The sequence below is a fragment of the Patagioenas fasciata genome, chromosome 2 (assembly GCF_037038585.1).
Source record: "Patagioenas fasciata isolate bPatFas1 chromosome 2, bPatFas1.hap1, whole genome shotgun sequence".
NCBI lineage: Eukaryota > Metazoa > Chordata > Aves > Columbiformes > Columbidae > Patagioenas > Patagioenas fasciata.
The window spans coordinates 42,876,532-43,020,710 of record NC_092521.1 but is presented as its reverse complement, the minus strand read 5'-3'; the positions used below and the strand labels follow the sequence as shown (position 1 = coordinate 43,020,710).

Below are 144,179 nucleotides of genomic sequence, written 5' to 3'. Positions count from 1 at the left end.
ATGTCAGACAGTGAATGCATATAAATTCATTATGTCATCCTCTGAAAATACATCCTTACAGTTCTAGCAGTGGAAAACCTGCACCTTTCACTTGAAAATGATAAAAAAAAGAAACACAATACTGACCTCCACCTATAAACTTGAGCTGCTCTCAGTGGAGCCCAGACCTGCACTGCTACAACACAGTTTTTTAATATAACATAATGTTATATTAGTCAAAGATTTTTTATAATTATGGGTCATGTCTGTGTTGTGATGCACTTCATAGCTGTGATGCACTTGTCTCTAATGCAATAAAACTATCAAAGTTGAACGTTTCTTACAGACAGTTTACATTTTGCGGTGACATTCCCTTCAATCTTAAACACAGCAGCCTTTCTTGTTTGTGCGTTTAGAGCTTTCCTCCGGGAATGGAAACATTAGCTACTGATGAAAATATTCATGAACTCTTTGTCATGCTGTTTTTATGGAAGGAAATTCCATCTATATCATGATCATGAACTGACAAGTAAACTAATCTTTGCTCTCATATATTAGTCATATTTTCCCTTATGTTCTTTGTAGAACAAGAGGCACATGCGTATTTAACTTAATTCTATATAAATATTCAATAGGGCCCTTATCATATCACCTTGATAGCTCATTTGGGCTAATAGCGTTTAGCCTTAGAGCCAGAAAAACAATACATTTTTTATACTTAATACAACAGCATGTGATGTTTATCAGCACTCAGCCTTGCAGAAGTGGATGCAGATTTAAGAATAACTAATCCTAAATCTGCGTGTCTTATTAAGGAAGTAGCCAATGACAACTAGGATCTCCACTTTATCATTCACTTTAATTTACAGTATTTATTGATTTATCTGCAGATTTTACTCATTATCATGTGCAAGCAGCATTCAAAGAAGCTTTCAAGTGATGAGGCACTTCAATTTTCCAGTTAATAAGTCAGTTGTTTTTCTGTACCTTGTTAAATGCTTAATAGTGGAGAGTATAGAGTACAGATATATCCTGCATATGATGGTGATTATTGTTTAATATTCAGAACAACTTTGTGACACAAAACAGATAAAACAAAACCTCTCTAAACTGCTTATTGACCTCAGAACAGCATCTGCAGTTTTCTGAAGAGATTTGTGCTTCCAGATCACCAAAGACCTCTCAGAAACTTTTCTGTTTAGCCTTTTACACACTGCAGAGGGAACTTTTCATTTTCACCTTCATCAACAGGACATATTTCTGCATTACTATTAACATTACATTTGCTGTTAAAGGTGCAGGGCAATGACCTTCACCACTTGTAGATGCACAGTTTTTCTTGGAATTAATAGGGGAGAAGCTTCCCACCTAGCTTGTCTCTCCTTTAGAGAATATGGCATTCAGTGTTCTGGCCCCTCAAAACAATCATAGAATTGTTTAGCCTGGAAAAGAGCTTTAAGGTCATCAAGTCCACCCCTAAACCATGTCCCTAAGAACCTCATCTACACATCTTTTAAACACCTTTAGGGATGGCGATTTAACTAGTTCCCTGAGCAGCCTGTTCCATTGCCTGACAACCCTTTCTGTGAAGAAATTTTCCCTAATTTCCTATCTAAACCTCCCCTGGTGCAATTTAAGGCCCCTTCCTCTCATTCTATGACTTGCTACTTGGGAGAAAAGACTGATATTCACCTCACTACAACCTCTTTTCAGATAGTTGTCGACAGCAATAAGGTCTCCCCTCAGCCTCCTTTTCTCCAGGCTGAACAGCCCCAGTTCCCTCAGCCACTACTCATCAGACTTGTGCTCCAGACTCATCACCAGCTTTGTTGCCCTTCTCTGGACACAATTCCAGCACCTCAATGTCTTTCCTGTAGTGAGGGGCTCAAAACTGAATACAGGATCTAAGGTGGGGCCTCACCAGTACCAAATACAGGAGGACAACTTCTCTAGTCCTCCTGGCTATGCTATTTCTGATACATGCAATAGCTAACAGGGAAGGGAGGGGAAAGAGTAATGACCATGCAGCTGCACTGATTGCCTGTTGGATGGGGCACAGAGAAGCAGCCTAGGAGCTGTATATTAACTTCATATCCCTGGCTCTACTCCTGCTGACCATTGCCAATATTACGTAATTTCTCTAGGATAGACAGACCAGTTTTCAAACTACCACTGAACTGGAGGACAGCTGGCTTCATCTTTCCCACCTGTGCTATTTATATGCAAGATTTTCAGAAGTATATTACACACTACTCTATTTTTGACCCAAACATATGCTTGCAAGGCAGCCTACGGTCATGTACAGCTTAGAAATACAGTGCAACGTGTGAAGGAAAGAATTCTTACATACGGTTCAGTAACACAGTGTAATACCAATTGAATTTGCCCTACAAGACAACGATAGCGAGTTCAGAATTATTGAAAGTGACTTCAGCCATCTAAGGAATGTTCCTGGGCAGACGATTCCCATGATTACCCATTCTGCTCCCCGATGCCTTTCTTATGTGGGTAGATGCTCTATGCATTTAACTTTGTCTCACTGGAATGTGTTTTGCAAATGTTTCAATAAGCTATGACTCTACTTGTTTATGCAATGCAGTTCCTCAAATACTTCAGCTGTGCTCCTCTCAGCTGTTTGAGCTGCAAATTCCATAACGCCTGGGATGTTTAGGGAAAAGGGAAGTTTATACCTTGCTAAATATGGCTGTTTCTACCACAGTGAACAAATTCTCTGGTTGGAGTAATATTTGAGAAAACTTTTTTTTTTTTTTTCATAAGTCCTGGGAGCCCTTCAGGCTGTGCTGGATGATTTCTACCTCCCACAGCATGAGTGTCACAGGAGATGTAACCTGCTTGCACATCTCTCCACATCTGGCAGCTGCAGCAGCTGTAGAGATGCTCGCAGAGAAAGAGTACAGTACCTCCCACTTACATGCTCATTGCCAGCGTTGGCATCATATCCTACTTAGGCACAAATCCCAGGTTGTGGGAAGCCTTGCTGTTCATCAGCTATCAAGGGCCTTCTGCCCCCAGGAGCAGCTGGTCAGAGAGACATAATCTGTGTTCAAATGAATCTTGATATTACCTACACTATTGAAATGGTTAGGTAATCTTTTTATTTAACAAAACCAGATCAGAGAAAGATCAAAAAGCTAAAAGTGTCTTCAAACCAACTGGAGGAAGAAAACAAAGAAACAAACAAAACCAACCCACAACAAACCAAACACATCATGCCCATCACATTTCAAGAAGGCGAGACTGAAGAGACTGTTAAATACTGTTTAGAAGGAGACTGAAATGTGGAAATCACATTTTTGGTTTACTGAGCTAAGAGCAACATAGGCTTTAGAAGATGTATTAAAACCATTATGTTTACATGAATGCTAAGAGTGTATGTTGTGATCCTTATGAACAACTGTTACTGCCTTAATTGCTTTGATCCCTCTTGGATTTTCTCTCTTGCTGAGGCCTTAGGAAGCTGCATGAATTGCTTTTTACAGGATTTTAAACATTATGTTGTTCTCTTTCCCAGTCTCAATCTCCAAAAACCAGCCTTCGGTCCAACCAGACTTCGGTCTCTGCAGCTTTCAGACAGTAGCAGACAGTTAGCAGAGACGTACGCATCACAGCACTTCATTGCAAATGAGGCACCAGTGTGGGACGTGGAAGAAAGATTTGTCAGTAGGATGTAGGTTCTCAAAATGACTTTGTTGCAAGCTAAGTGTCTGGCAACATGAATAATGCTAAGAACAGCCAGCAACATAGATACAAGATATATTAAATTCACAGAAAACCACTCGCGTTGTGGAAGTCCACATGCATTCAGAAGGAAAAGTGGAGGAAAAGTATGAAGAGCCTCAGAGAACTGGGTTTTCTTCAGGCAACACCCCAGCCACCCACCTAGGCAAACCTAGGACCTCTCCCAATGACTTGCATCCACCAGTTATTCGCATTTCTGTGGGACTTAGGATAGCTAAAACAAACAACTGTTCACAAAAGAACTGTGAAAGTGCTACCCTCCTCCTGTGTAGAAGTTTAAATCACAAGCCTGGGTAAGAGAGACCTGAAGTTGGCTCCTTCTAGTGCCTGAGATGATTAAAACAATTTTTTTTTTTACAAACTACCATTTACTGAAACAAACTAGCATTCATCTGAGAAGAAAGGCCACCACAGACCAGCAGCTGACAACACATCAAATACCTCAAGGACACTTTGGCCATGAACAAGCCTGGAGATAAATCAAGTGGTTGACCAGTTTTGGCTGGGAAGGAGAAGGCGGCGCACACAAGAACCCCACAACTTAATATAAAAATGCAGCCCAAAAGTCAAGCCATTAAACTCCAAAACAAAGGGGAAAAGTAATATTTCTGCCCCTGCCTGAGGAGATCTGACTCCACCTCTTCTACCATCTAACCATTTTGCCATCACATCTAACAGGACTTGGATGGAATAATCTCCTGGGAGGTTTGTCAATCGCCTTTGCGTCTCTCTGTGCACTGACACAAATAGCCACTTTTTATCGATATTTAACTTGTTCAACACATTGGTTTTGGTTATGGCTTTTGAATGTAATAGAGACTAATTTAAAAAAAAAAATGTAATAGTTCTGAATAAATACTTCAGTATGATATCTACACATCCTACACAATGAGAGAATTTTCAGCCATTTTCTCCCCCAGCAACAGCACACTCAGTTAATGGAAATCTGCCCTAGAGATCCCTCAAGATGACAATCTGCTTTAGGATTTCTAGTCAGAGAGCTGAAGACTGGACAAGCACCAAATACACACAACAGACGCAGGAACTGGACCATGTGTTCCCTACTGAGAGATGTAGAGTCTTTGTCCTTGGAGGTGTATCTGCTTAAAACAGTCAGTCTGGTTTGTAGATTTTTGTCAAAGTACCTTTGAGCTTCCTTGCCACAGACCAGAAAACAAAACAAACAAATGAAGATCACACAAAAACACCCAAACAAACAAAACCATAAACAAAATCCAACAAACCCACCAAACTCTTAAAGACATCTAGAGATCAATTTATGCAAGTCAGTCAAAAATACAAATAAAACATAAGTACTTTCAGGAGGCGAAGTTGCTTTTCTGCTTCCCATAGCCCAGCAGACACAGGTCACTCAAGCATTTTTGCATGCAACATACCTCCAGGGCTCCATCTACCGTGGCCTGGGCAGAGACCAGCAAAATGAGAAAATGGGTTGGAAACTAAACCACATGCATTAGATTTAGAAATCAAACCCATTTCTGTGTTCTTATTTCTAGAAAATGAGATCTGGCAGAGGGAAGAACTGCTCATGCTACCTGAATACACAGTTATTCTAGAGCCTTTATTCAGCACTGTAGAAATAGATCAGTCTAAAGAAAAACTGGTTTCTTTTTAATTATAAGGACCTCTATTGAATTACTTAAAATAAATTCATATTTATCCATAATTCAGACACTTTCTCACCATGAAAATTATCCTGAGAACACACTTGCTAGCTAAAGTTCACAGCTCAATGGATGATTTTAATTTTTAAGGCACTACATCTAATTTGCTTGTAGTGGAAGACAACTTTAAGGGGCTAATTCCCAAAATAATTACCTAGAGGTTTAAGCTCATTATAATAAACATACATTTGCTTAGTCAGCAAAATGTCAAGGGATTTTTAACATCACTATTTTAGTTTTCCCAAGATAAATTAGCATCAGTTTTTTAATTCCCCCCTCCTCATTCTTTTCAATACCTGTATTTTCCACAAGTATCAGAGGTGCAGAATGATTTTCAAAGACACATTTGGCATAAAGCTGTGAAAAAGCATTTTAAGTGAGATTAGATGTTTGGGTTTTTGTTTTAAGTGTTGAAAAAACAAACATTAGATAGAGCACTGAGAGCTTTAGCTTATGCATGATTAAAAGAATACCTTTGAATTGATAGACCTGTAATAAAATCACAGAAGACGGCCTTTCTCATGAAGTTTATTTTTATTTTGGCACTTGTATTTCTTTACAGATGGTTGTTGGTTCCTCTTACTATTGTAAAAAATGTTGGCAAAAGGCTACAACAACGTTTTTCTGACCAAGCTGACCACTGCGTGATCCTGCAACATCTCCTACGGTGTGTTTAATATCTAGGACTGCTTGAATTCTAACAGAACACTCCGTATCAGTTAATAGACTACCTTGTCCATGGCACTGCAGATGTTAGAGGACTCAAAGGTTCACCTCAGCAAGACACTAATAGAAACCATTCTTACTAAAGCTGAGGCTTCTCATGACTAAAGGAAAAAATCAAAGGGAATTTCATCAGTTGTCTTTTGTCTCCTGTTTCTTGTCACAGACGACTTTTTCCTAATTTGGAAAAAAAACAACATTTAAAAGCAACAGCACGGGTTTTTTATTTGTTTTGTAACTTTATGGGAATTTCCCACTATTGTGGTTGTGGTATTCTGAGATTTAGACACAAAAAAAAGAAAAAAACTCTGCTTTCCTCATGGATACGCATTCAGTTGCCAATGCTTTTCCTAGCAGAAAAATCTCTACCCCTTTCTCCTGCTGGTCGAGAAACAGTCACAAATTCCTACTACAGCCAAAATTAAAAAAAAAATTATATGCCTCCTAAAAACTGGCAATATCTGTTCCAAACTCCGAGTGGTTAGGACCTGTCCATTAAATTCAGTTATAATGATGTTTTGCTGTTGCCTGGACTTGTGGGCCTTCCTTTAAATAGCACTGCTCTGCCATCAGGAGGAATTTCATTTGGCACCATGGGGCCTTAAAGAAAGAGAGATTCTTTCCTTCAGCAGGATGGAAGATTTGGTATTTTTAATTCACTCTCTCCTGTGCCTTGAAGTCACTTAACCCTCTGTTTGCCCGTGTCTGAAGATATCTTCATTTCCTTATGAGATTATCTTATTTATAACCACTGTGATCAGAAAGCAGCACTTTTCTCCCTGCACACATCATGGTACTGCCACGGTGTCAGCTGCTGAGCATCTGAAATAATCACGGATTTTACTTTTTTTATTTTCAACCATTGTCTGTCTCGACACATCAATGTTAAGGGATTGCAGATAGGTAGGTTTCTAACATAGTTATTCTGAGTTTCTGTTAAACAAATCAGAAAATGGTGAAATAACTTGAGAGTACAGACCTTTGATGGCTTTGGACATGATCTGCCCCCCACACTGCTCCAGGATGAGGAAAATAAGCACCTGGAATCAGCTGTCTAAGCCTGAATGTCTCATCAAAGTTCTGTGGCTCATTACAAATATTTGACTATCAGATGTCCTTCATCTGAAGCCACTGAGATATTTCTCTGTAGTAGCTGTACTAGGTAACATTACAGTGAAGCCTAAACAGAGATAATGGTACAAGAAATTAAAGGTAAAAGCATACAGCAAGTGCTTTTTTTTTTTCTAATCTTGTGACACAAAACAGTAAGGATAACTTGGATCTTCCCCAAGCTGCCAGTTTGGGCTCTCTTGCTTGCCTTGGCCTTTGTTTTTAGCATATACAGCAGAGCCTTGAGCATTTCTTCAGTATCTCTAGTCAAAGCAGTATGAAAAGGCCTTCCCAAATGTGCAAACTGGTCAGAGACTTTCTTGAATTCTTTTAATATATCTTTATGTAATACATGAGGGATTTTGATTCTGCTCTGGAAATACAGCCCTATGCAGTATCAGATGTCTTTAATTAACTACTTCATATATTCGTATTTTATGAACAGAGAGGATTATGGGAACCTTTTTTCATGCTAGAAAACCAGAGATACCGGGAAAACCAGGATCCGTCAGAATATTTGGTGAAGCACATGGGACCCTTCAGAAAACATTCATAATCTTCAGCACGAAGAAAAAGCAGCACAGCTCGCACTGAGCTACAGTACAGCTGTGTACATGACTGATGTTGTAGTAAGAAATTCGACGAATCCAGACGCCGGCATAAGCTCTTTGATCGAACGGGCGGGCCGGGCGAGAGTAAGGAGTCTAATTCAATGTGAATTTACCATCCGTACTCTTTAATGAACTCTTAAACAACACTGAATATCAATGTCCCCGAGACCACGTTTTTCCAAGCCTTATATACTCTATACCAAAAGGCCATGCGGCAAGTGCAGGCTACAATTGGTTACACTCACAGTCACTCATCCCCCCCCACTATGGTGATTGGCTGCAGGGCACTGTTCACAGACTGTTCATGCGCAGCGGCAACGCCCCTCCTGCAGCCTGGGTCGAGGGCAGAGCGGCTTCTGTTTACTTTCCTTTTGTCTCTGGTGTCTCAGGGAAATCCTTCCGTGTAACACAGCCGCATCAAGCCCTGGCTTGTTCACAGCACACAGCCAGAGACTCTCCACAATTCCTCCTTTTTTTTTTCTTTTTGGACAAGCCAGGATTGATTAGCTGTGTGTACTAATCCTTCTTTGATATGTGATAAAAAAACAACTTATACATAACATATAAATAACAACAACAATCAACATAAACAGTGCACTTTGCAATAAACCTGAGGTATTCCATTGCCGTTTAAATATCGCAATGGATTGATTAAACAAATTCCAAGAACTTTGGTTTAAAGATACTCAACTTATAACAAACGATGTGCTGGGTGTTGATAAACTTACTCAAGAGGTAGTGGTGTTTAAAGATCTACTTATATAACTATAGTACGCATACATGTCACAGCTAAATCAATGCAAAGGTTACACCTCACTCTGTGACCTCCGAAGGTTCTGCTGCAGGGAGTTGACTTGGTTGAGTTTGTTTCAACTCAGGCTTTACTGCTCGGCTTGGAACCCACAATGGACCTTGATCTGTGGAGAGACACATATACCCTCTACCATTAAAAATAACAGGTATTGGTCCCTTCCACAATCCAGTGGTGGGATCACGATATCTCACCATGAATTCCGGTAAAGTGTTTTTCCTTCCTAGTCTGATCTGATAATGATGAATGATCACAGGAGGCTCCTCATGGTCTCCAGTTAAACATAAATAATTCAAGGTAAACAACACCTTTGCTAAACGCTGTTGACAATCTGACTCTTCCTGCTTCTGTTTGCTCAAATACCCTTTAATCATTTGATGTGCTCTCTCGATGATTCCTTGGCCTGTTGGGGAATGAGGTATACCTGTAACGTGTTTCACTCCCCATTTCATTAGAAAAGTTCTAACTTTCTGGCTAACATAGGCAGGGCCATTGTCTGTCTTAATCTTTTCTGGGACACCCATTACAGCAAAACAAGCTGTGAGATGTTTACATACATGTAGTGCTTTTTCTCCTGGTAAAGCAGTAGCCCATATCATTTTTGAAAAAGTATCGATTGTGACATGCGCATATTTAAGTCTTCCGAATTCTGGCACATGTGTCACATCCATTTGCCATACTTCTAAGGCTTTTAAACCTCGAGGATTGACACCGATTCCTATACCTAACATCTGGCTTCCACACTGAGGACATGCCTGTACAATACTTCTTGCTTCATTTAAAGTTAAATCGAATTGTCTTTGGAGACCTCTGGCATTCTGATGAAAGCTCTCATGACTTTGTCTTGCTTGTTGGAATTTATCTGTTGGAGGCATGTGCTGTACTGAACTTACTAAACTGTCTGCAATTTGATTTCCTTCACCTAGACCAAGATTCCATTGATGACTGCGGATGTGAATCACACAGCAGGGTTCTTTTCTTTGATTTAAAATAGCTCTCAATTGTACAAACAATTTTCCTAATCGAGGATTATTCGATTGTCTTAACAGGGCATTTTCCATTCTGGGTATTACACCTGCTACATACAAAGAATCTGTGACAACATTTAAAGCAGATTTCAGCCAGTTATTTAAGGCCCATATTACTGCTGTGAGCTCTAAAGTCTGCAATGAATCCTCTTTTGAACCTTCAATTAAATGCTGTTTCCATTGACTATTCTCTTGCCAGACACATGCTGCCTGGTGTCTTCGTTTTCCTGCATCTGTATATACTGTAAGGCCTTCAACAGGTTTTGTTTTTACTTTGCTTCTCTCTAACCACTGATATGTTCTAAGGAATTGCCATAGTTTACCTTTTGGTTGTCGTGAATGTACCTTGCCTATAAATCCTAATAATGCATTCTGTATAGGCATCGAATGTCTCAGCCACCATTCTAAATCGGCTCCATTTATCGGAATACTGATGTCATCTCGTTCCTGACCACTAATTTTTAATATTCGAGATCTTCCTTTTTGAATCAATTCTCCAATTGCTTCTGGTCTCGTTTGAATACTGAATTTTGGTTGGACACTGAGAAAAATCCACTCTAATAATCGTAAATCATTTTCTGGTTTTGATCTGACAGTGGCACAAAAGGAAGAATCTGTAGCAAGATCTATGGGGAATTCCCCGTCTTTGTTTTGCCACTGGCAGATGATTGCACACGGATGTTCTAGATTGCTAATAAGGAGGGAAATTGGTCGATCAGAAAGTCTTCGGCTAGACCAATTTGTCTGTACTTTTTGTGTAATATCAGAAAGACATTTGAGATGCACGGACTCTAAGCTTATTTTCTTAGCTGGATCACCTCCTTTTAGAAGTGAAGTAAGAGGTGCTATATCATTGTTAGTAATGCCTATGCAATTTCTAATCCATTATATGTCCCCTAATAATTTTTGGACATCATTCAATGTCTGTAAATCAGTATGTAATTCAATTTTTTGTGAACGAATCTGTGCATCACAAATGGACCAACCAAGGTATTTCCAAGGTGCAGACTTTTGAACTTTCTCTGGAGCTATAACCAACCCCTTTTCTTTGAGTTTGATCGTAATTTGGACTATGGAACTTTCTGTGAACTCAGCTTGTTGACAGAACAGAATATCATCCATATAATGATAAATAATTGTTTGTTTCCATGATGCACGAATAGGTTGAAGTGCCCATGCAACATACATTTGGCACAGTGTAGGAGAATTTTTCATACCTTGCGGTAGCACTACCCACTCATACCTTTTAGCTGGTTCCGCTTTGTTTACTGAAGGCAGTGTAAATGCAAAACGCTGTGTATCTCGTTCATGTAAAGGAATGGTAAAGAAACAATCCTTTAAATCTATAATTAGAATATGCCAATTTTCTGGTAACATTACAGGTGATGGTAATCCAGGCTGTAAAGCACCCATGGCTTGCATTTGATCATTTACCTTTCGCAAGTCATGTAATAATCGCCACTTTCCACTCTTTTTTGGTATTACAAAAATTGGGGTATTCCATGGACTAGTAGAAGGCTTGATATGGCCTGCAACTAATTGCTCTTCTACTAATTCACGTGCCTTTTGCAGTCGCTCTTCCGTTAATGGCCACTGGTCAACCCAAACTGGGCTATCTGTTAACCAGGTCAATGGAGGGTTGGGCAACTGCTTTCCAGTGACCACTAAGGAAAAGGCGAAGTAGTTAACACGGCACCAAGTCGCCCCAAGACATCACGGCCAATAAGCGCCTCAAGGCTGCTTGGCAATTCCATTACATACACGCTAAGGGTAACACATTGACCTTCAGGGAAACTAATCGAAATGGGATCAACACTTATATTTGGAGTAGTTTGACCCCCTACTCCAGCTACAGTGGAAGAGATTGATTTTTGAAGTTTCCAATTTCGTGGCCATTTGAATTGACTAATGATGGAGACATCAGCTCCAGTATCAAGCATTGCATTTACATCTACAACAACAGTAGAATCAGATTGAAATAGTTGCACACGTAACATGGGACGCTGAGTCATTGATGAGGTGAAGCAAACTGCAGGACCTGTCGATCCAAATCCTTTATCACGCCTTTCTGTTGAGGATGCTGGAGGAACTCCTGGAAGCATTGGTAGGCAGTTTTCCAGTGCTACTACCTGAGCTATTCTACTCCCAGAAGGAATAAAAATTGGCAGATGCAGAGTGTAGGCCAGGATTTGAACAGTTCTTGTGAAATCTGCATCAGTTATACCTGGTATTACTATAAGACCTTTGATACTAGCAGAAGAACGGCCAATCAATAGGCCTCCAATGAGACTATCTTGTCTAAATAAAGGTCCTTTAGCATTAGTTGGTATTCTATGAATTGCAGTATTGGTCAATGTAATATCTACTGCTGTCTCCACATCAACTCCGAGGCTTCCTGCGGTGCTTGGCTTGTTGAGGTGAAAGAAGCCTGGTTCACGGTTGGTCGCTGATTGTGATACAGGTTCGGAGATGTTCTTTGTGTCCGGTAGCTGCTGAACGTATACCATAGTTTGTGATTATTTGTTTTGCTTGTTGCAAAATTTTCCAATCGTGTGGTTCCCATACCACTGTCTGAGTGTTCATATTTTGAATTACCGGTAGGGCTAATTTTGCTGGAGACCAATCACCTTCTAGGATGGCATCTTTGATGACCCCTGACCATCTGCCACGTCGGGGCTGTGGCTGGTCAGTAGAATCTATAGGTACTTTTGATTGCATTGTTTGTGAAGGGCAAGCTGGTTTTTGAAACTCAATTTGTTCCTTATTATTCTCTACATTTGACACTCTTAAGTTGTTCAAGCTTGTTGGTAATAACTTGCAGTAACTGCTCTACTGCTTGGGGTGAGCCCAATGATGTAGGAGGAGGCTCACAAAAAACTTCCGCGGCTGCTTGCGGAGGCAAAGTTTGAGGCGGCCCCGGTGGTGGCGGCGGCCCGGCCGGTCCGGGCCCGGCCCCCACGCTTTTCTCGGAGGGAGGGGGGTCGTCCGGCTCGGGGCAGGGCAGAGGCGGAGCGGTAGGAGGAGGGCGGCACTCAGGGCCTCCCACATCCGGACAGTCGACCAGTTGCACTTCCGCTTTCTTGGCACATTGCCCCAGAGACTCGGAGGGGGAAACTTCCGGTCCTTTGTTTACGAGCCGCGAAGTTTCTAATCCGCGTTGCAGATCGGATTGTGAAAGTATTGGCTGAGCCGGGACCCCGCGACCACCCCGACCCCACAGAGTAGCCCACAGGCCCCTCTTTTCTTTTGGACAAGTTTTATCAGTCCAGGTTTGTTCTTGGACAAGCGCCTCCGCGGCTCTTAGGGCGGCACGTTGTTCCGATTTCATAACTTCTAATGATTCTAATACGGTTTTCCACAATTCTCTCACAGATTTAATTTCTTTCTCTTCTTCCCCTCTGATAGTTTTGTCCCACATAGTGTCCCCCACTGATCTCCATTCCGTTGGGGAAAACAAAAGTGGAACTTCTCCAAAGTGTCCCCACTTCTGAGCTAAAAAAATCAATGTGATTAGCTTTTCCTGTGACGATTCAATACCTCTCTTAGAGAGAATAGTCGTCAGCAGTGCCGCGGCTGTTTCAATATCCATTATCTTATCAGCGCGGTCTTAACTGTAGGAGGCGAGTGGCCAGCTTGACGGGTGTTTGTCTTTTCATATCGGACAGAAAAAGAAAAATAATAAAAAACACACTCTCCCACACCCCGGCTTGGCTCCGTTTTTATGAACGCTGCTTACCGCAGTAATGTCGATCCGGAGCGTTATGCTTTGCTAACGATCCATCCTTCTGCTACCATTTGAAGTGGTAGTAAATTCGACGAATCCAGACGCCAGCATAAGCTCTTTGATCGAACGGGCGGGCCGGGCGAGAGTAAGGAGTCTAATTCAATGTGAATTTACCATCCGTACTCTTTAATGAACTCTTAAACAACACTGAATATCAATGTCCCTGAGACCACGTTTTTCCAAGCCTTATATACTCTATACCAAAAGGCCATGCGGCAAGTGCAGGCTACAATTGGTTACACTCACAGTCACTCATCCCCCCCCACTATGGTGATTGGCTGCAGGGCACTGTTCACAGACTGTTCATGCGCAGCGGCAACGCCCCTCCTGCAGCCTGGGTCGAGGGCAGAGCGGCTTCTGTTTACTTTCCTTTTGTCTCTGGTGTCTCAGGGAAATCCTTCCGTGTAGCACAGCCGCATCAAGCCCTGGCTTGTTCACAGCACACAGCCAGAGACTCTCCACAGACTGATACCACCAGCACCTAATCCTTGTGTTGGTGTGGAAATGCACATTAGCAGACACTGTTCTGCAGTTGTCATTGGGTCTCCAGAGACAAGCTGGTTTTCCTTGGGGTCGCAGCCACCACTGGCCTCACTCTTCCTAGCAGTCTGCACCCAGTGATCTGCCCCGATTGTCCTTTTCGCTGTGGTAAAAAAAAAATAATAAAATTTCCTTCCCCCTTCAAAGCTGATAGCCATTTCTGCCATGAGAACATTGAATCTGTGAAATTTCAGGTTTACTCTAGAATCTGTATCTCATTGCTAATTTCCACCACAAACCTGAATAATATCATTTCCACTCTGATATTTCTTACAAGTACTGAAGCTTTTTCCAGCAACTAATGCCATGGAATTATCAATTTTCATTTTTACCCTTAAGACAGAAAAAATTTTCTTGCCTCTTCATAGTTTTAATATCTCCCTGAAATGAAAGCAGCCATCACCTCTTCAAAATTGCCATCAAAGAGGCACTCAAAAGTGTGAAATCTTCAGATCAGAAGCAAACTATCAGCCTATGTGCTTTAGCTGCCTGGCAGTACTGCTCTTTCTCTTCTTCCACAATTCAGGACTTTAGGGTAGTAAATGATGCAGTCTCTTGAAGACAAAAAACCAAACCAAACCAAACAAAAAAGCAAACTATATATTCTCCCACAATATCAAATAACAGAGATGAGAAATCAGAACACAAAGAAATGGCTAAACAGACAACGTAGAAAACAGAAAAAAAAAAATCACAAAGAGGAGAAAAGGAAAAAGATGCAGAACAGCTGCAGATTGTAAGGCTTAGTCTATGTGAAATACAGACCTAGAGAAGCAACTCAACTGAGACCCTTATTTTCCACCTATCAAAACATTATACAGAGAAATGATGGAATTATGACTAACAGCTATTAAGAAGTGGACCTACAGTATAGAAAAATATTGTTACTTGTCCTTAAGAAAGTATCTTCTACTCCAATATCCAGTGAGTTACTTTATACATTAGCTGTATTTCTCCCTTCTTTAGTTGAACTAAAAATCTGTCATTTCTCAAAGATTTCTGGGAGTTGCTTCTTCCAAAGCAGAAGTGTAGCCTGTATGATCTTATGCTTCCCTTATCTATCTATCTATAGAGTTGTTCTTAACAGAAGACACTTTCATCAAAAATCAAAATTAGAACTTAGTGTAAAGAGAAGAAACACAGGCTACTTTAACCAATGCCTTGCAGGAAATTACTATTCTTTGATGTCTGTCTTCAAAACACGCAACTTTCAAAAGCAGGCCTAGAGGAAGTTGGTCTAATGAAAAGAATATTCTCAAGTTAGACAAAATCATGTGAAAGGAATGATCACCTTTACATTAAGCACATTCAAAGCATCATGCAGCCATATAGTTATCCACGCAACAACACTGTATTGCTGATTTCATGCTAGGCAACCTACATAGAAACGAATGTTAGAGGCAGTGCACTAAGAGCTCAGGCATACTGCCTTAGTTACAATCATTTTCTAAAGGATGAAACACAGATGGAAGAAAGCAAGTAATTCCATTGTAGCTGTTACCATATGTATCATCTACTTTTATCGCTCTTGATAAACACGAACGAAAAGTGTCTTCAAACAACAAAAAAACTGTTTAACTACCCTGCATACATAATTCGATGCAGTTCAATAAAAGAGGACTTTGATTTTTTTAAATCCTGTTTTAAAATAAGAAAGCATATAATTCTATGTCTTTAAAAATAGATTTAAGCATTACTTATGTCAAAAAATGTATGACAATAATAGTTTGCTTTTTTCTTTTTCATTGAAGTAACCCATGAATGCTGTGTTATAAAAAGTCTCCTGGATTCCTGAGACACCCTTGAAATAGTAACTTGTCAAGATCCATTTTATGCCTTCAAAAATTTAGTAACAGACCTCCCCTGCACTGGAGTTTCATCACATTTAAAATCCATTCTAGATGGGAAAAAAATGAAAATAACTACCAAATTAACTACTTCAACTTTCATGTAATAATCATATGCTTGTTTAAAAAGGAATAACTAAGCATGCATAAATGGAAGTGTTACTATTGCTCTGTCATTTTTCTAAGAATTATGTTCATAGACGTAAAAATATTCTCTCAGAAAGAAATCAAAGAAGGTTATACAACAGTGACAGACATCCTGTAGAAACTATTCATCTATTTTAAGAAGATAAAATGCGGACACTGTACTGTCTGAAGTTGTATAAAAGATTCATAATTGCCAAAACCGCAAGTGGTTGGAACTCTGAATATTTGTGGTTGCAAAGAGACAGAGCTCGCAGAGCAATAGACTGAATTTTTTTTTTTTGGGGGGGGTGCTTCTGAATCACTACCTCTTGAAACATCACATTTTGCAGAAAAGGGGGCAAGCTTCTGTGTCCTGGGCTTAGTTTCTTTGAGAACAATGTGCAGAACTGCTTCACCACTGATCCTGCAGGGACATCCTTAGCACTCAGCTGGAGGGCTAAACTTCAAGAACAGTTTCAGAAATTACATTTTGTTCTGCTGGCCATGGAGCTAAAATTGCTAAAATGGTCTGGACCATCTGGGTACTGATTCTCAGGAATTACAGCAAGAGGACAGGGCTTCAACTCCCCACTCTCATCCTTTTCCTCACACTGACATCCGGAGGTCAATGTAGTTGCAGCAGCCTGGTTCATTGCAAAGAAAGGCACGAGGCACACCACCATCCTAAAGACTCCACATCATGAGCGTAGTCACAGGTCAAAAACAGCCAGACCTCTGGTCTCAGCATGGTCTACTGCTCCTCTGCACGTAGTCAAACACCCACTCCCTCCTTCACTCTGTTAAACTGGCTCCATCGCCTTCACTGAGTGAAGGGCTCATAATACGCAAATAGAACTCCTGAACCCACAAAACAGGATTTTGCAAGCAGGCCAGAATGTTAAAGAATCATATGGGAAAGAGCATTATATTAAAAACAAATATTTAATTCACCACAATGCTAGCGTGAGTGATGGGATAATAATTACAGTCTGAAGCAGGCAACTTCAATATCTGACTAATAACTTGCTGTGAAAACACAAAGAAGTCATTCGGGCAGCAGAACTGGCCATAAACGGTGGGTACATCGCTCCCCTGGAATGAGCATGAGGTGCCATTGGCAAAGAAAGTGAAAACCCTATAAAACTAGTGTGGAACAGCTGAAGAGCCGAGATCATTATGCTGGGGCTTTCCGTTACAACCCAGCCCGAAGCCAATAGGCTTGCTCTACAGCAAAGGAGTGCTGTCATTAATTTTACACCTGTTAATTCAGCAAGAGGATCACAAGTATAAACAATGCATGCAAGGAAGATGATACCATATTTAATGATGATGAGATGGCATGGCCATCAAGGAAAATAGCATCCAGCCTGTAGCAAAGTGATTCAGCTTTTGCGGAAACCCCAAACGGGAAAAAAAAAAAAAATCCCACCAACTCAGGGAAATAATTAAACAATTTAAATATAACAAATATGGAGCAACTTAAAACGTCAAGAGCAGGTGAAGAATATTCATGGAACCTGGTACAGATTCAATGACAAGTAGAAAACAAAAGGATTGCTATTTCTTCCCCACTTTTCCATTTTTGTACTGGCATAATGTCCCCCCACTGGTCATTAAGCAGTGTTCCTGTACTCAGAACATGTGGGTAGGAGCTCTCAGCAAAGGTTCTCTGCTCCTTAGGCTGTAAAAATTCATTTTGTTTTAAATGTTTCCAATTTGTTTGAAAATGGTAAGTATAAACTCTTAAGAATACTCTTCTCACAACAGTCAACAGGTAAACTTCAGCAAAATAGAAATGTAACTATATAGTACAAGAGAGCAGATATGCAATTTTTTTCACCTTATCTTTTAAAACTGGTTTCCAAGAACATCTACTAGGCAATGATTGAACAACCTCATAGTTAGACTTCCTTTTCATTTAGATTATAGTTAAAAGTACAAGACATACTTTATACATTACTTTTCCTCACATAAAAATAATACTTACAAGTAGAATTTTCGTTCTCTTTATGCATATAGAGGACGCTTGAACAAAAATTTTTCTAAAGTTGGAAAAAAACAATGAATTATGAATTAAACACCTCAATAGGTTTACAATTTCATCTTCTATATCTGTCATAGGAAGCAAGGAGAGGTGCCTTCATTTGAATAATTACCATGTAGACAATACCATTTTTCAAAATGTTGATTTTTGCCTCAAAATTTGGTTGCCAGTGAAATTACAGTGGAATTACCTTAGCTAGGCTGAGATTCAAGATGTTTCTGCAGAATAAACTGCCTGTTGTTTAAAACAAAAGATGCAAGACAGATGTATTGAATTCAGTTGTCTGAGAAACACAAAACAAATAAGTAATTTCCTGACAGGTAAAGGAACGCAACATTAAAAAAATAAGCTCATAGAAAAGTTAAAATATGAACACATTGTTTAATGGATAGTGAAAATAAATTCATTTTACCCTCTTTTTCTTCTCATTTCTTAATTTATCTATTAAAATCGTTGGTTATAAGAATGCTTTGTAGGTAGGAGAGAGACTGATGCCATTGATGGCTACTGAACGCTCATTCAATTGCATAGGAAGTGTTGCAGTTTTGATGCTTAATTCTTGCAATTGAGGGAAAAAAAACCAAACTGTGGGACCCCTTGGAGAAAGGTATTTAATCAATGGCCTAGAATTTAGTCAGCAAGGTGTCCTCCCTTAACAGCAGATCACTCCTTTCATGCCAGATTACTCAGTGACAGGTCTACTCACAGGAAGTTTCATAAACATTAGATTGTGTATCTATGGGACATTTCAAGTTTGTAAGAATTAGGATTTTCCAAAAAAGAACTTTCTACTAAAAGCTTATCAACCTGCTCCAGCATGAGGGCATGAAAGCTCATGGGTTATTTTTTGTCAACAATGGATAGGTTAAACTACGTATGTGCAATGGAAAATATGACTCATCTACACAATGAGACAAAAGTATTTGCTTCATTCAACCATACAGGGATACAAAGAATGGACTAGAACTATCAACAGCAAGTTCCTCTATCCAAATTCACTGAAGAGCTGGAAAGAGTGAACTGGGACTAAGAAAATGGAAAGAAAAAAAGATTATCATAGACAGTCAAATTGCACCATATTAAAATCATGGCTAGTCCTAAACTTTCTATGCAGTATTGGGTCATAAGTTTAACAAAATTTGTCATGATTGCTAAGGAACTGTATCGACAAAAAGTCTGAAAGTTCAAAATGACACTTGTAGATTATGAAAGAAGCAATTTGTCAGATGGAGAAGCACTGAGATTTGTTTTTCTTTACCTTTCGCCAAATATGCATATTACGGAAGTCTAATATAAAGCCGAAAAATGTGCAGGCACCTTGTAGATAGAAATTGAAATGTACAAAACTCAGCAGAAAATAAATTACAGATCTTTAAATCAACCGTTATAAAAATTAGGGGTTTTTAATTGTGTATTAGGTCTTACTCAAAGATGAATTCTAAAAGGAGTATGTGATTTGATACACAGAGATGTCTGCCTTATATTATACAGAAGGCTAGATTACAGAGTAAGAACTGATCCACACAGACTTCCCGTTTCCAGAGGTACCTGCAAGAAGTGTCAAATGAGGCATAGATGCAAGGCTGCAATTTTTAATTCTGGTGCTATGTGCTTTTGCACACGTTGTTCTGCTTTGCAACAGCAATTCTCACATAATGGAGAAAACACAAATTGTGAGAGCACAGTAACTGAAAATATAAACCGCTGTCCTCTGAAACAGCAGACCAAGTATCCAAGATTTGTCATCTTGGTACCAAAAATAGGCAGATAATCTGGAGACTCTCATGTCTTACCTAAGAGGCACATAGCAAGCATTCTGCTCGTAAATTGTCATCGTAAAAAGGACAAGATTGCAATCATATGTGGAAAGTAAGGTTTTAGTGTAGAACTCTGTGAAAAGATGTGGAAGTGACATGAAAACCAGGAAAAGAGCACCTAATTAGCTAAGTGAAAACTGCATCCTTATACATCTGAAAGCAAAATTTGACAAGTAGTCAGAAGCTGACATTTCCTAATTTTTCAGTGCTTAAAAACTTAGCCATTGCAAATTTTGAAGCATATGCATTCACAGTATACACACATCAAAAGATCTGGTATTCTGGACTAGCCAAAAATCAAGCACAATACTGTGTATGTACTTACACTTTACCGTTAATTTGGAAATTGTTTTGCAAACTCTACAGTGTACTGTTAGAAGGTCAACAGAAACATATTTAACTGCATACATCATAGCTCTGGTAAATTATTTGTGCTTATGAAAGTACACTTATGCGCAAGAGCTACAAACATAAGGATTATAAATACAATGAGTATTACAAGGTCTAAAAATAAAGGAGGGAGTTTTATTGCTTAGCTGTTTTGTTGATTAAATACTTTTAAAGGTACAATCTCTGAAAAATTATTCAGTCCAATTCAAGATAGCTTAGTATATACCAAGAAAGGTTATTTGCAGATTGCAACCTTTTTAAAAGCATACGATTGATTTTAGGCAATTGGCTTCAACTGAAACTAAATATCTTTTTTTCTGTGTCTTAAGCACAGAAAAGTTCAGAAAATCATCTTTTTTTTTTCTTATCAGAAACTTCTTTGCTAAATTCAGTATTCATCATAAGCTTTTTCTACTATTTCAACCATTGTGTTAGAAATACAAGTACTATGGTTTCAGCTGACGTAGAGTTAATTTTCTTCCTAGTGGCTGGTATAGTGCTGTGGTTTGGATTCAGAATGAGAATAGTGTTGATAGCACACTGATGTTTAGCTGCTGCTAAATAGTGAAGGACTTTTCAGCTTCTCACATCGTGCCATGTGCACAAGAAGCTGGGAGGATACACAGCTGGGACAGCTGACCACAACTGGCCGAAGGGATATTCCATACCATATGACATTATAATCAGCATATATATTCAGGGAAGAAGGAGGAATGGGGGGAGTTTCAGATGATGGTGTTTGTCTTCCTAAGTAACCATTATACATGATGGAGCCCAGCTTTCCTGGAGATGGCTGAACACCATCTGCCCATGTGAAGTGGTGAACAAATTCCTTGTTTTTCTTTGCTTCTGTGCGCAGCTTATGCTTTACCTATTAAACTCTCTTTATCTCAACCCATGAGCTTTCTGACTTTTACTCTTTTGATTCTCTCCTTCATCCCACAGTGGGTGAGCAGCCGCACAGTGCTTTGTTGCCAGATGGGGTTAAGCCACAACAAATTGCTGAGAATAGTCATAGAAATAATAATTTGGCAGCTATCGTATCTCTTGCATTTAAAATTAAATATATATATTGAAAGCACGCTAAAAGCTAGCATTTTCCTAGGATAATGAATTTTTGAGTGGAAAATTTTAAAATTACTCGAATTATACCATCAGTTTCAACTCAGGCTTCAAAACAAATGACTATATTGGGTATTTGATAAATTAGTTGTAAACTCAAGACCTATACTGAAAAAGTCAAGGCAATTCAGCTTGAGAGGGGGGTTGGACAAGACAACCTTGGGAGGTTCCTTCCAACCTCATCCATTCTGACACTGCTTGAGTGTGCCAGCATTAAACCGCATTTTTAGCCAGTATTTTGAGTCTAGGGACAAGATTTTTCCATGCTCCTCAGTGTTTTATGCGGATGCTGTTAATACAAGTGAGTGTTAATACAGTGAGTGCCAGAGGAAGTAACTTTATCTTTTATCATTTATCACTACTGCTTTGGGACTGCAGGACGGCTTGTAAAGTGATCTAAAGACATCGTTGACTTAAAACGCAGTGCTGAGCTCACTGAAGTTTAAGAAGCAAACGTAGCTTGAAAAGGCAACAGTTCTTGTATGGTGAATACTCTGTTTCCAAAATTATCAATTTGGCACTAAGAAATAATCCACTGTATTACTATTTATTAATGAAATTTTATAGAAATTAGTAAGTATTATGAAGTACTATTCTATTTTTGCAATAACTATTTACAGCCCATCTGGCTTCTAGCACAAAGTCCACAAAACAAGAGAGGATGCGATGTTAGCTCATGGAGAAAACTCATGCTGAAAAAGGCATGGAATCATTTTGCAGAGCAGAAGACAGACTTCCAGTCCTGGTTTGCAACATATGTAAAGACAACTGTATGTAAGGAAAACTGTATACTTACGTGTAAACCGGTCCTACTCAAGGACCATCTTAAGATTCAAATGAACCACAGCTGAATTCTAAACAGCACAAGCTCCTGACTTGAGACCTAGTGCAGAGCAGTGCAAAAAGCCACATGCTTCCCAGAGTATTTAAATATAGTCTTCCAAAACAATGAAAGGAAAAAAAAAAAAGCACCTTTTACATTATCACATCCTTTTTGGTTTAAGCCTTCAAGATGACATTCGCTTTCAATCAACTTTCTCTACCATTCATGCTCCTTTTTGCGCTTTAAAAATATAGTTGCCTTTGTCTAAAGCCAGACTTTTCAGAATAAACACATTAGCAGTAGCACAAGAGGCTTTTTTAGTGATCAGCAAGTTTCTAACATGGAGCTGCACAAAAGAATTAGAGAAAACTCAGATCATCAGATTTGTCCTCCAACTTCCTCCCACCCCCTCTGAATATGCTCCTCATCCCAATTATAGAGCTATATACAAAGTTTTATTATGAAGCAAGATGAAACACATAGGTGGTGCATAACAAGCATAGTTTCAAGAATTAGTAAGGCTGTGACATGCAAAAAATATGTAAACTACATTTTTTTCAATGACTGTTCAGAATCATTACTGAATATGTTAGGAGTTTGTTTGACAGAATTTCCATTTTGAATATACATAAAGATTATAAGATGAAACACATGACAAATATTCCTAAAAACCAAAGCCATTGCTTGTTATTTATATTTTAAAATTATGATGTCATGTAACAATAACAGATACCTCCTGGCATTCTTTTAAGTGGCAGATATCAGCAGGGAAGGACTTTTTCTTCCCTTATAGTTTGCATTACAGTACTTTATTTTAATCAACTTATTTAGGTGCTTCTCAAGTTCACTGTCATATATTGCTTGTGCTTCTGAGTTATATAAACGTCAGTCATGCCTTTGTCTATCTTCAGCTAGAAATCAAGCCAACTTTCATGGTATCATAAATCATCCCAGCTACTGTCCACATATAAACTTTATATATATATATAAAACTATATATATATTAATCTGGGCAACAATGAACTAAGACTAGAAAGCTCAGGTTTTTTACAACAATGAAAGAATGTATGACTTTGGTTTTGTTTTTTAATTCTCAGAACTTGAATTCTGTACTTACTTCTACACTCCAGACAACCATCCCAGAGTCTGCAACAAACTTCATGGTACATCATCCCCACATACTAGCAAGACACACAGGTCTTAGTGCTTAACAAGATTAGAGTATCAGAAAACCACTAATTTTTGGATGCCCCAAAACAACAGCAGCTTGTAGCTGCACAGTCCTGTAGGGTCATCATCAAATCCGCAGTTTTATCCAACTTGGAAGAACTTGACAACCACATTCTTTTCTCTGTGGAGAAAATTCTGGGCAACCTTTTACTTATCTTTAAAGTAGGATATTAAAAAAGAGTGGGATCTTACGCTGTAGTGCTGTGTTCCACGTTGCTATGCAGATCCATTGCTGCTACTCAAGGAGTAACTGTCCTCCCAGAAATGGAAGGACTCAGTGACTCTTAGCTAGGCCTGGTAGCTTCTGAGAGACAATTAGTCCCCAAAGGACACATAATATTCAAAGCAGTAGGAAGATTATCTGAGGCTGAGGCAAAACGTTTGTCATTGGGGTAAAAGGTTTCTAAACACTCAGCATATTAGAAGGAATGAATCCTGCTGTACGTGCACATTCTTAAAGCACTTGTGACTCAGTTGACTAAGGGACAAGACGGCATCCAAATAGGAGACAGAACTGAATTCCCAACTAGTTGAACATCAATGATAAAAAAAAAATAATGCATCACGATTTTTTTGCTTTAAACTTGTTCTATAGATCTATGCTATTTACATATTTGACACTGGGAGCACTTTTTTTTTCTAAGTAATTTTAAAATAAGTCAGTACATCAACTAGCAAATCTAACAATCAGGCAAAAATAAACTTGACAAAATGACATTCTGTTTTCCAGAGATCAATTGTTTTAAGATTTATTTCATCAAAGGTGTGATACAATTACAAGCCCATGCATTTCATAAAAATCTGAACTTAAAATTGTTATGTAACAAAATTTTAAATAAAGCATATACAGAAGTTTCTGAGTATTCAAGTGGACTGGTTAGTCTGGAGGAATATTATTTGCAACATATGGGCAGAAGCATTGACATTTTCATGTGATCTTTTCTTTATCTCTTTTACTCCTACACTCCACACCTTCTGAAGATAAATCACAGTTCAATAACTCTACGGATTAAGTCCTAGACATAAGCTCCCAGATGAATCCTGAGTTTCACTTTCCGTTGGCTACACATTTATAGTACATCTTTTCATACTGTTATTAAAAAAATAAAGTAAATTAGACTAAATTTTTAAGATGCAGACAGTATAACTAGTTTGAAAAATGTCATCAGTTTAACTTGCTGATAAAATTAGTATCTGTCTACTAAAATTCTTCTTTATCGTTACAAGGTAATTCTTGTAATTCCTGAATGCTGTTGAATATTAATGCCTCTTTAGAAAATTTAGGTATTTCTATGTAATGAAACTGCAGAGAAATCAGAGAGAAGTTGCAACAGACTGACATAAAATAAATATTATAGATAGTATTTAAAGGCACACAAATACTTCGAACACATACAGTTTCAAATCTTTATTGTTTTAAAATTCTACATGTCTTTTACAATTACAATAATTTGTTACTTAAATGACTCTTGTATGGTTAATGTACAATGAGTTTTTTCCTGAAACTCAACCATGAAATACAATTTCATCAATATGATTTTTCTAAATAGATTAATACAAGATTTCTGTTTTGCTGGGAAGAACAAGTGCTTCACGTTGAACAAACAGCACACGTGTCTTCCCTTCAGAATCTGTGTGATCAATCCATCGAAAGTGCTTTTGAAGATTGCAGATCTAACTGTGACTGATTTTCACAATCAGTCCATCAAATTACACGTTTTTTCTTTAACGTTAAAGAGCATTTTCATGTAATGAAACGAGTTGCAGTAGTTATTTTTATTCATCTACTGAGGCAAACTCATGTTGAAGAAAAATTATATGATTATCTGCATGCAATGAACACTCCTCTTTAAATAGTTGATGAATTTTACACATATAAAGAATCTGTTAAAGAGTGCAAGTACTTTGATAATGATTTCACAAAAGGACGTATGCTGGTAATAATGGTAACTAACATTTAACATCTAAATACAAGCTAATGTATATTTAACAGGCAATTAACATGGCTAACAAACCATGTTTCATGTGGTTGCCCTTTGAGAAAATGAACTCATTTGGTCCACACTCCTAAAGTTATCTGGGTAAAAAAATTGGTACAATTAGGGCCAGAGTTTTTGATGAAATCCTTGTTTCTAAAATGTGACCTGTTAAAAAGTAAAAGCAGTACATCAATGACGTATCTTGTCACATGACCTCAGTATAAAAAGATGGCCTGGTATTTGGAGCGATGAACGAGCACTGAAGGACAAGTCAAAAAAGAACGGAGACAGAACGAACTAAAATTTTATTGTTATACTTTCTTGTTCCAAGGTACTGCTTTCACTCTGTAGAATTTTGTACCCAAGGGAACTTTAAATCTGTTTTGTGCCTACAAAAGAAAAAAAATCAAATTACATTAGAAATGTGGGATTACTCCTGTGATTTTTATGTTTTTAAGCAGATACTAATCCCCACCCCTCAGTATTTATGAGACCCTTTGGAGTTTGGCAAGGTTCAGGGTAATATGAACACAACTACCCAAGGCACTGCTTCACGTAATTCTTTTTTCTAGTTCCCCTTCTCTTGCTGTTCACTGACTAAAAAAACAGAGCAGGAATTGAAGAATCTAAGATAATTTTCATTTCTCTTACTATGTAGAAACTACTTTTCAAAACTGTTACAAACATTAGATGTGATTTTCTTCTCATCTAATTTTATCAGCTGATTTTCCATTCCAATTTCCTTACCTTTTTTGCCTGGCAATATTCCTTTTCCATTACTTTTCCTAGCACCCAAGGTCTCCTAGATGCACCTGAAGCTAAAGAGACAACATATTACATTCAATATGGTTAAAGATTATTTGCTAAAAGGATTTAACTGAAAGCAGAAATTCTTAAAAAAACCTTTTTAAAATAAATTAATACAAATAAAGTAAGTTCCAATGTTGAGATAGGTCACTGGCATTTTTAAACAAAAACTTTAATTTTTTCAGTTTAAATTTTGTTTTCAAAGTTAACATTAGAGAAGACAAAAGCAAACCAAAACTGCCATTCACTTAATGATTCAAAACTATTCTAATTAACTCAGTTCAACCTTTTGGACTGATTTAAAGTGAGAATTTCTTAAAGTATTTCAAAGGATAGAAGGGCCATTATTGACCTTACTGAAACATTCAATTATATTTGTGTATTAGTGATGGAAATTAGTTATTCATAAATAATAATTTCAAAGCCCTGCAAGCTTGCTAGTTTTGGTTCAGTCTTTGAGAGCAGCCAATACTGCTCAGAAAGGAGAAAAGTGAAAAACCTCAATAATAAACCGACAGGTCAAAATAGCAACAGTGAGCATAAATATACTTCCAGTTTGTGTCCATTTCTGTAACGGCAAGGAGACATCTATTTGTCTTGTATTCCAAGAAATTTTCTTTGCACTTTACTATCGCTAATCACAGCATGAAGAAAACATCAAAAAAGATGGAACAGCTCACATATGAGCTGCATAATGCTGAAATAAATCCTTTTCTAAACATGACTATTTAAGACAACTTGTATCTAGTGACTAGATTATGAGCCACTTGAGAACCAGAGCTTAAAATTTCAACCATTCAAGATTAATCTCGCTATTGATAATGGAGCAGATTCTGCTTTACTGCACACTCCCTACAAATCAGTGCAAAGTATTCATATCTGGCCTGAATGCTCTACAACTAATATCTAAATTACAAATAAATTTCAGTTTTTTTGAATTTGCTTGTCTGAAAGACTTCATTGATCTAACAAAAATGCTGAGAAAGATGTAGGGTTATTTTTTCTTTCATTTGCAGATTGAAAACTTCTATACCCTGAAGATAAAACACAGTAGAGAAACCACAAAGTCCTCAACCAATTTCAGTGTTGTCAAAGCATTAAACGTGCTCTTAATGCAAGCAAAGACAACCTATGATAGCCTAAATCCCTGACACTTAATACTGCAGGTGGATTGATACAGAATTATTAACTAGATATGCACATGTTTTCCCCATAGACAGGTTAACATACACTGGGGGTGTGTACAAAATTGGCATCTCTCTCTTTTTTCTTTTTTTTACAGCTTACTTTGAAGACCCAGTTATTTTTCCCAGCTATTAACATCCATATACATTTCTGATGTAAAATATTGTGCCTTGAAAAATGGTTAGTGTCAAAAGAAACAGCGAAAGCTACAAAGCTGACAGCTAGCTATATTACATGCTCCTCATATTTATTACATATGTATTTATAAAACTGCTTACTAAATGTTAGAAAGTTACGAGTATTATTTGTAGAAGGAGAAAATAATTGGAAGTAAATCTGACACTTACCACACTCACCTGGTTTGAGATCCAGTGCAGCAAGAGATTCTGAGTGTAAGAAATATAAGGTTGGACTAACAGTAAACAATACATAGTTGTCATGCCTTTCATCCAAGATGATGAGAACCAAATCACCAACCTGAAAACTGGAAGAAAAACACAAGGAATTTAACTAAAAAAAGAAAAAAAACAAAGCAGCTTAAAACTACATTAATTATATGACATTTTTTTTTCCCTCCGAGTACTGCAAGGGCTGAGACTTAGTTGAACAGCAGCACAGATGTTTGTACTTCTTATGCCAACTCATATACATTTTATATTTTCTGAAGTCAACAAAAAACTTCACTTCGACTTCTAAAAAGTGTTTTTGAAACGTTTTTGTACATCCATCAGCTTAAACTATTGTTTTTGAAAGGACTGTTTTGCTTCAAAATATAAACAGAAACACTTAACAAAATACTAAGGTTTCAATTTTATATTATTTTTATTCACCAATATCTATGGTAATGATTGTAGCAATGTTTACAACTAATGTTTTAAACTGAAGTCAGATTGAACATGGAAAAATACAGCAAAATATTTAAGTCCCATGAGGTACTATCCTTATGAATTGTGTCAAGAAAGGCACAGAATTCAAAAGAGCCATTGACATACAGAAGCCAAAGAGGCATTGTTTTTCTTTTAAAAAAAGGGTTCATAATATTTGCTTTATGCCCAACGGGGCTGTCAATAACTGACAGCTAAACTATAAAGATGACCTATGCATCTTTTCACCACAGAGGAAGAACAGAAGAATTGCAACATTCCATAACTACATACTTATTACTGAAGGCACATTCATCTGTTTACATGAAAATTAACATGTACTTACTCTCTAATTGCTATTTTTTCAGAATGTCTTGAAGACACTGATGACATGCTCTGGGACATCTATAAAAAAGAGAAAAGCTATACAGTACTGGCAAGTTATGATGAAATGTACACTGCAGGTAACAATACGGTTAAGATAAATTACTCATTACTGATTTCAAACAGTGTAAATTCTTGCAGATCTTTTATCAACTTCAGAAAACATTATACCTTTCTGTCATCCTGTTGTGTAGCAGGTTTGGTTAGTTGGTTGTGGTTTTGGTTTGTTGTTTTTTTGTTAATACACACCTTTGACTGTGAAACTTCTTACACAACTGACATTTTATTATTTAAAACCAAGAAGTGCTTTCCAGATCAGTGCCAGTGAAGATTTGTTCTAGCAGACAGAAGACCTAAAACACAGCTGCACACTCCAACAAAGAAGCCACTGGCTTTCTGAAAAAGGCTGTGGGTAAAACATGTTTATTGCCATTAAACTATGGACGTTGAACTTGATTTGGTCTCTCAGTTTTACTAAGGACAGTCATGTAATCTGAAGTTTTTTGTAGTAGATGGAGCAGCACTCCCTGGAATAAAACTGGATTCAGACTTACTAAGACCAAACAAAGGTTCAATTACATAAGAATGTGGACATAATTCTTATCTCCTATATGCACTATATCTGCCTTTGAATTTGTCTAAATTAACTAATGCTGGCACATGAAGCAACAGAATAAAGTAGATTGAAAAATGAACAGAAGTGTACAAACACTTTCTACAGTAACTGTGACAGCAAGAAATGAAAACGGGTAATGCTACTTTATATCTGCAAAGGGATACATAGCACGCATACAGGCAAACAGAAAAGCTAATGTAAATATATACATTTTGTTACCCTTTGGTGACTTCCTTAGAGAATGCATAATTGCCCTGTAGAAACACTGAATAAAGGTCTTGCACTTTTTCCATAGGTTCCTGCTTCCTGGACTATTTATACATGCCATTCAAATCTAGATTACTCATATCTGAAGTTCAGCACATGATTCTTCAGCTGTTCTTGTTACCTACAGCATATTTCCTATTTTCAGTCTTCTCACCCACTTCCCCGGAAACAGCACCAGCCCATCTTAACATGAGCTTGAAGACTATTCACAGCTGGCTTCCTTCATTCCTTCAAAGAAGGAGTTCAAATTGAATACAGTACAATACAAAAATCTCTCAAGTTCTGATGACATTTTCAGCAGTTTTCTTTATGGAGCCCAATCTTAGATTTATTTATTTATTTATTTTTAATTAGAGACTAGATTTCTTTTACTTATTCACACTGTACTTCTCTTGTTTGAAAAAGTTGCAGCTAACAAGAAAATTGTCAAATTCCTGAACAATGTAGGGAAATTATGTGCAAGTGCCTGAGAGCTCCCTTTAGATGTGAAGATCAGAGTTTTTCTGTTTTTTAAAACTGAAATAAATGTTAAATTAAAATGCAAACTAGCTTGATTTCTGTGTAATTAATTTATAGTTTCTAAGAAAAAATGGAAAAACTTAGAATATTATGAATATTTACATGAAAACTCAGTACACTATATTTATTACTAGAGTTCTAATAGACTTTAAATAGAAGAAAAGGTTACATTTCTCAATAACTTACCTAAAACAACAAAGAATCCTATAATAACATTCCTCATAGTAAAAGGAAGCCCTTTTTATCGTTTATTGCTTGCGGAGGCAACCCACAAGTTTTGTTGCAGAAGTCAGTGACCTAAAAATTTTTTCTTTTATTGTGCAGAACCCCTTCTGGGTTCCTTATCTGAAGTACCCGGATATAAATGAATATTGGTATTTAAGTGTTGATGTATACTTCTGTTTTAGAAGCATATTTGGAAGCAGGAGGGGAGAAAGGAGGATGAAGAGATAATAAATACAAATAGTTTATTTTATCTATGAAATGACCAATTTATAAGGAAGAAATTGAAAAGATATGTCCCTATGCCCATTTAGAAACCAACTTTGAATTGCTTTAGACACCAATGAGCTACTAAGTTCTCCTACATGGCACTCCATTGACACTCTGAATAAAAAATCCCTTTTACAAAATATGCTTTTAGATGTTGTACAGTCTTTTCTTCGGCCCTGCACTAGCAGGGTTATTTTGTACAAGTTTTAATGTGGAATGGAATGTGTTTGAAAAAAATTGCAATTTCATATCTAAATATATTATATAGTAAATCTCAATCCTATCCCAGACAGAAAAATGGGAGTAGCTTTTCAAATACTTTTATTACAAAATGTAACTTGTAAGTACACAGATATTAGTTCCTACCAAACTCCTAGATATCACCTGTCACCTGAAGAAAGTGAGAACTATAGCCAGTCCAACCAACAGACTACCAAAGATGTGTTCGTTTCCCATACACAGCAATTTTTTTAAGACTAAAGGTTGAGACCTGCTAGCAAGGATAAACTGTGGATAAATGAATAAATAAGAAAATAAGGATCCACAGTGCAGGAATCAAGGGAACTCTGTCACTATATTGTTTTTCCTTCCATAGGAGTTGACTGTTATTTGAAGGTTTAAGACAATGGTTGTTTGTAGTTCCAGTTGCTAAAAGTCTCACACCTTTCAAATATGACGGGTGCAGTTTTCCAAAAACAATCTCTAGGTTATTGCTAACACCTCTAGTTATACATATTGTGCAGGAATATTTACATTCTTGTAAACCAGCCTTCAAACTACCGTTGCTGAAAAACTGAGCCATGGTGCCACTGGAATTAAGTGCCTGCACACCAACTCTGGATGGTCTCTGTTCTTTGGGAAAAAGTCTCTTTCTCTGAATCTCTTCCATTAGAAGACTGCTAAGTTGAGGTATCCCTGAAGTTATCAGGTTACTTATTTGTCACTTGCCTTAACGCCTAATAAGTTAATAAAAATCACATTTTTAGATTTTAATAAACATAACATTTGTAAGCTTTTCTTATTTTTCATGAGACTTAAAACATGCATTACACAAATACTTACCAATCGTTGATTTAATCTCTTATTTTCCTCTTCTTTCAACTGCAAAGTCTGAAAGAAAAACTTGATTAGTTAATATACTTCACACAGTATAAACATTTTCAAAAAGTTTTGATATGACCACAGCCAAACTACTTATAGAATATACCCATTTACTACAGCCTTCAGTTTTAAAACAATATCAAAACATCTTTCCAAAGACATGTAAAAAGTGTGGCAATTACCACAGTGCTACAAAACCAACTGCTGAGCTGTGTTTATCTCCATACTCATCCTTGTCCTTAAGTTAGAAAAACATTTCACTAACAGTACAGCAAAAGAGATGTAATATGTTACTATTTTACACCTTTCACTTGTGACAAATCCTTTGTAAGCAGATGACAGAATAAAGTATGTAAGCACTGCTAGTCAGAAACATCCAGACACTTGCATCATAAAGTGCCACAATCCATTAAAAGAAAAACATTCCTGGTCTTTAACTGATCACAGATATTTGTCTAAGTGATCTTAGAAAGTTGAAAGGTAAAGACACTTTGTTTTTGTTTTGTTTTTTTTATAAGTCAACTTCGAAAAGACAAGAAAAATGCAACTAGAACGAAGTTAGACACAACCGGATAGTTAAAAATCACTAGAATCTGAAATATTCCAGTCTAACTGTTAAGGGTTAATCTAGCCTTTTACCAAGAAAAACAACTTTTATTTTATCAAAAAGGTTCAGTTAGTCAGTGTACAATGAAAGCTATGCTCAATTGTAACAGAAGTGAAAATTTGAAGTATATATCTGTGAGAATCAGGGGGGTGAGGGATAAACTTAAAATTCTAGCCTGTAGGCAGATGACAGTTACTTCAGAAAACTGGAAGTTCAAGCACTTTCATAACAAGTGCTATTTCATTTTTTATAGAAGCAATACTGTCAAGATGATAACGCACTCCAGGCAGAATTAAAATTATTTAAGTAGCAGCAGCTTAAGTGGAGAAATTACCTGTTTCCAAAAGAATCAGGTAAATCAATTTTAATTCCTGTTCAGCTGCTTTGGACACCTTAATTCCAAAAAAATAATCAACATTTTTCGTGTTACAGAAATCCCCCAGATCAATGACCTGTCGTCACTCCTAAGAAACATTACACCTAACTCATACATACTGAAGCCCACATAAACAGAATAAGCAAACTTTAAGCTAGGTCAAGTATAATGTATTAGTACTTATTTTTAATTACTTTAACAAATTATACTGATCTGAAATGAACACAATGAAAAAACATATCCTGAAATTATAATTAGATGCCTTGCAGATATTGTATTGCATCAGAGTATATAACTGACCACAGCACAACTTCACAAATACATATAAGTACTTAGTTGTAATGCTTAACATCACAAACAATCTACTCACTCTTTCTAACAACATTATCCTCTGTTTTTCTTCAGACATAGGGACATTTTCGCTAAAAGAGAAAGAAGAAAATGCAGAGGGTAAAAATGAATTTCTTTTTTCCATGGCCAAAAATTGTATTTTCCATCCCCTAATCTTCACTCAGTGATGCGTGCCGTGTATTTACTAGCACAGAGGGAATAGCACAGAAAGATACCTTTAGAATCACCATCAACATTTCTGGCAGGTTTTTGGGGATTTTTTTTCCTTTTTTTTTTTTTTTTTTTTTCCTTTACACTCAAGGAGCTTCTTTGCTGCAACAAATCAGCAAATTCTCAGTCACTGATTAGTTTATGAGGTTACATGGGGCCATTCCTGCATATTTTGCATGATTTTCAAAGCATCAGGATGAAAGATACAGCTCCAAATGCTTTGGCAGTTAACCTTTGACATTGTGGTTCAGCTCTGCCACATGGTATTTTCCTATTCTTTGTAGTTTAAAGGTCCTGGCACTCTCCGGTAGAGAGACACTAATGTAAATTTGCTAATTGTGACCATTTATCTGTGAGATAAACTGAGTACATACAATTAAAATATATTTCGAAAGGCAGATTAATAGGGAAGAAACAATATCTTTTGTAGTTCAGGCTGATTTGGCTGGGAAAAGAAAATGGACAAGTTTTTGGACATTATAGTCCATTCATCTAGTCTAACAGAACATGCTATAAATCCAAGCAAAATGCCAAGTAGAACTAACAGATTATAGTTAAACCATGCTAATAATTACTTCATTTCAGTTAAAAGGCTGTTTAGCTCTTTCTCTCCCAGTAATCAGTTCTGAACGTATTCTCATAATGTTCTAAGCATGATAACAGCAAAGTAAATAAAAGAAAATACATCTGCAATAGGCTGGATTCCTGACAACCACCAACAGGACAACTTTGTACCAGTCAGAATTGTTTAAGTTCAGAAGACTTCGGAGTCATGTACTAAGACCAGATCACAGTCTGCTAGCTTCACGTGTAGACTCCTAACTTACTAGGCAAGGCATTATATGCCAATAACAAAGTGCACTGCTATTGTAGGGCACCCAAAATAGAGAATACAGTAAAGCTGATAACTGCAAAAAGACTCTCAGTTTTCCTCTGATCTCTACAATCACCTGAGTATTTCAAGCACAGCTTCAGAAAAGTACCTGCAAACTAGCCCTTGCCTAATTAAACCTCCATAAAAAAGGGTGATAAACAACTAAATGCCTGTGATGTTAACTTATTATTATTTGAATCTGTTGTAAATCCAGATTATCAACCAGATGTAAACACAAACAAACTAATCTTAAGTGAGAAGTTTATTTTGAAGTATGTAAATTGCTTGCCCTGGTTATTTTCCTGAAGTAAGAGTTTAAATCATTGCAGTTCGTCCCCAATCCCATCACACCTTCTAGTAAGTCAGCAGTACCTCACAGCTGACATACTGATGATTCAGAGATTATATAAACAAAGGGATGCCAAATACCTGTCTTTCTGTCCAATAATACAAAACAGCTACCTATCAAGGCCACTTAATCAGTCTCAGTCCCATTACTCATTTTGAATACTGAGGATTCAGCCTAATGTCTACCAGGCATCCTATCGCCCCTTCCTCTTTAGTGAGGAATGTCATTATTCTATCTTACAGCAGGCATGTACACCAACAATCAAAGATTTTTGTTTGTTTGTTTTTAAATGAGAGCCAGCCACTCTTCAGAAGATAGGTCAATAACATGTAGCCACCCAGCTCATTCTAGGCCACTGTTAAAGTTGTTGTTCTCCCATTTGACTAACATTTCATATACTTGGGTCTACTTTTTTCATCTCATAATTGGGAAGGCCCAGTTTCACCTTTAAGGTGCATACTTCTGAGTAATCAAAAACACATTTCTAATGATTGTGACACCACAATTGTATGCATAATTTTAAAATAATATTTTTAGCACGAACGTCAAAGTCAGAAAGAATGTTAAACGTGCTCATTTGTACTTCACAACACCCTACAGCATACATTTAAAGAACAAGACCATGCTTTGTGTGTTTCTATCACAATAACCCATACTTACTGCACAGCCATCATACTGGTTTCCATTGTGGAGTCCATTCTCCCTTCAGCTGCAATGTCAGACACCAGTCTGTCAGTGTCAGTGGGAATATCAGCTGCACAGGCTCCACAAGCTTCTGAAGCTGCTGCTGAGTAGGTTGATGGAGAAAAATTACTACTTCTCAGTTTGTTAACTTCTTCTTCAAGCTTTTTCTTCTCTTCAAGTAAGCGAGCTCGATCTTCAGAAAGTGTTTCAATCAAATCTATGATAAGTAAATAAAAATTATTTTAATAACAGCAGCACTAAGGATCATAACCAATCTGAAGCAAATGGAATAGTCCTAACAGAAAAATTGAATACTTTTTCAGAGCTTTGCTTACCCTTATCCTTTTCTTGTTGTTGTGTTAGCATTTTTAATTTGTCGCTAAGATCATTAATTATGTTTTCTTTTTTCATTTTTTCTCTTGCCAAAACGGTGTTAAAGTTGGTCTGAAAACAGAAAAAAGTATTACTGAAATAAGAAATGCATTGTATAAATGTAATATATTATATATCACAAGAACAAAAAGTACAAAAGACGCACATTTGAGTTACTTAAGTTATAATTAAACAAGGAAACAAACTTGTTTACATATTACTTCGGTGACGAGATAACTCACCTAGTCATTTTATTTTGAAGTTTCTCTGTAACAATTTGGGTTTTTTTACATTTTTATTCCCCCTGTTTCTCAAGCCCAATATAAACATGTAGTACAATTATAAAGAAATCATAATTAAATAAAAATAATTAGTAAGTTGTTTTATTTTTTTAAAACACAATGCTTTATATTCCAGTTAATGCACCACAGTTGCGTGTTTTATACTAAAACCAGTTACTTTTTGGATTAAAATAGTTATTTAATATGCACTGTATCATGATATGTTACATGTAACATAAAATATCATTACTAATACACTAGAATAATACACTAGAATTGCATTAAAAAAATATTTCAAGTTATGCATTAACACCTCAGTGAACAATTAATGCTGAAGTCACACAGGAATAAGAAGCTAACATAATTCATCTGTATCAGTTTGACCAATCTTCTTCTTGAATCCCTCTACTAACCTTCACGCCCTCAGCCCTTCCACTCCTACGGTTGTACCAAAGAGACAGACCAAAACTACCAACAACCATCTACTAAAAGGATATTTTAAATTATATATATATATATATTTTTTTTTTTTTTGTGAATTTTAAGATCTAGTCATGATCTGCACCTATCAACTCTCAGTCTTAATATGCAAGCTATTTAGTGGGCTACACATCCCACATAGCTCCACACAGCAGCTTTGGGTAAATGCCTGCATTCACAAAACTATCACGTACCACAAGCATAAGTAACACCTCCAAGTTTACTAAGGAAAAAAAAATTACATTGAGGGTGATGTTTAATAACCATTGAAATTTTTTTTTTTTTTAAACAAAGGGTTCCATCTTTCTCTAGGATTTGCTCTTAACAGCTCAGAACTTTCCCTTCCACACTCTGCTGCATGAATGAAGAACATTATTAGATAGTGAGGAAAATGACATGTAAGGTAGATTCTGATGGAAAAAGAAATCTTACCTTACCAATGTTATGTATAAAATATTCCAATTAGATATACTATGTAAAGCTCACTTCATATTAATGTCTGCAGTCCAAAAATTCAAAAAGATTCCTTGCTTTATAACTGTCTGCAACTTTATGCTGTCTACCTGAAGTGATTCATAGTATTCATTCACTACACTGTCTCTTTGTCCTTATTTGATCCTTCTATAGCTAAAGTAAGTAGAAGTGCTTAAACCAGAAAATCCTTTCTTAGTGTTTAAATGCAAAGCCGTAGATAATAGCTGCTACTAAGAGAGATTTAATTTAAGAACTGAAAACTCATTTACAAAAATCTGAGAGACTCAAGATGTTTTGAAAGGAAAAAATGTGTGGATACATATATAATTATTAATCCAGTGCAACATTATTTTGTATCAAGGTGTGGAATACCTAGTGTTGCTAAGTTTATTCACTAAAATACATCATTTGCTTTGAACCTCCAACAGCACCTGCCCAGGTTAATAAAGTTGAAAAAGCCATTAAGTAGCATTCCAAACAACTAATCTCGCGTTGTCCACAGATTTTGTGTGGTTAACTTAAATGATACTTAACTGTTATCTTTCTGGAGTTCAAAGATTAATTGATAAAAATTTACAGCATTAGCCTAACAACATAAGCAAAAGAGGAAAAAAAATTTAAAAAAAAAAAAAAACAATGTGAATTGTCCATTCACACATACGAAAGGTGAGATTTTTTAGTTTTTTTTTCTTAAGTATCAGATTCCATTAACACATCATATTCTCGTTCCACACAACAGTGCAAATTTAGAGTATAAATGTTACACAGAAAAAAAAGATCCTTAACTTCAAAACAGCAAAAGAACACAATTGTCAAGGGAGCAAAAGTAATTTTAATAGAAGAGAATCAGCTTTACCTGCTGTTCTGCAGTGAGCGATGTTCTGATGTTCTGCATTTCTTCATTCTTTCTTTTCTCTTGCTCTTCAAGTTGTTCCAAGAACTTCATTTTTTCTTCCTGAAGCTTCTCTTGAAGTTCAGCAACCAAGCTTGATTCAGCAGATGATTCAGCGGGAGGACTTAAAAGAAAATGTTTTGGCTTTAAATTTGCAGCATACACAAAGCCTCAATATACACAAAATAAGCAAAAAGTCTTAAGTTTGTTTTGAGACATTCTTTTCAGAAATATTGCAGAATTGGGAGAAATAGCAATGATCACAATAGAAAGAAAAGCACCAACAACTTTGTGGAGAAATATTTTTTAAAAACTATATTATTTTAATTTCTATTATTCCTCTACAACAGAATTGTACTTAATATAAAGAAAATCTCTCAAACCTAACTCTTCATCTCCATACATGTGTCAATGGTTTTATCTCATAAGAACAGCATGGAGGTAAGATCTCCTGATATTGGGTAGGCTGCACTGAAAGCAAAACATCATGTCCTAATATAGTAACATCCAAAAGCACAACTCATAGCACTAAAAATGCTCCAAGAACTCTTCTTGCTCCATAATGCATAGCTTCTCTGTTAAGATTAACAGACACAGAACCTCAGAGACACCAGAAAGATTCAGCATGGAGAATATGAAAGAAAAGTGAATTGCAGAGGAGGTAGGGAACCTAAAATTTTGATCACTGCATACTGAATGGGAGTTTGGGCATCCATGAAACGACCAGTTCCAGCTACTTCTACAGAGTCTTTGCTTCACCATATGATCCAGCACATATCTACCTCTGTTTCCAGCATTGATTCTCCCTATTGAGTTAAGAAAGCACAGGATAAGTTTGTCTGAGAAATGTGAAGAAGTGGTATGCCTGCACCTTACTTTACAAGTAACAAAAATTCACCCTTATTATTCCAGGTTATCTAAACCCAAAGCTGTTAGCTGCACTAAACCAAAGCAGGTATCACCTGCCTCTCAGACAGGCTGCCTGGACTACTGGCTGTTTGCAAATGACAGCCAAGTAAAGGATACTGTTATTTCACAAAAGGTGCTAAGCACAGTGCCAGTTTATAAACCTCATCACTCTATCAGATTATCAGGTTTACACATTTAATCTGCAAAGGTCTCTGCAACTATGGCAATAGTGACAATATCTAAATTTTGCTTTCAAGATACCAAAAGCATGTTTCTTCAGAACTTTGGGTTCCTTATTGGAAAGTAAGCACTGTACTGCCCAAAGATGACAAAGGATGTACTTAGCAATGTTGTGGTTTAACCCCAGCTGGCAACTAAGCACCACACAGCCGCTCGTTCACTCCTCCCCCTGCCCAGTGGAATGCAGAGGAGGAACAAGACTCATGGGTTGAAATAAAGACAGTTCAATAGGACAGCAAACAAAGAGAAAATAACGAAAGTAACAATAGAATATTAAAAAAAAAAAAAAAAAAAAAAACAACACCAAACCACAACAAAAAAATCCAACCAAAACATAAATGACACCCAGCACAATTTTTCACTTCCCACTGTTTGATGCCCATCCCTGAGCAGTGATCCCCTGGTGAAATTTTTCCCTAGTTTATATATAGAGCATGACATCATATGGTATGGAATATCCCTTTGGCCAGTTTGGATCAGCTGTCCTGCCTGTGCTCCCCCTTCCAAGCCCCCTTTGTATCTCCAGCCTCCTGCTGAAAAGTCCTTGACTTGGTATAAACATTGCTTGGCAACAACCAAAAATCCTCATGTTGTCAACATTCTTCTCATACTAAACCCAAAACAAGCACTATACCAGCTAGTAGGGAGAACATTAACTCCATCCCATCCAAAACAGGACACAACACTACCACTGTTCTACCACATGGGCATATACTGAAGATACAAACTACCATGCAGTAGCTAAGCACTCAAAAAGCCCATAAGAATTTGTAAATAAATGAGCTTTAAAATCCAACTGAAGTGCTCAGGGTGGCAAAACAACTTTTGACATTCCAGAAACCAGATGTAAAATAAGCAGAGAACAAAGCAAGTCATGAGACACCCAAGCAAATATTTTTTTGTGCCACTGAGAAACCATTTTTGTGCTGGATTAAATTTCAATATATTTCTGCAAGACAGAGCACGTGCTCTACAGAGAAGCTTCACTACTGATGGTGGTCTGATAGAAGTGGCTGGAAAACACCAAACCTGCAATTCAGTTTTCAAAGCAGTCAGGATTATGCTATTTTCAACATTATTTTAAATGTTACAAATCTTATAACTAATTATCAAACTGCTTAACAACAAAAGTAATTACAGAAATTGTATTTTTTAGTTAATCTTGGCTAGTACATACTACATGCAACAGAAATATTAAGTAGGAGAGTTACACATGCCTTGCCATTCTGTTACCTTTCTTAACCATGACGGCTTCAATTTCAGGCACATTGTGACTAAAACATATTTTTTCATATTTTGGTAATGCATGGGTCACAAACTTTTCTTTTTCACTTCTAAATATTTTTGTTAGTTTTCATACAAGTTCCAACAAAATTCCTGATACCAGTGCAACACTCAAGTCAAACTTAACAACTTATCTCCCCAGCTGTACCTTCCAGACAGCTAATGTAGCATTGGTCTTGCAGAAAAGGACATTTACCTGACAAGTATATAGGCACACACCAAATAAAAGTTGGTTTCTATCATTATAAGTTAACTGCTAAACAACATTTGAGTGAGGATAATAAGTCAACTTGAATTACTGACACAGTCTGAGTGTTTATGAAATCAAAAAAACAGCTAGACAGTGACTTTGAAATATTAAGACAGATTCACATAATGTATTTGCCCCGGACATACACCACAGCACGTCTTCATTCCTAGAGAAAAAGGCTAAGAGCAGATTAAAGCCTTAAGAGACAATACACATTTTAACATCACACTGAATATTAAATTACTCTGCAGAACTCAGAACAAACTACTAATGCTTCTTTAGACTGAAGCAGATAATATTTCTTTGAAATACATTACAATCTGTTTTATCCAGTTTGTACAAGAATATACACAGCTGTGCTCAGTTGTTAAAATTTAAGTGTAGATGTTGGATTTCTAAAAAGTTGTATGACATAGCTACATCTTTTTCCTGTTGAGTCAAGTTTTTAACACTTTCACAGTACATTAATACATATAAAATGAAAATAATAGTTTTTCTTTTTTTCTCCTCATTTTGCCGTATTTCATTAAGAGAATCTTTTGTTCGGTTAAGAAGGGCAGTTCTTAATTTCATTATATCTCAATTCAAAAAATGTACTATCATCTTGATGTATTTTTTCCATTTGCTGACATACAGAACACAGACACTGATACAACATCATTTAATGATGGATATGTTCACATATCAAAATCTGGAGGTAATGGGACTGAAGTCAGTAATTCAAATGAAGCAGATATTCACATTTCCCTTGCACTGTGTAAGTGAATTGTGCACGTGTTGGACTCTCTGCATAACCTCCTCTGCCTCCTTTTTTTAAACATTTTTAACACTACATTGATACTGGAAAGTTAACTGTATTCATGTTCTGCAGTACTCTTTTAGTTTTTAAACCCATTCTGTCCATTTTATTGGTCTTTTCCCAATTCACATAGTAGGTATAATACCTAGAAAAAAAATGCTCAATTTAGATATTGTACAAATGAGATCTATCTGCTGAGTTTCTTCAACACTACTAGAACATAAATGACAAATTCTAGCATTTCAAAAGATAATATTGTTTCTAAGCAGTAGCCACATAAAAAAAAGCTAGTATTTCCATTCCACATCATCATAATCTAGTCTGCTGACAGGTATTATGAACGAATAAGTAGGTAAGATATGAGAAGTCAGAAGGACTAATTCTAGGCATTTATGGCAAGGGAAAATAGATTTTTCTTTTTAAAGTGGAAAAGCACTGCAGAAATTAACAATGAAAAACAACGACGATAGGATGTTCTTTATAATGATGTTGCCCACATGTGTTTCATTATAAAGCTCAAACTGAAGATCTCAAAATACGTAACTGTGGCAGCTAAGGCAATGTAAGTCCAAGTGGCCAGTTGGTCATATATATTCCCACATACTGGTGCTAATGGTGTCATGAAAAAGTAAGAGTGTACAGCTAGCCAATAAAAGAAAGTTATCTGCCTAAAAGCTAGCCACTGCATGCTCACACAGTGCTATTACCAGAGCAAGGGATGAGAAAGGAGAAACTAAAAGCATGAAAACTGGAATGTCAAGCAATGTGCTACTGTGGAAGCACTCCTTCAATGTAATACTACAAGACTGAAAAAAAAACTTCACTGCTATCTGAAAATAACATTGTATAAAATATTTTACAATCTTTGAGGTTAACTACAGACACAGGAATATCACTACCGATAAGATGGAAGTAACTTGAACACAGAAATCAACCCAGATAAATGCTATTAGAAATACACAGAAATTCTACTTACTGTAAAATGCATCATGATTATAACCATATTAATTACTTTAAAATACTAAGAAAACACAGCAACTTAATTCTTACAGTACCTCCGATTTACTTGGATCTCAAGTTGTTGTATTTTTTCCAAAAGCCCTTTTTCAGCAGCTTCTCTCTGTAATTCAAACTCTTTATAAGCAGTTTGTACTGCATCCTCTTTCTCACAATTGAGCTTCTGAATGAGCAACTGCCTGTCTTGTTCTTGGTTAGATACTAACAGTTCTTTTTCTTCCTTAAGCTTATGGATAATAGCTTCGTATTTTTCCTGCTGCTCACAGAGAGACAATTTTTCTGTTTTTTCCTTTTCTAGGGCATTTGCTTCCAATTCTAATTTACTTTGTAGTTCTGTTATTTGCTCTGAAAGTCTTTTTTCTGTCTCAGAAGTTTTTTGATGAAGAAGTGTTACTTTATCTAGTTCAGTTCTAAGCAAATTTGTTTCTTCTTCATATCTGTCTACTAGCTCAGAAATGCACTGATCCTTCTCAATGGTCATCAGAATCCTTAGTTCTGATAAGCCCATTTGATATTCATCGCTGTTATTTTGAATTTTATTGTTTAATTTATCTATCTCTTTTTTCAAGCTTTCGGTTTCCTTATCAATCTGAGATTTTAAGGTCTCTTGCAGCTGGTTTCTGTTTTCTTCCAAAAGAAGCTTCATTTCATCAGTTTCTGCCTCTTTCAGGGCAAGTTCAACTTCTAATTTGTACCTCAAATCAGACAGATCTGAAACCTTGAGTTGTAACTCTTCTACTTGTTGTTGTTTTTCTTGCACAACTACTGCATGAGATTCCTGCATTTGTTCAAGTCTATGCTGATTCTCTTTTTTTAATTTATCTAAACAGTCCTTGTGCTCAGCCAGCACCTTCTCAAATTCTTGTAAATGCCTGGCTTGGAGGTTGTTTTCCAGTTCTTTCAAATGGCTTTGCTCTAAACTCTCAAGTTCTGCTCTCAGAAGTTGTAGTTTTTCATTGTTTTCAACATGAAGTTTTTTCAAGTCTTCAAGCACTATCTCACGTGACTGTCTCAGTTCCTTAATTTCAGAATTTTGTGTCTCCATTTGGCATTCCAATTCAAGTAACTTCTGGTCTTTTTCATTCTGAAGGCAAACTACAGCTTCTTTCTCATTTTTCACCATGGCAAATTCATCATTCTTATTCTGAAGAACTTCCTCAAGGCCTAATAAGTCACCTTTTAACTTTTTAATTTTCTTTTGATTTTCTTCACTATCCTCCAATAGTTTATTAATTTTTGTTTCATATTCACTTTTCAAAGACTGTAATTCTTTTTGATGTTTATCTTTTAGTGTTTTTTCAAGTGTAAGTTTTACCTTCTCAATAGTATTTACTATTTCTAACGAAGTGCATTTTAAAGAGTTAGAAAAGTCACACTGTTCTCTTTGTACAAGTGTTCTAAAGTGGCAAAGATCTTCCTTTATACCTCTTAAATGTACCTTTGAGTCCTGGGCAATAACCCTACACTTCTCCATGCAAACACTGAGAGATGCATTTTCTACTGGGACATTCTTTACACAAGTATTTGTATCTTGCATACGTCTACTGTCTATTGCATTGATAACTGAAGAATAAAGAGATTCCACCATCATTTCTGGACTTTGTGGATCACTTATTACATTAGGAGAGACTGGATTTTCTTCTATTACGAATTCATTTACCGCTGACATAAAGTCAGATTCTGGACTTTCTGCTAGTGAATCCAAGTCTAACGATCCTTGCTTAAGAGCTTGCTCCAGGTTCGGATGGGCAATAGTTTCAAAATCAAATGTATGAGCATCAATGCTGTCTGGAGACAATTCTTCTAATGGAGCTGGGGGACACACAGGAGGACACAAGGGACCCTGAAGACTGAGTGATGGAGGAGTTCTTGAAGAGGTAGCAATTGTGGTTACTGTTGTACTTTCCATCCTTGGTGTGGTAGCAGATTGTGGCGATGCTTGACTATTGGAGGCCTACAAGTTATAAAATATGAAGCAAACACTTAAAAAAGTGATAGGCAAAAGTGTTAATATCTTAAATTCATTAAAAATTACCAGGCAAAGTAAGAACTTAAATAGTCAGCCTTATTATCCGTAACAGTCCAAAATACATATGACTAAAATTTGCGTAAAAAATTGCAGAAATTCAGAGATATTGTCAAGTATGTTTCAGAAAAGCACCAAATGTTCATTTATTCAAAAGTCCTACATAGATCACATAATTGTATTTGAAAGAGCTTAAATTCAAGTGTGTATGATACAAAAAACTGAAGTAACCAGTCAGAAACTGGCTGTGTTTTTAACAGCTTAGTGATTTCAGTGTTCCTAATAATTTTGTTACAAAAATATTTCTATTTTATAGTTGCAAATTCTGCTATTAAAAATGAGTGTACTCCAGTCACTATTAACATACCCAACTAAGAAGGTTTACAGAAAACTTTACTACAACAAAACCATTGTCTAGTAACAGACGGAAAACACGCATGAGAATTGATCTACTTGGGAGAGTGTAGAAGCAGTACAGTATAATGAAGGCCATATTCTAATTAAAAGCAACATTCTGACTTTTCAAAATGCGAGACATCGCAGTCTGAATGGATTTATTTTTGTGTCCATGCTGCTCTCAATTTTTTCCATTTTGCCTCTAGATTCTGGTTACCACCAAGTCTAATTCTGTAGCACCAGATCCTTCAATATTCAGCTGAAAAGCTAATGGTTAGAATAATCATCCATAATTGTTCATGAATAACAGCAGCTTGAAAACCACTACAAAGATTAAATAAAGCTTCTCCACCTTCACAGAACTGTTCCCAAGTATTCCTGACCAATTCCAGTGCTTTTGATTCTTAAAGGCTAAAAACTTACCTTCAAATCCATTTTCCAATTAATTGTGATAACATAGTTAAATCTCTCATTATCATCAGTTCTTGTTCACTAGTATATTAATTACTACACTATTACTGCTGCCATGGAATATATACCTTAAGTGAATTCAGGACAAGCTACATGCGCTTACTTCTATGCATCAGAAATTCAGTAAAGCACCATATGAAGTGCTCTAAAAAATAATCAACCTAAGTAAGGACTTAGAGACTGTGGAAACTGACCTACAACTTTCAAGCTTTTTTATGTGACTAAACCTTAGTTTAATTTACATTATGATCTATCTACAAAATTACACTTCATTTACAGATTTTATTACCTTTTCTATTTATTTAATACATTTAACATAATAAATTTACTGTTTGCAAGCTTTGACAAAGTGAAGGTTTATCAAAGTCTTCTTCCTTTACTATCTTCACATCTATCAGAACTAGGAACAAACGGTCAACCTGTAGTATCTTAACTATTAAATACAACACAGACTATAAAAGCCCTAATGTGAACAATAATTTCATCTGAAGATTCTTAAAACAAAAATATAAACCTCAGGCTTCAGCAAGTGCAGAACCCAAAAACCAATGTACAGCCTCAGTATCCACCAAGGATGCATTCCTGAATAACTCTCAAGTACGACAGAGAAGCAATTTTTCCTAAGCAAATTACAGTGAAACACACATATTTAAAATCCTTAAGAGTATCTGTGACATGTAGGATGAAAAGGCATGAACAGGATCATCAGGATCACAAACTGGAAGAGATGCTGAGTTTTTTGCATCAATCAGTGTTCTGAAAGATCTCAGATGCATTGTCTGTGACATCGTAGCTCAAACATTACCATGCTTTTCCACCCTTCATCCTTGAAGGACTTGTCTGATCTTATTCATCTGAGGAATGTGATCACCTTGAAAAAAAACTGTGCCTAAAGACTCATGGGAATATTTGTAGTAAAAGATTTCTGTAAGATGATCAGTCTCAAAGTGCTGGAGATCTTTCAGAATGGCACTCTTCTCCAAAAAGCCAACACGGTCTCCAGTGATCCTGCTTGCGCCTCTTTTCCAAAGCATCCACACTGTCTCCGTTCATTTATATTGTGTGCTTGCTGTTCTTCAGTACATTGGTTTCTATTGGAGAACTTTTGCTTTCCACTGAACTCAGCAACTTGACTGGCGCCAGTTAGTGGAGCTGTGCAATAAATGGTAAGCGAGAGAACTCCAAAAAAACCTGACAGAAGCGACAGATACTGGACTACTGATGTATAAATAGTCGATGTTTTTTTAATCTTTTACAAATGGCTGCCACCCAAAAACGGATCCTATTCTTCTATGCACCATGTAAATGTTCTCCTAATGGAGATGTAGTGTGATTAACTGAACTCTCAGATATAGGAAGAATCTTTCTTTAGCTCTGATGTTTTATTTAGCAGAGCTGCATTTACACCTCAAGCCCATCAGCCTTTGCATCTATATGAAAGTCAAGTAATGATTTTGAAGTCCAATGATGAAAACCCACGGTAAAAAAAATATATGTTCATTATATACAAAATATTGTCCTTATCAAAAATGAACACAGGACACGAGACAAAAAAAACTTCAAGGGAAATAATCCTTGTTTAAAGGTCTTCTTGGTTCAGGTTTAAGTATTTTGCCTGTGTTTAATTTTGGCTTGGTATTTGCCTAATAAAATTTAGAAGAATAAATGTTGAGGGATGCTGTATATGCTGATATATGCTGGACTCAAACCATATGCTTTAATTGACAACAGTTAGCACTGACAAAGCAGAGCTTCAACAATAATAAAGTTAGCATCATGGATGTCAGTAAGCACATGCAAAAAACCAAAACAAAATAAAAAAAAAAAGAAAGAAAACCAAACCAGAACAACCAAAAAAACCCCAACAACAAACATTTCAAGGACTTCACACATTAGCAGGCCCTACAGCAAGCCACATGCAAAGCATAGTATCTACTTTTGACACACCAGTAAAATCATCCTAGAAGCTAAAAAATAAGGATATAAAGTATAGAAGAAAAAAAACCCAAATAAAACAATCAAAACCACACCACCTGTCACTATGTGGAGCAGTACTCTACCGAGCTTGGTTTCCTTACGACCTGGGGCTGTAACAAATTCCATGCCTCTGCAGTGGCTGCTGTGAGCTGGGTCTTTAGTTAGTGCACCAGATTACTGGCTAACAAAGAGTTAAACTTCACATTTGAGCAGCTGAAACTATATGGAATAATTTGTTTACTGTTGTCTATTTCCCTGAGAAGCTGGTGTGTGCCATCTAGTCTATTTACAACCTAAAGGCAGCAATGGGTGCATATGCCATACACCGTAGTTCCTGTGATGACAAAGGAAAAGGAGTGTAGAGCAAACAAGAAAAAAAATAGAAAGCAGAGACAGACGCAGAATTAATTTTTAAATTCTCAGGTGTTGCTGGATTACATGTTCTAGTTTTGTTACTATGATAAATATAGGCAGAGAATGGGGCAATTCTTGAAAGGATTATAAATAATGTTTGAATTTCCAACTCAGCTAGAACAAATGGTAAATTAATAATCCCATTTGAAAAGCAAGATTCTCTTACAGGAGAAACTTAATACCAAAGGATTGCATATGTTAATTACCTACTAACTGTGGAAAAGACACCTTAATCATCTTACCTGACTCCTATGGGCAGCTTAACTTTCTCCTGGACATTTTTAACCAAATCACTGATCTGCTTAAACTTAGTATTATAGAAATGCAAGGACACAGCAATATCTTTGGTGTGAGACCACTAAATTACACAGAACAAGCAGAAAACTTTAAAAATGAAAACAGATTTCAAAGTATTGACAAGTTCAGCAAAAATTAACAATGGTCTTTAACTACTCTGATGTAATACTAAAAAAAAGAAATTAGATATCAGAGAAGTATATCATCATTAATGTTCTACGAACTTGAAAGCTGAAATAGTAAGAGTTACAGCTTAAAAACAAATGCTGTGTCTGATGCTGTAGGATGAACTCCTGGTCCAGACAGAGCTAAACTGCAGCATACCAACAAGCCAGGGAAACTACCCCAGTCCAACTTAAGCAGGCTTCTGCTGTGACTTGTGTGGAAAGGGAGGTTGGGGTTGAACGTGTCTCTTTGGGAGAAGACAAGAGCAACTGTGGCAGTTGCACACACCATGACCTCAGGTGGTGTCAAGGTGATGACAGTCACATCCTCCCCCACCCCTGGGCAAGGTGACTTCACCTCCCTCTGGCTGGGGGGACAGAAGGGAGGGGTGGGACTCTCAGTCATTTGACAGGGTCCTCAACAAAGGAGATGCCCAGAGAAGCTGAAAAGCTTCCAGACCATGTTGTAATGACCGCAGCCAGATCTGAACAGTCTTATAAAATGGGGCCTCTGCCAAAGAGCCCCTTCAAGTGGTCTTCTCAGAGCAGCAGGACTGTGAACTGGAGCCCTCCCCTTACATTTGGACACTGTCTAAGGAGACTTCCCGGGATTGAGAGTGCCTCACCTCCTCATTTGGTAAGTGTTTTTCCTTTCTGCATATAACCTTGAGTGAGCCCATGCCCACCCCGGGCAAGTGATTCTCCTCTACTGGGTACCCTTGAGTAAAAGAGGCCTCTAGGTTTGCTTTCTGTGAGTGAATGCACACACATTGTGGATCCTCATTATTCTTATGTGGTTGTGCAACAGTGATTTCCTCAACTGGTATCCAAACCTGTGTTCTATGTTGTTGGAGTGCTAAATAATTCAGATAAACCCCATTTCTAGTTGGTTTATTTGCTATACTTCTCTGGCTAGCATAAAGTCTGTTTGGAGATTATTGTCCACCTAAATTGACTTCTGGGGTATCTCTGTGACAGCAACATTCTACTATATAGGCAACGCTCAACACCTGCACAGGCATCACTAACTCTGCCCCAAATTGGGACAGTATCTTACAGTTCATCAACAGAATGTGTAGGTGCATGAAGCTGTAGGCATCTTCAGGACTCATATTTAATGTTTAGTGATCCTTTTAATTATATACTGTAAATTCCCAGCAATACTAAGGATAAGAAAATGTTTCCATATTATTTCAGTAATTCTATGCAAAAAAAACCCTAAGCATGGGCAAAAGTAGTATAACCTAAAAAGCACTTCTAGATCATCTGCAGAACAAAGCAACACAAAGACCAAGTAATAACAAGAGCACTGTTGTTGACAAGGAAAAAATCTTTCTGACAGATCTATTTGCTTCAATTCCAAAAAAGAGTTCAAATGAATCACTGAAATTACACACAGAGATGGGCATTTTCAAGATGACATCATGAATGGCTTAGCTCTGACTGTGCAATGCAATTTACTCTAAGGAAAGAGACAATTATCCAAATTTGTCTAAACACTTGACATTTTAGAGTCAGCCAAGAATCCACACTGGTCAAAGCCCAGTGAAAGAGAAGGGTGGGAAGAACAGATTCTCCTGACTTCGCAAACGTCTTTTTTGTGCAGACAGGTACTGATAAAAATTTCTCAGTTAACCAAGTCTGAACCAAAAAGAGCAAACTATCGAGACTCAAACAAGTAAGGTACCTTTCCTTTTTCTACTATTATGTATATTTTGAATTAAAACTTACTCTTTTGATTTATTTTACATTCTTTTTTGACATTGCAAGCCTTAGTGAAAAATTCATTCATTAAAACACCCGTCACTATCCTGGTTTCCTATGAGATAAATTTAAGGATGCTCCAAGTTGGGGTGGACTTCTGTATTTCAGAGCATGATCTATTAAAAGAGCATGTTCAGAAAACTGCCAGATTTCACAACATTGACACCATTTCTAGCCATTCCATTGGCTAATACAGTGGTCAGGCCCTAACACTCATTTGTAAAAAAAACAATCTTCATAACGAGAGAAAAGAGCTAAGAAATTACATGAAAAAAGGTCTGGCATTTACATTACAGAATAATTAAAAGCCAAGATCTCATATTTTACATAAATGAAAGACTTCCAGTAAATCTCTTCTTCAAGTCACAGAGGAATAAAAAGAGGACTTCACGTCACGTGGTTTACACAGGAATTCGCTAATTCAAAATTAAGCATGTCCATAACCTTGGCAATTATAGAAGATACTCCTAATCAGCAAAGTGCATCCAATACATTATAGATGATAACTTGGAGCCCCACAAAAATTACACCTTTTTCCTAAAGCAAGAACTGCTCAAGAAATACGATTTGAAACAGTCAACTTCACATAAAATTTTAAGTATTGCTGAATTCACTCTGAGTTTCACTGGGACAGGCTACAGTCAGAAGCTAAAAGGACCGTATTTGGCATATCACAAAAGTTAGAGGCTGAATGCACAGAAGCAATCAAAAGTCATTGGCAGAAACAGTTTCTAGGAGAAAGAATCTGCTTGACAGGCAGAGCAGAACTAGGAATGGATCTTTTTGCCATCTGTTCCTTCTATACTCAAACAAAAAGACTGCACATTTTTTTTTCCTTCCCCAAAAAGCTGGACTGCAACAAAGGAGAAGGTCACATGTCAATATTCAGGCTACTGGGTACAACTAACCAAGGCCCTACATTATTCTTAACTGCTTGTGTCAAAAGGAGTTGAGAATCAATGCAAACAACTTCATTAAATACACACAAAATTAACAGAAGCAAAATACACACATTCTGCACGCAGAAGCCTGAGAATATGGCAGAAAACAGAAATATTAACAGAATAATTCTACTTCTACAATTTATGTGGAATACATGCATTTACTAAATGTTTGGAAGACATTCAATATGTTTTGACTATTCTCTAGATACAACGCACTTTACTCATTGAGAGCTCAAAATTCTCAGAGTATTTACTAGAATGTGATCAGAAAGGAAACTATTATTATGCAGTTATGAGACCAACTGATTTTTACATGTGGAAAACCAGAGTTTCTTTTCTGAAGTGGTTGATAAAACAATTATGAAAATATTCTACTGTTTCGAATAGAATATTCTGTTCTCTTAGTAAACAAAACCAAAAATACCTTTTGTTCATTCAGCAGGTCTGTAATGGTTTGTGACATTTCATCCAAACTCTGTGCTGCCTTTACCAGGTTATGTAGAGCACGTACATGCTGGTGAAGAGGTTCAAAGTCACAAAGTATGGGGACCCTTAAAAACAGTACAGGATTATATTTTTTCATATTGTTTATTAGATATTCAAATATGTTAAATTATTATGCCTATATTCCAACAAGACTAAGCTTCCCTCTGTATAAAGTTTGTACTTTCTGCATTTCATCCATTTACATGGAAAATCCTCGAAGACCACCTGGTATTTCTATTTTAAATTAAGAACTTCAGAGCTTTTAAGGAGTAGATAACAATAAACACAATGAAGGGGAAGTAATAAGTCAGTCTTTCCTTCTGAGGAAAATATTTACCAGTAGTACCTAGAGTTCCAATAACAGTAACAGAAGAGAATTGACAGTGATTAGATCAGTAACTGAAGCACTTATGTTTGCAAATTACTCTGTTCTTCCCTCCAGTTGGATACTCTCCAATCCAGCTCTTCCTTTGAAGTAGCTATTAATTCTCTACTGTTTTATTGTAATGATAGGTAACCTAAATTAAAAGATTGATTAATGTGTCGTGATCACATTTGCAAGTGTTGCAAGATAAGCTTTCACTTGCCAGTTTTCTACAGCTCTGAAAAGAAACATCTTTTTTCTTGAGAGTCCATATATCCAGAATTTGTGATTTGTTCAGAAATAGCTCCACTGAAACCATGAAACAGGAGTTCATTTACACTAACAGTACAATAAAATAAAATATTTTACATTCCCTATTCAATATATAGGGCAAGTGGTATCTCGTGTATTTTGCAGAATGAAGATTTCAATAATTGCTAAAACATATATTGGAAGACTGAAGCACTCTAATTAAATAAAGCATAATTTTAATTATACAGCTCAGGGGTTCAGTGCTGACAGAAAAGGACTTTGTGCTGAGTCTCAATTTGCCTAGTGCTTGCTCTTCAGATGTTAAATGAAAATACCAAAGGAAGTAATGCTCTGAAGTTTCTTCTGAAGCTCAGTGTCTACCAAGGTGTGTGACAGCTCTGCACACTCAAGTTGGAAATATTGATGATAGTGGTGGATTTGCAACAACTGTAATCCTGAACTCAGAAACCAGGAGGAATGTGACATAATCCCACCTCTATTGCCATCAAGTGGAAAGCTATGTCACTACAATTCAGAGGAAATAAACCAGTTTTGTTAGTGATTCTAACAATAGTAAGGCAAAATGCTTCCTGAACTCAGTCCAAAATTCCCAGGAAGACTGTAAAATTCTCAGACACTCAAAAATCAGGCAGACATCAACAACATGATACTATAGTTGGCACCTTTTTTCCTGCAGAATCACTAAAGAGCAAGCCTAAATACATAACTAGAAATTAAAAGGGTACATCAACTGCATCATGACATATCACTGTCAAGCAGACTAAGCTCACTATTCATTTTCTTAATTCCAGCAGCGATATCATAAGGATGGTCACAAATTTTCAATCAAAAAGAATGCCAGTACAAAATATAGGTGAAAAACACAGTGAATTCAGCTCCTGCACTGTAAACCAATATCTAGGCTGATACTCTTGGTGAACCTGACAGATGACAGGAGAGTATCCTCCTTTTGGATTTATCTTATGCTTTGTGGGACTATGGTCTTGGGGCTACAAAAATGGAACTTCAGAAAATCCCTAACTGCAGATCTCTTCCAGGAGAAGGATGATGGATACATGCAGCATCTGATTGTGGTCATACTGATGGACAGATCTTCTCCTAGACAGAACCTCACATAGAACTTTCTACTGCCAATGTCTTGCCCATTATCTTGGCTATTCCTCTATCTGCTACAGGTTTAAGACACAGGAGTTTGAAACCTCACTCTAATAGTCAGTTTTTGCAGAAAGACAACTCCAAGTTTTAGATAAGAAACTAATCCTGTCAAGTTGCCTGTGAGATAAAGTAATAGCTTTCCTATCTATATTTGCATGTCTGCCTCACTGTTGGGAGATAAGAAACGTGGAAATAGACCTTCTGCTCAAAATGATGGATTTCCATAGACAGTAGAGGCACTTCAGAGAATACACTTTTTAGTAGAATCCGTCTGTCAGAGAAAAAGCGATAACGGAGTACAGGAGATGTCTATGATCTCATGCCGGGCTGAAGAAATTTATTCTAGCTCCTTCAGAATACCACTTAAAAAAGAGCAAATTAAAAAACCCCACAATTTAATTCTGATCTGACAAAACATAAAAGTTATTAGTTCATTTCAGTTTAAAACTGACAACAATACTTTTTTGTCTTTTAGCTATGAGGCAGCTCAGAGGAACATCCAATATCCTTTACATCTCAATATAGAATATAAGTGCTCAAAGCATTCAAGCTTGAGTACGTGAAGCATTAAGTCAGTGAAGACCATTCCTTAAGAATGATATCAGTTCAAAAAATATCCTTGTCTGCTCCTTAGAAAAAATGAACTGGGGGGGCGGGACTGAAGGGGTTGAGTCCAGGGCGAAGCTATTTTCGTAACATACAAACTTTTAAAAGGTGGTTTACCTGAGTAGTGGCTGTACTTCTGAAGGACAAAAAGACTGCAAGAACTGCAAGTCACTTAAAGAGATATCTGGAAGCTCACTGTCAAATCTGCGAGGTTTTCTTGTCTGTATTAAGAAGAAAGTAATTTACACATTGTCGTTAAGGTAAATAATATCAAGGTAACTCAGGAAGGATTACAAAGAATTTAATTACATGGAAAAGTTGCTGTTAAATTAATCTCTGAGAAGATTTCATTGGTTTTTTAAAGGAGCCATGCCTTGCCCCACCTTTCTAAGAAAAATAATTTATATTCATAGTCACTAACTCTATCCATAGTTCCTTGTGCAGCAGTAGAATAGAGTATTTCAGCTGGAAGGGACCTACAATGATCCTCTAGTTCAACTTCCTCCCTACTACCAAGCTACATAAACATTAAGAATATATTTAAATAATTAAGGGATAAGAGATAGCACTAAAGCTTTATTTAATAAAGTCAAATATTAGTTCAGTTCAGTATTCAACACACTGAAATGAGTAGCATTCTTATTTTCCAAGTATCCTTTGACAAAAAAAGCTGCAGGAGTAAAGATGAAAAGGTTAAGTGAGGCCAAGTGAGATGGCAATGCTAGAATCAGAGGATGTTATCTTACCTGAATTAAGCAATCTGTATGAAATCAAAGTTCACAGGCAATGCTTGACTACAACTAACTTTTTCACCCCTTCATGTTATCAGCCCAAGAGGCAAAAATGCTTATCCACTCATGCAGTGATTATAGAAAGACACAAAACCTTTTACTTGCTTTTACCATACAATGAATTTTATGGCTCTGCTACTCAAAAGAGAGGATTAGATGGTCAGATTATCCCTCCTGGCTTCTTTCTTTTGATCATTAATAGCGATATTTGTTAAATACTACAGGCTCCTTGTTAAAAAGGAATATCGAGGTGACATCTCCTTTCCCACCACACTGCAAGTTATGAACCAGTATTATTACAATAGAGGTCACTTGAAATACCAAGGAACACTGGCTCCCAGCTTTTTCATCTGTTTCAGAGTAATATGACGGGCATACAGCTTGCATGCATTAAGCTTAGGTTTTTAATTTAACAAAGTACTGTTTATAAAAATGAAATAAAATCCCCCAAATAAATTGAGTACATACACAAAAGGATGGAGGCCAGGAGTCAAGTCCTCTAAACAAACGATTCCTTAGAAAAGACTTCCCTGGGCAAAGAAAAAATGGTTATTTAAAAGAAGGAAACGCAACACACAAACAATGCTCCAAGAGAAAACAACTAAGCAACTGCAGTTTAACAGCTGAACTAAAATTGAAAGCATTACTAAATATGACATTTCTTGACCACATAAAAATTGCAAGTGACCACAGAACTCCACACAACACACACCATCCAATTAGAACTTCTCACTTCACTGAAGCCTCTTTTTGCCTAATGGTCACCCCTGCAAAAGCCTCAACTCCTTTTTTCAAATTTTAACTGTAGTCTTTCCAAAATGTTGATAACCTTTCACTCAATTTTCTTATTAAAGCAGTTCATTCAGAACATAAAAGTTGCAGACTTTGCAGATGAAAAAAGAATGATCAGATTTCTTTTACCAGCAACTTTTTTTTTTTTTTTAGAAAAAACAACTTCGAGGTATTTAGACACAAGTCTTCGTGGTTTGTTTATGGGTTTCGTGGGTTTTTTTGGTGGTGGTGGTGGTGGTGTTTTGTTTTTGTTTTCTGTTTTCTTCCTGAAGTACTACAGAGGAAGTTGCAGCAATATCCAAATATTTGGGAATAGTTTTACAAGTGTTACTTAAAAGAACAATAAAGCTCGCAGGGCATGTTCAAACAGAAACTGCACTCAAATGTAATAATTAGAAATCTTACATTTTACAGGCATTAAACTAATCAGAACCTTCACAGTGTTTTGGATAATCTATATGAAACAGTTCATCAATTTGATTAACAGAAAAATATTTCTTCATAATAGGAACATTTGGCACACTGCATGCATCTCCTATTTAGAAAAGGGACAGTTATTTGAACTACAACATAATGAAAGTACTTAAACTACAAAGAAGTCATACTTAACCACAATTCTGATTTCATGGAAGTACTTACTGAACAGTTTACCAAAAGATTCCCTTTTTGCCTTTTCAGCTTCATACAGGTGCTTCCCATCTTTTATTAAAGCACCTGCCCACTGTGGAAGGGAAAATATATAGTTAGCTGTTAGTTTATACACTGACACAAAAGTTTGGTTTTGAAGTCTTACTTACTTACCTCCCTGTAGTGTTTTATGAACATTTTTCTCCTCACCACCTCTACAACAGCTAGACAGTACATTTGAGGAACAGTACTGAGAGCCTCTACAACCTTGACCCTTTCTAGGAGCTCTGTTACAAGACGAAGCAGCGCTTGTAGTTTCTCTCCATCTTGGTCAGCATGAAGCATTACAAAACAACACCACCTACAAAAGTAGGTTACACTTTAGAAGACATCAATTTAGTCATCTTTTCTGCATTTATATTTCACTAAGATTAGCAACATGTCCAGATGAGCTGAACAACAACATTATTTTACAGGGGAAAACAACAGGCTATCTGGAAGTATCAGGCAATTTGGAATTCTATAATCATCTTGTAGCTCCCTGTTAAGTTCTCACAGTAAAATATCCACATCAGTGCTCAAAAAATGAACACTTACCATTATATGAGTTAAGGTATTGTTTTTCCCAAATAATGCTCTTAGCATACATAACCTTAGGAAGAAAGATAATGTAATCTTCTGAACAGTACTTTTTATTGACAGAAGTAAAAGTGAAACAACAAATACAAACAAGTCAACATTAAAGCAACTGGGAACATATACTAACAGAGAAATACAAGAAATGCACTGTGGACTTTCTCATAGTAATGAGTAGTAAGAAATAAAAAGAGGGTACTATGTGAAGCCAACACATGGCCAGTTCAAAACACAAAGAGCTACATTTTCCATATAACATAATGGTAGAATCACAGAATCGACTGAGTTGGAAAAGACCTCAGAGATCATCAAGTCCAACCCTTGGTCCAACTCCACTCCATTTACTAGATCATGGCACGAAGCGTCATGTCCAATCTCAGTTTAAAAACCTCCAGGGACGGTGAGTCCACCACCTCCCTGGGCAGGCCATTCCAATGCCTGACCACTCTCTCTGTAAAGAATTTCTTTCTAATATCCAGCCTAAATTTCCCCTGCCAGAGTTTAAGCCCATGCCCCCTTGTCCTATTGCTAACTGCCTGGGAGAAGAGACCAATTCCCACCCGGCTATAACTTCCCTTCAGGTAGTTACAGAGAGTGATGAGGTCACCTCTAAGCCTCCTCTTCTCCAGACTAAACAACCCCAGCTCCCTCAGCCTCTCCCCATAGGTCCTGTGTTCAAGTCCCTTCACCAAAGAACTTCCAAAGAACAGGAGTTTGTGGATTAAAAAAGAAGTTGGACATGGAAAAAACCCTCTGTCAGCAATTAAACACAGAGGAGTTGCTTCTAGATCAGACCATAATACTCTTCTCTAATAATATTTACATCTGATTAAGTTTACGTTCTATGTTACCATAGTGGCATAATGGGAATCTAGTAAGTTGATACTAACTACTACTGAAGACAAGCTAGAAGAATCTTTGGTTTGACCCAAAATACAGTGGGTTGTTTTTGTTTGGGATGCAAGTCTCTTCCTCTAATAACTCATGAATTAAGTGTCCTCTACACAAATACTTTAGCACATAGGAAATGAAAGTGGTATTTATGGCAACCTAGCTTCTATGTACTATCCCTAAATACATGTTACAGTGAAAAATGGTGCAAAAAAAAGTAATCTTTTCATTGGGTTGAAAGCAGACGCATAAGTAAAGACAAACAATTTTACATTTTGATTTACCTAGCAGTAATATATTTTACAAACACAATAGAATCTTTGTTGCTAGCGCTCTATTGATTCTGTTTTACTTCCTCCTACAGCTTGTGTCTGCCTTGTCTATACAAACTGCAGTCTCTTCATTAAGAAAAACACTGGTGGCTATCCAGTGTGCAAGCCTAACAGGGTCACAACATTGCCTAATTATTTGCTGCTAGTATAAAGAAAGTTTTTTCTTCTAGAAATTGTTAAACTTGTATTTTTCCTATGTATCTGACAAGACAAGTTATGTAAAGCTTTATAATTAAGTGCAGCAGTATGAAAAATTGTATTTCCCAGTGAGCAATACAGACTACTTACTGCTTTCCATGTTATACAGTAATGATGCTTACAGGAAAAATTGCCATTTTTACTGGCTGTGACTGGATGTAATTATTTTTCATGAACTACAAGCCAGTTGAACTACTGCCATATTTTTCTGCTTTGATGTGATCACAAGCTACTGAAGAGCGTTTCACCTATGTTTACAATCCTCTGAACACATCAATATAAATGCCTGTCAAATTTTAAATAAGATACTGATGGCTTCTGATGTTGATGAGAGGAGAGGGGATTGTAGGTTCTTTTATACTGTTTTATTGATATGAAGACCATTTAAACTCTAATAAAAGTTTATCTTAAAATAATATTTTGTTTCTCACTTACAAATAACTTCATATACAAACTGAATTGATTCAACTTTTTTTTCCTCTCCCATTAAGGAAATCTCTGTGAATTTTCTTATGACATACATTCTTTAAACAGTCTTGATGCAAGTGGAAACAATATAAAGTTGAAAAGTTGTAACTTACTTCAGTCTGACTTGTAGATTATTTGCAAGCTCCTGTTTGGCAGTGGTACATTTCTGTTTAATATCTAACAGTTTTCTGTGATTAGTTAACATAATCATCAGCTGATTTGCATGACTCAAACACAAATCAGGCAGCACAGAAGGATCTTTCAAGTTCTCAGCTCTCTTCTGATTAGCCAAAAATCCCTACAGGGAAAGAGACACATTTGTTACGCAAGCTTTGTGACAATCAAAAAGCATGGAAATGATCCACCCACTCTGTAAGAATGCAAGTGTTTTAATAAATTTACTGTAACCATTCAGGAGTACAACACAAAGCTACATAGAAAAGGTGCTTTCTTTTCATTGTATAATCTGGTCCAAATATATCTCATTTGATATTTCTCTTCCAAACAGTTATCAACACTACCTTATAAGAACTTGACACAACTAACCAACACCAGCGAAAGTTCACAGAAGTTAATGCAGCAGAAAAGCAGCTCCTATGGTGGAGCAGATCAACCATCATTGTAATTTCTGCAAACAACCAGCATGTTAACTTCTGGCATATGCAAGACTTAACATCAACTTAAGAGCACATGCTCTTAAGGCTACTGTGGGCTAAATAGTACGGTTTTTGCATATAGAAATTCATACATGAAACTAATTCTCCTTGAGAGCCAAGATCGCAGCTAGACATCTTATTTGCCCATAGGAGTTGGGCACAGCAAAGAATTATCTGTTGTGGATGGTAACAGGCAACCCCTAGAAGTGTGGGGGCAAAACAGGGAAGATGGACTGCCTTAGATGGCTGATTGCAGTTCAAACAACTTATTTAAACCTTTGTTTTCTTAATAAAGAATTCAAAAAAAATCAGACAATAGTTTTAAGTGTTTCTTTCTGAAGCTGAGGTTGATGAGAACAGTAAACATAGAGAGTTATACAAAACTGCTGAAAAATGAAACCACCGTCATTGATGATTTGATACTGAATGTAAAGCAATCTTCTCGTAAGATGCTACAAAACACATTTGCAAATATTTGTATCCTAGTGAGAACAGCACAGAAATCAAAGTAAGTATGAAAAAAATATATTAAGTGTAATGAAAAGGAAGAAGATGCACACCGAAGATGGTAGAGAATACTGAACAGTCAACCATTTACTGAAATCTGAGCAACTTATGTACCGAATGAGTGAGCATCCTCTGTGAAGCAAAAGAAGGCTGCAAATTTTTTTAACTGTATTATCCAAGCCAAATAAATGGAAACCAGAAAAGGCAGAAAGAATTGTTACTGAGATGATAAAGAAGACAGCCTCATCAAAAGAAGTTAGGTTGTTTAGTGAAGGAATGCAAAGACATTGAAGAATCACGTAGTGGTAATCGTTAGGGAATTGACAAGCACCGAAATCAAAGGCAGTATAGGCATGACAGAATATAGAGCTGAACTAGCCAAGAATACTTTAAGATCTGAGATCAGCAGATGTTTATAAACATTAGGATGATCAGATTGTATATAACTTTTCAACAGGAATAGAGAGGTCAAGGCAATAATTACTTTAAATATGAGCTCAGTAAGCTTTTTAAATTAATCACATGGCATGAAGCCTGAAGTTACACAAAACTGCATGCAGTGAGCTAGAAAACCCCTTCCAGCTTTACTCTGAGTTCTGAAAGGGTATTCCATAAATTTGAGTATCTGTTGACATTTCCAATCTGTGGACCTATCTTTGAAATACAATGTCAAATAAAATTATCCTAGTGCACAACTCAGAAAGAAGAATCTTGGTATACTAGGAAAAGGTCAGTGAAGAAAAAGTACATTAAACTGACCAAAAAAGAAAGGGGGGGCAGGGGAGAGGGAATAGGGAAATCTCTCTACGTTGTGGAGAAATCCAAGGTCTAAATAATCAATTGTTTGAAAGTTACAGCTCTTGGCAAATTCTTCAAAGGTATAAACTCAAAATTTACAGCAGCGTTTAAACAAGGTGGCAAAGTATCTTCCCAACTGACTTTTAGACATCTCACTCAAAAGTGGGATTGGTAACCTTGAGGTAGGCTTTTCCTTCAAGTAAAGAGGGAAAACATAGCTAAAACCACTACTCACAGCACTGGGCAACCAGGCATGGGATGGCAAGAGCAGCTCTTCCATCATGTTAAATCCCCCTGTATTTAGCACTGGCCTACAATATAAACATCTATGTAAGGCTGAACTTTAGCAGAAACTTACTTCTAGACTTACTCATTGAAACTATCTGAAGAGAGGCTCCACTTTTAAAGAACACTGTCAGAAGTACTGGTAGCACCCACCTTTACGTATCAGTTGGAGAACGCAACAGGAAGCCTGGGTCCTATGTGACAGTCAGCCCAGTTCTCTCCTCCTCAAAAAGAGGTTCTAACCACCCCAAGATAGGGAAGCAGTGTTCATTTACTCCTACTAACAATATACCACTAGGCAAGCAGAAATAATAAACTCATGCCTTGCCTTTCTTCGTGGTCCCAGCTCTGACGTAAAAGTGAAAATGTGAACATCAAATAATGACTACATACATATTAAAATATATTTTCAGTTGCAAACAAAGCATACAAGGACAATCCTAAGTATAAATTTAATTGAGGCACTTCACAGAAACGGTATTTAATAAAGAAGCTTTAATATGGCACAGACACGTTTTTTAAAAATATAGGAGCTATAAATTTTACATTTAAAATAGCCGTTAATCAAATAGCTTCAAACGACACTGTCTAATGCAGGCACACTACTCTCCTCACTGCGTGCTTGGTGATCAACCATTAAGCACGTTCCCTCTTCCCTATATGGTTGAGTGATCAGTTACCAAGGACTCAGTATGTCTCTTGAAAATTAAATTTAACCTGCTTATCTATTCTTCCCTGCCTCCAACTGAATTTCTGACTTTCTAGCTTTTTTTCTATTTCTAGACTATAAGGATAACAGAAAAACTCAACATAGCTCAAACCTGAAGGTCCTTAGACTTTTTCTAACTCCTGAAGTATATAATGAAGCTGGGCCATAACTCAGAAAACAAAGCAACACGCCCCCTCAGAACACAAAAAGCTCACTGCATGGACTGGCACAGGAGCTGATTAATATAACCAAGAAAAAGGACAGTGGAGAAGCTCACAAATCATCTGGCTGCACTTATTTGACTCTGAAACTAACTAACTGAAGGTCAGAAGATGACAACATATTAAGAACAAACCAACAAATTAGAGGGTCCGACAGAAAGTGTTCAGGACGTGCCACCTCAGCATGATGCCAATTTCATGCATCATTTTCCCTTTCCATGACTGAGGTTTTTTACATGTCTGTCTTCCATTTAATGAAAGACTGGATGAACTAGCAAAGATGAATCAATTCATGGCATCCTGGTCTCCAGCACAGGAGCAACTGCAAACTACAGGCTCTCTGACAGTCTACCATTGGCAAAAAGTTGTCTGCTCTTAAATGTAGCTATAAAGCAGGTAGAATTTAGACAGATTTGACAGAAATGTGTACAGGCAGATACTAAGATAATATTTAAGCCAGGTGTTTTCCTTAAGCTAATAATACTCATTTAAAACATCCATTTTCAAATAAGCTTTAAAAAATACTTATTTACAAAGTTTATAGCTGTTTATAGTTGACAGCTGATCTTGGATCCTTTTTTTTAGCAGTTTCTACATTAATTTGAAAAATCTTACACTAATAAAAACTTGTTTGTAAACCATTCACTAGATTTAACAAGTTACACCTTTACACAACAAGAAACACCTTAAGAGGTATATTCAAAGTTCTAAATTTTACCATATTCTAAGCAATTCTTACTCTTGCAGAAGAAACCTGATTGCTAAAATAAACTAGATGTATTCTATGCCAGAAACACCACCATACACTGAATCATATCAGAAGTTAGCGATTTTACACCGGTGCTTTTATGAGAATGTTGATTGGCTGAACTAGAATTAAATATATTTTTCCAAATTATAACCAAGAGAATGCTGACAGAAATACTCCAGTTATAAAAATATACGGCTTAATATGCAGTTGACAAAGTTGCAGTGAACTACATCTCTGCACATTCCTAGTGCTTTAAGTCTAGGATATTTTAAGTAAGGCATTTTGTAGACTGATTTATTCTCCTATATAGGTGAAATGACATAAATATAAGCCCTATACTGAAGTTCTGGGCCTGTCTACCACCCACTGTTGCATTTTCAACTAGTTTGATGTTTTAAAAAAAGGTGTTTAAATTGATGTGGTAGTGGGAGTCATGAGCGGAAAACATGACCACAAGATGTATAACTACCAAAACTGAAATGACAAATTACTGTGAATATAGCACCTTTGCTTTAATCTTCAACAGCATACATGTATCAAAAGTCTACCATCTTCCAGTGTTATACACACAAATGGGTATTACCTGAGCAAGTTCTTTTTGTTCATTCACCAGTCTACTGCAGCTTGCTATCATCTGGTCCAATGCATAGAGCCTATCCTCGAGGCCTTTAATGGCCTTCATGTTCTGATTATCTAGTTTGGCAATAGTTTGACGACATTCTGCCAGAAAAGGTTGGATAATCCTTGGATCAAGCTAAATAAAAAAAAAAAAGTTATTAGCAGTTGACACACTGAAAAGTGACATGAGCTAACTACATGAGTTCTTATAACTTATTTTTTTTAATGTAATGTGTCCCTACACCTGTCACCTGTTTCAGAATTCTGAGTTAATGGATTTTATATGACAGCATGAATTTCTTAGAAGTATTTCAACCAGACCATCATGCAAATCAGGATCCTTACAAGAGGAAGGAATATTAGTTGAGAGCACAAGGCAGGGTCGAGTTGGAAGCAGCAGTTTAAAGCTAATGGTCACAGTGTACAGTGGAACAGAGTTCATAGAGCTACAATTTAAAATAAGCAATGAACGTGACTCAGTGGAAGGTGCAGCAGGGAGGGTGAAAGGAAAAAGCTGCGAGACCCATCAGCCTTTTTCCACTAAATGAATGTTTTAATTGATTCCTTACTCAAGCAGCTCATCTCTAAGCAGCTGGAAAACATGCTATGGAAAAATAATACATTTGTAATACTTTTTGCTAAGGTTTTTCTTGATAAAAACACACTTTAAAAATCATTTCATCACACTTCTACACAGGCCATTATCCAGAAAAAACGTATTTTAAACACAAAGAGGCTACCAAAATCCACAGATACTAACAGTGACTCTTGCAAGTTTCACTATAAGAGCAGTGACATAAATTAGTCTTTATTTCCTTAATTCTAAAATCAGCATAGGTAATTACAATAGTTTATATAGGACAGTTTAGTCTAAACCTGGATTAGTTAGGAAAATAACTTTGGAGTCAATACATGTTAGCAGAACACGAACAAATTTATTCAAAATTGTTATTGCATGCCATCTGTTATATGAGAATCAAGTGGAAAGGATACTATCCCGTGAGGTCATACTAGATGTCACAATACAGGTCTCTTTTATCAATATGCATGGTGAATGTAACATCACAGAGCGTACAAATTAACCCTCAGAAAAGAAGCCACTTACACTAATCAATATTAGCACAAATAAAAGTACTATTTTCCCCTCAATCTGCTATTTAACTGTATAAAAGCTTTCATACACAGCACTTTTTCATTCTGGAAACACCCTTCTGGGGTACAGAGAGAGGAATCTGAAGAGGAAAGGCATCACAAATTAAGGAGCAACTATGAAGAACAGGTCTTTCTCTTGAAACAAAAAGCCAGAATAAACAAACAAAAATAAACAAACAAACAAGACCATAAGGGTAAGTACTAAAAACTGGTAGCCCAGAACTCTCAGAATAAATAATGTTATTATTAGTATGACAAAATACATCAAAGTTTTCAGAAAATTGCAAGGGTCAATTTTTAGTATGTTACGAATGGTCCTCTGAATCTTGGTCTTTCTCAAGTGAGGTGTCCATCTTCAAGAACCATAATAAAAATAGCCTTTGGGATTAAACCAGATGGGTTTTACAGGATCATCTTCATTGCCATCGTATTCAGGATTATTCCACTGCAGCATCCCAAACAGTTTGATTTTTCTGTTTTTTTTGTTTTTACTTTCATAAACTAATTGTGTGTCTCTTATTACCAAAAAAACAGCCTAATTCTCTCATTCCAACCTGTAATGTTTTTCCTTCACCCATGCTTTTTATCTAGTCTTCGAGTTAATTACAATTGTAGCACTCAGCTCTACTTTCACTGATAGAGAATATTGCTATCCGAGTCTTTAACGGCTAGAAGAGACTTTTACTTAAGTAGCTATGACAGCATTTAACAGAAGCATCTGGTTAGCTCCTACTTACCCACTGCTTTTGCTGCAGCCTAGGTTTCTGCAATTAGAAGTGTCATTTTGTAGAAACACCTAGAGACTCGAAGAACCAGACACCTAGCAGCACTCTGTGCAACACATCAGTTCTGCCAAGACTACCAATATCAAAGTTATAAAGCTCATCCTATGATGCTTTACATTTTCATGAAAATATTACCCGAATTCAAAGTTCCAAATAAGAATTAAAATCACAAACCATTTGTATAGTTCATATTTCCAAGAAGAAAAAAGCACAGGGAGAATGCAGGAAAAATCATAAAAAAAAAAAACCAAACACAACAAACAAACAACAAAAAAACCCACAATTTAGTCATTTAGTTTTAGTTTGTTATGTTAAACTGTCATCTCAGGTAAATATTAAAAAAACAATTATGTTGCAAGATATTGATTTAGTATTTTCAGCGACAGGCCAATTCTGTTTTGAAACTCATTCTAATTCAATGGTAAGCAAACATTTAATCATTTTTCTGTGCTGCTATCAAAACAATGTAATGTTTTCCTAAAGAAAACCAGCAACTATCACATTATTTCAAAGCTTTGGGGATTTTGTAAACTAAAACAGATCAAGATTGATCAACATAGTTATTCTGGTAGTGGCCACAATAGTCTGACTAAAGTGTTTTCCTTACCTGCCAATTCTGCTTATGCCAAGAAAAAAAAACACCTTCATTTTTGCAGGAGCAATCACATTTTTTCCCTACACAAATCAGCTTAACTTACAATACAATTACGATAGTTGAAACAAAGGATTTCTGACTAGCCTTAGGTAAGGCAAGGACAGAAAAGCACTACAAGATTGCCTCTCTAAAACAGATAAGACTACAGGCTGACCAAAAAAAATGTACAGTGAGTTTTTAACTGAAGTGGTTACCCTTTAATTTTTGTATCTTTAGTATCCCTAAAAATTATTTGGAAGGAACTGTTTAATGTCTGTCTCTTAAAATATTGACTTTAAAGAGACATTATATTTGTGCCCTCTTAATATTACACACAAAGTGAATTTATTCTCTTAAAACCAAACTACTCGGTTTTGTTGCTGTTATTTTAAAGTAGTAGAAAGTACCTTATAGCATTGCTGAACAAACAGGAGAGAGGACTGTCTCAGACTTCAGCAATTACAAGTCTTTCACATAGAAAACTGAATATTGTTTTTGCTAAAAAAATCCCTTTTTTAAAGTCTAGTCTCTCTCTTAGCCTTTCCCAAACTATTACAATCTAGCTCAAAATCGTAAGCAGTGCTTAACATTAAGCCAAATGCTCCAACTACTTTTAAGACAGAATTGGAAAACCAATGCACAAAACTGATTGCATGATAAAGTTACCTACATCAGATGGGGTTTAGACGTAAGATGGGACAGGAGGACTTTCTCAGTTAAGGAAGAAATAAAGTGTCAAAGACAAGAGAAATTGTTTCCTTTGTTCAAGGTATGTTGAATTCTAATAGTATAAAATTATACGTATGCAAACAAGGCTAAACAATGCAAGAAACAGTGAGAGCAACAAAAGAAGGAAATCTCTAGGCAAAAGTTTTTTAAAAGGTTATAAAGCTCACTGCTTAAAATAATCATTTGGAAAGCAAAGAAAGTGAGCAATTTTTTATTCTACCAGCAGAAGAAATACAAAATGACATGTTGGGCTCTTTTGAGAACAACTGCATCAGTTAACAAGGAATGCACGTAAATAAAGTATGTAAATTTTTCACAATTAACTACATGTTTTTGTCCTGTATTTTAACAAAGGCTTCAGTATTTTCTAAACAAAGAACATTAACTTTGGTCCAGGAAAATCTTTACTTTCATTATAAGCGTAATTTCTATGAAAAAGCCAAAGAAAGAAAACAGCTTCTTGCAAAGTGACTTGGCTTATAGGTTTTCCAATAGGAATGGCTATCTGAGAAAAAGCATTCATTGTGAAATCATACATTTTCCTAGAGGTCAAATTCTTAACACTCAAGAACTCTTAAAATACTTCCCACATTTCCACCACCCCCTTAGCTTCTGCTTTGGTCTCCATTCAGAAAGTTATCTGAGAAAGAACGAGCTACAAAAAGTTGAGCCATTGCAAAAACACCAGCACCCGGAAAAAAAAAAACAGCAACATTCAACGCAATATAATTTGATTTTCGAAAAATTGTTAACTTACCCTGCTCATAGAATCAAAACATTTTCTGACCAGCGATTCAACATCATTAGGTCTATCTTGAACATTTATCCAGTCCAACAAAGACACATTGAAGGAAGGCTGATCATCATCTTTCAGTTCTACTGATGTTTCATTGTCCTGGACAGTAGCAATTTGACCAGATTCCTTGTCATCTTTTACATTTCCAGAATCTGTGCCTTCCAAACCTGAATGTTCAACTGACTTGCAAAATGAGGCTAACATTGATTTACTGTTCATTTTAGATATACCAGAAGAAAGCACCAATTCAGCAGATTTCCCATCCTCAGTTTCTTCACTTTCTGCCCCTCCATGCTCAGCTGAAGAATCCAGTCTTCCCAAGCACTCTCTGTAACTATGTCTCGTTAGGCACTCCAGCAGTGGTATCTTCGCCATGACAGAAACAGCAGAACCCAAACTTTTTCAAAAAGGGTGAAAAGAAAAAAACATCATTATCTAGAAGCCAATGTGACATAAAAACTTAGAAACAAACCACCCATAATATAAAGTACTATTTATTTTAGAATTGAAGCATATTTCAAAATTAATTTGGTAACTACCCTTTCAAAATACTGTGTTCAATATCAACATCATGCAAGGACAGCTAAAGAAGTTACCATTTTTGCTTTCTTCCACTACTGAATATAAACTCTTCCCAACTTCCACGTAAGCGTATGTTTATAATGCAATGAAAAAAGAACAGTTGGACAAACTGAGACATGCCCCCCTTTTAATTTTTTTGAACACACAACTGGGACTTCTATGTTTCCAACCTGTGTGGATACCAGTGCTTATGAGCAGAGTTCGAACAGTTTCTATAGATTTGATAAAAGCTATGAAGGTAAAGTTTTTTTTTTTTTAAGGTAAAACATATTTTTGCTTATTTCTTTATGTATTTGACATCCACTTATATTCTATTAGGCAAATCACTCATAGAAATATCATAATGCTATAATGTTCAGAAAGATGTCAAAGATTTTCCTTGAAGCAACATCCAGAGTTTGCAGGGTACAAGTACACACACACATATATATACACACTCATGCCCACCTGCTCAAAGGTATACATATGTATCCAAAGTTTGTGTTATGACTTCATATTTACAACACACAACATCATTAATATCTGCTCAAGTATATTAAAAAGCAATTAGTTCAGAAGTACAAATATGTATTTAAAAATGCTGATTGTCTAAATTTATTATCTAGCTATTTCTAGTGCACATTTGGAAGGACTCCAGCTCTTAAACAGCTGTTCGTTAATGAGCATATCTTCCACATAATTAAATACAGGTTTCTGCCTTCTGATGAATACAAGGAAAAAATGTCAGTTAAAAAAATGACTAGTATAGAAAAGAATGAAAGCACTTAATTAGAACACCAGACATATAACACGAAAAAGTAAGTTGAAAATGTAGTCACTTTGGAGACTGAGGCTGAAGGTTAATGGCAAACCTACTGTGTAAGTTTCAACTTGATTTCATCTATGGACTGCAAATAGCTTGAATATACATTTTCAAACTTGAAAAGCAGCTTTTTGTAAGAGTAGGTACAATCTTCCAAGTTGGCCATTATGGCAGCCCAGCCTTGATGCTGAAGATGTTCATCATGTACAAGACCTTCACAAAACGAGCAAAGCTTCTTGGCAACCTCATACATTTCCTAAAATAAAAAAAAAAAAGGAAAAAGTAAAGTGAGACATTTAGAAAATATTAACACAAAATGTGTTTAATACAGATAGTTAAAAATGTTACACTTTAAAACTTCAACCAAAAATAACAAAGCTTCCTTTATTCTTAAACAAATAAAAATTAGATGACAAAAAAGTGTGTAGACTATTTTCTGAGAAATATCTTCAAAACAGGCAGGTGAAAGTTGCAGCTCCAAATAAACCTTATAAAATTAATTAAATGCTGTTAATATAAAATGTTCAGTACACACATACATTAATAATAATGCTTGTACTAATCCAACAGAAGGAGCTGGCAAACAAGGTCAATTAAGGAGAAAACAACAGGTGAGCCAAGCAGAAGCTCAGAACAAGACAATGAATTGCAAGAACCAGCAGCAGAAGTGCAGGTGCATCAGATGCAAGAAGAAATGCATGAAGAAAACAGCAGTGCGTATAATTAATCAATCCACTGGTTTATAAATCCACTGATTAATAAACCAGATGTAGTATAATGACCAGCAGTGCAGAGTGTCCACAAAACTCTAAAACACGCCCTGAGACATGGTATATGCAAACCAGTGTGGAATATTTTCTGTTAAACAACTGGATGACAGAGGCATTTTACTGCCATAGGTGGGAATTTAATTACAACCCAACTTGGCAGAGTTAAAACAGAGACCTACACATGGCAAGTATCATATCTTACTAAAAGTGCACTAACAGCAATGCTTATTAAATTCCAAAGTTTTAACTACTAGTAGAAAAGTAACTATTTTAAGTTTACCAATTTAAGAAAAAAGAGACTATCCCCCTCAAAGTGCCTACTAATCAAATACCAAAATGAGGAAGTAAAACAGAAGTCATACAATAAATCCTTCAGCTCAGTACTACATCAATAACATACTACATGGAAAATATTCTCCTGACCATATGTGAATGCTGGGTTTTAATATCTATCTACTCTCCAAGAAATAAAATCATAGTACTTTTTGCAGGTGGAGCATACTGTTAAACTAGATCTGAACACAACATTCCTCTGCTCTAGTATGTGTGAGAAAACGATGCATGGAGAAAAGTTAAACAAATACAGTGAGAAAGCAGTGTTAAAAACCCAGCACATTAGTATATTTCAGAACTTATTTGCTGCTGAACACACAGCAGCACATATGCATACATAACAAAGAACTTTGAGCCCGACAATATTTATCTTCCTGAAACAAACCACAAAAGTGCAGAACATTTTATCTGAATTTTTCACAATTAACACTGACAAAACCTGAAAGTTACAAACACTCCCCCTCTTTTTAAAGGTCCAAGCTTTGTCTCAAGCAGCATGACAAAACTCCACTGCTTTTCAAATCACTGGTACCTAAGCTATCATCAGATGAAAAATGAATATACAAGCATACTTGCACATGAAACTCAATGGAAACCAAAAGTTATTACAAGTTTCTATCACTCTGTAGTAAATATACTATTTATCTTTTTGTTTTCTGAACTTTGGTCACTTTCTATGTACATAAGGATTTCAAGTTTGAAAAAAAGAGTTATTTGCTGCATATGCTCTCACTTCTTAAAGTCAAAATCAACCAATAAGACAACTGGGACAGTATCCAGGTAGTTCCAAAACCTGCAAGTCATTTTATTCAGACTGTTTCTAGTTCAACCATACAATTTGAGTTCACACATGCTGACTAATGCGATATTGACAACTTGAACAACTTTTCATTATTTTTTTTAAACTTACTTTGTATACAAGTTACTTAAAGGCAAATTCCACAGCACATAAAAAGGAAGAATTACTGTTTCCTCAATTATCATATTGAGAAGTAAAATAACAGGCTGTTTTACTCCAAGGTATACTAAAAAAAGACACCAAAAACATGAAGCTGAAAAGGTATGTCCCCATTGTGTTTTTATACATGTCCTGGGAATGTACACAAGCATTTTACTTTCAACTCACTAACACTATTCTCAAATTCAACTTTCTTCCAAATTACTGGGAACAATTCCAAAAGTGAGAGCATATGCAGAACCACACATTAGTTCGAAGACTAAAACGCTATAAGACATCTTCAAAATCAAAACTGATCATAAAGACTTTGAATGTAGTTGCTTCAAGTGAGTATCACAGTTTACTGGGGAAAATAAAGACAGGACTTCTACCTTCAAACAAAAAAGTTCCTTTAAAAGCCCTGGGTAGAGACTTTTGTTAGTTCTGTTCTCCTTTGGACAAACTCACTTTGCATAGCACAGCTCAAATGTGTAATACAGAAATGTATACACTAGGCTCCATAGGACAAGACTTTCCACCCTGAGTCACTCTCTTAACTAGTGGCCAACATTTGCTTTTTTAGCTAGATTTATATACTGTCTTCACAATGGAAGTAAGAACTTATAAATTTGTGTTGTCCTATGAAGCTTCTAATACATAATTCTGGATACTCCCTTAAGAATCTAAGTTTTGTCAGTTTAAGATTTTAGTTTTAACAACGTTGTTTCCTGAGCAAAACACTTTCAAACACAAAACAAAAGTCACAAATTACCAAATTTAGTGAGGAAAAAAAAAAATCATTACAACTGATATTGCTTGTTACGCTACTGATGACCAGCCCTGACGCTCTGGATATAGGAGTCTAACCTGTGGCGATTTACCCAAATTTAACCAAACCAGAAGCTTGTGTCCCAGCAGTCTGACTCCTAGAAAAGGGAGAGCAAACAACAGTATTTCCTAGAGTGGTAAATTCATATTTCTTTATTTTTCAGGAACCATGTAATAGAAGGGCAATCTAATAAGTGTCAGGATCTGTCATAGAACAGAGACATGCCCAAAGAAACCATTATATAAAAATACCCTAATGCCATCTAAGTATTCAACCAGGTATTCATTGCCAGATGATCTGAAGCTCCTTGTTGTAAATGTAGGAGATATGAAAAAAAAAATCCCCTTGTGAAAGCAATCAAATACAACAAGACAGAAAAGATTTTTTTTCTGAACTATTTAGAGCTCAAACTGAACTAACATTGAGCTCTAAATTCATTAGCCTGAAACCATAGTTAAGTTTCTTTCAAATAACATGTTTTCAAAGTCACCTGCAAGCTAATAAACTACAAGTCAAATTGTACAACTAAACAGAGACATAACTGTTTCAGGGCACATACGCAAGATACTACAACAAATCCTCCCAAAGTTATTTTTACATGTTTATACCAAGTGCCAAAGAAATAATCTCTGAGTGTGGGGGAGCAAGCAATAGGATTCTGTCTGCATGGGCAAACCCGAACACAATCTGTATCTGCAGGAACCCACTACTGCTTTTGATGCTGGTTTCCTAGGAAATGTCATGAAATAAGCTCGTTGCTTTCAAACAATAAGGAATATTACTCTGAATTTATAGGGAGACCAAGTATACCGTTCTAACAAAGTTCACATAGAGTAACTATTCGTCAACCTATCAGAACTGTTTTAGTCTTAGAATATACTAAGCAGATAACAACACAGGGAACAAGTGTGGCACTATTCTGACATCGGGTTTGTGAGAAACTACAAGAGTCAACCGTGTGAGAACAAGTGTTGGTGGAAAAATACAAGAAGCAACGACTGTATACTGATTGATACATCAAGGACAGGGGGGTAACTTGTGATAGAAAAAAAATGCAGCAACTTTGATGGGAACACAAGATATATTGCTTATGTAATGACTAACTTAGCAAATTGGCAAATGCTTGATCAAGCATCATAGCAAGTATAAATGCAAGCCTGAATTTGTAATAAATGTCTCTCTTTGCACCTTAAAGAGAGTCCATGCCTCATTTGCTACAAATAGTGCCCTGGAATACGGACTTTCAGTGCAGCTGTAAAGGAAGAAGTCATTCCGGTAGCGAAGCCCAATCAAACCAGGACGAGGAAACAGAGCCACAGAAACAGAACCGGGAACCAAGAAAGTACGCATCCACCACCGAGAGAAGGTAAGCGACTGGGAACCGTGGGTGGGAAGTTATCCCTTGAACAAAGACAAAGCCTAGATGTCCTTCAATATTTATTAAGAAAGTAAAATCAGGACATACTAGGAGTCCTATCAGTGACTTTATTAGAATGGATTGCTAATCATGTGCTGGACTTTACTACAACTGGTACATTTCAGCTGGCGGCACAGCACACAGTCGGATGAGAACTATTTGAACAGGCAGAGACTGGAGATAATGCTGCTTGTGAACACCTATCTACTTGGAGGAAAAATTATGACTACTTTAAAAGTAACTCAGAAGGATTTAGTTCCACAGGTCACAACTATCTGTGAACCTTCTGTTCCTCCCTTGCCAGGGAAGGAGGGGGATCCTGTAACTGTATCTGGCAAAAATGCACTAACCATGAATGCAGTAGTGGAGAAAGGGCTGGCTGATAACGAAGCCCCCACTGGTATGCTACAGCAAACGCTTTTTACAAAAGACAGTTTATGGGAGTCACCCGACAACCCCCTTGACCCTGGCCCGATGGACCCGGAGCGAGAGCTTGATTTATTTCCCCCGGACGATACTTTGCAACCGAAAACGCACACTAATTTAACGATGTGGGATAAATGCAGAGAAGAGGCTTTGAAATCAGGAGACTGGAAAGTGGTTATGGCATGCCCTGTGATCCATCGCAAACGGCAAACTCCAGGCTTTCAACAGGTAACTTATGATGTTGTAAAGAAATTATGGACATTAGCCAAAGAAAACGGGTTTACTTTGTCATTTGTTATAAATTTTTTGGAAGTGTTAAGCTTCTCCTACGTACTTACTCTGCATGACTGGCGTTCTTTGTTGAAAATGATTTTAACCACTACTCAATATACTGCATGGTTATCTGATTTTTGGAAAAAACTGTACTATAGAGACTATTGATAATGCATATCGGCAAAGAGGAACTGATTGCAGTCATTTAGCTGGGGAAGGTGCCCATGCTTTGCCATAGAATCAAGCTGCATATCCCAGAGACTTATATGGTATAATAGTAAAACTAGCCATGAAAGCAGTTCAGAAGTTACTGGAGGTTGGGAGAGATGCCAATATACCCTTTTCAAAAATCTTGCAACGATCACAAGAACCTTATGTGCAGTTTTTAGACCACTTGCAAACTGTTTTGGAGCAACAAATTGATAATGACACAGCTCATGAGTTGTTAATAAAACAACTGGCTTTTGAAAATACTAATGCTGATTGTCGGCGTGTGTTACAGGGTATGGGAAATAGAGACAGGTGTACTATAGCAGACATGGTGAGAGCGTGTCAGAACATATGGTCAACTGAACATTATACCAGCTCTCTAGCTACCGCCTTAGCAGGACAGTTACAAGTACCAGGAACAAAACTGAAATCAAGATGTTTTTGTTGTGGAGCCCTGGGTCATGTAAAGAAAGATTGCACGAAGTATCTATACCAGACTTCAAAGGTTGTACCTCCTAGAGACTATCCAAAATGAGGAAAAGGCAGGCACTGGGCGAGTGAATGTCGTTCAGTGGTTAATATGAAAGGGGAGCCAATTAACCCTTCCCAGGGAAAAGTGGGGGGGAGGCGGGACCGGAGGAGTGTCAGCTGCAGGAGCTCCTCTCCTACGGGCTGGTGGCGCTGGGCACCGCCTCCGCCCGGCTGCTCCGCTCCATCCCCTACCGACGGCTGGTGCTCCTCACGGCGCTTCGGCTGCTGCCCGCCCGCCTCGCCTGGGCGTTGCGGGACCTGACCTCCGTCCCGTCCCGCTCGGGCTCGCCGCCTGCTGGGGGCGGTCACCGCCACCTGGCCCGGCTGTCCCCTGCTGGGCTGCTTTGCGCATAACGCGCACAGAGCACTCGGATTTCCCCTTCTGGTCCGGCAAGGAAGACCAACACTGTTTTTCACTTTACAATGGATACTTGCAAGGTCAAAGTTTAAGCAACTATGCAAAGTACTCTTCAGGCTGGTTAAAAGCTCCACGTTTGATAACAGGTTTAATAGGGTGGTTGGTCAGCATGGCAATCAATATTAATTCTTATCATATTCTCAGAAATCTGAGAAAAACCAGAGAAACAAAACCAAGAGTGTGTATCTGAGTTCAGCAAAACAGATGCAATGGAACAAAAACAGGGATGGCGATGCGGTTTGGCTGGCACTCATAGCCAGTAAATTCCAACCATTTGCAGTACTGTTTCAATGGGACAAATCATTAAGTGATTCTGTAAGAGTGTTGGAATGGGTTTTTCTAGCTCACACACCAACAGCTTGGACAATTAATGAAATGTACGCAAAACTGATAAAGGCAGAGAATGTTTATATGCTATGGATAGGACAGACTCTGAATGTATATTTATTACTACAACAAGAGAGAATTTGCACTGTTTCAGTCAGTTCTACAACCCTGCTTTCAAAATGGGAGGGAGTGCAGCAGAAAATGAAGTAGTGAAGCTTTTTGCTTCCTGTGGAGTATCTGTGTAGCTTAAAAGTAGTTTAGAAATTAAAACCTATACAGCTGTATCTTATCACTCCCTCACTACTGAAATACATCTTCAAGTGATTTGGCTCATTCTTCCTAGCATCTCCGTAGACAACAATTCTGGAGAGACTTCCTAAGGCCACTACAGAAGGATCAAGACTGATCTATTTCACATAACCCACATGGCAGATCCAGCTGTCCTGATAAAGACAAGGGCATCAGGGCTACTAGTATGGCAGCCACTAGTTCTTTTATTTTTGTGGCTTTTTTGCCTCAGCATGGCAGATAGCACATGCACACCTTGGCTGAGTGCTGGCCTCCATGCACCCACCAGGGCATGGTGCCCACAGTCACATAGAGCCCTCAGGCAGGACAGGAAGGGAGGCAAGACCCCCCACTCAACAGACACGGTCCCCAGCCAACGGGCACCTCAGCCCAGAGAAGCTTCTGGTCCGTGTCCAAATATTATCACAGCTCGGATCCAACCAGTTTATAAATAGTCCTCCTGCCAAAGAGTCTCTTTGAGTGGTCTGAGAGCAGAGGAACTGTGATTGAAATCTCTACCCTCAGATTGGTACACCATCTGAGGAAACCTCCTGGGACTGACAGCCCTCAAACTCGCCCTTGGTGAGCGACCAGTACTTCTGGATATAACCTTGACTGAGTTCTTGCCCCTTTGGGCAAGCAATTATATCCAGCTGTCCTTGAGAGAGTTTTCCCTTTGTTAGTGTGTGCACGTGCTTTGGATCATCATTCTTGTGAGTCACCATGTAGTAGAGTCATAGAACCATTTTGGTTGGAAGAGAACCTTAAGATCAAGCCCAACCATAACCTAAATCTAGCACTAAACTGTGTCCCCAAGAGCCTCATCTATATGTCTTTCATACACCTCCATGGATGGTGACTCCACTGCTTCCCTGGGCAGCCTGTTCAAATGCTTCACAGACCTTTCCATGAATAAATGTTTCCTAATATCCAATCTAGACCTCCCTTGGTGCAACTTGAGACCATTTCCTCTCCATTTATCACTTTCTACTCAGGAGAAGAGATCAACACCCTCCATGCTACAACCTCCTTTCAGGTAGTTGTAGAAAGTGATAAGGTCTCCCCTCAGCCTCCTTTTCTCCAGGCTAAACAGCCCCAGTTGCCTCAGCCGCTCCTCATCAGACTTGTGCTCCAGACCCCTCACCAGCTTTATTGCCCTTCTCTGAACTCTCTTCAGCACCTCAAAGTCTTTCCCATAGTGAGGGACTCAACACAGTATTTGAGATGCAGCCTCACCAGCACCAAGTACAGGGGGACGATCACTTCCCTGCCATGGCCAGCAGGACTAGTAACAAGATTAGTAACTAAACCCCGACTGGCACATTGGACTTGTATGGAGAGTGCTAAATGTTACTGGAGTGCTGGCTGGTTTTGCGATTGTCCCTGTTGCTCACTCGTTTCTGTGGTTTTGATTTGGTGTTGCCACGAAATAAAGTCTGAGTTGATCCTTGGCTTGGGTTAGTTTTGTGCACCTCCGTGACAACCAGTATGTCTGTATGCAGAAAAGAATTAAGCAGCTCTCTGCTAAATGAATACAGTGTAAAAACTGAATTATGCGAGGCATATAAATAAAGGTCTGCAATACAACATTTTAAATGTTTCTCAGTAAAGTTGACAGCTCCAGCATAGAAAATGAAGCCTGCCTAACAACAGGTTTGCTTTTGTCATTGATTTTTCACAGGTCCTCTCAAGGATAGCTGGCAGACACCCAATGGTTCAAGGAGCAAAAATTTAACTTCAGTTGCCTTGTAGAGGTATGTCCATCTTGGCTATGCCAGCACACCTACAACAGTGACAGCTTCACCACATCACTGGAATGTGGACCTCAAGCAGCAGCACCACCAGTACAAAACTAGAATAAATCCAGGCTAATTTCAACTTGCTGTAAATAAAGGCATCTTCACTTCCTAATTTGTCAAGAAATTCACAGGCTCAACAGAAAGATTTTTATCTTTGGCTGGGTGCTTTAACATAACATTTATTTGAATTATTTCCTTCAATCATAATAATTTAGGTGATTTCTCTGATTACTTCTGTTTAGTACATTTCAACCAAAAATCAGTAGAAGCAACAAAGTATGTTTTATCTAAAGCAGAAATTAACTGCCATCGATTTCAAGACTCTATCTTTGCATCCTACTGTCATAATTCTGCTCATCTGAATTAAGAAAATATGGGGAAGGTCTGTTTGTCTTAAGTGGTCTTTGGACTTACCTCTAAAGAACAAAAAGTTCTCAGGAAATGCAGGGTTCTTTCCATTCTCTACAACCCTGTAGTAAAAGGAAACAAGTCAAAGTCCTCTATTGCCATGTGTCTGAAATCCTGTAAAAAGGACTCCTTATAGGTTTCAGTCACCCTAAAAATCAACCTCAAGCCAAAAAAAAGATCCTTGAAAGTGAAATTACACATGCCCATACACTATAACAGCAGATTAGCACTTCCACAAAACGTTAGTGTTATCTTGCTTACCAAAATTAGTAACCAAGACCATTATCTATAATTTATACAGCTCCAACTACAACATCAATAAAGCTAACTAGATAAACCAACTTCAAGATTTTAGCTTTTAAAATCTGTAATTGGAACAGTTAACTTCACTGTGAGGGAGACTCAGATATTTCATCGTTATTTCTCTCCTTTCGTTAGACAGCTCATTATTCCATTCTCCTTCAATATTCATCATTTCTGGTGACCGCATCAGACATTTCTCCACACAGTACACAACTTACTACATACTCAGAACAAGTTATTCTGCAAGTCATAACTCGATGACTTTTTCTTCAGTACTGTTTTCACTGGCTCTTCACTCCAACATTAAAAGTGGGCTTAAGAGAAGTGACAGAGTTCACCACAGAAGAAAATACTGAGAAGCTGATATAAACCACTACAGCCAGGGAAGCAAACCGTAGTGCAAGGTAAGTGGTAACTTCTACTAGCTTGATTTCAAGTCACACCAATCATCTTCTCCTGGTGAATTTTCTAAAGGCTTGAACTAACAGTTCTGGTTACAAAGGTCAACCAAAAACATCTTTTAGTATGCCTTAGGGTAGATCTGTCAGTATGCTGTAGAGTAAAACTGAAACCTACTCCATTTTTACCCTATTCCCTAACACCCATCCAGCTGCATTACTTTAAAAGATATGAGATTGATCACTAATCTGAGTTACGAATAAGTGTGGACTTCTGTGGAGGAGCCAGAACTGTGTCTATTAGACTAATAATGCTATTCATTCTTTTTAGCTAAATTAATTTAGCTACACAACTGTTACAGACATTACAACACCTTAAAGAACATTAAAATTTCAAAGTAACTCTTTCCCAGAGGGTTTCAAAACAGCTTTCTAGTAGAACTGAAAGAGCATTTCTCTAAATAGTATACAAGCAGCTTTCAGGAAGAATGACTATATTTCTTGGCTTAAGTATTATGAAGTGTTTGGAACTAAACCAAGAATGATCTAGGTACAATGACTACAGCCACAGTTTGAGGCAACCAAGCGAAATGACCACATGGTTTCTCATCCTCATTCCTATTTTTCAAAGAAAAACTGACCAGAAGTGACAGTTTGATGATGACAGCAACAGCTGAAACGTAAAATATATCCACTAACAAAATGTCCAAGTTTCAATATCCTTCTTCTAGGACAAACAACACAGGAATTTCAGCTGGATCACTAATTTAAAAAAAAAAAAAGCCCTTTCCTAAAGGCTAAGCTACCAGAAATCATTTTAAGCAACAGTGTTAAAAGACCTCAAGGTTAGATAATATTCACACAACATAGTTTATCGTGCAATGTGCTGTGTAGAGAACAGCTTGTCTCCTCCTAAGCTGGTGTGTACGTAACTTTTTACAAACTGTGCACCTCATTGTCCACATACTGCAGCTCAAGGCCAAAACTGCTGAACTGGAAAAGAGGTGGGAAACCAGGCTCTTTGTAAGAAGGCATGCTGCAACCCTTTAGCTACAGACATCTCAAAGGGAAGTTTTTAGTCAAAGGGAAACCAGGACACTAAGACATAAAATCAAGATAGGCTTCAAAGGTTGCTTTAACTGACATTTAAAAGCCAGACAATAGATACCGCAGACACTGACCAGAAAAGATCTGATTAAAAGAAGTTTGTAAAACAAAGATATCATGCCAGGTATGATAAAACCTATGGCAAGAATTTCAGTTTAATTGGTAAAGGAACAAGTTTATGTAACAGATATAACTTCTTTAAAGCTACTGAATCTTTATACTGTGAATTCTACATAATGAGATCTTGGTGAATCAACAGGAACTTAAGAAAATCTGTATAGATGTTATATCATGAAAGCAAAAAGAAAGAATAAAATGAGATCTTGATATGATAATCACAGTACAGTGGAAAACCAAACAAGAGGTAGGAAGTTTCACACAGGAATGATTTTTGGGTAGTAGGTATTAAAATCTAAATAAGGCTACATGTAAGTTAATGAAAATAGTTTCAAGTTGGGGAAAAAAAAAATAATGGCTGCTTTCACATATACCTATACCCTATACATATATGGACACAAGCCCATAAGGATGCCAAGGCCTCCACTATGAACTAAAAGATTACTTTTGTTTACACCTGAATAGTAACTACAGATATCTGAAAATTATGACAAAAAACACAGAAAGCAAAAGTAGAATTTAAATGGATAACTGTCAGCTTTAAACAGGCAAAAAATGACGGAAAGGCATGGATTAATAAAAACACTTGTTAAAGGAGAATCTAGAACTACTTGTTACTGTAAGAAAAAAAAGCAATATACCACCAGTGTATACAAAGTATGGGTCAGAAAAAAGTGAACCAGAATTCTCTCTGCACCTTTCCCCACAGTACAAATAAGATCTAAAATAAGGTAAGATAAAACAAACAAACAACACCTTTCATACAGCTCTACAGCACCGTTGCCAAGCAATATACAGTTCATGTCACAGATGCTGAAAGACTTGATTGAATTAAACAGTTTTCAGGCATGCTTAAAATGAGTTAGAAATAAGATAGAAATAAAAGTCTTCACACCCTGAAATATTCATAATCTTCCACACCATGAGCTTGCTTACTACTAAAGCAGACTTCGGGCATGAGGTACAAGAGATGACAAAGAGCTCTTGGACAAGTTAGCAGCCATTTTCTAAGCAATTTTTACTACTTCCTATGCTGTTTACGATTTCATATCAAGTCTGATTTAAAAATCATACTGTATATCCTCTTGGTAGAACAGATGTCAAATTAAATATAAACTGGTAGCTACAAAATATTCTCCCCCACTTCTACACAGTTATACATCACTGTTTCTTATTGCTGACAAGAATAGGTAAGACTTTCTATCATGAACAATGATTTAGACTGTAACTTTCATTTTCCTAACATAAAACATTTTAATCACATATTAGTAGTAAATATGAATTAATGAAATGTAGCTAATTAAGTTATGCCAAATAATTACAATAGGCAAAAACTCTCCATCAAGTACCACCACTCTGCTTTTCTGGTAAAGCAGGTTATTATCTCACTAAAATCAATAAAAAGACAAATCTTCGTTCATTATAAGGTAGATTTCTAGCGCTCATTTTGCAGGAAGTCTTCCATTATTCTCCCAGATACTCTCAGTGTGCCTTTGGATGCATCAATCTCACAGCTGCAGAGGTTCAGAGCTTTTATAGCTCCCCCCAGATCCTCATTAATTTTGATAAGGATTAATATCCCATACTCCCTCTTCCAGCCAAGAGTCTCATGGTGAAACTTGAGGAAGATTAATGTTCTAACCACATTCCCAGCCCTCCCTCAGTTTCTTCTGAATTACTGCTTGATATACTTCAAGCAGGTATCATGAAAAACTGCTTTAGTACAACACTGTAACACTTAACTCCTTTACACAGTTTCCACACCTTGGTACATGTTAAATCATGATAGTCTATTTGCGCATCTTCCACCATAATAACATTAATAGGTGGCATCAAGTATTGAAAGATTTTCTTCTTGCAAAACAGTTCAGGATCTCTGTGTCTAGATAAACTTTTCAGTCCCTAGCTAAATATTATAGCTCCAGTTGGCCAATAAAAGCTGTACTCTTCAGAAATACTCTTCAAAGTCTGTACGTAATATGGGCTTCCCTTACAGAAGGCTTGCCAACCAGAATGAGCTAGTAAAGTTCTAAATAATTAATTAAAAAGCAGAAACACTGCAATAAACTTGTTTGCTCTGCATACTAATAAATCCTTCAGAATCAAGGAGGAAGAGATGGTAGCATTAACAATTCTTTTCAAGTCTAAGTAGGAGTATTTTTCATTAAACTCCTGGAATATAAAAAGCTTACTCCAGAGGAATTACATCTGTTCTATCAGAGTATACTAACTTTACCAGAACAAAATCAAAATTAAGAATCTTCAAACCAAATTAAGAATCTTCAAGACCACAAAATTAGAGACAGGATGAAGAAAGGAGATAAAATATCAACAATAAGAAATGTGGGACTGGGTACTACCACCTTTCACTTCTGTTACCCTAAATACAGCACAAAGACCATAGTAATTACTACAGCCCCACTTTCATACCAAATCAACATTAAGCGTTTAACATATATCAGTATTGCTGACTTTTATAGGATCATCTTAACACTCCACAAAAAAAAAAAAAAAAAAAAACCACAACAAAAAAAAGGTTTTAAAGCACTTTGGGTTTCAGTTGCTAAAAATCAGAATCCTCACAGTCTTCAAGGAGCACAAATGAAAACCTCCTACTCCTAGCTGAATTCACATTGATACTGACTCTTCTTGGTATGATGGTCATATGATTCACAGATCCCTAATTACTCAAGGTCCTTGTTACTAAGTCAGCAGAACTGTCAACAGGTGGCAGACAGAGGAAGACAGTCTGCTGGACTCAATCCTGACCTTAAATCAGACAGTATGTCAAGGTCAGATTATTTAGGCTAACTTTCCCAGTCCTGACAGGTTAGGAAGCCAAGGAGAAAAAACAAATCCAACCCTGTACTACATGCAAGACTTGGCACTTTTGCCTGAATTCAGCTACACAAAAAAAACCAGCCCCTTAAAGTGCCAAATATTCTTTTGGTCTACATTCAAGTTGTCATTGAAACCAAGAAACCTTATTACCAAGACAACAGGCTAAAAACATATTACTATTCATTTTAAGTGCTACACATAACCATTTCCTCACTCCTAGCTGTTGGATACTGAAATAATCTTTAGAGACATGAAAAATATTTAATGCATTTAGAATACAAAATTTGAAAAGGCAAACTAGGACAGTATTTCCTAACATTAAGAAAAGTAATCCAGCTACTGAAGGTATTGTGTTACTCTCTTGAACATGCAGCCACTCCTGCTGCATGCACACTTGATATCTTATTGACCATGTTGCAGAAAACTAGTTTCTCCTATCAAAATAATATAAAAGTAATCAAATTGGTAATCTGACAAGTTTGCTTTCTATGTAAGTAAAAGTCAGCACTCAATAATAAAAGACCTGAATTTTAGGAAAAGGAAGCTTAGTTTTATTAATTCCTCACCAGTTGTTTAGACATTGAAGATGAAACACAATCTTGGCAAGGTGCTTTTAAAAATTCTACTGCTAATTTTCTACTTGGATTAACATTTTCAAAGTAACAAACTCTTCTGTTTACAGGTTGAGGCAGACTGAAGACACTGAAAATAAGGCAGAGCATTAAGGCATGGGTCCAAAGCAAACAGACTGCTTTTATTTTGCAAATGCTGTAAACACAAGCATCCATAAAGCTCTATTATGATATGCTTTTGAAAAAAAGCTTTGAACATGCTGAAGAAACGAAAGCATTATAATACCTACCTTAAAATTTCAAGACAAAGGCTCTGAAGAATATAGCACCACTAATATGCTACTCTTACTGCCTTTTGAACAAACTATTTCATCATTTGTAACAAGCCTCCCCTGTGACATCTAAAAGGTTATTTTCCTTTGGTGTACAAGTGCAGTAAGAATTTACTTACCACAGCAAGCTGTGTCCGTGATGCTACTGTATGAAACACTGCAGGCATCATGAGAGATTCTTCTACTTTCAATTCCATCTCATTCTCTGCTGAAAATGTGGTTTTGGGGATAGCTGGTGGACGTTCACACAAGATCATTTCTTTGTTGAATAAAAAAATTGGGTTGGTGTCCTACATTCAAAAAGAAAATGAAGCCAAACATTAAGGCAACTTATTCTTCAATCACCAGTTATTCCATCACGTGGGCAACATGTCTTAAGAACACATTAAGAGCTACATCTATAAGCTGAATACATAAACAGTGTTTTTTCTAAGCTAAGAAACCCAGCAAACAGTACAACACTTTAAAGTCCCTTAGTAAAACATGCTTTTCTTCCCCTATACATGACAGTTGAGATGAGAAATGCAGTATGCACTTACTGTTCCAGCACTGTAACTACACACTCTTCTGTCTGGTGCCATACACTCTCCTCCATTGACAACCAGTACTTGGTGCTGAATGGCAATCTTATACTTTGTTTGAATTGCATGTTTCAGATCAGCCACACTGGAAAAAAATGGGAAGAGAAGATGACACTATCAGCATAATTGCACGTCTAATTTTACATATTCCTGTAATAGAGACAGGTGACTTGTCTGTATCAAAGAAAATATTTTAAAAGAAATATTACTTTTTTATTCCGCACAAATACATATTTTTAAGTTTTGTAAGTGCTGTGATGTGCTGCACTCTGAATATCCACCTACTAAGCTATCAGCTAAAAGATGACAGCCTTTGCATTACTTTTAAGTTATCAGCAATCTTCTTCCAAGAAGATCTGATAGGATGCTGAAATTCTGGATCAAGTCATGTCACGCATTTAGGATAATAACTTTAAAAGTCACATTATGCTCTTTGAATATATACTTGATGAACAAACAGCTGGTTTACTGAAACCCAAGAAGACAACAGCAAGGATATTAACACTTTCTTATGCATAACATAAGCACAACTTCACCTCATCAACTCTGACGGACCTACTGTACGTGAAGCACAGTATAGCACTTAACAGTAACACGAAATTAAACAATCCATGTGTATGCAACAAATTCATATAAACATTACAGACACTTCTAATGCAGAAACAGTATATCAATAAACCATCCCTGGTTTTGTTCACCACCCTTAACCTTTAATTCCAGGTGATGACAAGGTCAAATTATTGACTATTTTACACAGTTCTAGGGTTCCTTTTGAACACACGGGCAAACAGCAAGCTAAACAAGAATTTACTAATATGATACAGTAACTGACCTAAACTATAACACACTAAGGCAGTACCTGTACAAAGGTATTAAAAAGCTTCAGAGTATCAAGTGAATAATCAATATAAGCATCAATGGTTTTGATACAACCGGTAGGAAGCACAGCCTACATATAGACTAGTTATTTAAAAAATAAAGATCAGTTATCTAAAATAACCATGATTCAATATGACATTGTGAATTCACTACAAATATCTCATAAGCACAAGCTTGTACTCGCTAGCTGCATCACAGTAAGTGCTCACCTATCGTCTCCACGGTCTCTGGGAAAATAGCTTGGCCTGTCCATGTATTAGACATGGAGATAGGCAAAGAACCCAAGAAAGTTAGCCTTGCTAGAAAGAGCAAGTCTACATATACAGATACACAGAATAAGAAGTTAGACTCTTCAACTGAAGAGTCTTGAAGAATCTTCCCAAAGAACTATCCAACTGAACAAAGAGTCACCCCATACCAGACTATTAGGTGCCTCACGCACCATGATTTAGCAACAGAACGTCTCGACGTAACTCAGAGCATACAGGGGTGCTGACACATCTGCAAATGACCCAGTAGATCCAGAATGGCTGAGATGAAACGCTATTTCATGTACAAAAACACCCAGAGCATCAATGGCTTTGCAGAAGAGCATGTAAAACCACTCAGTGCAGATAAGTCTTAGGGCTCTTCTACCCCAAAGAAGTTTCAAAATCCAGATTCACTTATTGAGTCATGACAATTACAAACAGGAATTCAAGAGAAAGGAAATAATGGATTTGGGGATAAAATCCATGGCAGAAGTCTTTCAAGCACAATCACAACTCATTCATCACTGTCAGAATACAAATACAGCAGGTAAGCTTGGCTCTTGCAAGCTCCAGGGTATATGGGCTATCATGATAAATGATTTACTTATTAGATCAGAATCCTATATGAGAACAAGGGAAAAGGATCCAATATATCCAGTATATCTAGACCTCTCTGAAAGCATCTTTACATTTGCAAGATGCTTTTAATTGGCAGTGAAAAAAAAACACAAGCAGCAAAGCTGTTGGGACCTGACTGTGATTCTGTAACACTACTCACACCTCAGGCAGTAGAGAGTTCAGAAGTTCATGTTCTACATATAATATGCTGTAAAATCTTTTGGAGCCTTATGACACAGGACAGAATCACACTGGACATGAGAGAAAACCCCATTTATATGCCAGTTCTTCAGCATCCAATCTAAAAATATTAGAGACTGAACATTTTCTTCAGGATGAGTATATACTGAGAGGTAAAAGAGTAGTCTGCGGAACTTCTTCTGTGATACCAGTCAGTTAAAAAGCTTTTTATATAGTAATTCTAAATAACAATGTCATCCAATAAAAGGTCACAGAAGATCAGAAGTCATTCTCACAGTTTTTCCAAAAAGCACCAAACAAAACACCAGACTTGGCTAAGAGCAGGTCATCCTGTGTCACTGCCCCAGAAAGTAAGTAACCTCTCCACCCGTTCATGGGACTTCAAATAAACACAGGCACCTTTTCAAGGCATTGAAAACACTAATCAAAAAAAAAAAAAAACAACAAACAAAACAAAACAAAACAAAAAAAAAAAAAAAACAACAAAAAAACAAAACAAAACAAAAAAAAACCCCACGAAATTAACTCAAATACACGAAAACCTAGAAGATAACTATAGGGACTGACCAAAACAAAACCAAGTATCAGCTCTCCAGAACTCAGCATGCAAAAAGCACGTATACACTCTCTTTAAATTTTAAAAACAAACAATAGGCAATTAATTTACTTTCTTACTTTTGTACAGCGAGTTCTGTGTCAAAGGTAAGGGTAGTTCCAGTGTTGACCAGAAATACGTATAGCTTCATGATGATTTCTTTAGGTCTCTGAAGTTTTTGACTTCCACTGATAAAATCATTTAGAAACTGAAAAAAATTTCAAACGTTAGTTTCACATACAAGTTATAAAAAAGACACTTACACGCTTTTGAAAAAATACTTGTAGATATATAGCAGTGAACACATCAGCTTTCATATTCCACACTTCTTTACCCACTACTAAACATACAGATGCTCCCCTGACCAGAAACACGGGCATGGTAAGCCTCTGCATTGGCAGATGGTTAAGAGAACACATGAAAACATACACTGAGGAGAATTTGAGGGGTGGGGGGGAAAAGACAACTTTCAGTTGCAGACGACACCTAGCTTTTCTCAATTATGAAATGCATTTTTAAAGCCCCAGGTACAGTTATTTCCAAACATATTTTCTAAATTTAACAAACAGCAGCATGTTCTGTGCGCTAAGTTTACTGCTACAAAGTCTATCGGCTCACTACTATCCCTATTTATATTTTTTTCACTCAGACATATGGAAGTATTAGCAAAATATAAAAATAAACAGCTAAGATAATTTTTAACTATTAATTCATTATGGATATATACAAAATGTACATATTTTCCTGTTTTCAGCACTAGCCAAATCTGTAGCTACTTTCTTCATCACTAATAGTGAATATCGAGTGACTGAGAAGAACAGTACAGTCCAACATATTGCATGTTTTTTCAGTCCTGTGCCCTACAAGTATCTGTGTGAACAACTATAAGCACATTTTTCCAATGAATGTAACAGGGAAAAAAAAAAAGTTCTGAGCCTTTTTCTCTTCTCCCCCACAGGAACTCAGAAGTTTATTCATAATTTCCTCCACACTAACGAAGCTGCTGCAGAAGTACAACTAGCACTGCAGTCACTGATGACCTGATTTTTTTTTTTCAGATGCAGAAGGAGTTAAGAAAAGCTAAACTGGAAAAGTTTTAGCTACTCAGCAATATTCTTATATCATTATAAAAACAACGTTTTGGCTTAAGTTGCTTCACAGGAAGTAGAAGAAGTCCCACTTTCCCTGAAATGCAAACAGGATACACACACAAGGTCTACACAGTCAATTGTATTACTGTAAAATGAACCAAAACTTGCATTTATCTCCTTGCCTACAAACAGAAAAACTGAAGAGAAAAATAACAAAAACACCATTAAAATGCGGAAGGGTGAGAGGTTTTCCAGAATAAGTCCAGAAAGTCAAAAGAGCTTTCTTTCAAGACACCGGCTTTCCACACACTTTTCAAGTATTATAGTACATAAGCTTACAGTATATAAGCTAGTCAGAACACGCATGTTCACAACAAGGCTTCAGAAACAGAATCACACCAAACAAAAAAGCCCCAGTCAAATAATCTGATCTAAATTGAGTTTAGCTGTTCTTACACTTGAACTCTACTGCACTCAGTGGCACCAGCTCAAATTTGTATTGGAAAAAGAATACTACATTTTATAAACAAAGTTATTAGCCAAACACTGCTGAACATCAAGAACAAGCTAGCAATAACTTATTATTAAATTCTTTGGCCTAGGTTTCACAATAATCAGTCTCGCATGTAGAGAGACTTCTTTTCACAAAGGGTAGCTTTGGGACCATGGTCCAGGTAGAATAAGAAACAAATGTGTTAAATAATACAACGCTTAAGGTGAGCACCCACCAAAAAAAACTCTTTTCCACCTAAGCAAAGTAAAAGGCTCACACAGTATCGAGTTTTCACATAAATGCTACTTTCTGTAATATCAAGTTATATTTAAGAGATAATCTGTCCAGAAACCTCATGTATAAAGTAAAATTTTAATCAAACATTTTCTTCTCCACACCTTAACGCTAAAACTAACTATTTAAAACACAGAAAGAAAACAACATTACTAAGATCAAAATGCTTATGACAGCATCTGCCACACAGGCATCAGCAGTCTCAAACTTTTTAACTTCAATCAAAGAAAGAGTTACCTTCAGGCACTATACAAAGTTACCACCTTCTTCAAATGCAAGAGAAGAATTAATGCACACATTTGCTTTACTTGATTTTTGGCAACAAAGTAGCATGGCTGTTCAAAGCCAGAGGAGATCTGCAAAGAAGAGATACAGAATGCAATTACAGGTATTATTAAAACGTCAAGACTTTATGGTCGTCAGTGCATCTAACTCAGAAATCAGTGTATGTCAATGCCAAAAGAATAATTATGTGGGAGTTTGTTGTTGTTTATTTGGTTGGGTTTTTTTGTGTTTTGTTTTGTTTGGTTTTTTAAGTAACAATGTTCTCTGGCTACAAATCTGCTTAAAACTGCTACACACCTGAGTATTCTTGCTCATAAGTAAAAAAAAAAAACCCTCTGTGATATTTTTCAATATTTACAAGGAGGCAAAGTTAGCTCACTAAAAAGAACCACTTTTATTCCCATTATCTGAAAGAATTTTTCAAACCTGGTGCAAAATGCTGATATGGTGACGCTAAGAGAAATACAGAAAGTCATAAGAAAACGCAATCTGTCTAAGAAAATTCAGTGTAAAAATCTACACATGATACTGCTGTTGAATAAACAGCCTCATCCTGCAGCTGTATCCAGCAGATTCCTTCAGAAATCAGCATCACCTTCCTTACCTGAAACAAGGTAGCCTTGTTTGTTAATCCATTCATCTACTTCCACAATGTTTGTTGCAATTTTTAAAAATTATTTTCATTTTTAAATAAACTGAAGATGTTAGCATTCCCAGCTGCTTGTCACAGGCCACCTCCTGCAGAACTGCCATTTAAACTACAATGGAAGCTACAACAATCAAAATGAGCCAGATCAGCAAGGCTGGTCTTTTTAGGCTGCCTTAGTTCATTTTGAACTGTTGCTGGTTAAGCAGTGGTGCTGAAGGAGAAGGAGCCCTTGGCAAGGAGGGTGGCGTTGAGCAGTTGGGTTCAGGGTGCTCAGACAAGTGCACAATCAAACTTCGAACTACAAACAAACATTATTTCTACCACATTAATGTCCTAGCAAGGTTTCTGAGATGATCAGGCACTATAAAGGGTGATAATCCATTACTAAAAATAGATTTGCTGAAGCCTGAAAACCATTAGAGGGCGTAAATCATTTTATACAACTGATGCTACTAACAGTAAATCAAAACTACTTAATCGCAAATTTGAAAACCTTACAAAAAAGGAAAAAAATTACACAACTATTACATGTATTTTACATGCATGGAACAGATAGCACTTTGTTAGGCTGTTATTTGAACTATTATCTTCCTCTCTCCTCTCCACTCCCTCTTTCCTCCTATGCAAAATGCACACACACAACCTTGTCAAAAGCAAAGGAGCAATAAAAGGGAAAACAGCAATGTGTCTAAAGTACCATCAGAAAATGAGCATCTGAAGTGTCCTTTTCTAATTTAGCTATCAGTATTTCTACTTTAGCAAAATAAATTTATGAATACTCACTTCAGATGAGAGTAATACACATTAACATGAGTAACAAGAAACTACTGGAACACTTCTGCCACAAAGTAGGATCACAACACTATAATCTCTATTCTTCTAATTTCGTTGCAACCATTAAGTAGTCATAAAACAAGCATTGTTTCTTCCTTTCTTCCACTCAACATTTAAACAAACAATCATGAGGGACAGAAGTACACCGACACAGGTAGGAAAAAAATGTATAAGTTACTCTGTAATAAAAAAAGCCCTCAAAACAAACAACGAAAACAAACACAACAACCAACAAACCAAAACCAAAAGTAGAATTCACCCACTCCCGAGGCTGCCACAGATCTCAGTGAGCACTTCCAGGAATAGAGGCAGTGTCTGAAGCAACGTTTCAGAGAACAAATGCCTTGAGCACCAAGCTCTCTGACAAGTTCACTGGTGCCCAGTAAAGGTAGGCTGCACCCCCCTCCCTTCAGCAGGAGCTGTGCTGATTGCCTCTCCTCAGCTGCCTGTTCACACAACCCTGGAAGAAACTGAACTTTGAGACCTCTCTCTAGTCTTGCCTCTCCAGACAACATCTGGCTGAGTTTGGCCTACAAAGTCCAAGTTAAAGGGGGAGATGCATGAAAAGCAGTCACAGTTGCCTAAGTCTCTTCTCTTTCAAAAGTGAGGTTACAGCAGACTATCACAAGCAAGGTCAGCTACTTATCACAAATTAGTCTTTAAGTGTGTTCCCAATATTCAAGAATATTATGATTCAGCAGTAAGACAATTTTTTAACATAAGCTTGGAGTGAAAGGCACCATCAAGCTTCAATAGAATATATCCATAAACACATTTTATTCTTCTTATTACCTCAACAGGCCATTAAGAGAATTTCAGGCTTTTTGTAGCATTACACTGTTACAGAGTGTTACAAGTTTTAAGCTTTTTAGTGTCACATTGCAGAGATTATTTTAACTCATTTTAATAGAGGTTGGACAAATACAAAATTTGACAACTACCAAAGACGGAGCTGCTAACTACGCAATCAAACAAACTGTAACAAAATGACTAATCTACCCTGATTACTTGTTTGAACTGTGTGACTTGCAGCATTAAATCCATGCTACCGTGTAAACTAGATACTTCCAATTATGAGATGGAAGCTTGTATGACGAATAGCTACTAATTATCAGTAACAACATCTAAAAAATGGCTGAAAATTTGAAAAGGAAATTTCTGTAGCAGTTGCCAGATCAGACAGAAGATGGTACACAAGAATATAAGAAAAAATAATTAGATTACAAAAAAGTAAGAATAACAGGAAGTTGAAAAAGCTTCCAGAGCCAATTCAGAAGATGTGCATTTTGTTACATTAGCTAGCAAAACACCAAAACCAGCCATCAATATGTTACACTGGTTATAATATTTATTTCACTAGTCTACATCGTATTTACATTTCAATGCAAGTACTACATCTGCTTCACTTCATGAAAGTATTGAAAGATTTTCCTATCAAATAAAAACTCTTCCACAACTGAGTACTTTTGAAGTTCGTGTTGATCAATGCTTTCAATTAATGTTGTTTAGAAGTTTTGAAATGTATCTTATTTAGTTCAGAACATGCTCATTGTTACATCCATAAAAGGAAATGGATGTCTGCTTACACATCTTTCTCTAACTACAGTGCAAGGAGTCATGAGTTTCACAGCACTCCACAAATTACTCTATGGCTATATTAACTATCCTTTTCTGCCATTAAGTGCAGAACTCACAGTTATCCAATTCTGACTGTTCCATTGCTTCACAGTAACAATTTTTTCCAACTTCACAAACTCAAACACTGAAATATGGCATTCAAGATAAGACAAAGACAGAAATCAACATTTATTTACGCTGGTTTAGTTTAAAGGGGCATCATCAACCCCACTTTAAAGTTAAGTTTCCTCTGCAATATTCTGGTATTTAAGTTTGTGTACATGTTTGTGATAGCTCATTCCCTATGCTTTCTTTATAAATTGGATTACAAATCAAATTTAAGTGAACCAAGCAATTAATACATTTTTCCTTTAACCCCCTGGAATTTAAACTGAGTTATGTCCAAGTCACCACTTTCCTTCAAAAAGCCCAGTGTTTAAATTTCCATCTCCTAGAAGAAAAACAACACACCAGCAGTATAAGGTACCTTGCTTTTTGTGCCTGGGGAAGTACTGCTTCACATCTGTACAGTAAGTGGTGTACTTACCAATGCTCCATCTCCCAGGTCACAGAGGACCAAGACACTGAAACTCTTCTACCCACCATGTTTACCTGCAGGTTGGTAAGGACTTAACTCTGAAAGTAGACTATAGTTTAACTACTTAAGCAAGGCAAGACTCTCACTGTTCACTCAGAAAGCTGCAATTCCACATTGCTAATTATTAGACATTCACATAGCTCTGTATGAACATCATCCATGTGCTGCCCATAAAGGAAGGTTCTCCTGAAGAGCAGCTGAGGCTACTGTGCAAGTAACAGACAGTGCCTTCAATATGAGTCCTAAGCATCACTCCTGTTTACAAAGGTCAGGTTTCTCACAGGAGGGATCACTACAGAACTACTGCCTATCAAAAGGTCAGTTCATCTGAGGCAAAAGCTGAAAAGTCCATCACATCCTTAAAAGACTCTAGTGCTATTCCTCATTCACTAAATATCTTATCTGGAGAATATCTCCCCTCAAGAAGAATACACCTTAATTACCTCTGGAGATGGAAAGCCAACTTTGGGGCACATTAATATTTTATTAAGCTGTGCTTCATTTCCATACAGCAAATCTTAAGGTTTGCCATTGAGATGCTGCAACTCATGTGATTTCCCCTTTCTCTCCTCTCATTTTAGAGCAGGATTTTCCATTTCACTTTGACTTTGGCAATTCTATAACAGACAAAGGTATGAGACTAGCACAAAATGTTCCTAACAATGCAATTCACTTTCTACAAACCTGTCTTCTACCTCTATTGCCCTTGCTTTTTCAGGTGCCCTTCTCAAAAAAACACTCTCTTGCTCTAACCTGACCACCTTCCCCCATAAACAAAGAATTTTATAGCACATATTTCTCAGTACCAAAGGAAAAGGAAGAGACTGAAGCTGAAGTTAAGGAAACAAACACCTTCACACTAGTTGTAAGACCATCTCTAAAAGCAGACTTCAAGAAGCTTTCCTTAATACTGCAACTAGAAATAGCTTAATTTTACAGAAGACTACTACCAGCACCAGAAGAGCAGACAGAATGACCTCATTATGAAGGCACATATTCTTTACTAATGTTTTCACAAGAACAGAAATGGCTTAATTTCTAAAACACAATGTAAATGCATACCCTCATCTGAACAATCAAGTGTTGAAAGGAAACATGCTTTAAAAGGCACCTGAACTACACTATGTGATCAATAAATAGTAGGGCTCCTCCTGACCCATTTTCAGAGAATAATTTCATCCCCCACTTCTCCAGAATATATTAAACCAGAAGACCACATCTGATCACCAAGATACATGTTATTTCAGGTGGAGATCTATCTCCCATTACCACCTTATATCAAAGCCTATAAACCTCATGCTCAAGCCACTCTGCAGTCTTAAAGAAAGGCTGTCAATCCCTGACATCTGCAAGGTGCCATCTGGAGCTCTATTTATACTCTGTTGAGATGTGCACCAGGCACAGAGGCGGTTACTTAATTACAGCATCTCCACCAGTCACTGTGTTGTTAGCAGCTCTCAAATTCAGCTGCTGGTCAGTAAAGCAAGTCTCTTACAGTCAACACAAGAACAAAGATGCAGCTCTGCAGAGCAACCAGGAAACAGGCCTAAGCCCCCTACTCCCTAATTTCAAAACTCAGTAACTCAGTATACAGTAATTCATAGTACAAGAGATATTTTCTTTTCTCCCTCTGTAAGATGAATCATTTTACACAATACTAACTTAAGAGTTATATTATTGTTCCTGCGATGCTGAATTACATGGAAGCTCTTCGTTCAGCAAAGCAGGTGCAGCAGCAACTTCACAGATCCTCAACAACATCAGCAGTGGAAGAGCAAGAGATCAAAAGCAACAGCACCTGGGCAGGTAAGAAAACATTGTGCATTAAAGAATAGCTTTGATATTGGTGTGGCCCAAAACGATGCAGTTTCTTACAAGTTCAGACAACTTATACTGTGAATTCTAGGAAAGCAACTGTTTCAAACATGTTTATGAGGCAACAAGCACGTTATTAGGCATTGTGTCATTATTCCATATGTATATAATTACAAAACTTCAGATCAGAGGGTTAGCATCTATTTACACTGCTCTTTTCACCAATTTGAGGAGCTGTCAAAACACAATCCATATAATGGATCAGATAAAAAAGTTTTTCTTGTCTAACAGTAAACAAAAACAAACAAAGAAACAAAACCAAAAACACACTCTAACACATTTTTCAAAACCCTACATCTCTTACATATAACAAAGTGACATCTCTGTGCTTCAGGTCACAGGTACAAGAAACTGAGCTTTTCTGATATTCTTATTGCTAGGAAACAGCCCACAGTACCCTTTCTCTTTCTTTTTTTGTTTGTAATTAACAGAAACAGTCTTTTCACAGCTGTCTGTGACTTGGTCTTTGACAAAGTTAACTGAAGGTTTTGTCAGTTTTTTTTTTTTTTTAACATATAGTTTTGCCATCTCAAACGCATTTGTAGACAATCTCCCTCCAGTTGCAGAGATTAATGCATCCACTTTGCAAAGAATGGTGCTCTTGGGTATGCAGAGCTTCACAGTTTTATGCATGTTACTGACTGACTACATACTGGTGGAAAGGTTCTCCCTGTACTCTTTAAAAATAATTAGCATGTAAAATCTTGCAGCTTTTGCAAACAATTTTGCAAGAAATGGCCAACAAAAATTCCTTTATTTCTTACATCAAATTCAGGCAAATTGGCACCAAGGTTTCTTTCACTAACTATCTGGTTAATCAAGACCACAACCACACAAACACTGGTTATGATAAAAGCACCAGACTTATGAATCCCTTTCCTCAGCGAGTTCTTCTGCTCCTTTCCCTGCACCAACTTCCAGTGGTGCAACTTTCCATACTTCTATGGAGTAAACTGGATTTATTTGCTGTTACAGGTTACTGTTAGCTCGAGCTAGTTCTGTGATCCAGTTCCCTAAACAGCCCCACAACCTGTTACATGACAACTCAGGCTGGAAAGAGGAATACAGGGGATACCAAATGTCAGCACCATCATCCAAGAAGTGAGAATTTCCAGAATGCACCATTCACATTCCTAACTGCCCATGCCATCATCTGTTATTAATAGATAACTCCTTCTAAACAGTAACCTATTAAAAAAAATGCCGGTATCCTCTTAAAGAGCAGGCTAAAATAACTCGAAAATGGGCAATTACTATGGATGTAATTGAGGACACAATTTCTCAGATTATAGACTATGAGGTCACTTCTCCTACCCTCCCTTCTCCAGATACACCATCATAATACTACAAGTTTGGAGGTTTTTCTTTTATGTGGATACTACAAGGTAACTTGGTCAGAACTACTTTAAAGAATGAAAGCACAGAAAATTAGACTGATTAAATGTCATTTGACAGCAATGAAAACACTATAGATACAAAACAAAAGATTGACAGTAAGGTAATGTAAGATCCTTGCGATTCAGTCTGATTGCCTACATAAAAGCGACACGTTCTTCCTTAATTTTTATTCATAAGCAATCACATTTCAGAATAACATTAAAGTTTTTCAGGAGTAAGGAAATTCAGCACCATCTTGGTAAACTGTACAAATGATTAGCAACTTCCAAAATTGTTTCAAATTTATCTTAGTCATATGGTTGTTTATAAATCTAACATTCGAACTTTCATGATCCAAAAATGGAATTTCTCTAATTTCCCATTTTTCAGTTCCTTATAATTCACATGTCACCCATGAACCCCTTTTATCATTGTTTGTTGTTGGGGTTTTTTTGTTTTGTTTTGGGGTTTTTTTGTTGTTTGGTTTTTTTTGTTGTTGTTGTTGTGTGTTTTTTGGTTGTTTTGTTGTTTCCCCCCGCCCCGCCCCCCCCCCCAGTGGTACCTTAAACAGATAAGTAGAGTAGAGGACCATCAATGACAGGCAGAGTCAACATCACCCCCACCCTCCCTATGAATACATATTCAAAAAGAATGTCTGGATTTTTGATGAATCAGCTCACTACTCTATTTGGATGTTACACAGTTACACAGTTCCAAACCACCTTCAGATCTCTATTAGCATCAGTCTGAAAGAAGATAACAGCAATGTATTAAGACACCAGAAAAGCTGCAGGATGGGTTTGAAGAATATTAAATTCTACCTTATCTCAAGAAGGTCTTTAGTAATTTTCGGTCATCCTTTACCTCTCTGGGACAAATCTTTGGTAGTTTAAAACACCTAACAAAGTGCACTAATAAATCCCTTTATGAAATATTACCAATTTAATAACTACACAACCTCACACACACACAAAATGAACCAACCACACACCACCAACCAACCAATAAAAACCCACATACAATGGTCAAGATAGAGATACTACAACTGAACTCCTACCTGTTGAATGCTGGTTGTACTGTTTGCAGCCATAACATGCACGTGAAATTGTTCTTATATTACCTCTTCATTTTTAAATGTATAGGTATTTTACATCCAAGTCTTTCACACAACATAAGTAAAGGAAAGCTTACACATTACACCCCCTCTTTTTGTTCAGGCAGAATTCAGAATTTTGAGTCATATTTTCATTTTTCGTATAAGAAGCATTCACTGGGTTTGAATCAAGTCTCTTTCAATCTGTAGACAACAAGTATTTGTAAAGAATATTTTTAATTACAATAGAGAAGTCATCTTGAGTTTACTAGCAGAATACTTGCACTATAGCATAAGCATAATACATTAGAAGAGAGCTGATAGTCCAGTTACACAATATATTCTCATATAAGAATCTCTGCTTCATCTGTATTTAATAAAAACACACACTCTGGAGGATGGAGGGAAAACTGTATAAATAAAAGCATCATTTTGTCAGTATGAACTGTCTATCCTAGCCACAACTATACTAAATAAGGATCAAACATCCACAATTTTGACATATCAGCAGAGCGATCTGACATCAATAAATCCAAAATAAAATTTGAGATAAACATTTAGAGTCTCTGCAGTATCAGGAAAACATCACCATTCAAATGATAAAGAGCAAAAAAAATCACTGCAGCCATATCTACAACGTACATAATAGACAGAAGAGCATATTTCACAGAATGCAGCATGAACATATTCAATCATACAAAAAAGTGGCAGATAAGTCAGTTAACAAAAGAAAACCTGAGCACTAATTTGGGAATTTAGGAACAACTACCTGAAATGTTAACAGAAATCAGATCTCAGCAAAATGCCATTCTTAACAGAATTCATATTATAGCTTTGCTAAGAGTGGTTTGATTTTTAAATCCATGGTAGATGTAAAACTTTTCCTTTAATTAGTTCTCAATGCTGCTTTCTATCTCTAAAATACACACTGCCTTCAATCTGTTCAAACTGAAACCAGCATACCGGCCTTTCAAACACACCTTCAAAAATAATAATGAAGATTGATGTATTGTGCTTCTATCATATAGGCATTAGTTTCACCTAATACCTCCAGATAAAAACAAAAGGTACTTGAAATACCGAACACTATTTGCCCACCACCAAAACTTGCCTATTGTCCTGAGAAAGCAAAAATACTGTTTCAAACATAAGTCTTAGGAGGTAAGAAAATATAAGCTCTTTCATAACAAGAACATAAAAGCACATTCTGAAGTCAGAGATCCATTAGAACATTCCTTAAGCAGAGATACTTTCAAATATTCAAATATCAGTCTGCTTATTGGACCTATGGCATTACCCAGCTAGCCAGATGCAGACATTCAGAACTCAACCAATCAACAAAGCAGTTTTAGACTTTACTTTCAATCAACAGGTAATCAATAGAGGTCAGAGAGGAATTCATATAATATTTCAGTCATTTCACATAGAAAGCAGGCTACTACATTTGACAACAGCTAGTTTTTTAGATGCACAAACTGCTAGAGAATTATATATAGCACACTGTAATAATTTCACCTTGATGCGATAAAAACAGCAGGCCCAGCTGCAAAATTCTGCTCCCAAAACAAACTGTCAACATCTCAAACGCATGTAAAAAGCTACGCTAGCTGTGGCTTGAGCTGGTAGTTTTTGTTAAGAACCCTACTGGAACCCTGGACTGCAAACCTGAACAATGAAAGTAAAATACACACCTGGAGATGGACAGAAGACAAGGAAGAATTACCCTGACACTCCAGGTGGTTCTCCTGACCAGCCAACAGTAGCCACCTCCATCCGAGTCCCTGAATGAACACTATGTATTAATAAATTTCTTTCAAAATTTCTATCAACATGTGCCAAGAATTTAGATACTACATATGTGTTATTAACAACATAATTATGCTCAAATACTGCTAGAAAACACATCACCAAAGTATATCCACTTCCAACCCTGCTTACAAATGGGGACAGAAATGGCTGATATATGGCCATGATGTCTTCCAACTTCTCTTTCAACTGAAATCAAAACTAAATTAAAAGTAGATCTGCAATATGAATTAACTCGTAGACAAGTGACCCCCACAGTAACCACAGAATCCTAATTAGCTCACAAAAATAACTGTTTGCAATTTCTCTATCACCATTAATCATGCTGTAGGCTTTTACGACAAAGAGCTCATGTGAGGATCTTTCGACTTGTACACTGAAATCACTATTGATACATCAGCTGCAAAACAGACAGATTGTAATTCTAGCAATTATATTAGTAATTTACATTTTAATTCTACTTTTTTTGCCTGCTTGGTATCAGTGCATTTAATTAGATACTACACTATAATGCAATATTATTATGTAAGTTGGCATGTTGTAATCAAGTGTTGGCTACTCAATAATACTGATTACCAACTTTGCATCAGAATGCTAACTATTAGTAGGGTCCTTGAAAGCAGAAAGGTATTAAAAATTTATTTTTTATCATTCTTCCTAAACTCCTCATATGTCACTGAGCTGTGGACCAAAATCAGGAGCATAACTTTCTTGAGCAAAATGCATATGCAGAAGAAGGCACATGACTGCTTGGACACTTCCCAAATGACTCTGAAGCAGCTCAAGTGACAGCCAGGTACGCACGCTAGTCTTTCATTTTGACTTACTTTACACAATATGCGAATGAACCCAACCTGTGCAATGAAACTCTTGAGAGCTTCACACCACTCTGAGCCAGTCCTCCACAGAAGCTAACTGCTAGCGTAAAGCCAAATAAAGACTTAAGAACACACTGATAACAACCTACCCCACAGGATAACCTATAAAAAAAATTCTTTCAAACAATCCTGCTGTAACTGCTACTCTCTTATCAAAAGAAACAAATCATCACGGGCTACTTCTATCCCCCTACATACACTCACCCCCTGCTTAACCCAATTAACTGAAATTCAAAGAAATGTATAATAGTTTTCACCTTAATTTTTGCAAGACTAACCTTAGCTGTGTTCAGACAACATGGAAGGATCAAAAAATCTTTTAAACTGACGCTACAGAAGCCCTCAAAATACCCCTTGCTCTCTTCTCCAGACAGAGTGCAAGTCTGCTGCACACACTTCTAATTATAAATGTGGTAACATGACATGGGGAGAGAGCCAGCCCCTCAAATATGACCTCAGAGACTCCTAACCAAAATCTGTGTTGAGCACAAGACTAGATCAACACAATACAGCATAGGTTTTTGCGTTTTTATTTAATCTAAAAAATATACAACTACTTGTACAAAGTGTACAATAATAATATCCTTCCAAAGCACAATTAGGTCTATCTTATACTAATCCATTATCTCAAAAGTTTCCATTTGTATTTCCAGCTCTGTAAGTGTCACAGTTGAAGTCCCGTACCTCACATTCTTCAGCAAGTTTTCTTTTCTACTCCCAATATAATAAAATACAGCCATTCTGAGTTCCAAACAGCATTTAGAATAAGTACAAATATATCCCCTGCACACTCTCATTTAAACAAAACTTAATGATGTTTAAACGTCTAATTTCATTCTTGATAATATTTGCTTCTTGTCACTAAACTTTATATTAAAACACTAGATAACAGTGGAGCCCTTTCCTTATCTTCTAAAAACTTCCCAAGGTACTAGATATTAATCATTTTTAAAGTTCACAAATTAAATATACCACGATAGTGCACAAGTTTTCTTTATTGTTATGAAGTATTTATAGTGTCTAGCATTCCTCACAGTACTTCCCAGCTGTATGAACTTAAACTGTAAGAAGCATGCTTTTCCATCCTCACTATTTCTCCAGCACTGCTGAGGTACATTTTACCCTGCAATCAACCAAATAACTTCATAATTTTAAGTTCTTCCACAAAGTCAATAGCCACTTCCAACAAAAAGTTACATGAGTGGCAGAAAAAAAAAAAAAAAATACTTGAACCCCTCATTCTCTCCCAACAAAGAAATAAAGGTGAAAGCTTTAAATACAAAACATGGAAAAAAGCTCAGGGACAAAACATACCACTTAATTACTTCAGACAATAATCAAGTGACACAGTAAAAAAAAAATTAATAAGAAGAATAAGAATAATATACAGCTATAAGAGAACTAAACTAACATTTTTAGGTCTGTTCCAAGTATCTCAGTTTCAGAAATGATTTTCATCTCTAGAAGTCCAGTAATAAACACTAGTGCTAAAAAGATCAGTTAATTTTTCCACCATAGTAGCATTAGAAATATGGATCACTGTCAGGCAGAACTTTGGGGGGCACCGAAAAGGAAACGCAAGCACGGATCAAGAGAATAGCCTGAGAGTGTACACGAAAACAACAACGAGAAACCGACGGAAAAATTCCTCACATGACATAAGCTTCCTCGGGAGCAGAAATAAGTAAACAGCCGAGGGAAAGGCAGGACAACGTTTGTAAACACAAGGCGCTCGCCCGACCACGGGCACAGAGGCGCAGCCAGGCTGAGTCATTCCTTGGAGTAACTTCACCGCGAATCCCTCGCCCTGGCAGCGGAGCCTGGGCAAGGAGGGCGCACCCCGGCCCGCCCGGCGCTACTCCCAGCCAGTCGGGAGCCGCCAACCCCCGCCCCCTCCCGCCGGCTGCGCTAGGGTCACCCCGCCAGCCCGGGACCGAAGCCAGCAGCGGGATCCCCGTCTTCTCCGGCCCTTCCCGCCCCCGGTTCCCAGCTCTTTGTCGCCCGCCCCACAGGTGCAGCCCTGCGGCCAGAGCTGGGACCGCCACTCCTGGCCAAGGCCGTTCTCTCAGTAACGGAGCCCCCGCCGCCGGGGGTCTCCGCCCTCCCTCCTGCTGGGAGGGACCGAAACGAGGCGCGGGGCGGCGGAAGGAGCCCGCGCCTTATCCAGCGGCACTCACCCGAGGCTCCCGCGGCAGCGCCGTACATCTTGCAGTGGCAGCGACGCGCCACCCCCCTCTCCCGCGCGGCCGGGCCCAGTGGCTTCTCAGGGGCGGTGACCACTTCAGCGGTCACCGCGCCCGGGCGAGGAGAGGCGGCGGGCCGGGAGCGGCAGTGCAGGGCCGGCGGGCGGACCAGGGAGCGCAGGGCCGGGGACTCCTGGCGCAGCCGCCGCCGATGTTTGTTATTGTCGTCAGCCGCTTCCGGCGCGAGTGCATGCCGGGAGAGGGCGGCCCGGAGAAGGAATCGCGGGGCGGAAGCGGCGGTAACGCGTGCGTCCGGGGGAGGCGGAAGTCACGCCTTCGGGCTCACCCCGGGAGACGCCGCGGACAGTTGAAGCGCGGAGTGGGGGGTGGTCGCGAGCGGCGGCCGTTAACCGCCCTGCGGGATGCCCGCTCGGAGGTCGCCCCTACTCGGGGCCGCAGGCTGACCAGGCTTCACCCCCACACGGATAACGGGGCGGGCAGCAGCGCGCCTCCGCGTTTAACAAACCTTAAATTCATCCCTTCTCTGTCGGGAGAGGGAGGCGCCGAGTGTACTCACCATCCGGATCGAGCTCCTCTCGTTCCCTCCCTGTGTGTTGAAGGACGGGTCCTGTGAGTGCTCACAAGTTGGGACACAAAGCAGAGTGTAAGCCGTGGGATAGGAACCGGTCTCGTCTTCCTGTCCCGAGAAAACGAAAGCGAACCTCACACATGTCACTTTCAGATTTTTCTCGTTATAGGTTGCTTTGTCTGCGGAACTTTTCTTTGGGATGAGGACATAACCACATAAACAGGGAAGAGCTGATGGGAGAGGGGTGTGAGGAAGCAGCATGTTTCACTCAGAACCACAGGTAGGGATGACAACATTGCAGTTACAGATATCTTCCAGTAAAGATCCTGTGAGGATGGCAGACAGCTGGGTCATACCTTATCTGATGCCTCACATGGCCTCTTCTTCCATAACATATGCTGTAGGGGGCAGGTCAGGGAATAGGAGAAATTCAAAGCGTGATGTTCTGACCAGAATATGAAGCAATCACATCAGAGAGGAGTGCAAAAGAGAGCACTGGCATATTTTTTTTAGCCCACAGGACACATGCATTTAGTAAAATAGCTAGGCTCATTATATAAAGCATTTTCTTTCCTTCAGTTAAAGTTTCCTCTTCAACCTGTCTGAAATTTCATACGTATGACTCTTCATCTAATTGTATTTTTCACTTCTGTTTCACCAGATTATAACTCTACTATTCCTCACAAGCTGGATCAGGCTTCTCGTTTGCACAGTATGCTCTTAGTAGCTGTTGCTGTCAGGTTGAAGAGCTTTCTGCTTGTCTGTCATGTTAAAGACAATGTTGAACAGTCCCAGCGTGTACAGACATTGTTTATTGGAAAATACCACTGCCAAGCTTTTGAAAGTAAACACATCTTCAGTACCCCCAGTTGCCACCGTGCATCACGTGATAAACAAGCACTCTCCAATTTTGCACTTTGTTGGGAAACATGTCCTAATTACCCACATTCTGAAAGACATCTTTGGCACTTCAGACTACAACAGTGAATGGAGCTGAGAAGACATGGGTACTATGATGAGCAGATGTAATGTAATGAGAAATACAATACAGAATCACAGAATCACAGAATTGGCTAGGTTGGAAAAGACCTCAGAGATCATCAAGTCCAACCCTTGGTCCAACTTCAGCCCATTTACTAGATCATGGCACTAAGAGCCATGTCCAATCTCAGTTTAAAAACCTCCAGAGACGGTGAGTCCACCACCTCCCTAGGCAGGCCATTCCAATGCCTGATCACTCTTTCCGTAAAGAACTTCTTCCTAATATCCAGCCTAAACTTCCCCTGGCAGAGTTTAAGCCCATGTCCCCTTGTCCTATTGCTAACTGCCTGGGAGAAGAGACCAGTTCCCACCTGACTATAACTTCCCTTCAGGTAGTTATAGAGAGCAATGAGGTCACCTCTAAGCCTCCTCCTCTCCAGGCTGAACAACCCCAGCTCCCTCAGCCTCTCACCATAGGTCATGTGCTCAAGTCCCTTCACCAGTCTTGTTGCTCTTCTCTGGACCCGCTCCAGCACCTCAATATCCCTCCTGAACTGAGGGGCCCAGAACTGAACACAATACTCCAGGTGTGGCCTCACCAATGCAGAGTACAGGGGAAGGATCACTTCCCTTGTCCTGCTGACCACACTATTTTTGATACAGGCCAGGATACCATTGGCCTTCTTGGCCACCTGGGCACACTGTTGGCTCATGTTGAGCTTGCTGTCAATCAGTACGCCCAGGTCCCTTTCTGTCTGGCTGCTCTCCAGCCACTCTGTGCCCAGCCTGTAGCGCTGAAGGGGGTTGTTGTGGCCAAAGTGCAGGACCCGGCACTTGGCCTTGTTGAACTTCATCCCATTGGAATCAGCCCATTTTTCCAGTCTATCCAGATCTCTTTGCAGAGCCCTCCTGCCTTCCAGCAGGTCAACACTGCCCCCCAACTTGGTGTCATCAGCAAATTTGCTGATGGTGGTCTCAATCCCCTCATCTAAATCATCAATAAAGATGTTAAACAGGACTGGACCCAACACTGACCCCTGGGGGACACCACTAGTGACTGGCCGCCAGCTAGATGCAGCCCCATTTACCAGCACTCTCTGGGCCCGGCCCTCCAGCCAGTTCTTAACCCAGCAGAGAGTGCACTTGTCCAAGCCATGGGCTATCAGCTTTTGAAGGAGTATATTATGGGAGACAGTGTCAAAGGCTTTGCTGAAGTCTAGATAGATCACATCTACAGCTTTCCCCTCATCCACTAGGTGGGTCACCTGATCATAAAAGGAAATCAGGTTGGTCAGACAGGACCTGCCCCTCCTAAACCCATGCTGGCTGGGTCTGATCCCTGGTCCATCCTGGAGGTGCTGTGTGATTGCATTCAGGATGATCTGCTCCATCACCCTGCCAGGCACCGAGGTCAGGCTGACAGGCCTGTAGTTGCCAGGGTCAGCTTTGCAGCCCTTTTTGTGGATTGGGGTAACATTTGCCAGTTTCCAATCATTTGGGACCTCCCCAGTGAGCCAAGACTGTTGGAAGATGATGGAGAGCGGCTTGGCGAGCTCTTCTGCTAGCTCCCTCATCACCCTAGGATGGATCCCGTCTGGTCCCATAGACTTATGAGGATCCAGATGGCTCAGTAAGCCACCAACTATTTCCTCTTGGAATACAAGGGGACTATTTGGCTTCCTATTCCTGTCAACCATCTCCAGAGGCCAGTTATCCTGAGGGCCATCTGTTTGACTGGTAAATATTGAGGCAAAGTAGGTATTAAGTACCTCAGCTTTCTCCTCATCTTTGTTAACTATATTTCCCTCAAAGTCCAGTAGAGAATGGAGGTTTTCCTTGCCCCTCCTTTTGTTATTAACATATTTAAAGAAGGACTTTTTATTATCCCTAACAGAATTGGCCAAATTAACTTCAAACTGCACTTTTGTTTCCCTGATTTTTTTCCTGCACGATCTAGCTATTTTCCTAAATTCTTCATAGGTAGCCAGCCCTTTTTTCCACAGTCTGTAAACTCTCTTTTTATTTCTGATTTCCTTCAAAATCTCCCTGTTTAGCCAAGCCGGTTGTCTTCCCTGTCGGCTAGCCTTTCGGCGCACTGGTATAGCCTGATCCTGTGCCCTCAAAACCTCCCGCTTGAAGTATGTCCAACCCTCCTGGGCCCCCTTGTTTTTAAGCATTGTTTCCCAGGGTATGCTCTGAACTAGACTTCTGAATAGGCAAAAATCTGCCCTCCGGAAGTCCAGTGTAGAGGTTTTATTGGTGGCTCTCCTTGCATCTCTAACTATTGAAAATTCTATTATTTCGTGGTCGCTATGCCCCAGGCGGTCGCCAACCACTACATCTCCCACCAGCCCTTCTTTGTTTGTAAACAGTAGGTCTAGCAAGGCCTTACCCCGGGTAGGCTCATTTACCAGCTGATGAAGGAAATTGTCCTCTATACACTCTAGGAAATTCCTAGACTGCCTCTTCTGTGCAGTATTGAGCTCCCAGCAGATATCTGGCAGGTTAAAGTCCCCCACAAGAACAAGGGCTGTCGATTTTGAGACATCTGCCAGCTGCTTGTAGAATAATTCATCTCCTTCATCATCCTGGTCGGGTGGTCTATAACAGACACCCACAAGGACATCAGCCTTGTCGGACTTGCCCCTGATTCTGGTCCACAGGCACTCAACCTTGTCACTACTGACCTCAAGTTTAACAGAGTCAAGAGACTCTCTAACATATAAAGCCACCCCTCCACCTCTCCTGCCCTGCCTGTCTTTTCTGAAGAGCCTGTAGCCACCCATAGCAGCACTCCAGTCATACGAGTCATCCCACCACGTTTCTGTGATGGCAACTATGTCATAGCTTTCCTGCTGCACGATGGCTTCCAGCTCCTCTTGTTTGTTGCCCATACTGCGTGCATTAGTGTACATGCACTTCAAGTGGGCTGCTGATTTCACTCTTAATTCAGGCTTTTTGTCCTTAGGCTGATCTTTGGAGAGCCCAGTTTCAATCCCTTCCCCCTTCAAACCTAGTTTAAAGCCCTCTTGATCAGTGCTGCCAACTTATGGGCTATAGTCCTCTTGCTCTTCCCAGAGGGATGAAGCCCATCTGATTTCATGAGACTAGGTACCATGGAGTTTGCCCCATGGTCAAAAAAACCAAAATTTTTATGGTGGCACCAATCCTTTAGCCATCTGTTAATGAGATGGGCTTTTCTGTTTCTCTCTTTATTTGCCTCCTCATCCATTCCGGATAGCACAGGAACTGAGGCAAATATCACCTACAAAGCAATTCAAGGCAGCTTTGTGTCATAGAACACTGATTATGTCAAAATAAGTGTTGTTTTACTTCTACAGATGTCTGCTGCTGCTTTTTGCATCTCCTAAAATGGTCTTCTCCTTCACAAATTCTTTGAAGATAATGGACTAATCTTTAGTGCGAAGGGAATGACATCCAGTTAGAACTTCACAAAGTAAGTGCTGTACATGCTATAAACAGAGAGGTAAGGCAGAGGTAAAAAAGTAACTTTGAGGTTTAGTAATCCTGAAGGACCAGTGAGCCTCATTAAACTTGTCTTGAGGAGATACTACTGAGAGTGACCTCTTACAGTTTGAGGAGCTGATAGATCAGCAAGAGAAGCAGCAGCAACTATTCAAACACTGAAGCTGCAGTGCCAACAGGGCTTGTAGTTTTCTGGCAAAGCACCTCTGCCAGTCAAGCTCTCAGCAATTGCATGAAATGAGACTCCAGGATTTTTTTACAGCATGTGTGGGAAAACTGTTGATTTGAGAGGCAGCTCAGGCAGGACTGAAGCAGGATCTGGGCAGTAAGCAAAATGCTGCCAGCAGAGCAGGTTGGTCTGGCTTGTTCTGGTAACATTTCATTATGTTACTTCCTCTCAAAGTGTTCCAGAGACACTTCACGCCAAGCAACTAATTATAGGGTGTTTTTTTTCATGAAGCTATCTGAACAAAAACAAAAGTTTAGCATTGTATTTAGCACTTCCATCCTGAAAAAGCAATATTTTATGAAGATTTTTTTTTGCTGCAGGATATATGAAAAGGAAGCATTAAATCAGATGTACTGTTAATTCTTCACATTTTCAAAGTGCTGTACCAAATATAGGTTGTTATTCTTTCCACATACTGTTCAGGATTCACCTGTGTATTTTGTTCACATTCTGTAAAACAGACAAGAAGGTTTAAGTATGTTTTCCTTGTGTGGTTTTAATTTTGGGTGCTAAATTTGGTTTACCAAAGAATGTGTCTCTTTTAAACTACATGTTTATGCAGCAGTAGTCAAGGAGCAAAAGGAACAGGCTGCAGGGGCCATTGGCTTGGAAAAGGGGCACACTCCCACAGTCCGAGAGTGAAGTCTGGTGACAAAAACCCAGTTCAGCCACCAGTTCAGTGACTGCCAGACAAGTCCATGGTGACAGGGCAGGTCTGGGGTAGAGCCAGCACAGTGCAGCTGGATCAATGGAGTCAAAGCTGCAACATAGCTCAAAAAAGGGCCAAGGGCTGAAGTTTGAGTGCAGCTCCTGAGCAAAGGGGATGCAGCCACAGCACTGCGTCCTGCCAGCAGGTCCCATGGCTGTGCCATGTCGGACTTGGCCTTAAGAAGGGATAGCTAGGCCCCTTTGGAGAGGCAGAAAAAGTCACAGAGCCTGTTAGCACTTCCAGGGCTGTTACCATTGCCATGGCTGGAAGTAGATTCATATGCAAAATTAAGACACAGTGTACATATAGAACCCAATAAGAAATAAATAGGTAAATCTATTTCAATTGCAGATTACTATCTCTTTCTTATAGCCAATCTCAAAATTGATTTATCTGATAGGAGTATTCATTCCCCAAATTATTGTCAAATTATATACAACCTAGCACCTGAGTATAGTAGTCCATTCTGCCTTAGCTGTTGCATTCATGACCACTTTTAGTTTACTGCAATGACTCTGCTGCTTTTAATTTAAATATGCACTTATCAATAGATTTTGTATATTTAACTGAATACTGTAAATGTGATTTATAATTAAAAATTCCAATTGTAAAACAGAATTATAAAAAATAGGAAGCATGATTGATTAGCAAATACAAACTGTGGGGATGGCGGATTTCTTGAAATCAAGAAGGCTTTTTTGAGAGATAGTGTTTTAGCGAAAACCAAAACAAATTATTGAGTTCATTCAATTCCAAAAGAAAATTAGGAGGTAGGAATTCGTCTGAGCACTCTGCTTTCTTCCAAAAACAAATGGGACAAGACTGTGAAAATTCCTGTTTATTTACAATGTGTTTAAAAAAAAAAAAAGAACATGAATCTATATTTTCAAGGATTACAGTGCCTAATTAACCATCCTGCTATCACAGCAACTGAGCAGTTTCACTGTCAGCCATTTGTTATGTGTTTCTCTCTGGAGAAGTCTGTTCATATGTGGTTCCTTAAGACCCCGTAGTTTTCTCCAAGGCACCAAATAAACTAAGCCTCTTGAGTTCTGCTCTTAAGAGTTTATTCCTATAGTTCATGTCTAATACTTCTCCATCAAGCAGCCCTCTTAAGCTGATAACACCGGGTCAGAAAGATTCAGTACCAAGCAGAGAAGTAACATATCAATCTTTCTGTATGATTGTAATCTGCTATGCCAGCACTGACCAATACTGTCAGTATTTATTTAGTGCCAAATGTACTTGAAAAACCACATCTTCCTATTTTCTTTAGCTCTACTTGCCATAAATTCCCTGTGTACTTCTGCTTCCCCTACAGTTGCTGTCTTCAGCAACTTCCCTTAATTTTTTATCTTTTTTTTTTTTTTTTTTTTTAATATTGGAAACAGCTGCACTCACTTCCCTGCTGATGTTTTAAACGCAAGTTCCTTCCTTCTCCATTGAGGCTTTGTAGTACCTTGTGATCTTGAACAAGTGTTCATTTTCAATGTAGGTTTTCCTACAACTGAACAATTTAATCACTTTAAAAAACTGATATTTTTTAAAGCACAAAGTATGTATTACAGCTCTGAACTGGAATCTACAAAGTAAACACCAGTCTCCAACAACACAAAATCTCCTGCATGTTAGGGAGAGATACTTCAAGAACTTTGATTATCCTTTGATGTAGCCTAAGCTCTGGTACCTAAGCTCTCAGTAATTTGTTTTTGAATGGCCAATGACTCAGGCACAGCTGATGCCATTTTTGAAAGCACACCACTCCCTCTGAGCCTTTATGGATCATTCCTAACCAGTGATTTGAACATTGTGTGGCTTCCCAATATGTTTCAGTAATTCTGACTACACAGGTTTTGAATTCATAAGTGATTTTTCTTGTTTATTGAGCAAGCTCCTCGCAAGGAAGGGGATGGTTACTTTCAATTTAACGTTTAGGTCATGACATCAGTTCTTGGTCCTGGGCAGAAATATATAAAGGATGTTTAAACCTCAAATAAAATAGAGTGGACATACCCTCAGAAGTGGTTAAGAACAGAGGCTCTAAAGAGAAAACACACAACCTAAATAATCTTATAAAAGTCCCCTGTAGCACATTTTGATTAAAGAGACCCCATTTGTGTAATGTAGCAGCTGACCCTTCCCACACCACCACCTCTCCACAACACACAGACGATACTGAATGCAATGAGGCCAAACAAAACGCACTGAAGACCACATGGAACACCAGTAATACTGAACTTATAGAAAGGTACTATTGTACTAGCGTTACTGAATATATGAGTGTAAAGTTCCCATTTTTTACTGTGTAGCAGCTTTGCTTTTTAATATTAAGCACTGAAGTCATGTTCACATATACTTTCATAGTTTTAAATGTTAAGTCTAATTCCTGCAAGTGATAAAATTAATTACAGAAGCAGATATTTCAGTTGAAGAAGTTATACCAGGAATGAATTTGACATATGTTGCTAGCAACCTGATTTATTTTTCTTTTTACAGTTGTAGCACAGGATATACTGTTCCCATTTGCAAAATAACATTCTAAGTATCTAATGGTCTTTCTGTTCACCAGTAACATACTCTGATCTGTTCATGATTTACATCAGTCACTCTTCTGGTTCGGTAACCACAAAGACGGAATTTATAAACCAAGGGGTGTAGGAATACCTGTGAGGCTTCAGCTCCTCCCTTAGCCCCAGCAGTGAACTTTGTCTCTCATTATAACCCCTGGGCCAGTACAGAAAGCCAGCTACAAATGGCAGTATTGTGTCAGGAACAGGGATTTGGGGCATCTCCAGCTGAAACCCCAGGCCACAAGCCAGCCAACATCACAGCAGCCAGCCTGGACATGTACCTCATCAGGCACGCCAGTGAGACAGACTCAGACGCTTCTAGGCTACATCCACTCCTATATTTAGATTTTAATGTGCAATCTATTTTTTAAAGGCTAGAAAAGCATGATCATATTTAATCTAAGCTGCTAATTTAGACATCTGGAGGTTTTTTGCATTTTGTTAATTGCCTTTTTAAAGAAGCATGTAAATTTCCCTCTCCTCCCCAGTCTCTACATCAACACAAACTGAAAATTTAAGATGCAGAAACTTTTCATTTATTATATTTTATTGCTTAACTAAACTACCAAGAACCTTAAAGCAAATATATAAAGCCCACTTTGTGCTTACATGAATTGTTAGATGAAAATATCATCTATTAACACATTGAATTAACTTTTTGTCCTTTGTTCTAGTAACTTATAGCATTCAGCCCTTTTTGTTTCGTTTTTATTTCTGAATGGAATAGAAACAAAACCATCATTTTTTTTGAACTCCCAGAGCCTCAATTCAAAGAATTAGTCATTGACTTAATTTAATAGAATAAACTGAAATTATGAACTGAGTAAACTGCTGATTCTTTGCATCTCCAGAAGAGACTACACCTATCAAACCTTCCTAAGTACCTAGTTATATTATTTTAAAAGATACTGTAGGAGTATTCTAATTTAAACTAAGTTTTAAATCATTTGAAAAAAAAAAAATCTGCCTATTCTGAATGCACTTGCATTCATTACCTATTCTTAGGAACTATTTTATATTCATTGATGAGATTGGGCGTGGGTGTTGGAAGAATCCTCTTTCAGGGCTTTGCAGCTTTGGAATTTGCTCTGCACTTGAGCTTTCCCATACAGCAACTCAGATGACTGCTGGTTTAATCATATCATTTAAAAAAGTATCATTTTAAAAGTATATATAGATTGTTCAAATCAGTATAGGCAGGGAATTGTTTAGAGAGGCAGAGATTATGGCAGGCTATTTTGAAGTTAAGAATATCAAAAGCTCTTAAACTAATGTCTTTCTAAAACACATTTCTAAAATGATTGTATTCATTGTATTTTTACTCCAATGTATGAAGGGCACCAAAATGGAAACTAAAACATAAAAATATCTGCTAATTACAAATTACTCTCTTCGACTGAAATAAGCAAGTTAGAGACAATAGAGATCAATACCTGCATAATTATTTTGGCACAGGAAAGAATGAAAAATATATCAAAACTGTAATACTTCCTTTCCCACCCCTCCCCTTCCCACACCCAAATGGGAAGAGAATTCTTTCCTCGAAGACTCATTTGGGGTTTGATTTTTTATATTTTTTTACACTGTACGTACAAAATCGGATTTCTGTATACAGTTTTATATTGTCCCTGCTTTAACAGTGAAGGAACTGACTTCAGTAAGCAGTATGTGTTTTGTTTCCTCAAATATGTAATCCCAATCAATTAAAATTTACCGGTTTGGATCCATTTTCACAGAACCTTCCTGAGCAACATTAGCTGTGTTAAGCCTTTTAGCTGTATTGACAGAATTTAACTGTTAGCTTTGTAAAGAAAAAGTGTGATATAGGCATCACATCAAATTATAGATTAAGCAGTTTCATCTGTTTGTCCTTTTTGAACATTACCCTAACATTAGTACTCTTTCACTCTTCTTAAGTTTCCCTGATTTTAAGATTTGTATTGATAATAACTTTAATGGACCATGATTTACAACCCCAAGGTACCTGGACTTACTTAAATTATCTGCGTGTCTGGTAACTTTCTTAGTTAACAGTAGATAATTTTCATGTCATTAAAATTTTCAACACCTTGTTATAGGCACAGTGTTAGTTCTAAGACTTTGGGAACAAAAGAGCAACTGACCCTTGCCTAGACTGGCTATGGACTTCAGCTTTTCAGTGTTTCATATCTTCCAGTTCATATTGCTCCTATCTATTTCTCTTTTCCTCTAGTGTGTTATTCTGCTGGTTTTGGCTGGGATAGAGTTAATTTTCTTCGTAGTAGATTATGTTTTGGATTTGTGCTGGAAACACAATCAATAATACAGAAAATGTTATTGCTCAGCAGTGCCTTCACAGAGTCAAGGCCTTTTCTGCATCTCACCCCACCCCACCAGCGAGTGGGCTAGGGGTGCACAAGAAGCTGGGAGGGGACACAGCTGGGACAGCTGGTCTCAACTGACCAAAGGGATATTCCATACCATATGACATCATGCTCAGCATATAAAGGTGGGGGAAGAAGAATGAAGGGGGAGACTTTCAGAGTGATGGTGTTTGCTTTCCCAAGTAACCGTTAGGCATGATGGAGCCCAGCTTTCCTGAAGATGGCTGAATGTGGGAACAGCAGTTCCAGCTAAAGGACCTTGGACAGATTATACAGAAGTATGGTTTTTATGAATGTAAGAAGTGATAGCCCAGGCCAGTGAGAATGATATCTCGGGTCGGAAAACCGCCCCCATATGTATGATGTGTGAATGTCCTTGGGCCTGGTCTGTGAATGAGTGGGAACGTAACTGAAACAAAGATAACATCAGTGTGGTGTGTTTTTAATAACAATTATTGGAAAAACATCTTATGTAACATCTTAGTCCAGGTCCGTATCCGTAAGTCCTATAAATTGTCACTGACTAATAAAGAAGGCTTCATCCTGGTTCAGCTCTCTGCTCTGCCCGGCTCTGCGCTCCTTCCTGAACAAGATCTCTGTCTGTGTGTGAATCTCTGTCTGCGTCCTGGTGTGCATCATTTCTAATCACCACAGCTGAACACCTGCCTGCCCATGGGAAGTAGTGAATGAATCCTTTATTTTGCTTTGCTTGTGTGCATGGCTTTTGCTTTACCTATTAAACTGTCTTTATCTCAACCAATGAGTTTTCTCATTTTTACTCTTCTTATTCTCTCCCTGATCCCACTAGTCAGGGGTGATGAGCGAGCAGCTGTGTGGGGCTGAGCTGCTGGCTGGATTTGAACCATGACAGTTCTGTAATACTGATTAGTTTTGTTGCTGCTGTTGCTTAATTTCCAGTTATGTCTTTTATATAACTGGTGAATCTGGATAGGCTCTTAAAAGTAGCTCTAGATTGCACAGTTGGGGTGTTTTTGACTGTTTATTAAATCCTCTGAAAGAATACTCAGTTTTCATCCCCATTTTATTTTACACTTGTCTTTGCGGGTCAAATTTACTCATTATCTTTACCTCTGGAAAATTAGGCAAAGGAAATTGCCAAATTTACATATGTTCCCTAATGTGAACAAAATATATCTGTTCTGAATGTGAAACAAAAAGAATTGATTGTCACTAAATAGTCTCAAATCCCAGTTGAAGAATTGGTTAGTCTAGATTTATCTGCAAGAGGAATTGTTTTTTCCAACTTAGTTATAAGAAGTTATTTCTGAAAGACAGAGCTGGAGAAACTGTCATAAAGAATTTTGTTTAATATTTCTCTAAGCACTAACTCAACTTTGGAGTTTCATTGGGATGCAGAAGAGGAGAAACCCCATATCTGTCACAAAATGCTTTTTAAAATCTGAACCTGCTTAGGCTTGATTTGCATTATCCTCTCCAGAGACATAAAGAAATTGAAGCATTTCCTGCAATTTCCTCTAATTCAGAAATACTCCAGACTACCATCTCAAAAAGCCTTTGTTTTCCACATACCCCTAAGATCACTGTGCTGCTTAATATTATGTGAAGTACATTCTAGCATGAATCAGGGTATTTTGTGATTTTCCTGCAGACAGCTAATCTTAGGATCGACACACAATGCTAACGCTCTGCATGGAATTTCAGCTCCTCGAAGTGGAGTGGAACTTGCTTTATGCAACTGTCTCTTTAATCAGCTGAAACGTCATATTGCTCAGCCAAGGCTGCAAAACCAGCGAAGGGGACATTGACAACTGGCTAACCCAGTCTGAGCTCTGTGTTGCTCCAGCTATGGCACCAGCAGTGCTTCAAGCAATTTAGGGCTAGCAGAATCAAACCTTTGATGAGAGGTTTTATGGTGCCTTTCTCTATAATTACAGGATTACATTTCTGAAAGTATATAATAAAAACAATCTCTAATTGCAGATAAAGATTGGCTAGAGTATTGCACAGGTGTATTCTAAAAAGGAAAAAAATCCACATCAAAAAGGTAAATAGCACATGAAAAGTCTTATAGCTGTAAGGAATAACTCAGCAGTGTGCTTAACACTGTTAGGAAGAAAAAAATAATAAATATTAGGAAGGAAAAAAGGTAAGGAGCAAGTGAGAGCAAACCAGATCCAAAAGTGGAATTAGGCACAGAAATGTTACTCTCTTCAGTGCTGGATTACCAAAGCAAGCCCTGGAAAAAAACTAGGAAGATAATTTTGTGATTTCAGTTCAACTGTTTGTGAAGTACTCCTGAATCCTCAGGTAAGCCACACAAGGGTTTCACAGCTTATTATTTCATGTGATCTTTTTAACCATCATGCTGTGGCAATTTGTCCATAAAGAAAATTTTTCATATTTCACTGAAACTGTAGACTTTTTTTTAATACTTAGTAGAAATAAATCCCACTTCTCAAATAATTGCAAGGTCTGAGCTGTAAGAGTTAGGCCAAGAAATCTATGGTGTTACCAAAGAGAAGTATTTCCTATCAAGCTGAAATGGACAATTGATTTAGGTCCTTGTACTGTCTTTTTTGAACCACATCTGTGCATCTAGGCCTGTTCTATTCATAATCATGGCTGATAAAGCCAATATGCAACAGGGACATTTGCTTGTGTAGGGGACATTAATAGCCTTATCCTTGCATAAAAGCCATCTTAGAAAGCAACACTGCTCTGTCTTTTCTCCACAAATGGTCCTAAGGATATATATGTATGAAAGATGACAGCCTCTCATTTGCTCTTCTTGTGGGGATTTAATTCACTTTTTCCTGCTCCCTCTGTCATACGTGTCCTGGGCATATGAGCCAGCTGGAGTGGATATCTCATCTGATACATAATCCTTGTTCTAGAACCAAGTACAAAGAAAAGTACAGGAAGTTTCCCCCTCATCATCTGAAACAGACACTATCAATCCAAACAGTATTCCACTAGTTTTTACTAGCTTCTAGGGAAAAATGGAAGAGTATTTCTGCTGCTGATAGCTTCAGTTTGACAAGGCGTTTTCTCTTCAATAAAAGAGCCTCTTTTGTGCTAGACCGCATAGTTGAACACTACAGTCTAACATTACCTGGTTGCTTCATGGATGCTGTGGTATACCGATGGCAGCATTATATTGCAGTATTTAAACTGCAACACTAGAGGTCATTGCTAGTCTTTATATTTTGAATCTGAAAGAAAGTGTTGGAGTTCGAAGAGTTTGATGATAGTATTTTTTTTTTCTTCTTTAATTATATACTGTGTGGAGCATATCCAGGATCCAGATCCACTCTTTATATATGGTTTCATAAGTTTTCACACTTCATTTTGGATTTTGTTTCTAGAAAAAAAAATTAGGAAATAGAGTAGGACGACAATCCCAGAACAGACAAGTGAATGTATACATTAAAAAGAACACAGTGGCCTGGAAACTTGCATGTCAGTCCTATGTGATATATTTCTTACTCTCTGTTTGGTTCTTAATTATTTTCCCAGAATCTTATTTAGCAAGGATTAATTTGCCTTTTGCCATTTTTCATTATAGGCAAATATAAGTAATTTCTACTGAATTTTTATTTAGAATATAGTATGTAGAATCCTTGGTGAGGTTAGGAGGGTTTTCAGGAAGTTTATCTTTGTTCGGTTTCTTTTATTGTCTAATAATTGTTTGCAAAGTTGTCTGAACGTCTTTTACTATATGCAGAAAGACATATCCTTGAATATTTCTAATGCTCTAACAAAGAGCAAGTAGAAATTTAGAGGTCCAATGTAGTAAGATATCAAATGTTCAAGCATTGATACTTAGGTATTTTACTAGATACATATACTTCATTTCACAAAGGAGTAAAGTTGTTGGAACTACTTAATGCGCTCCAAGGTTATATTCCAATTGAAAATTGCTGTATTCAAAAATCAGGGATAACCATAACAAAAAAATATTGTTGGAACAAAATTTTTATTTTCTTAAAACAACATTTTAGGTGGCACAGTCAGCTCTAGTATGATATTTGCTACTGAGTTCCAAAGTTGCTATTAGATTTTCTTTCAGCACACTTTAATGCAAGGAAATAAGTTCAGATTTACAGAACAGATTCTTTACAGAAAATGAGTTTAAATACTTTCAGAGCCTTGAGCTACTGAATTTTTTTTAGTCACTATGTGGGTCAAGAGACAGGATAATAAATAACGCACACATTTAATTGATTTCAAAATGTGTTCGCATTTGCCATACGGATCTCTCTGGGGATGTACTGGCACTTAAAAAGCAACTTCTATTTGTTTCATTCTAACACTAACCAGAATTCTGTAATCAAGACCTCACCATTTACTACCATAAGGAGCCAACTGAAAGAAAATCACATTATATTATTTCTTTTGCTCACTGGAAACCCATAAATGTGGTTGGTTATTTATATATGTAGCAAATACAGGAAGAAAGCTTAAAAATTAGAAGTCCTGTTACAAAGGTTGAAATCTTTCTTCCCTTTGCACATTTAAGTTCAATATCTACCTTAATCAAGAGCAGCAATTTTATTTGCACTAACTGCCAAATAAATATTTTAAAAATAAGTTATTGTGAGGGCTTATTATTTTTTTACTTGTAAATTGTATGGACACCAAGATTCCTTGAGCTGAACTTGTAAGAATGTTGCTGCCAGGTTGTAAGGACAAGTAGATCTGTTCTTTTTAAAGCTTTAATTCCATGCAAATTTACCTGTTCTTTAATTATTATTATTCAAAGAATAATTGTGATGTTCTGACCTTTTTTTTTGGTCTAAGGTGCTGTGAATCTAAGTTGTAATGATTGAAAGTTTCTTTTAAAATCTTTCTATCTTTCACAGGTCGTAAGAAGGTGGAATTAAGATTGTTCCTATATTCAAATTACGTATTAACCTACATAACCAGTTGTTGTTTGTTGTGGTTTTTTTTTTTTGCAAAGGGAACTTTTAAATTATTTTTTTTTAAATCCCCCTTTTATTAATGTGTTTTATGTTAATAAATTGCCCTTATGTCATTTGGAGTAGTTTAGCTTCACTATACTGCCTTCTACCCTTTGAATAACATCTACTGAGTAAAGAGATAATGTATGTTTTCTAGAATAGATATTAATGCCCTTTGTTAAGCTTGTAATTTTGAAAGTCTGGCACCATGGCTCACACAGAATCACACAGAATGGTCAAGGTTGGAAGAGACCTCTGGAGATCATCTAGTCCAACCCACCTGATGAAGCAGGTTCACCTAGAGGAGATTGCACAGGTGGGGTTTGAATATCTCCAGAGAAGGAGACTCCACAACCTCTCTGGGAAGCCTGTTCCAGTGCTCTGTCACCCTCAAAGTAAAGAAGTTTCTCCTCATATTCAGATGGAACCTTCTATGCTTCAGTCTGTGCCCCTTGCCCCTCATCCTATCACTGGGCACCAGTGAAAAGAGTCTGGTCCCATCCCCTTGACACTCACCCTTGACATATTTATAAACATCGGTGAGATGCCCCCTCAGCCTTCTCTTCTCCAGGCTGAACAGACCCAGCTCTGTCAGTATCTCTTCATAAGAAAGATGCTCCAGAGCCCTCATCATCTTTGTAGCCCACCACTGGACTCCCTTCAGTAATTCCTTGTCCTTCTTGAACTGGGTAACCCATAACTGGACACAGTGCTCCAGATGTGGCCTCACCAGGGCAGAGTGGGAGGAGAACCTGCCTCAGCCTGTGGGTCACACAGTGCAATATTACTACTCAAAATTATAAACATGGGTGTTTAGGAAGAATAAGGTTTAAACATAGTAACTATGGACGTGGCTCTGTTCTTCACTATGCAAGCTGAAACAGTGTGCTCACTGAAATACCTTGCAAGTGCCCTAGAGAGCACGACTCAAACATGTCGTGTTTGCTTTCTTATTACTTTAGGTAGGAAAGAGAGGAAATTTATGAAAAAGTGTGAAATATATTTAATGCATGTACTTGGTTTGACAATTTAGAGGTTTTGTTGGTTTTATTTATTTGGGTTCTTTTTTAGCAATGTGTCCTGATGTTTTTCTTCACTAGGTACATTTACTTATTTCTTCCCTGCAGTTGTACCAAGATATTTGGACTGTGCTTTCTTCTAGTCCACGATTCTCATAAAGCCCTGACACAACTGAGACCCACCTTCCACCATCTTCTGTAATGGTATTGTTTTTTAAAGCTCTGTACTTCCTCATACATTTCGTATTTCCTTGCTGGGCCTACATGTTCAGCTGCATAGACTTTTGCAAGTCCAAGTAGCTATACAGACAGAAGAAAACCTTAATAGCCAAACTTTAGGAATTACTTTCTGATTGAAACTTTTTAAATGAACTTGGGAAAAAATAGTATTTTATTCTTCTGTGTAATCACCAAACATTTGCAGAAAGTTTTTTGAACACTAGATGACAGTGGAAGATAGTAACTACAAACAGGATATTGAAGTAGAACATAATTAGAAAAAAAGATGCAGTTACTGTTACATGTTATGATCATTGGTACACCACTAATGTTATTTCTGGAATTAGATGTTTTGTGTGTACAAGACAGTATTATTGAATTTGTTAGTTCAACTTAATTTTCTTTTAGTTTTAGTATTTAGAATGCTACTGCCCCAATGTTCTTTCTTTTCTCGGAAAGTTATGTGGTGGTTAATTTAAAGTTTGATTCCTGGTTTTCTGACACAGCTAAAAGCCAAATTTGCACAACAGGATGATAGCGGGATCACTGCACTAGAAGGACAGGACCCATACTCCACTTTCATTTCATACTAGACTTGAGAGAAAAGATTGGTAACAGGGGGAAAAAAAAAAAAGTACCTGTATTAAAGAAACAGTATTTTTATTCCTCGTTACCATAATATCTTCATAAGACCAGAGATTTTTGCTTATGGGTATTTCTGAAAAATCACAGCTTCTGAGTAAAGTGAGCCTGTGCTTTGACTCATGCTTATAGTAAAACTAGACATCCATCTCTGTGAAATGATCCAGTATCTGGAATCTTAAATGCTGAAGGTCTACATCAGTTCCTGGTAAGGTACTATCTAGTAAGTTCTGATTTCTTGTTTCCTGCATCCAGCTCACAGCCAGACCTAATGGCATCACATAAATGTGAAGTATACTCCGGTAAAAGATCTGCTTTTGAATTATCTGTAGATCTTCAGGTCTAAAAAAGATCTTCCATTGTTAACGTAAGTAATGAAAACAAAATTTCATGCCTTTGACAGTCTCATCATTAAGGACTTTGAAAACTGTCTTAAAGCAAGTACTTTATCTGTGAATTCACATGCAGCAAAGCCCTGAAGTCTGAGAAAGCATTCATCTGAATTATTCTTGCCTTAAGCCATCACTATTCCTGCTATCAACCATAAATCCAGTGCAATAATAGATGAGTAGAAGTACACTTTTTATGAGCATCTCTGGAAGGAGCAAAATAGAGACACATGGTAGTTAAAAATATGGCAGAGACAACAAACTGGCAACATATTTGCTTTTCAAAGGAAAACAAGAACAGTAATAGGACAGATATAAAAGAAATACGCTGTTTGCAATAAAAATTAAAAATTTTATACATGTCTATAGGAATGGGTCATAGGACACTGCATTTTAGAAGGACGAAGTAGCCTACCAGAACTTTAATTTAAAAATTGTGGTACCTTCTGGTGAGTGGAGATAATATGTTTTAGAAAGCACAGTCTTAGTTAACCATCTTTGTTACAAACATACAGTTGACACTGAAAAAGAGAACATACTCCAGAGGTTTGGTCACAAAGGCTTTTCCAGGTCCCATATCAGAACACTTTCTCTGAGAGGCAGATGTTGGATTTAGCCTGTAAAGGTGAAACTAGAAATACTGTTTCCTGTCTCATGGAAAAGTGATAGGTTTACACCCAAGATATACTCCAACAATACTGAGATTTTTATAAAACATGGTCTAGAGCCAATGACAAACAGCAGAATTACCTTAGATTTCTTCACTGAGTCTGAATCAAGGAACTGTTAATGAGAACATACCCTTTTTAACATATCATGTAATTTAATTGCTTTCAGGACAGTGGAGTAGTATGCTGACTGCTGAAGAGCAATATGAGTTACAAAGAACTCTTCGTGTCTGATGAGAAATTCCTGCTGTAGCACAGCAAATGATCCCAAAATGACGGGTGAATTGCTTCGTTACTTTCACACTCAGATATGGCTAATAGTAAACGGATAAAAATGCTGATTTATAAAGGCAGTTAGAAGGAAAACTGAAGGCAGTGCTGATTATTTTCAGTCAAAGAAACTTTAAGGCCGAATGAAATCTGTTAAACCAAACCAGTGTTTTCCTACATTCCTCTCTCTGAAAAGGAAGAGAAACTAAAGGAACACAGAGATACCTTTCTGGAGCCATGCACTATTTTGAAAGTCTATGAGCAGCCCTCCCAGGCTCTGACAAAGGTCTGGCAGTATTCAGAGAGAACCTTGCACCAAGCTGGGGAAGGCAACACAGTTTACTCAGAGGACTGGCACTTTTTTAAGAGAAGGTTCATCCCTGTGACACTGGCAGCTGGACCTCAGCACCTGCAAGCAGCATGTAGGTAGTCTGAGAAAAAATCAGTCCAAAAATATGGACAGTAATAAGAAGTGCACTTGCTCCACACTGCTCTAGGAAGTTCTTGCCATCATGTATCCATAGTAAACAAATCTTTTCTTGAAGCTGCTTGTCAATTCTCTTTCCCCAATTGCCTTCCTAGAACCCTAGAATAAAAAAACGTTTTTCAGTGTAAGACTCAATTTAGATAAAGGTCTCAGACTGTAGAATGAACCTGTTACTATTATGTGTAACAGTGAAGCATCTAAGCCTGTTCCCATGGCAGCAAGGGTAGCTGAGGCTGAAAGCTTCTGTTCCAGGGCTACATACAGCCAGAATCACTGGCTGGGTAGAGAATAATTTGTGTCAGAGATTTTTGCTTCAGATTAATTGCCTTTTGCTCAAAACATTGCTTTTCAACATCAGTTTTATATCATATACTTAAAGAGAAAAACCTAAAACTGCTCAACAGATGTGCTTTGGGCCAGGAAAAATTATCAGGGAAATAAAAATATAATTCAGCTGGTTTGTGTTGTCATTTGTTAAAGATTCAATGAAGACATTCCTGACATAATGCTTGTGTAGGTGTAGGAGCATATTAAATACAGAACATGAAATGTTTTGTAGAAAATGTACAAAATAATGCTAATCTCAAAACTGGGTTTTATCCACACTTTTTAAAGCATTAATAATCTTCTGATGACAGAACAGAAAACTTGTTATTCCACGGAGATACATCCTTTCATTTCTACAGCTTTGTGGTTAAATGGCAAGAGCTTTTTGACCTCTAATGTGTGATACATCGACAATGTCTCTGGTGGAATTTTTTTTTCACAAACATGCATTTTCAGAGAGATTCTCACAGTCTGATTTATAAAAATGGTGCAGCCATTACTATTGAATAAATGACTGGGGAAAGCATCATTTGTTCATTCATTCTGGGTGTTAGAAATTATTGTGGATGTTTCTCTCCAGACTCTTATCTTTCCACCATTTCCATGAAAAGGAAACTGAAAATTTCTAACCCAGTTAGAATCTAAAAAAGCAAATTTTGTGCAAAGTCAAAATATTTGTTCTTGTTTTCAACTATTCATATTATTTTTACTAACTGCATATGTTTTTCTATTAGACCTTTGTGATGTGCCACGATTGTAGCAGCTGAGAACTGAAACTGAGAACTACTTTGAAGAAATTGTCCTAAACTTGTTTTTTCTTGCTAATTAATACAATATAACCTATAACTTGGACTTTGCTAGCTCTGCAATGATAGCATTGTAAATATTTAGATGGAGCAGAAACACCTTTCTGTTTTGTTTCTCTCATTTTACCAGTCTTTGCCCTTGTTGCTGTCAAAGGCAGGTGTGGTTGAATGTCAGAATTAATACAGCATCTGGACCAAGCAGTACTACTGCAAGCATGTGAAACAAGACTATAATTTCACATATATTTCAAGATTCAGACCACTAGACTAGATGTCAATTCTAAGGTGACAAATCTGCCAAGAACTTGCTTGAATTACTCATATATAAAGAGAGCACAAGACTCTCATGGACACACATTTTTAGTGTCAGGATGGTCAGAAATGTTAGTGTTTTCCTTTCTACAAACTCTCTGAATGTGTTACAATATTATGAAATACAAGATTAGCAGCTATTGACAATTTTTTTATGCAGGAGTCAATTTTTACTTAGAAATTCAAATTACAGTGTATAGTTACACAGGGTTGAATACAAACTTTGTGGCTGTTTGTAACTAGTGAGAGACTCATGTGCATGCCCACAGAAGCTTTATTTGTCTAATTTATTCAGCATCAGTTATTCCTAACCACACATTAAAGACATGGTCTATCAAATAAGCCTTTATTGAATAAAATATTCCAGGAAATGCCTGCCTCTCATCTCATATTCTTAAAAATGAGTTTTATTTGTATAGTAGGTAAGGTATAACGTGAATAATATAGATGTAACACAATATATGAAGATATAAATACTGGATTTAATCAGTGTAATCTAAACCTTGAATGTATGGTCTAAATCAAATAACCAGTATTTCCTATGATCCAGTTGCTAAAGAAAATGTTAGCAGTCTTTCAAAGGTCTAAAAAATTCAATTGATTTAAACACATATCAGATAAATACAGTACATTTCATAAGCCATGATTATATATGCACACCCACCTTACATTTTGGATATCAAGATGGACATTTTTCCCATAAGAAAAAAATGCAGGCCTCAGCAAATAAAATCCTACCATGGAATTAGCATTTTGTATTGGAAGAGGAAAGATTTTTGTATTATGAGTGTGCTGATACTGTGGTATTTTGTTGAAGGTAATTCTGATGGCCATGGAAGGAAAGAAACAGTATGTATGAGAATACTGAACTAACACCATGACTGAACTGAATACTCTTGAAAAGTAGGAAAGTCTAAAATCACTTAATTCAGTTTTCTCTTATGATCTGTTTCACATTAAATTTCTGACAATGAGCTTGAAACCTACTGGTCTATGTGCTACTTTAGTGGTGCTGTGTGATACAATAAGTCAGGATTAACCACTTATTTCAGTAAGCTCAACATTACATCTCATGAGCGCCTATGTCCATAAATGATAGTATAACGCATGACAATAATGCCTGTGTCATAATTTTAAAGATGTAGGACATGCACAAAACCCTTCAACTCTACAGACTAATTGTAAGCGTAGTACACGTATCGCCAATACGGCATGCCTAAAGGAATGATATAGATTTTCAGGAAAGTATCACTAAATACAACAAATTTCAGCCCTGCAATAGGAACATTTATTTAGTAAATCACCACTGCTAAAATGTGTCAAGGGACAATGCGTGGCAAAGAATAGTTGGATTGTGGTAGCTCTGATGCTGGATTAGCTGAAAACAATGTTTAATCCATTTTCAGTAGCTATAAGAAGGCATTTATTGCTTTCATTTACCTTATCAGAGTGACTAAATATACCTATTTATTACTTTCCTGGGGAAAAACAGAAATCCCCTCTGCTTGGTTTGAGCTTAGAATCGATAATAATTTAGGTTAGAAGGGATTTTTGGCATCCAATCCACACCCACCTCCCCAGCCTAACTTGCAGGGCCAGCTTCAATGTTAGATAAGGTTACCCAGAGCCGTGTCCAGTCAACTTTTGGATATCTGCAAGAATGGAGATTTCTCAACATATTAGGGCAACATGTTCTAGTGCTTAACCACTCTCATTTTGATTTTTTTTTCCTTATAGCTGGTAGAATTTCCCCTGATGAAGCTGATGGCTGTTGCCTGTCATCCTATACAATTCATAGAGAAGCTGGAGTGAGTGTCTGCGATAGCCTGTGCTTAGGTAGCTGAAGGCTAGTCATGCTTCCTCATGTTTAGTCTCCAGGCTGAAATAAGCCACCTTCTGTTATGCTACAGCACCCTAACCATCTTTCTGCTGAAGTTCTTCCAGTTTCTCAATCTGTCTTTTGTACTGGGGAGGAAGGGAACATAAAAGAGGACATAGTAGGTCAGACTTACCTTCACAAATACTGCCTTGAAAGGAGTAATCGCTTCTTTATATACTCTTGCTAGTGCAATCATATCGTCACTGCAGGAGCACACTGTCAACTCACCTAACCAGCATCTAAGGCTGTTTTGTGTACAGCTGATCCTGTCAGCCAGGCCCCAACCTTTACTCTTGCATGGTATTAGTTTGTTCCAGGTGCTAGACTTCTCCTTTCTCTTTGCTAAACTTCCTGAGGTTTCTCCCAGGAAACCTGTTCCTCATGCATGTCAAGGCCCCTCTGACTCTCAGCGCTTTCTGCCAGCAGATGGATGACTCCCTCCAGTTCAGTGCTTGCCTGCCAGCATGCTGAGGATGCACTATATGTATCCCATCATTCAGGTCAGAAATTGAGATGTTAAACACCATCTGCTCCAGAATCGATTATTGATAACAGAGCTTGGTATTAGCCACCATCAGGCTGCAAACTGCAGACTCCGCTTTGAGCCTGCAAGTCCTGTCAGTTTTCTACTGACCTAAACGTACACCTGTCCAAGCCCTCTCCCTGCAGTTTGTCTATAAGGATGCTGTGACAGATAGCATTGAAGACCTGACTAAAGTCAAGATAAAAATAATTGGTTTTCCCCTTGTTCCTGGAGCCAGTCAGTTCCTCATGGAGAGGAAGAAGGTTGGCCAGCTGCCTTGGTAAAGCCCTGCTGGCTGCTTCTGGCCATCTGCTCACCTGACATATGCCAGGGAAGGGCTTCCAGGCAGATTTGCTCAAAAATGGTCCTATAAGAAGAGGTGAGGCTGACCTGCCTACACACTCCACCTTGCCCTTTTTGAAGACTGGCATAATATTAATATTTCTGCTTCTTCATAATCTGCTTTCTGATGCATATCAAAATGGGCTGTTATCTTACAGCTGCTTTGCTGCTTCTGTAGCATTTGCCATCTGAAATTCAATATACTTTCAGTACTAAGTGAACTCCATAATTCTTCTTGGTAGCAAACGGACAAATTAAGAAAGAGACTTACTCTCCAGCCCTCCACTGTTCTCAGAGCAAGGCTGTAGTTGTTATGTTTGTGTCTGTGATGACAAGAGTTTATAGATCTAGTGCTCTGAATGGTCTAAAATAAACCTCCTGAGTACAAAAATGTCTAAGCACATGTGACATGAATTGCATCAAAGAATAAGACTTTTATTGAAAGTGGCACATCCTTTATGACATACCGGTAATAAAGCCCAATATTTGATTAAGAAATAAGCTAATATAAAAAATTGTATTTGTTTAAGCAAATCAGCTCTAATAGAGGTTCAGAAATATTATCTCATTCTTGTACTGACATTTTATCAAATATTTTTCTGGATGATAGAACAGCAGAGAATTTTGCAAGAGCAAATCAGACTTTTCTCCAAATTATGTTTAAAACACTCTAATTTTAATCTCGATGTCTTGACAGGTCATGAAAGTCAATGAAAGTAGGGAGCTTAGTTATAGAATTTTGTTAGATAAATTTCATAAATACAGCTCATGTTTCATGAGGATAGAAAGTGTGCCATTAAAATGAAAACCTGCGGGTTTAGAATTACAGCTGAACATATTTCTAACTGCTTGCTTCCTGGTTCAGCAAATGTGTTAATGCAAATTTCAGGAGCCGTGGATTGTCTTGGAACACTTCTATTTGAACTGAGCCAGCTGCTTGTGTTTTAGCTTGTAAAACCTCTTCTTGTACCAAACCAGCTGCTCAGCAATGATGCCGCACCATCAGCTGGGTTGGTATAGCAACAATGAGTGGTTGTTAACCTGAGTAACCTGCCTTTCAAATAGAAGCACCTTGGAACAGTGCCGGCAAGAAAAAGCTGTTTTCCTGCAGGAGATGAGAACATGGTAACGGAAAACCAAAAAATGTAATGTGCATGTATGAGAAATGAGCACATTCACTGATTAGAATCAAAGTCGTGACTTTGTAAGCTATGAGAAAAAAAAATGTGTAAAAATGGAAAAAAAAATTGAATCACTGAAACACCTAAAATTATGGGGAAGGAACAGCATTAGTTTGGGTGCTAAAGCAAATAACCAATGAAATCCCTCATATGAAAGTAGTATCAGGCAAATAGACCCCTTAAAGCCCATAACTAACTCTTCCCAAATTGCTGCCTACATAGAAGCACCTAAAGCTACCCTGTAACTTCAAAAGCAGCCTCATCATAAGAAATGAAAAAGTTGAACTGTGACTGTGACCACTGGCTATCTTCATCTTTCGTCTGTGAGTACAAAATGCATTTAGAAGCATGTTTTTCCTCCCTTCCAGATACTAACCCTGCCACTGGTAAAGGTCAGTGGAAAATAACTTCTTAATATTGAAAGTCATGCTCAAATTGGTTTAGAAATGTCAAAATAAGGAACAGCTGAGAAATAGTTGTCTGAAAATATATTTGTCTTCCCATGTACATAGTTTTGGGAAATAGATTGGATACAGAGAAAAAAATATGAAAATGGGAAAATTATTTAAAAAAAAAATCTTCCTCTGTTTTTTTAACTAATTGTTAAAATAATTTGGATAGCTTCTTGTTCCAACCTATTAAATGGATATATTTAAAGATACTATTACTAAACAAAACTGAAAACTGTAATTATACTCCTTCAAATTCCAGCATTAAAGTACACAGAAAAAGCATTTTCAAACCTGTTTTTTAAACAACAACAACCACCAAAACAAAAACCAACCAACCAAACAAGAACAACAAACAAGCAAACAAACAAACAACCCCCCCCTCCCCCACTTTGGATGAGAGAGAATTTTTGAGAAGGGGAATGTACTGTAGTAACATACAGCTTGAAGAAAGGAGCACAGACAGCAGGAGGGACAAGTGTGGAAGAAGCAGAGGAGAGTTAGTGAATGCAGTATAGCTAGAGTGTAAACCACATATGTGGTACTTCTGCAAATCCTCACTGAAGAGATTTATGGTTACGTACTTTTGTGTAAGCGATCCAGACCTCTTTCCCTCAAAACTAATTGCTCAATCAAAACCAATTAAAAATCTCCGGTACTACTCCTGTATACATTTGATTTAAAAGTTATAAAACAGACCATTTACCTGAATATAAATTTTACAGCAGAAAGTCAGCTAAATGACTTTTTTGAGTTAGAAAAGACTATTGAAAAGAGAACCTTATCCATTTCCAATTGGAACTATTACAATTTTCACAGTGGAAGTAATAAAGGATTTATTTGAGTAACAAGTTTTACATTTTAAGAAGAAACATGTCTTCATAACAATAAGATATAGTACATGATATTAGTAAGGCATTCACATGTTTTCTCAGCGTCTGATGAATATGTCTGGTGAGTCTTTTATGCAGGCTTGAGAGGACCTCAGAGCTGCATGTTGGTGTCAGCAGAAAGAAACCATCTCAGCTTATTTACCCATCTTTTATTTGGTGCCAGGAGCTTACTGCTGTTTTGAAATATGCAGTCTTCAAGACAATTCAGTAGTCATATCAAAAAGCAGGAAAAACAGAACTTGCAGAAAAGCTGAGGAAACTGAAACAAATGAAAACTATGGTTTAAAGCAAGATAAACCCATGGTATTAAAAATTACTTATATGTTTAGTGCTTATTTCTAGAAAGTTAAGATGGGACTCAACTATAACCTTTGCTTGGGAGAGAAGCCGGCATGAACCAAAATTGATACGCATTTCGCCAAATATACTATATAACAATATTTTTGTATTTTCAGTTGTTCAAAAAGTTACATACAGGAAGTATGGAAAGAAGTAGAGTGAGGGAATGGGGACCTGATAATGTTTTGGTAATTTTGTTGTGCTTTTTATGAGCATTTGATTTCCAAATGCTTGGAGTGGAAATGCAGAATTGTGAGAGGATCGCAATAACTGGCTGCTTCTGCTAGGGTGATAAGCGATGAAGCAATACGCAGTATGAACTTTAACGTCTTTAGATTTCAGAGTTGGTGTTTCATTAAAATTAATTGACAGTTCATAGCTCTCATAAGGATTATTTCAGAAAGGGAAAGCAGACTCACAAGCACTTGTACTCAGCTCATTATTACAAAAGAAAATCAGGCATTTATACTTACACTTTTTGAACTGCCACATTAGCAACTGCTCCAGTGTCATTTCTTTATTTGCACCACTACAGTTGTGAAGCTGTGTGACAGACAAGGGACAGGAATGAGTTAAAACAAGCCTTTTTTTCACTACTGGTTTAATTTTCAGCCATGACTTTTCCCTTGCAGTTGATCACAATTTTCAAATAAGACAGTAGGACAGGAACAAGGATCTGAGCTGGAAGCAGCTCACTCTTTCATTGAAAGAAACATGCTGGTAACTGTTCTTGGAGGTTAGAGCACAATTTGGCATCTGGAACATGCAAGGCATGAGAATTCCTGGATGCAAACACAGCTCCAATTCTTATACTTGGGAATCTAGTTCCACTGTTTCCAATCTGCTAATTTTCTCCACTAGTATTTTTCACCACTTGAAATCCACCTATGCAACCTGATAAAGCTATTTACGCTCTCAGAATGTGACCAGGGAGAAAGGCAGAGGAGACAGTGACTGGGTTTGCAGGTGACCCATTCCACAGAAATTTCCAAAATTATTTACTTTAATTCCACATCGAATCCTGCCCTAGCTCAGCCAGAGGGAAAGGCCGTGGTACACTGAAGAGCTGTGTTAGATACTTAGCAAGCTGATATATATTGATCTCTATAGAGATCACAAGTGTGAATGAACAAATCTCATGAAATACAGCAGCAATTGACCTGGACATATTGATTAATATTGATAAAATGTAAAATTCAGAGCAGGTCTGAGTCAATACAATGCAATATTCATGTCATTTCTTCAGAGAAATTCCAATGAGATACTTTTCACATGAAAATTTTTTAAATGAAACTTCATTTCTATTAACAAGGAAGGAAGAGAAGAGACTATTAAGAGAAGAAATTAGCAGATCCTATGGTGGAAAAGTGAAATTCACTCTCTTCTTTTTAGAAGACCAGTATAGAACAACACATTAGTAGTTTTCAAATGCCTTTCGAAATGTATAAATGAAACATTTGCATGTAGTCTCTTCCATCTGTTTTAGTTACCTAAAGCATCACTAAGGTGTTTTTTGTTCTTAAACTACTTAGTTTATAAATTCTAGAAAAAAGAAGCATCGTATTTCACTGGATCCAAAAATCGTTCAACATTTTCAGCATTTTCCCTTTTAGCATCTGGCAAAGAGCAAAGCAGAGAGCCAGATAGCACTGCGGACAAAACATATTCTCTACTTTGGCATCCAACAGTCCTGTCAAAGCCAAATGTGCTCCCAGACAGGATAACAACTGTTATTATTTATCTGAGATGCCAAAACTGGTGTTTGGAGATCGATGTTAGAAAATGAAAAATTAATCAACATACATTAGTTTTCCTCATAGCTATCTATGTTCATAGAAATTGTGTGATACCAGATGGCAGACACCTGCACTCAATATTTTGTTTTGCATAAGTTCTGTTAAGTAACATTTCTAGTAAGCATCAAGTTAAGGCTCAGTTCCTCTTACAGAAGAGTACAATGGTAAGGGAAAGGACTAGAGATGTCATTTACATGTTTCCCACCACGCATTAGCCCACAGAATATCCAGTTTTCAATTTCCCTTTTGTACTACAAACCTCAATGCGAGTCCTATAGCAGTACCAAAGACCAAATTCAGACAAAAGTGTGTATCTCACAGGGAGCACCTCACGATACCTAAGACAGATGCCTCAAAAATCACACTGTGGCTAGCATATATCATTTATTGACAGTTACTTCATGCTGTCCTCAGGCATCATGGGCATCAGGTGTGAAGTATGTCTTGTTTTGTTTTGTAGGAAGAAATATTTTATTCTCTTTTGCATTATAGAAATAAAGAAAGCATATGTGAAACTATTCATTATGTTAGAGAGGGCAAAGTCAAAGAAACCCATACAGTCATTGTAAAGTAGATGATGGTAACTAGCTGTAAGTAATTTTCTTTCAGAATCTGTTTCTTAAAAATTAATTCAGTTTTAACCTAATTCTGTCATGATCAGTAATAGTTGTTTTCTTATCTGGCTGGTTAATAAGAGCTCAGAAGTCATACATTCAAAATTCCTTAACTTGTCTCAGAAATTTTATTCAACATTTAAACACTAACTCCTTTTTCATTTAAAACCCTACTTAAGGTACCTATTCTGGAGTTCGGCAATGTCTCCTGACTATTAAAAAAAATATGTAGAAGGACAGTGTCATAGGTTGACCCCAAACAGCAGCCATGCTCCCCCACGGCTGCTGCTCACTCCCTTCTCCCTGAGGGAGAGAATAGGAAGAGGAAAAGTGACAGAACTCCTGGGTTCAGATGAAGACAGTCATTTGGTTAATGACTTAGGACTTCGACCTAAGCTCACTTCAGTCATTTTTATTTATGCTAAGAAATGCTGTTGTATCTTTTCTGCTTCATATTTAATGAGAAGTGATACTGGAAAATATGATAAGTCTCACAAGAACACTCCTACTGAACAAGTGAACATTAAAATGAGATGTTTTATTGAGGTAATATTCCTAAACATTACCATGAAATAAACATCCAATGTTTCAGAACATACAAGTCCAAGTCATTGAGAACTAAGCTACACTTCTCTGATGGAGGAAGTACAGCAAGGCAAGAAGTCAAGAAGTTGCCACGATTTCGAACTTTGTTTTACCTATGCTCACTCCATAATTCTCCAAAGGATGATAATCTGCATAGTTTTCCAAAAACTCTGGTTGTGATTTCCTTCTGTAGACTGCACAAAAGCAAGAAAGGTAATGTTGACATTAAGTTTGTTGGAGCTGTGATCAAATAATACAGTTTAGCCAGTCTGTCTGTGTTCAGGGCCTGAGGTGACCATACATCAATGCATAAATGTGTTTAAACAAAGATACCCTCTGCATGCAGCAAGCTGTAATCCCCTGAGACTGGCAAAGGACTATCCACTGCAAGCTTTGGTTAAAATGTTCCTACTGGTTTAGCTAATTTAGCTGGAATATCTCTGTAAAACACAATAAAAACCATTAACTTAAATGGTGGATGTCTATGTGTTGGAACAAGGAAATCAGAGGCGCCTCATATGGTACTGCTTAATGGGGTGTGGGTAGGGACATAAATTATATGTACTAAACCAAATGCGGATTGTTGTAGGCTTTGTTTCCCTGTAATTTTTTTCACTGCAAATTGTGGGGATAAAAATTACTACAATCAGCTCTGATTTTTATTTTCTGAGCAAGCAGCAGATTAGCAATTTTATTAACATTTGTAGACAGGTGTGTTAAACCTTTACATCTCCCTCTTAAATATATTTTGCATTTTTAAGAAATTATTTATATTGCATTTCCCTGCATGTGTTTGTGACAATATTAATAACCACTTATTGTTAACTGATTACTCCAGTGCTCAAATGTTGACATCTGCTGGATCTGGAGGCTGAAAACTGGCTTCTAATATGGTCAGCAAAAAATAAAGAAGATGGTTAATTTCAAGTTTAGAAAGATGACACATAACTCGAGGTGAATAAAATTTAGAAAGGAAAAAAGCTTTTACCATGGAAGTGTACATGAACTAAAACAAACAAGCAAACAAACAAACAAAAAACACACATACACAAACAAAACAAAACAAACAAACAAACAAAAAAACCCCACAAAACCACAAAAAACCAAACCATAACATTTTTGCCTTCTTAATCATTATTACTTACAAAATATTATTACTACATGTGTTGATGGTACCATGTCTTATTAGGAGATCTGCTATGAGTTTTGGACAGATTTTACATGGGCATATTTTACAAAGCTCAGTGAAAACTGAATTCATGAAAGTGTTCATGCATCATTCAATACCCCTCCCACACTTGGAAACCTCAGAGAACAGTCACAGACTGTGCCTGTTGCCTGTATAAAAAAACTGCACATTTTTTAAATGGACTTTAAATATACCATTGGAACTGGAAGGATGAACAAAAGTCATGATTCCATTTTTGATGGGTAGGTACACATTTCATAAGAGGGTTTATTTATAACTTAGTCTCATTCATAGTGTCACCTCACCAAATCCCATCATTAAGGCAGAGCTGAGGCCTTGTGAGTTTCTCCAAAAGGAAAAAGAACACAGAAATTAAGGTAGTTACTTGTTTTGTTTTTTGTAGCCAGGACCCTTCCCAAAAGGCTTTGTCTTTTGTCACTTCTTACGGGGTGGGAGGGAATGTTTCTCTGGCTACAAACCCTTTCTAAATTTTCATTTGCAATACTTTGCTGCTTGTTGCAAACATGCTGCTCCAAAAACAATTTGCATTTGCCTTCACCCTCTTTACTAAAAACCTTATTTTGCTCACTTAATGGTTTTCTTAAGCAGACCTTACCTCAGGTAGTGGCTCTTTCAGGCTCCGCAAGAACCTGAGCTGTATTTTCACACAGAGCAGGTATCAGAGGCAACCTATGCCAGGGACCAGCCCCGCCACAGCTCTGCTCACATCTTCCCTGGACAAAACACATCAGGTGGCTGGGCTGGCTGGAGCAGCTGATCAGTCAAATTTCTGTTCAGAAGATGGTGCTCTACATGAAACAGTCTGGTATTTGAAACTTGTACCTATGCGGTTAACTTTTCACTAATGTGTGAAATGTGCTTGATGAAAAAGTTATTGATGTTATTTGTTATGATCTCTACAAAGTGAAATGACCTCCTAGGAAGCTTTTCATATGTGCAAATCTGAATTTACTAGCAACAAAAGTGTTAGGTTTCACATGGTTTTGTACAAACAACCTTTTTAACAATATTCTTAAGAGTAATGAATAATAAAGAGAAAGTATTCATTTTAATTTCTGAAATGTGCTGACAATGCTATAAACTAGAAGTTTAAATAAAGAGTTTCTGAAAAAAAAAACCAGAGTTCATTTGAATTATTTTCTAGAGTTCAGTGGAGGAAGCTCCAACTTGTATTGAATTACGGATTTTTCAATTTCATTTCTATGAACTTTCTTCTGAATGTTTATAAATTTTCAGGCATAAATTACTAATTAGCTAAAAAATTGCATTATGAAAGATTTTTATTTTTTCCCATACAAAAGTATGGGCAATTCACCAGGTGCAAGAAATTTACCCTTTTTTAGAGACTAAGAGAAAAAAAAGAAAAATAAGAGAAAGTCAGCCCATCTGTTTTAATCCATCTGGTAAAGTACTTCTAGATCTGTGAACAAGTGTAGGGGTAGCACCGTGAGTAGGAGGAGAGAGTTAACATCAAGAAACGGGAAATGGCAAGTCAGCTTTTTGTATCTGCACAAGAGAGAGAAAAAGAAACTGAATGGAAATGCACCTGAATTTTCACAAATTGAAATGAAATTAAAATGTAGTTTCAAAATTAAATTATTTTTCAGTGTAACTGAAATTGTACTAGAGTTACCTTTATATAGCCATGACAATGCAAAACAAAAGTATTGTGATAATTACCTTTGTGTGACTACTGGGTTGTTTAATGATCCTTGTCCATTATCTTTTTCCTAGCCTAAGCCCAAGCCTTTTATGCAAGCTCATTATTTGATTTTGGCACAGATCCAATGCACTTAAGCACTTGCAGTGTTTCAGGATTGAATCTTGATTCTTTCTTGCAAATACTTTATAAACTAAAGCATTTTAGATGAAGAAAATTAAGCATGTACATCAAGTTATTTGTCAAAGGCAGTATAGATTAGCAACTGAAAATATGAAATCTTTGTATTTGGAGTAGTTATAGTACCACATACACAGAGCCTTTAAACACATGAGGAAAGCTATTATAGGTGAGCCTAAGAAGCCAAGGTGAGAGTCACTAGCCAGTGCAGGGAACTGAAAGCAGCAAATTTATATTTCACAGCAGAAATAGTAATTCTCAAAGAGTAAACAAATGTCCTACATGCTGGAAATCACTGTCACAAATAGCAGAAGAGAAAGACACCAAAGATGTCCAAGGAGTACATGCTTCTGTGCACAATAGTCAGTGTCTTACTATCCGCCAGAAAGAATGGCCTCACTGAATCAGTAATCGTATTACTGAACTGGTGTTACAGTGTTGTGACATTCCCATGAAAATGTTGAAAATGCTTCAACAATCCCCTTAACACAAAATGCAGTTTTAATTCCAAACCTTACAAAGCCTTTGAGAGACATTTATTACTTATCTGCTTCACTCAGATGCCAACTTTAAGCAATATGGATGTTAATTTACTGGAGATGTTCAGACACAACACTGTGTGTGTTCCCCATCAATGAGAAAGTCAATGCCACCACTTAAATACATCTTTATAGATCTGAGACGTTACAGCATTCCTTTTCATTTAAAAATGAGTCATTATATGAGCTGTGCATAACATTGCCTAACACATCTAAAGATTTATTGACTTATGATGAACCGTATTGGAAATAAGAGCAAATGCACATACGCACTTTTTAAAGTCTGATGTAAACCTGCATATCTCAAAGCATCTCTAAAGTTGCTGTTAACAGTGACCCAAATGACTCTAAGGAAAGCAATCTACAGAAAAGAGAAGGAAACAAATAATGCAGAAATCACATTACTTGGTTTGAACAAAGTTGGGTTTTTTTTCCCTCAAAAACACCCAGAGATAAGATTTGTTGTTGTTATTTCCTTCTCCTTTTGTTAGCTGTGGTGTTGCTGAAAACTGCTCAGCACAGCGTCCCACCTCCACTTTTCTGTGTTAGTCACTGATAGATCAGCCTCAAAACAACTGAATGCACAAAGCACTCCCACAAACACCAGACACATAATTATCTTCAAAAACTTTTGAAGGTATTTTACGTAACATCTCTTTTAGTGATTATCAAGAAAATAAAAATTTTTCATTTTGCTTCTGGAAGTTTTGTTTTGTTTATGCCAGTTTAGTCACTTGGGGTGAACAAAGAAATCAAACAGTACCCTTGAACCAACTGGGATTTAAAGCTTCCTAACAACATTTTGTCAGTGATTTTGCTGTTTCTATAAAAGGCACTTGTTTTTTCTTTCTTTAAAATACCAGTCCCCACATGAAGACCAAACTCATGCCTGTTCCATGCCATTAAAATGTGTCATTTTGCTTCTTTTTAAGTGTCTCAGCAAAGGCCTTGCTTCCTGAGTTGGTCTAAACTTCTGCTTCATGGTAATTCAAAATTTTAGCCTCATATCCAGCTACCGTTTTGTACTTCACTGTACTAAAACCTGTTGTCCAACTTGATTTCATAGCTCAGATTCCACTGCATACATTCTCAGATTCATAACTTTTTCTGTGCTATCTTACAATTCTTGTTTGTCTCCTCAAATCAGCTATAAAAGTAGACCGTCAATAACTTCTATAGATAATGACACTGACTTAACCCGTGGGGTTAAGATTGCAATAATATTTACTTGCTTTAGCATGTCTAATGCAAAATACTTCATAAAATCAAAGGTTTTGGAAAAAAGATATCAATTCATATAATTAAACTTCATTTCCAGATATACTCTATTGATAAAAAATACATGAGATGTGATCTTGGGGTAAAGGAGAAAGAATTCTATTTGAATACTAAAAGCACTAATATACCAAATCCAATGTGTAAAGCCCTGGAGTCATACTTTGCAGTTTATAACACAGTGTCTCAGTTTGCTTTGATATCTGTGCTGCACGTCCACTAAATATGTATTAGCACAAACATATATCAGTGCAGGGATTTTTCCTAAAAAGTATGCAGCAGCTTTAGATGAAAATACTAATTTCCTTGTTCAAAGAACAATTAAGAAAAGGTATTAGATTTCTTTTTTTTTCTTTATTCTACAGATGAAAAAATATTTGTCCCATGTCACATAAAACCCTTGCCATCAGTCTTAAGCAGAGCCTCTATTTCAAACAGCTGCAATTAATGTACTCAAGATTTGTATGACATCAAATTCCAACATTTAGGATAAAATAGAGGCACTTAACACAGGATAATATTCATTCCACATTACCAAAGTTAACATTATAATATTTTTCCTGGGAAGAAATCTGATGAACAGCCTAAAACTGTGCTGAAAACTGAGACTAGCTTTAGCCAGGCAAGTGGCATTGCAAATTAACACTTCACAGAATATAGTGCACATTGTTTGCAATTGGAACAGTCCCATGAATAAATATTTGTTATCAGTGAACTGTTACAAATACTAAAGACATACAATTTTTTCAGATTGTTAATAAGAAGGGGTTTTAATGAGTTTTGCATTCCTCACATCTCAAAGAAAAAAAAACAGAATTAAGTGGAATCTTTAATGTAAACATTTTGAAACAATTAAAAAAGGGCATTTTTTGTGACCATTTAGCTTAAAGTTATTAGCACCTTTTAAATTCTTACGTCCTGGAATAATTTAAAATGTATCATTGGATGTGTATTGTTCCCCATTTCAAACATCCAAGACTTCTATCCCTTTGTTAGTTATGAAATAGGCATTTTTCAGTATGGTTCTCAAGAAGTTCTGAATTTTTAGAACTTTCAGTGAGATAAACTGGCTGGTTTCCAGCCATTTTGGGAAGCATCATATAGTTTGGTAAACTATTTTGTATTATAAAAGCATACAGAAAAGCCACCATCCTAAATTTCAGTTCCCAGTACTATATATACATATATATATATGGATAAATCAGAATCAAATGCTATAATCCTTGGTTTAATCCCTGGGCAGCATTTAGGATCCAGGCTGATTCCTTCCAGACTGGCTGACTCTTCTCTTGAAAGAACGACTGTTTCCAGCCTTCCTCCGAATGAAATTCATTTCAGCCAGAAGCACAACCAGCACTTCTGCTCAGCCTTCAAGGCCAGAGAGAAATCTCCCCTTTTAGACATCCTTCAGCACATTTTGTAAGATTTGAGAAGAGATTGCAAATTAGTACGAATTTTCATTGTGATCTGCAGTGCAATTTGCAGCTGAAGGGCTAATGAAGTGAATCACCAAATAAATAACTGAAGAAAATTATTTAAAAAAAATAGAAATATTTATTTTTTTTCTGGCTGGTTTCCATTAATTCATATCTGTAAAGAAAGAGGAAAATAGATAAGCAAGCAAACACCACTGACAGCTTACTACATTATAGCAGTATTTTCATTTTCTTGATATTCAACAAAAGGAATATCACAGGTTTGGTGGAGGTACCCAGTAACAGGAGGCCAGACATCCATGCTAGTTCTGTGCTGTAGTCACTGCAGAAAATGCCTAATGGAGCTAGATAAAACAAGAAAGCGTTCAGTAAGCCTTGGAAATTTTTCTGGGGTCCTGAAAGGGGAACTGCTAAGGCAGCAAATTTTACTAAACCCCAAAGACCCTATAGTTAACACTCAAAACAAACCAAACCAAAACAAAAAACACCTTCCTATCTTCTTCATTCCCAAGGGCTGATAAAGCCATATAACAAGTGACAGACTGATCCGGTAGCTGAGGAGGGGTAAGAATCACAGAATTATCAAATGTTAGGGATTGGAAGGGACCTCAAAAGATCATCTAGTCCAATCCAAATCCTAATCCTAGCCCCTAAATTGCAGCTAAAGTGTGTTTGTACCTGGCAGTGGGGATGCACACACGGAGTCCCACAAAGCAGCGAGTCCCTGGTTTAATACCATGCCACAACCCTGTCCCATGTCCCTATTCCACACTCCTTCTGTCAAAAGCTGCTGGTGATCAAGTTGCAAATTGGTCAGCCTGGCTGCTGGGGTGGGAGGTGTTGGAGCACGGAAGCTCATGGCTGTGAATGAGGGAGACATGAGGCTGGATGGCTTGGTGGGAGAGGGGCGGAGGGTGAAAGACTCCCCCTAATCAGCTGTCATCCTCTTTGTGTGCCATTCCTTATATGCAAAATTCCCCGCGGGTTTAGGGGATTAAATGCCAGTTAGCAGTCAGTGGGACAGTGAAGCAGTCACAGCTGCAGTGGTGCCACCAGCCATAGGAATGCAGCTTGCCACTTACCTCGTAAATCCCAGCAAGGGTCAGCAGCCTAATACAGGGACATGTGCCCATCGTACCCTGAGGTAAATGAAGTAAATACCACAAATTCTCCCTTTGTTTAACACCTGGCTACAGGAATTCTCTGCCATTAGATGGGCATCAACAGCCAGTTCAGTAGATTTTACCTCTCTAGGGAAAAAAGTGTGTTCTTGAGAAAGTGCAGACTACATCTCTTGGCTTTGGTTGTAACCTCCACAGTAGGCTAGCAATTATGGTTAATTTCTTTTCAGTTTTCAGAAGTTTAATGCTTCCTGGTGAGGTTTTTGATGCTTTGTTTACGTTATTTTTTCCTTCTCAAGAAAGCCTGCTAGTTTATTCTGGTATTTCTGTAAGAACGAACACCACATAATGCATAATACAATTAATTTCATTTTCACTAATGATAGCCTTCAATACTCACCAGTAACCAGCCCTTTCATTTTATGCATTCCTGCTGTGCTCTGAAATATTGTACGTACATGTGGAAGAAAAAGCCCAATAAAAGAGAGAATGCAATTTCCATAAATATCTGGCATAATTGTGATTTCAAGTAAAGCATATGCTATATTTTAATAGTACTTATTTGAGAAATGGATATATGAGGACTTACAAAATTCTAATTTCTAAAAAGACTTATTGTGGAAGTCTATCAGTAAAACAACACCACAAGTGAAAACAGATGTTTTCTCAGGTTCAAAATGGAAGCATCTGAGAGCAAGAGAGGCTTGGGATTTGAACCTGTGTCTAAATAACAGGCTTTTGGCTAGTTCTGAAATATGTTTATTCTTACTTTAACTTTCTTTTTCCCCATTTTGAAAATCCATTTTCATTTTAATTCAATTCTGAAAGAAAACAAAGAGTTGGAACATCACTTTTTCATTAAACCAGAGTTCTGTTTTTTTGAAAAGTCTACTTGGAAGTGGTTTTGGAAATTGCTTTCTGAATTGGAAGGTATTTTCAAAATTTCATTTCAAATTATCAAGTTAAAAAAGGAGTAAGTTCAATCAAATATACTTAAAATGAAACTTTGTTTCAGGGTAAAATAAAATCTCTCCAGAATTAATGCTTTTCTTTTCCCTCCCTCCTCCTCATGTCTCATTTAATGCACACATCATGGGCAACAAACAGGAAGAGCTGGCAGCCATTGCGCAGCAGCAAAACTATTATATAGTTGCTATAATGGAAACATGGTGGGATGACTTACACAGCTGGAGTGCTGCAAGGGATAGGCAAGGAAACCCTGTATGTTAGGGAGTGTTTGGACTGTCCAGACTTGACAATGGTGATGAAAGGGCCAAGTATTTATGGGTAAGAATCAGGGGGAAGACCAACAAGGCAGATATCCTAGTCAGAGTCTGTTACAGACCACCCAACCAGGATGAAGAGGCAGACAAATTATCTTATAAGAAGCTGGGAGAAGTCTCACAATCGCTAGTCCTTGTTCTCATAGGGGACTTCAACTTACCAGATGTCTGCTGGAAATACAACACAGCAGAGAGGAAACAGTCAGGAGGTTCCTGGAATGTGTGGAAGACAGCTTCCTGACACAGCTGGTGAGCAGCCAACTAGGGAAGGTGCCTCTCTGGTACTGTTGTTTGCAAACAGCTAAGGACCAGGTGGGTGATGTGGTGCTTGGAGGCTGTCCTGGGCATAGTTGTCATGAAATGATCAAGTTTTCAGTTCTTAAAGAAATAAGAAGGGGGCTCAGAAGAACTGCCACCTTGGACTTCGAGAAGGCAGACTTTGGCCTGTCTAGGAGACTGATAGAATCCCTTGGGAGGCAATCCTGAAGGGCAAAGGTGTACAGGAAGGCTGGACATTCTTCAAGATGGAAATCTTAAAGGTGCAAAAACAGACTGTTCCCATGTGCCAAAAGATGAGCTGGTGGGTAAGAAGAGCAGCCTAGCTGAACAGAGAGCTTTGGCTGGAACTCAGGAAAAACAGGAGAATTTATGACCTTTGGAAGAAGGGGCAGGCAACTCAGGAGGACTACAAGGATGCCATGAGGTAATGCTGGGAGACAATTAGAAAGGCCAAAGCCCAACTAGAACTTAATCTGCCTACTGCTGTAAAAGACAATGAAATATGTTTCTATAAATACATTAACAACAAAAGGAGGTCTAAGGACAATCTCCATCCTTTATTGAATGAGGAAGGAAGCATAGTGACAAGGGCAAAGGCTGAGGTACTATATGCCTTCTTTGCCTCAGTCTTTAATAGTAAACCCAGTTGTTCTCCAAGTACCCAGCCCCCTGAGCTGGGAGACAGGCATGTGGAACAGAATGAAGCCCTCATAATCCAAGGGGAAATTATTAGTGACCTGCTGCACCACTTAGACATGGACAAGTCTGTGGGTCCAGATAGGATCCATCCAGTGGTACTGAGGGACCTGGCAGAAGTGCTCACTAAGCCACTTTTCATCATTCATCAACAATGCTGGCAAACTGGGGAGGTCCTGTTTGATTGAGATTACAAAAATATGATGCCCATCTACAAGAAGGGCTGGAAGGAGAATCCAGGGTATCAAGCATTGGAATAGGCTGCCCAGGGAAGTTGAGTCCTCATCCCTGGAGGTATTTAAAAGATGTATGGATGTGGCACTTGGGGACATGGCCTAGTGGTGGACTTGGCAGTGTTAGATTTATGGTTGGACTCAATAACCTTAAAGGTCTTTTCTGACCTGAATGATTCTATGATTCTGATTTTGTTTAACCTTCTGTTTAGCTTGAACCAAAATATTTGCCTACTTTATACTTGATCGCTGTTCATTAATTTCCATTCTCTTCACCCTGTAACAGTGGCAAAAGGAAAAAAAAATATATATATATATATTCAATTTGAATTACATACTGTTCTGCTTTGAATAAAGAGGAATCCTGGATAAGAGGAATATCTTATGTGTTTCCTTCCATGAAGACCCAGATTTCAGGACAATCACATCAGTCAGCTCTTTGTCTTACCTCAATTCCAGATCTTTATCCAACTGAATAATGCATGCACCACTTATTCTTACTGAACTATCACAGTCTGTATGCAGGTGTTTTGTAGTTTAATCCAAATTTTCTGAGATGCAATTCTTTACTAGGAGAAAAAAAGTTTAGTATAAAAAGCCAACTACGCTTAGTTAACTAAGCTACTACTAAGCTAAGCTACTATTGGTTAATAAGAGTTTTTAGTGAAGAGGAAGAAAAAGGACTTATTACTAGGAAAGAAAATTCTCTCTTTCTACTTGCTGAAAGAATTTAAGAGACACTACTTCAGACAGAGGAAGTGCATCTGATATATTAAATACAATATTCTGAGACTTTCAGGTTTTCCATGGAAATTTCCAACTAGAGATCTTACTAAATGTGGACACTGAGATCTTTCAAGAATCAGGAAGGCTGAAAAACATTGCTTCTTTCTTCAATATATTTAAAAGCAGACAAAAACCAAACCACCTCTTTTGACTTGGTCCAAGGTGAAATCTGCTGGAAATGGAAAGACCTGACTCCATTATTAATGCCATAGTTTTTGCTTTAGAAAAGCAATCCTCATTGTTTGCACACCACATTCTTCATTCACAGGGAAACATATATTTTCTGTTCTCACTGATAAATATTACATATATGCAGTTCAATGGCAACTGGAAATGATATTTAGATCTAAAGACTTAAGAACTTTTAAAGCATACAAACTGGATTTTCAAATTTGAAACTGCATGTGCCTTGCAAATACAAGAAAACACCCTTTCATCCAGACTATTCCAAGAACACAGAGGCAGAGAATACATCATCTGCATATAGCCTCTCATTTTCTAATTTCAAATATCACAGAGGCCACATCAGTATGCCACTGATAATATTAAAAGTTAAACCTGAAGTTAAAAACAAATGTTCCTCTGTTTCATTTGAAATATACACAGTTTTAAAAGCAGACAATGTCCTAACTTTTCTGATGTTGGATGAAGTTTTATCACTGGATTTCAGCAGGACAGGATTTCACTTTAGAATATGTAATATCGCAATATTAAACAAATTACTTAGATATTTTTATTCTTCAGGGAAAGAAGAATGTACATAGCTTGAATGAAGAAAACTGTCAGTCCAAGTGAGAAAAGTCCTCTTTTCCTTGTTTCAAAGTGTTGTGGTGTAGCCCAGTAGGCTGCTAAATGTCACAGAGTCATTCGCTCACTCCCCTGCAGTGTGAAAGGGGAGCGAATCAGAAAAAAAAATATAAACTCATTGGTTAAAATAAAGACAGTTAGGACAGAAATAATAATAATAATAATAATAATAATAATAATAATATAAAAATAAAAATGCACAAGCAAGTGATGCACAATGCTCACCACTCGCCAACTGATGCCCAACCAGGTCCCAAGCAGCAGCCCCCTGAATAATTTTCCTCCTAGTTTATATACTGAGCAAGACATCATATGGTATGGAATATCGCTTTGGCCAGTTTGGGTCAGCTCTCCTGGTTGTGTCCCCTCCCAGCTCCTTGGGCACTCCTAGCCTTCCTGGTGGCAGGGCAATGTGAGAAGCTAAAAAGTCATTGGCTTTGTGTAAGCACTGCTCAGCAACAACTAAAATATCAGTGTATTATCAACATTCTTCTCATACTAAATCCAAAACACAGCACTATACCAGCTACTAGGAAGAAAATTAACTCTATTCCAGCCAAAATCAGAACATAGAGATGGCGAGATGACACAGTGGCTATACAATTAGTAAGAAAGTCCAGGTTTCATGCATCAAGCTCTTTAGGCACAAGTTGTCCTTCACCACTGTGATTCCTCTCCATAGATTCTCTACAAAATACTATGCTTGGGCTGTCCTTTAGGTGAAAGACCTGAGGGAGGCATTAGAGACAATCCTAGAGAACTTCTATTAAGAAGATGTGCAATGGGAAAGCCCAGTATTGTGCAGCACTCAATCCAAAACCAAATCCAGGGAGTTCAGAAGTTCCTGGGGTGGACGAGATGAAAATGGAGCACACAGAAAACAGACAAAAGAAGCATGCTTTCCACGGAGAGACGGAGGAAGGGAAAACCACCCTCTGACACATCTTTGACTAAAACTCACCCTGACTCTTCAGATCGTTCCTTTTCAGTGTGACTATTACCTTTTACTGTTTGTCCACAGGAGTCTGCAGGCCATCAAAACCTCTTTCCTAACTGAGTCTCTTTCTTTCGACAGCCAAAACAAGGAGTTGGAAAAAAAAAGCAGGGTAGGAACCACAATTCTGAATCCTTTTCCTGTAGTATTTCAGACTTGATACACTTAAAAGAAGGATAGCAAGACTCTGTTCCTTCCTGGGAATTTATTTTTATCCCTTTACCTGTAAGATAGACAGGTAAAATCTTTTCAGCCTTTTCTGTATTATGCACCATTTGATTCTTGTTCTTATTCTGCATAAATATATGTCATTCAAGGTATCCTTTAGCAACTCACATACAAATGATGTCTTCTCTCTCCCATCACTAACATACCATCCTTGTAGAGACATAAGAAAAGGGAACGTATGCTTCTAACTTGCTTCCCCAGTTGGTGGTTCAACAGCTTCATTTCACCCACCTTCATTGGCAGCAAATCTAATTGAACAGGCAGTTAAACAGTGCAGTCATACATGGATTCACAAGCCACTCGGGCAACCTGCAGTTTACACGGTGCAGCAGGGAGGGCAGCTGAGTGCTCAGCTGCTGGCACTGGTTATGTCAGACATCTCTCACGGCTCTGTGAAAATGTGAGAAGAGATTATCTCTGAATACCACATCAGCATATTAGCTGGAGTGGCAACCTGCACTGAGGCAATTAAGAAGTCATTGTACTTACTTATGAACTAAATTGATTTTCTATTTTCAATTTCCTTTTAAAGGGCAAAAAATAACAACTTTCCTGCTGATTATGTTGCCATCTAACTAACTTTATTCCAGCACTCATCTCAAATTAAAAAATGCTCTTAAAGTGAGAGTAAGTGATTTCACTTTCTCCCTAGATCCAAAATAACCTGAGAAACCTCCATTCGACTGCTATCTCACCCTCGGGAATCTCTGATTCCATGGAAATAAGCCTGGAGGGCTCTAAATTTCACAAGATACCTCCCTGGCATACGTGTAGAGCTACCCAGCTTTAACATTGCTGAAGAAATGACTAGCATATTTGA

General features: G+C 37.5%; 3 protein-coding genes across 9 annotated transcripts; 2 read left to right on the top strand and 1 right to left on the bottom strand.

The window, feature by feature from the left end:
- Positions 1-24,162: 24,162 nt before the first annotated feature.
- Positions 24,163-101,147, bottom strand: RB1CC1 (RB1 inducible coiled-coil 1). Of its 7 annotated transcripts, XM_071804108.1 has the most exons (26): positions 101,017-101,097; positions 97,847-97,936; positions 96,120-96,359; positions 88,065-88,183; positions 86,030-86,157; positions 83,364-83,490; positions 82,944-83,114; positions 68,242-68,444; positions 66,766-67,201; positions 62,674-62,844; positions 58,277-58,461; positions 55,813-55,999; positions 55,651-55,732; positions 54,688-54,749; positions 53,546-53,649; positions 50,969-51,095; positions 42,130-44,045; positions 37,557-37,716; positions 35,429-35,537; positions 35,070-35,310; positions 32,996-33,047; positions 31,604-31,651; positions 28,610-28,668; positions 27,748-27,884; positions 26,156-26,226; positions 24,163-25,797 (listed from the first exon to the last, which is right to left on the bottom strand). In XM_071804108.1, exons 5-26 carry the CDS (start codon positions 86,098-86,100, stop codon positions 25,720-25,722), a joined length of 4,797 nt encoding a protein of 1,598 aa, XP_071660209.1. In that variant the 5' UTR covers positions 86,101-86,157; positions 88,065-88,183; positions 96,120-96,359; positions 97,847-97,936; positions 101,017-101,097; the 3' UTR covers positions 24,163-25,719. The 7 variants fall into 7 exon arrangements, with proteins under 7 accessions (XP_071660209.1, XP_071660210.1, XP_071660211.1 ...); XM_071804109.1 differs by lacking the exon at positions 97,847-97,936 and having other exon boundaries at positions 101,017-101,104; XM_071804110.1 differs by lacking the exon at positions 96,120-96,359.
- LOC136098999 (3-oxo-5-alpha-steroid 4-dehydrogenase 1-like) lies at positions 73,819-74,621 on the top strand. The gene is given in 5 exon segments (XM_071805551.1): positions 73,819-73,888; positions 73,994-74,182; positions 74,185-74,208; positions 74,211-74,331; positions 74,333-74,621. Coding segments are annotated over 5 exon segments (594 nt in total). The 3' UTR covers positions 74,523-74,621.
- LOC136098500 (uncharacterized) lies at positions 93,499-110,414 on the top strand. The gene is made up of 4 exons (XM_071805497.1): positions 93,499-93,616; positions 100,518-101,686; positions 101,781-101,891; positions 105,934-110,414. The coding sequence occupies exons 1-2, from the start codon at positions 93,499-93,501 to the stop codon at positions 101,654-101,656; spliced, it is 1,257 nt and encodes a 418-aa protein (XP_071661598.1). The 3' UTR covers positions 101,657-101,686; positions 101,781-101,891; positions 105,934-110,414.
- Positions 110,415-144,179: the final 33,765 nt, after the last annotated feature.

What these genes read in the sequence shown, in the direction of transcription:
- RB1CC1 (XM_065830810.2), bottom strand. Translation starts at nt 86,100, where the DNA reads ATGAAGCTATACGTATTTCTGGTCAACACTGGAACTACCCTTACCTTT. An exon ending in AACAAAAAGAACTTGCTCAG is followed by an intron (nt 58,462 to 62,673) that starts GTAATACCCATT and finishes CTTTCCCTGTAG; the next exon opens with GGATTTTTGGCTAATCAGAA. An exon ending in CGCTCACTGCAGAACAGCAG is followed by an intron (nt 35,538 to 37,556) that starts GTAAAGCTGATT and finishes TTCTGTTTTCAG; the next exon opens with ACCAACTTTAACACCGTTTT.
- LOC136098500 (XM_071805497.1), top strand. Translation starts at nt 93,499, where the DNA reads ATGCTGAATTACATGGAAGCTCTTCGTTCAGCAAAGCAGGTGCAGCAG. An exon ending in AAGCAACAGCACCTGGGCAG is followed by an intron (nt 93,617 to 100,517) that starts GTAAGAAAACAT and finishes CCTCGGGAGCAG; the next exon opens with AAATAAGTAAACAGCCGAGG.